Raw genomic sequence first — 144,179 nt, 5'->3', positions numbered from 1 at the left:
AATACCATAATCTCATAAACAGGATAAGTGTGTAAAGAAACGGATAAACTAGAAGTTCTGGAAAATATAAATAAAATCAAAACATTGGATCGTAAACATGTCTCTGTTTGTCGTTGACTGTACTTTACATAGTGGTAGAAATTATGTGCGCTGACTTTGAGTGCACGTCAACGTATATTTAATTTATTTCCTTAGGTACCTTATGTGTGCACAGAAAATCAAAAATATTTTCTAGTATCAAAGCTAATTCTTACTACACAAAGTGTGACCAGCCCAAGATCTTTTGAATTTTTAAACCTGGGCGTAAAGGAAACTATGATAAGTCCATATGAAGATGTATATTGTCGAGGAATAAGCACTGATTACAAATTTAGGCTGTTCAGCAGAAAGGTCGAAACGAATGTGACGGCATCACGCACGCGAACAAAAGCTGTATATTTATTCAAACATTTAAACTTGTTCAGACGTGGCTCACTCCGCGATTTCGTCGCTTTGTTACAGGTAGTTAAAAGTGCATCCGTTCCGCCCCAATTTTGGGGAAAGCCATAAGCCGCGCGTGGCGCTGTCGCCACCTAGCGGCCATATCTGTGCTGATCGTAACAGACGCGTTTTGTTAGAGAGTGAGTCTTCTGTACCTAGTACTATTATTTACTCTGTGACTTGTTCCACGTGCGTTTATGCAGTAACCTATAAAACAAGATGCTTTTAGTTTACGAAGACACTTTCCAACACTGGCCCTTAAACCAAAGCAATCTTGTTTAAACACACAAACACAAAACTTAAGTAGTGACCGACACTTCTAATAAATAAAAATTAAATTAACAAAAACATATGCACTGAACTTTCGCTACACCGTATCAACAAAGTTCAGTTATCCACATTATGAATTGTAATTCAATAAATGTTTATAAAATAAACGAGTCTTTTAATTTCATGTAATCACTATCATGTTTGACTAAACCAACAAATAACCCTGATAGTAATTATATTAAGAACACAATTATTACATATAATACATAGTTATATATATGCATTTACCTATGACAGTAATGTGAGTTGTCTCACAAACTTACTGTGTTTAACTTTACACAACGCTTTTGTCAGTATATCTGCCAACATATCATTAGTATTCAGATACTCAATAGTAATCTTATTACTATTTACAAGTTCTCTAATAAAATGATACCGTATATCGATATGTTTGGTCCTAGCATGATGTAAAGAGCTTCTACACAATTTTAGCGCTGACTAATTGTCATTGAAAATTGTCGGTACAATTTCTTTATTTATAATTTCTTTCAGAAATGTACTAATAAACAAACCCTCTTTACAAGAATTTGACAAAGAGTAGTATTCGGCTTCGGTAGAGCTAAGGCTAACTGTTTTTTGCTTGCGACTTTCCCAAGTAACTACTGACTCACCTATTTTAAAGACGTAGCCCGTGTACGACCGGCGGTCTACGTCGTCACTGCCCCAGTCTGCATCCGCATATCCAGTGATATCCAGCTGCTGCTTGCTTTTCTTAAAAGTCAAAAACGGAGATCCAAGGTACCTTTCAAGTAGCGCAAGAATCTTTTGGCTGCTTTCCAGTGGGTCTCTGTAAGTAAATGATTCATTAAATTGACTCAAGTAGCTAACTGCGTATGCGATGTCTGTCGGGTACAGATAGCAATATACATAAGAGAACCTACAAGACCTCTATAATCATAGGTATCATCTCTTTGATTGCCCCTAGGTAAATTAAGTCCTGTTTCCATGGGAGTGTTCGACATCCTGTAATTTTGTGCTGGCTAAAGCTAGAACCCTAAATTTTCAGTGACATATAGGGCTTAACATGCTTTACATATAATCTCAAAAACATTCAATTTGAACTTGTAGTTTAAGAATTATTGTACGTCAAAGTTCCTTAATTTCGACACTGACACACTCACTCACTCACTCACTCACTCGCTCGCTCACCGATCATCATAATTCTAAGATACTTCTAGCATACCCACAAGCTTCAAAGGGTCTAGCAGGCTAAGCGAACAAGAAGTGCCCCCAACGACGGCTTTGGTCATTCTTTCAGGTGGTGTACTGGCAGGTCCTAAGAACACTCTATGCTTAATATCAGTCCTCGATCTTCTTTTGTTTTCGAGTTATTCAAGATAATGTAAAATAATCAGTGTATCATTGAAAGTGTCATATTTTGTAAACTGTTCAAGTTAGATAAACCAAACAAAATTATATTTGACAACAATAAAATAGACTACAAAATGGATATGTTTAACCTGCATCATGTCCTTATACTTCATTATAAAAAAAAAAAAACATTTTATTTTTCTTCTCGTTTTTAGGGTTCCGTACCCAAAAGGTAAAACGGGACCCTATTACTAAGACTTCGCTGTCCGTCCGTCCGTCCGTCCGTCTGTCTGTCACCAGGCTGTATCTCACGAACCGTGATAGCTAGACAGTTGAAACTTTCACAGATGATGTATTTCTGTTGCCGCTATAACAACAAATACTAAAAACAGAATATAATAATGATTTAAATGGGGCTCCCATACAACAAACGTGATTTTTGACCAAAGTTAAGCAACGTCGGGCGTGGTCAGTACTTGGATGGGTGACTGTTTTTTTTTGCATTTTTTTCCGTTTTTTTTTCATTATGGTACGGAACCCTTCGTGCGCGAATCCGACTCGCACTTGCCCGGTTTTTTTTTTATACTTTTCGCGGAGGTTATTTTTTGACATGACGCACGAAGATTTATGCAAATATTTTTATATGTGTATGTAGTGGGTATTAGTGGCTACTCATGCATATTTTTTTTGTAGGTGTACCTCCGCGAAAAGTATTTAAAAAATGAGAAGAAAAATAAAATGTTTTTTTTATAATGAGTTGTACTCACAAGACATTGCTTCCCTCCAATTGTCAGCGTCTGGACCACTCAGTGCTTCTTGTATAGTCCGTGGAGCATCTGGATCGCACGTGCCCGCTAGGAATCCAAAATGTGGAGAACCCGTTGAACTGTCCGAAGTATCCGTACTCTCCTCCTCTGGAATATAAGTTGCATCGGCCGGATCATCACATTCACCTGAGCTAGACGAATCATGTATTATGACCGTACTCGTTCGATCGCTCGTACTCTGAGAATTTTATGTCAAATTGGCATCATCAGACGTACCACAGCTGTGATCGTGGCCCACAAAAATGGACTCGCCGGAAGACCAGCGCCGACTCTCGGGTCGGCATTATGCTGAGGCGAGCCCATTTCATGGTAAACAATATGTAATTATGTACCTATGTCTAACCTTATCATTGTTACTTTTGTATGTAAAATAAGTTTATCACGAAAAATAAATGATTTATGATTTACCACTCACTACTAGTGTTAGCGGTACAGCCTGAAATTCGGGAATTAGCTGCAAATGGTGTTAAAGGTATGAAAATCGGTACGATTTATCTTTAGACCATTTGAATCAATTTGACCCGTAGCACCAAAAGAAAAAAAAGTAGAAGAGTTATGACGTCATCTTTTTTTGTATGGAAAAAAAAACTTTTTTGTTCAGAAACCAATCGTGTGTGGTATTAAATGAAAGGGCATTCAGAGCCGGTTCTAAAAATATATCACATTATTATATTTCCGTCACTATTATAATAACCCTTTGTATGCTGACAATACAACAAAAATATACTTTTTGCCTTTCGGATCTAATTTTGAACGCATCAAAGTCATCGCATAAGCCACAGAACCAAAGATACGTAAATGACTTAGAGCAGTGGTTCCTAACCTTTTCAGTCCGGTCACCCCTATGACTAACTAGGGAACCTGATTTTACCCCTCCTCCCAATGGTAATATAAAATAAATCGTGTACGTTCGTTGTATTGTTATATTAGGTTAGCTTATTACCCCCGCAAAATACCAGGTTTACCCCCAGGGGGGTAAATACCCCCAGGTTAGGAACCACTGACTTAGAGATACCTTTTTCCCACTCCACTTTTCTTCGGGAGTGCTCCCCAGTACAGCTTTCGTAGGACAGCGGTTTTTGACGCGTGTTAACGGCTCCGCCCAGAATTCGTTGCTTAGGCCCGCATCTTGCAGCCTGCATCACGGTCCTGTTCGCGCGTTCTGAGCAGCGGAGCCAGGAACAGTGGTTTGATGCACGATGCCATTGCTCTTGAGATACGCCTGAATAGCAGAACTTGTGAATTCTCCTCCATTGTCGCTACGTAGCGATTTTATCTTTTTACCTGTCTGGTTCTCCACTATAGCTTTGAACCTATCAAATACTTCACCTTTTTTAGTTAAAAAGTACACAAACTTCTTTCTAGAATAGTCATCTATGAAAAGCAAGAAATACCTCGCACCGCTGAATGAGGGAGATGGTAGCGGCCCACAGACGTCTGCATGTACTTAAACCCAGGACCTCTTTAGCCCTGTTGAGAGATTTCTTAGGAAAGGGGACCCTACTTGCCTTACCCTGTACACACGCTACACACGTTTTAAAATCTCTACTATCATATGATATACCAGAAACCGTGACGGCATCACGCACGCGAACTAAAGCTGTATATTTATTCAAACATTTAAACTTGTTCCACATGCGCTTATGCAGTTACCTATAAAACAAGATTCTTTTAGTTTACGAAGACACAATTAATTAATTAGAAATTATTAATAAGAACATGAATTTCCCGCCAAAACTTTGTGTAATATTTCAGTAGCCAGACTCTACTGAAAACGTAGGATAGGCCTTACGGGCAATAAGAATGTGCCACCAGTACAGCTGTGTCACGGACACAAATTCGACCCAATCGTGCAGTCAACAATCAACCAACTGCGATTGGTTGATGAGTTCGCATCAAGCGCGCGCGATTGGTTGCAACTAGTTGCGTTAGACTGCACTATTGGCTATAATTCGTGAGGCACACCGCTGAACTAGCACTAGCATCATTCATAGTGCCCTAAGGCCCGTCCTTAGATATATGTTAATGGAAAACGTTTCAAGAGATTTAGCTGTCAAATACAAGCTAAAACTTACCCGAGTTACTAGGCCCAGCGATAGCTTCTACTTGAGGTAGTGAAACTTCATTGTCATTCCTTTTATCAACAATGTTTGAATAAGCATTATTGGAAAAATTCAGCTGAGTTTCATCAGTGATTGGAATAGCTTCAAGCTTTTGTAATGGCATGGCTTGAGATGGCAGCTACTGTCCAGGCATGAATGAATCTGTAAATATTAAAAGTGTAAAAATATAATAAAAATCCTTTACTCATCCAAAATAGGTATAAGTTATAACTGTCAAATAAAGGTTTAAAAATTACCCGAGTTACTAGGCCCAGCGATAGCTTCTACTTGAGGTAGTGAAACTTCATTGTCATTCCTTTTATCAACAATGTTGAATAAGCATTATTGGAAAAATTCAGCAGTTTCATCAGCAATTGGAATAGCTTCAAGCTTTTTTAATGGTATGGCTTGAGATGGCAGCTGCTGTCCAGACATGAATGATTCTGTAAAAATTACTGTAAAAATATAATTAAAATCACTCATCTCATCTAAAAGAGGTAGGTATAACTGTCAAATAAAGGTTTAAAACTTACCCGAGTTACTAGGCCCAGCGATGGCTTCTACTTGGGGTAGTGAATAAACTTCATTGTCACCGATCGCCAGAGGGTCGAGATTCCTAGGAATGTTCCTTTTCGAATAAACATGACAAGGAAAATTAAGCAGCATTTCATCAGGAAGTGGATCAGCTTTTAAATTTTTTGAAGGTATGGCAGATGGCAGACGTTTTAAGTTGATTGTTTTTTTTATTAAAAGCTTTTTTTCGAAATGGTCTGCGCATACAAATTTTAATTCATGTAACTTTTCTATGGGAAGATATACCAGGTCTTCGTTCCCAATTAATTTGACCCACTGCTTGCACCTGAAAACATTTAAATGTGTTATATAATTACAGTTTGCAAGCAAAATGTAGCGTGAAAGGAAGATTCTAAATAAGTTTTTGGCAAAAATTTCATTTTTGGTACAAGCTTTTATCGCTGACTGTACTTTTCTTACGACAGACAACTAATACTCATCGAGACAATTCTAAAAACCCCTAACACAATTAGGTTGCGTTGTTTCATCACAGAGTTCCTATGGCCACCTCCTGTCTCCATCATCAGATCAGCTCGAAGATTTGACAGACTACGGGACAGGTGAAGGCAAATAAAAGCTTGTAAAATGGGAAGTTATGTGACTGTTTCTGTTTCTGTAAGGATTTTCGGAGAATTAATTATAGTCATATCGCATGCAAGATAGAGCTAGACCATGAAAAGTCTGCAGCGATTTTGATACCTTGCCCACGCAGTGCATGTGTTTATTTTAAACGTCAAAGGTCTTTGAAATTATGACGTAGAAATAACACTTGCACCGCGTGGGCTATCAAAATCGCTGCAGACTTTTCTTGGTCAAATTCTAACAGGAAATTTCACTCATCTTACTATATTATTTACATTGATAAACAAACAAAGCTGAAGTTATCGATACTTGTAGTACATCCCTAGTTGACAATGAAAAGGATATGAAATATCAAATTTTCGATGTGTTTTGGTGTGTTTACACCAAAATAAAGCTAAAAGTATCTAAAGCAATACTTACCGGTCTTCATCCAACGGGAATTTCGCCATGAATTTCCTTTTTTCGGGAACATCGCGAGTGTAGAGATTGCCACATATTTCGCATTTAAAGGCTCTGATTTTCGGTGGCATTTACACAAAATCTATGAAGTCACTATATGTTTTTATCACATTTGATTGTATTTAAAAATGGTAAAGGATTTTGAAAATTAAACTCCAAGAAATACGCGAGTAATACATGCAAGGCGCCATGACAAGCAAAGCAATATGGCTGACAGTTGACTAAGTTGACTTGACAGCTAAATAGCACTGACGTTTTGTTTTGCTTTATTGGCTATGGTTAGGTCACTATTTTCCATACAAAACTTTTTTTTGTTCCTAGTTGCGTCAGCCTGGTCATGCATGTCGTGTGTTTTTGTAAGCTGGAAGGAATTTTACGCACGCGTGGTAGTAATTTTAAAACCAAATTTTGATGAAAAAACACAAAATCTCACTAATTACATACCCAACACGAGTAGTTAATTATCTGTTGAAGCAAATTGGTTAAATTATGTTTGCGCAAAAACGCATTATGTATACGAATGTATTTGTTTCGGAACGTGCCCTTAGAAAACGTGCTATAACCGCGAAAATTAAACTTCGCAAATTGCGGGCATCTTTCTCTATCACTCTAATTACGCCTTCATTGGAGTAAAAGAGAAAGATACCCGCTATTTGCGAATTTCGGTCTCCGCGGTAGGCCCTCGGACACGACTGTGCTGCCCGTTAAGGCCAAGCGCGCACCACGACTTTTTGTCGCGCGATAATTTAGTCGCAGAAATGTAACGTATGTGTTTATATGCCAGTGCGCGCATATGCGACAAAAAATCGCAGCGATTTTAAAATTGTGATTTGTTACATTTTTCCGCGACTGCTCGCGACGCGATTGTCGCAAAAGTGAATTGCAGCATACGAAGTTGTATGGCCCCGCGCGCATTGCGATAATAAAATCGCACCCCGGACCTCAGTCGGCATTTCGATCTCCAAGCGTCAACATATTGGAACCTGCTTCTCCAATGGAGTCACAAGATGAGACGCTAGATGTTGACCATTTAATTATGGAAATAGAAGGAGATCACCTTTATGGTACATAAATACTCAAAGTTATACAGCGATCGCATATTGAAGACACGTTTCACGACAAGCGACTGGTACAAAAACCATGTTGAGAATGAACAAATCGTCGACTTTTCATCGCAGTACGCGCAGTGAATTTTCTGCGATTTATTACAGCGCGATTCTAAAATCGTGTCGCAAAAATTAAAATCGTGGTGCGCGCTTGGCCTAAGATGTGTTTTATTTACTACGTTTACAATAGTTTACATGTTTTCGATTATAGTATTTTGTGAAACATGTAATGTATCTACTAAGGGTTCTTAAAATTCAAGGGCCGAGCCGAAGTAGCAAAACGATACGTAGTAAACGGTAAGGAATGCAAATCGGTTATTTTTTGTATGGAAATAACCGCGGTTTCGGTTAAAAACCGAATATTTCCATACAAAAAATAACCGATTTGCATTCCCTAGTAAACGGGCGACGGCCAACTCATTGACGTATAAAATCTCAGGAGTCTCAGGACTGGCCTTACGGGCAATAAGAATGGGGCCAGTACAGCGGTGTGACACCGCTACAACGCAATTGGTTGATGAGTTCGCATCACGCACGCGATTGGTTGATGAGTTCGCATCACGCGCGCGATTGGTCGCAACTAGCTGCGTTAGGCTGCGCGATTGGCTCGAATTGGTGAGTCACACCGCTGAACTAGTACCATTTTTAATGCCCGTAAGGCCAGTCCATAGATATAATACCTCAATGGGCCAACTCCATTTTATATCGGGCTGCCATACGTCAGGATTTCCCCGATTTTTGTTCCTTTTTAGGGTTCCGACGTAAGGGATAAAAACGGGGTGAATTTCAACAGGTCCAAAATTTACCTAATTTTGGTGGGATTTTTTATTTTTGTAGTTTATGTCTAAATTATGTATCGATAATACGTAACTAGTCACAATCGATATTGTGTAGTAATGGCCTTTCATTAAACATAGTAGTTTTAGAGATATTATGATTTTAATAATTAGGTTGCCACCAAAATTAGATTTACTGGCCATCATCCCTATTATAGTCTGTATCTTTAGGTATTTCAATAAAAGTAAACTAAATCTACCCTCAAATGGCTCCTTAAGCCAGTTGAGGGTAGGGCGGAGTATATTATTATACCATGGAGGGTAGATGAAAACATTACACGGTCAAATAATGTAGGTTAAAGTCAGTGCAATTACAAAAAGTGAAATTTTGTTTTATTGTAAAGTATTTATTTTTTACTGGTAATCAATGAACTATTACTCATTAATGCTGTGAATACAAAATATAAATATATGACAGCAAATACAAAATTACTTAGTTATGGCTCATAAGTATCAATTTTGGTAGCATTAAGCAATTTTGGTGGTCTTCAAATTACCACCAAAACCACCAAAATTGATGCACCAAAATTAGAACCATTGCATAAAAGTATATTTAAAAGTAAACCTTATCACTCACATCAGTTTCAAGTTTATATTTAAAAAAAGAAACTATAAACATGCTTTAAATACAGTTCACACAAAAACAACTACTTTTGGGTCATTAGTTAGATACACCACCAAAATTGCATTAAAAAGTATTTTAATACACCAAAATTAGATACTTACGCGTTTGCTGGACAGATCTAGCGTCATACTACACGTGCATCATCCCTCAGTGCCGGAGCAGACCTGAAAAACCGGGCAAGTGCGAGTCGGACTCGCGCACGAAGGGTTTCGTACCATAATGCAAAAAAAAAACGAAAAAAAAGCAAAAAAAAACGGTCACCCATCCAAGTACTGACCACTCCCGACGTTGCTTAACTTTGGTTAAAAATCACGTTTGTTGTATGGGAGCCCCATTTAAATCTTTATTTTATTCTGTTTTTAGTATTTGTTGTTATAGCGGCAACAGAAATACATCATCTGTGAAAATTTCAACTGTCTAGCTATCACGGTTCGTGAGATACAGCCTGGTGACAGACGGACGGACGGACGGACGGACGGACGGACAGCGAAGTCTTAGTAATAGGGTCCCGTTTTACCCTTTGGGTACGGAACCCTAATAACAGGTTACTCCACGTTTGTTAGCCCTGTTGCGTTTCGTTCGACCATAAAATTCATTTTCAATTTTTACCACCAAAATTTACTATTTTACCAGGACAAGTATTAATGCTTAGTTTAGAGTATCAATTCATGTACTAATCTTCACTTTTATTTTCTTATAATATACGTACACTAATAACGAGTAAAAGTTTGTGAAGTTTTAGTTAAATCAATGGATGTTATGGTTCTACTATAGAAATAATTCAAGAAAAACGGATTCGGGACACTACACCAAAATTATAATTGCAGCGAAAATATTTTTTTAATAAATAACAATAACTTTTATAACATTTTGCGATTTGGCTTAAGATAATAATTTGTGTAAGGTTTTCAGAAAAAAAATACAATTGTGAAACAATTAGTCCACACTGTCATTATCAGCTCCGCCGCAAAAAAAATTCGTTGAGATAATCGCCCAACGGGACCCTATTTTTAAGACTCCACTGTCCGTCTGTATCTCATGAACCGTGATAGCTAGACAGTTGAAATTTTCACAGATGATGCATTTCTGTTGACGTTATAAATAACAAACAAACGCCTCGCACTTGTTCAAGATTACGGGGAACTTACACGAACCACCGTTCGAAAACATACCTAACAGATTCTTAATATAAACCGTGCTTAGTAAAGTTAACACATTCATTGCCTAAGAGCCGCCACACACGGGCTGCTTTTGCAGCTTGACCGCATGATGATATTTCACCGCGCAGTCAACCGCCCGAAGCAGTTCAACTGCTTGAGCGGTTCGTGTATTGCGAATGACGATTTTGTATTGAAACTGTAGATCACCCAACGGCGACCGCTTGAAGCTGTTGGCACTGACTGCTTAAAGCAGTATGTAGCGCGTAGTCGCTACGAACAGTGTACCCGACAGTCGGGTTCTTGGCCCTGAATGTGTTAAGCTTTGAAAAAAGCTTGAGATACGGAGCTATAATAATTAAAGAGATCAATATGGTAGGGAGTAATGGCCGTAAAGGGGCCCACAGATTACCAGTTCGCCGGACGATATCAGCCTGTCAGTTGTTCGGAGCTGTCAAATTTTGCTTTTGACTGACAGGCCGATATCGTCGGGCGGACTGGTAATGGTCCGTAGTGATTTAATACTCTTTGAATGGTCCTTATGGAATTGTAATCGTAATCGGCTGTAGCGATTAGGATGAAAATAACCTGGGAATTTTGTAGGGTGATTAAAAATACGAAATACTATTCAATTTACAATTTTATTGCAACGTTCTTATATTTCATAATGTCACTCCTATGGAGCCGTGACTCCGTTATAATAATTATAAACTATAATTTTAACGTGAGGATATCATACAGTGAAAACCATTAAACATGGAACATAATTATAAAATAGATACATCGAGGGTCATTCAACCTAAAATTATAATCTATATAGGAATAAATGGTACCAGCATATAGTTGAAGAGCTAATGCGAAGTCTCCGTTCCAGCCTGGGAAAAAATGCTTTCTTTATGTCTGTACGGCTATTCTCCTGTACAGGTCGCATTACTCAACGGATTCTCTTGAAATTTTATAAGTTTGATAAACATAAACATAATGACTTTTTTTAAATTCAGTTCTTGCACAAACTGGCCCTCAATGATTATCCATATATTCCATATTCTATACAAGCCAAGCTCTTACTTAGACCACACTCAGGACAAAACCAAAAAGGAATTATTTACCATAATAATATAGATTTTTGGAAATCTGAATTTCTATTATTACTAAATCACGCATTTTATGCGGTAAAAAGTTGAAGTTAATACAAGGTATTAAAAATGCTACGTGGCTACTAATATGTGCTCAAAAAGGACTTATATGCTGGCACCATTAACCACTCATACAACTACGCTAGGAAAGCGAGCCGTCGCTCTAAAAATCTATTTATTTATATGAATCAGTCCGAATAATGTACAATTCAATTTTGGAAGTGTTACTCTGTAATAAAACGTTAAAATAATGTATATCGCGTGTATAAACTAATTTTACATTGCATCAATGATTTTGTTAAAACTATTTTGAAGTATTCCCACCAGTCCACAAATGGGAATAGTTTTTTCACCTCAGAAGCTCGAACAAGGGTACTTTGCTTCTTAAAAACAGTGAGCAAAATGCGATTTTGCTCACTGAGTCATTTTGTCTCACTCAGTGAGCAAAATCGCATTTTGCTCACTGAGTTGTCTCATTCAGTGAGCAAAATGCGATTTTGCTCACTGAGTGAGACAAAATGACATTCAAGTGACCTTTATAGTCAAATGTCATTTCAACATGCGGGGTCTAATACAAGTTCGATACTTGGGTTCTATTACCTCTGTCCCTCTAGGTATGTTCTCACTGCTTAGGGTGAAAAATTTTGTGTACTACACGAGATCAAAGTTATTTACATCTCGTGCGCTTTTGAATCCCTTACTACGCTCAAGATTCTAAATTATAGAATCTTTCGCTTGCACGGGACTCAAAATAAGCACTCGAAGAAATATCAAACTTTGATCTCTTGTTGTACAAATAACTATTACCCATCAGTTACCGCAGCGACATAATATATTCTCTTTTGTCCCTGTCTTGCTGACATCGAGTATTTTATCCTCCCTCATCATAAGATTGATTTCTGTTGGTTTGAAATGGAATGGACAAAGCAAATGTAACTCTGTCCTCTGTTTAAGTAGGATCGTGACCCTTAGGAGATGAATATGCACAACGTTGATTTGTGAGTATACAACGTATAGTATATTGGGGGGTTGGTTTTACTAACCCCCATTATCTCCGACGGGGACAAATGGATTTAAAGAAAATTATTCCCACCTGTCCCCATGCCATATGGAATGAAAGTATTCCGTACTGTCCCCGAAGAATTCCCACACGTCCCCACCTCTCTTACGTTGGGCGGGGACAGATGGGAAGTAGTTTCGCAGCTATATATATATTTTAAATTGTATTTACAGTAGGAATAGCTTTTTCATAACTACACACGCGATACAATTATTTAAACAAGTGTCTTTTTTTATAATCTCAAAAACAACAGAGCATGCCTATTATAGTTGTGACGTATAATTTAAATATATTTCAATAATTCAAATGTTAAACTTAAACAAACAATGAGCTCTGACCGCGTGTCTGTGATACAAAAAAAATTGTGTCGTTCCACATGTCAAGGGACCATACAGCGGTTGATACATTTATTACCAGAACCGTTTATACGTAAGTGTCAATCGCTCTAGAGCCCCTTTTTACATGGAACATCACATTTGTGTGGTTTTCAATCAAATGGTACCACATCGTCGATAACAATTTCTAATTGCATTATAGGCAATAATGCCTTGTTGAAAACCGAATATAAGATACCTTTTGCTTAAATACGGCACATAATGTTTATGCCCAACCTAATTTTGCCTGATTATCAAAAGCCTACTGTGTATATTAGAACACTTATGGCATTACGCTGACCCAATACTACAGGGTTCTATGTTACACTTTTATCGAACTGAAATTGGAACATTGTCATAGTGACATTAAGTCGAATTTCAACTATCTTGAAAATGTAACATAGAACCCGGTAATATTGGGCCAACGATTTGGTAAAGCACTAGTGGTCAGACAAGTACGTGATATAATCAGTTAAAATATGTTATATTGTATATAAGTAACTATCGCTGTAAACTAAGACAATTTTATACATATATCCGAATAGTAGCAATTCGAATATATGTATAAAATTGAAATGAGAAAAAACGCTGACTACAGGCACAGAATAAATAATAGTACTAGGTACAGAAGACTCACTCTCTAACAAAACGCGTCTGTTACGATCAGCACAGATATGGCCGTTAGGTGGCGACAGCGCCACGCGCGGCTTATGGCAAGCCCCAAAATTGGGACCGAACGGATGTACTTTTAGTTACCTGTAGCAAAGCGACGAAATCGCGGAGTGAGCCACGCCTGCTACAGGTCTGAACACTGGTGCCTTTACCCTATATTAACGTGGCTTATTTCAATAGGTTAAGGTGCACATTCTATACATATTTATTACTGTCCCAACACCAACATCAGACATATTTAGTACAATATTTACAGATTTTCGTATCACATACACACATGAAAATATAAATATACGATAATAACGTAGTCAAGTATATCTAGAGGAAACTACATAATTTAAAAACTATGATCAACTTAATTTTAAAATTAAATCCCGATCAATAATAAAGGAATAAATCAGATTTTGCTGGGGATTGGAAAAATATCGCCATTTGTACCAATTTTGTTTATTAATATTCAATATTAGATTAATATCCAAGGTTCGACCAGTTTCGAGAACTGATTTACAAAATTTGAAGGCAACCTTGTAATTGTTGAAATTTGAAACATATATTCTTCAACGGTTGTCAAGATTTTCATTTGGATTTTTTGAAATTCAACCCCTAAGGTAAAAACTGGGTTGAATTTTTTTTAACGAAATCTACGCAGACGAAAACGCGGACAGAAGCTAGTAATAGTAGTATTGTTGGTGGCAGTGAAGTTTATCGTATTTAATTACACAAACGGGTCTACCGCCATATAATTTAATTGCTTTTACCTTAAATTCCGACGTTTCAGCTGAGTTGCACCAGCTGTGGTCACGGAAAGTTTATCGTACTGTTGTTTCGAAAAAAATAAATCAAAATGGCGACGTTTCTCCAAACCCATTTAATTTCGCCTGGAACATACACACAATTTACAATCTAACCCTGTCTTTTTAAAAATAACACACGTCTACCCTAGAGGTATCTTCTACCGACCGGCGCGACATCGAGGTACCTAATAATGAGGGTTTTCCTCGAGATTTTCACTAGATGGCAGCACCGTGACGAGAGGTCTTTTTGACAGCTGCTGACAAAATCCACCAATAAAAAAAACATGGTTGAACATGATTGGTGGATGATGACAGCTAGACCTCTCGCCACGGTGCTGTCATCTAGTGAAAAAGTCGATCGCGGAAACCCTCATTGTGTCGTAACAAATCTTCCGTAACACTCAAACATATTAAATATATGGTGTATTCCCATTTGTCCCTGTCCAATGTGACCCCCGCTATACATGAGGCCAGACAGATGGGAATGATTATATGAATGCACCTGTTCCCATCTGTGCCCGGCGGGGACAAATGAGAATACACAAATTATATTAAAACGGGTAACTCAAGTTCAAAATTTGAGTCATGTTTTGATCCGTTTTGAGGGTCTTCGACAGGAGCACTGTCTCTAGCGTGCGTGCGACGTGTACAAACAGCAACACTCCTAACTGTACATCGGTGGACCTTATTACAAAAGGCATAAGGCCCACCTTTGGACAGTTAACAGTGTGGGCGATCTAACTGCAGCACACGCTAGGGCTACGTCAATAACCCGTACAAATAATTTTGACATAATTTTGTCGTTCGTAAAGAAAAGGTGCCGTGTTGCAGTTTATTGTTAATAATGGCGTTAGCACCTGAGATCTCTTTTTCTGGACACGACACGTGAATAATCTAACACATTATAGGTGTATTACTTCAATTACTACATTTTATACTAGGCCAATTTTATATTGCTTTTAGAGGCTAGATTTTTTTTCAAGCCTTGAATACTTAAGGTTGCTAAACACTCAATAACTAAGAAATTCAATGTTTTTGTTGACAATATAATTGTAAATTAAAAAAGTGGTTCTAATCGGTTTTTAAATTTTACTTGCGTAAGGTTAGGTACCTAGTCGCCCGGTGTGCTAAAAATGAACTTTTTTTTAATAATTTTCATTCAATGTACACGAATATTTTTAATTGTTTTACAAACTATCGTTATGGACAGCCTTAATTTTATAGGCTATTTGGTGCGATTATTACTAGAAGAAATATGACGTCGGTGACATATGCTTTCACTGCTAAGCTAACCAAAAGGCTGTACAACGTAGCTAGAAATATCTTTCGCTTTAAAGCGAACATTTGGGGACTAAAAAGAATTTAAAGTAAAACGTAAAAAAGCTTGCAACACGTCTGGTATCTAAGCCATATTATTTCTTCTAATAAAAATCTCAGCGCTAAAATATATATTTTAAACTAATATTATATTCACATATCGTTTCGCTAATTATTTTATTTTATTAATAATAAGGACTTTTTATACATTATTTTTTTTATTTTTTTTTCCGTTCCTCCGTCAAAGAAAAATGCAAGAATACCGCGAGCCCGTTCCGTTTTGCATTTCACGTGTGTTTTTATAAAAAATGTGAGTCAAACACACACTTTCAAAACTTGAATACCTTCACCAAATACGTATACAAATTTTATCATTTTCCTAATGCATTTCAATATTGCATACTTTGTTGCAATTTGATTAGCACCTCGCTGCCCCAAAAGTATCACTGTTGGGTACAGGCCTTTCTTCGTCTGTCCAAATGCTTGCTTTCCGTCACACAGGCGCGTTTTCCGGGCGGGGCGTGAGCGTTTTATATGTAAAAGCGGCGCGCCCCGCGCCTGTGTGACGAACCTTTAAAGCTTGGGGACTTCACACACACCTTTTTAACTACATCACTACATGCAAACACATGGTTGACCTAAACACGTGCTAAAACACAACACAACACCCACGCAAAACAGGACGGACTCGGCAGTAACAAGAAATATCACATACTATTAAAATTACCGTACTATTTCACACTATACTTAAAGGCTGTACATTTTTTCAAAGGCCAAAACCACTAACACGAGGCTTGAAAACATAGTTTGATAAATACAGAGATACAAGTCTGAGAATACCGTAAAGTCGGGTTACTTTAGCCCTGGACGGTAACTTTGTCCATTGAGATTTACTCGGTCCAGGTTATATTATTGCACTGTAATTATGGATGACATGAGGTTGGTTTTAGCTAGCTTTTGACGATTTTATGTATTTTATTAGACCCTCTTCAATGAGGTTTTCATGTGGGTCAAAGTTACCCTCCATTGGATCAAAGTAGCCCGAGTTTACGGTACTATTTGTTTTTTTAAATTTTTATGCCTATTTTACTCAGAGCTCTTTCTATCCAAATAGGAGAACAAATGTTTAAAGATTAATATTCCCAGTCTGTTACCATTTTATCATAAACGTTGTATAACGGAATGGAAGAAATAATAAATGTATGGAAATTTTGGGACCCTTTTCTGCTATTAAAATCGAAACAGCTCACGATTCTGAGTAGAAATAACATATAAAAATACCCTAATCTATAAAGTGTAGTGTACCATAGCCTACACTGTTAACAGTACATGGTGGACATATGCCATTTGTAATAAAGTCCACCGATGTACAGTTAGGAGTGTTCCTGTTTGTATATGTTTTAATAAAATGTGCCACCACATTAAAATCTAGTGTTTTAACTTTTGTTGGTTATCAAGCAATATGCAGAACTAAAAACGATCTTACATGTCTCTGTATCTAGATGAACTAATAATCTATACCAAACAAATTTTTCTCATAGATGAATCTATTTTTTTTGTGGATTTAGTCAACAAGCCATTTTTTATACATACGTCAAACATCATTTGTGGCTTTCCATACAGAAGGGTGCAATATGCTTCAAGTGCAAGAAAGGATTATTCTCTGGTGGAAAGCCACATTTTATTACACTTGTGAGTGGCAATAACCCATTTTTTTAACACCAAAATTTCCATATCAACGAAAAAATATTTTTCAATTATCCATATTATATTTCCCAAAAAAAAAATACTAATCATATTAATAAAACTAATAAAATATGTCTTAATAACAACTTAACATATACTCCAAGATATTCATTCCACTCCAAGGCTGTCACAGTATTCTTAAAGGTACCCATTGCAGCACAAATATGTATGCAACATGTATAATTGTGAGTTATGCCACTTAGCCCTCAAAAGTCTTAAAGACTCCTAGTATTAAGTCTCGGCTTAGGCTGCCTTTCCACTGAGGCGGATAAGAGCAGAATTAACCAATAGCATTGGTTGTAATCCAGCGGAGCGGAGAAGAGACTTTCGCACGTCTCTCATCTCCTCAGTGGAAAGGCAGCCTTAGGCCAAAACTCGCAACACTGAGCGTATACCGTGAGATGACCGTACGAATAGATTTTTAAAAACGTGCGTTCGTACGCTGCAGTGGGTCAGTGCTCAAACTATACCAACTTAATTTCACATTAAAATTTATGAAAAGTTTTAAAACGCCTTCACACAAAATTTCAGATGATGATTATTGTAAAAATTGACTTTTAAATATATCCCTAAAATGTACCACGCTATCTGTGATTTTGATTTGCAAGAAAATAAGTCAGAATAATGGTAAGACAGTCAGTTATATCCCCAAGTGAATTAATATAAAACCTCGTGTATAATGTCATTATTGTTATTTATTAAATAATGATTTATTTAACTCTTTATAAGGCATAACATAAGGGTGTCAGAAATTGTGCAAAATTGAATTCTATGACTTTGAAATAAAGTTTAAACTTAGGTGGGAAATATATTCCCTCTGCTATAAAGGCTTACAGTGTTCAATAGAAATTTCTAAAATATTTTTCAATTTCTAGTATACCTGAATTTCATGTAAGTTTGATTGTCAAGTCATGTTACTAGGGTTAGACCAAGAAAAGTTTGCAGAGATTTTGATAGCACACTTAGTGCAGGTGGTATATGTCAAACTTCTATGAAATTATATAAATTGTCGGGTGACAAGCAAAACTCATTAAGTACTATCAAAAAATTAAAGTAACAATGCACTTTATTACACTTGTAACACGGTTTATTGTCCAATAATTTCAATGGTGTTAGTTAGTGACTTTTGCTTGTCACCCGACGAAATAACACTGGCACTGTGGGTGCTGTCAAAATCATTACAGAACTTTTTTGGTCTATAACGAATAACTAGAATTAATTGAAAAAAAATATTGAAATCCAGGTATAAATCACGCTTTTAGCCATTTCTATTGAACTTCTGTTTAGAATTACGTAACATTATACACGAGTTTATTATAAAATGACTTACGATTGTCGTTCCATTCGCTACCCTAACCAAAACAGCACAAGGTTTATTTTTAAACTCGTCCAGACCCGTCCCCAATTTTCTACAACAAAAATCCTAAAGGAATTTACATCGTCGCAGAAGCGATGAATTTTCTACCTTATTATCAACGGCCTAGGGTCCTCTTTAGAGTGTTTTTACACGGTGAGAGCCACCAGTCAGGAGCAGGCGGGGGTGGGGGTGGGGTGTGGTGTTACTTGGCGCTGTTTTTCCTCTGCACGCTGGGTTTCTTGGTGCCGGGTGCGGTGGTGTTGGGCGGTGCGGGTGCGGGTGCGGGTGCGGGTGCGGGGGCGGGGGTGGCGGGTGCGAGCTTGGGCTTGTTGGCGCGCGCGGCGGCGGCGTAGTTGATGGGCTTGCCCGCCCCCGCCCCCGCCGCCTCCTCCGAGGGCAAGGGCGCCGGCGCCGGTGCAACCTGACCAAACATTCAACGTTAATACTACATTCAGAGTTGGGCAAAAATTAACTTGAATAAGAATAAGAATAAAAATAGAAATTTAATTCTTATTCAAATCGATTTGAATTAGAATAATTCTTGCACTAGTTATTTTAGAATAAAATTAAGGTGAATAAATCATGTGACTTTTATTTTAAATGCGGAATAAAAAACAGAATAATTATTCTAGAACTGAGACTATTCTAAATAAGGTTTTATTCAATTAAAATGTTATTTAGAATTAAGTTAATTTTTGTAGTACAATCGGTTATACATATTTTGTAAGTTGATTTTCAGCCTTCTATTTAAAAGTTGGATTAAATTGATATTTGTCACTTTAGTTTAGGTACAGTACACATTGAAGAGTTCCGCTATATACTATCTAGTTCTATCATCCGATCAGGGTGCTTAGCCAATATGCCAAACGTTAACGCTCCGTAGAGTTGCGTATAGTCTCTCTCTATCACTCTTACATATTAGTGCGATAGAGAGACAGATAGAGTTTCGTTGTCGTAGCACAAACGATTGGCATGTTGGCTACGCACCCAAGGTGCCTAGCCAAAATGACAATTTTTCTTTTTAATTTAATAGCCAAATCATTAGGTAAATTTAGCTGTTCTGAGGGCCTAGCCAAGATGCCAATCGCTTGTGCTCCGACAACGAAGCACTTTCTGTCTCTATCACTCTTACATATTAGTGCGAGAGAGAGACAGAGATAGCGTTTCGTTCTCGTAGCGCAAACGATTGGCATATTGGCTACGCACTCAAGGTGCCTAGCCAAGATGCCAATTTTTTTTTAAATTCAATAACCAAATCTTTGGGTACAATTTAGCTGTTCTAGGGGCCTAGCCAATATGATAGCTTGCGCTCTAACAACGAAGGGCTTTCTGTCTCTATCACTCTTACATATTAGTGCGATAGAGAGTCGGAGAGAGCGTTTTATTATCGTAGCGCAAACGATTGGCATGTTGGCTACGCACCCAAGGTGCCTAGCCAAGATGACAATTTTTGTTTTTAATTTAATAACCACATCATTATGTACAATGTAGCTGTTCTGGGGGCCTAGCCAACATGCCAATCGTTTGCGCTACTACAACGAAACGGTATCTGTCTCTCTATCGCACTAATAAGTAAGAGTGATAGAGGCAGAAAGCGCATCGTTGTTGGAGCGCAAGCGATTGGCATGTTGGCTAGGCCCCCAGAACTGCTAAATTGTACACAAAGATTTGGTTATTAAATTAAAAACAAAAATTGTCATCTTGGCTAGGCACCTTGGGTGCGTAGCCAACATGCCAATTGTTTGCGCTACGACAACGAAACGCTATCTCTGCCTCTGTATCGAACTAATATGTAAGAGTGATAGAGACAGAAAGCGCTTCGCTGTTGGAGCGCAAGCGATTGGCATGTTGGCTAGGCCCCCAGAACAGCTAAATTTACCTAATGATTTGGTTATTAAAATAAAAGCAAAAATTGGCATCTTGGCTAGGCACCTTGGGAGCGTAGCCAACATGCCAAACGTTTGCGCTACTACAACGAAACGCTATCTCTGTCTCTCTATCGCACTAATATGTAAGAGTAAGAGACAGAAAGCGCTACGTTGTCGGAGCGCAAGCGATTGGCATGTTGGCTAGGCCCTCAGAACAGCAAAATTTACCTAATGATTTGGTTATTAATTAAAAACAAAAATTGGCATCTTGGCTAGGCACTTTGAGTGCGTAGCCAACATGCCAATGGTTTGCGCTACGACAACAAAACGCTATCTCTGGCTTTCTATCGCACTAATATGTAAGAGTGATAGAGACAGAAAGCGCTTCGTTGTCGGAGCGCAAGCGATTGGCATCTTGGCTAGGCCCCTAGACGAGCTAAATTGAACCTAATGATTTGGTTAGTAAATTAAAAATAATACGGTTACTGAAACTATGCGACAGTCAATTTGTAAGATTTTATTCCATAAAATGGGTATCAATTAGACAAGAGACTAACTACTATTACATCTACCTAACTATAATATTATACGTAATTAGTACCTATACGGTGCCCAGACCACATTTTTATTCGTGGAATATTATTTCGAATAAAAATCATGATTATATTTATTTGATTACGAATATGTTATTCTCATTCAATTTTTTCTCATACGAATTATTCCCGACCAAAATTATTTGAATATTTTTGACGGGAATAAAATCGAGATGATTTTATTCCTACAAATTCTTATTCAAATAATGATTTTATTCTTGAATGCCCAACACTGACTACATTATTGTCGAGGCTCGGAAGTAGCTCCTTGCAGGCTGAGGATTCGTTTTAAACGGACGACCTTGGGAGTCCGTTTAATTGAATCCGAAGCCGGCGAGTAGCCTTCCGGCCGAGTCATATATAGAGCTTTTCTCAAAAATGGTGCAAGAAATATAAATTTACTAGGAATATTTTACAGAAGAAACGTTCTTACGTATATATTTACCACAGAAAAAAGTAGAAACAATTGAAAAAGTTAGCTTTGCCGCCTTTTTATTTTTTAAATTTTAAAATAGAAGTGTTTTTCTGCCGAAAATACGCCAACCTATTTGAGGCATCGCGGTACTGACAGTATAATAATTATTACTAATCATCTGTTTGGCTGTTTAATGGGCCCGTACCTTCATTTAATGTGGCCATTTAAACTTTTAAAAAGTTTGAAACTCGACAAATAACGGAATTTGTATGCAACATTGCAGTCCCAAAATCGAGACTGCAATGTTTTTAACTTTTTAATTTTTGACCGACCATAAACTCAGCACTTCGCGACCTATTTTTTAAACGGCAAAGTCAACTTTGCCGCCCATTTTTGAGAAAAAACATTATTTTTAAACTAAGTTTTGTTCCGAGAGCCCCTTCCGGGCTTGCTATACCCTCCCACGAACTAGATGGCGTGGATACGAATACGCTGGACGCAAATTTAGTCTCTTCTAGGAACCGATTGACCGCCTCGAGGCCCAAATTCGACTGTAGTTTAATATATGTATGCGCTTTCCTATTTATATGTAATTCATTACGATACGAGTCGTAAAGTAAAAATCGGAATATAGGACGATAAATAAAAAAAACCGGCCAAACAGAGGTTATCTCGAAGAAATCGCTCATTCGCGATAAGACTGCATGTTGTTTACTTCTACTCGTAATTATATTTTACATATTGAATTCTGTATTTATCGATATACATATGTATAATCGGAAGTCGATAAACGAGAAGTCCCTATTATGACAACTCAAAAATACTACGAGAATTCCGACCTCTGATAATTACCCATTTGGACGTGTATCGTCCAACGTTTTACAGTATATACGGCCCTTTAACCACACGACAAACCCCCTCACAAAAACAAGTCTTTATTCATTTAAAGTAATTTCATTGAAGTTTCAGCTCACTAGACGGCGCGACGCTATTTTATTTTTGTCAAATTTTTTAATAATATAGTATAGATCAGCGGTCGGCAATCTTTTAGCAGCCAAGAACCACATAGTAGTTAACGAAGTTGAAGCGGACCGCACTTTGTTAATATTTGTGACTTTATCAGACATTGTAGTTTATCAATATTACCTACAAAATAGCCAGGGGGGCTCGCGGGCCGCAAGTGAGAAGTTAACGGGCCGCTTGTTGCCGACTGCTGGTATAGCTCATATAAACATATGTCAGTAAAAACTAACCTTAGGCAGCTCTGCGACAATCACTGGCGCGTCTTCTTTCTCCCTCTCTTCTAACCTCGCCTCACTCTTCACTGCTTTCACTTCCTTCTTTTTGGGCGCCACCTGCTAATTCAAATATAGTTATTGTACAACAAGAGATCAAAGTTCAATATTTCTTCGAGTGCTTATTTTGAGTCCCGTGCAAGCGAAAGATTATATAATAGATTCACGAGCGTAGCGAGTTTTTCGGAACTTATGTACGAAATATCGTTCGATATTTACCGAAGCGCTGGTGGCCTAGCGGTATGAGCGTGCGACTTTCAATCCGGAGGTCGCGGGTTCAAGCCCCGGTTTGTACCGATGAGTTTTTCGGAACTTATGTACGGAATATCATTCGATATTTCCCAGTCGCTTTTCAATGAATGAAAACATCTTGAGGAAACCGGACTAATCCCTATAATGCCTACTGTACCCTCTGGGTTGGAAGGTCAGATGGCAGTCGTCTTCGTTAAAACTAGTGCCTTCGCCACAGTTGCCGCAAATCGTGCTCAATGGCGTGCAATAGGAGCGGCCTATGTGTGGCAGCAGTGGACGAGAGTAGGCTGATGATGATGATGAGTGCCTACAGTGGTCGTGGTCAGTGCGTGCAGTGGTCTCAACTTGATCTTGATATCTATGTCATTTAAGCTACTAGGCCAAGTTTGGTATCGTTTTCGTATAAATCAGGGATGCCGAATTCATTTATGATATCATAATGCCACCATTCCGAAGTAAAAACACATAAAATAAGAAAAAAATACTTTTTTTTTAATTCCTTTTCACGCCTAAACCGCTAAACCAATTTAGTTACAATTTGGCACAGAGATAGTTTCAGTCCCAGGGAATAACATAGCATACTTTTAATCTCAAAAATTATCGCTTAAGGGTGTGAAAATGGAGGTGGAAATTTGTATGGAGATCCAATAACCGCTGAACCGATTTAGATAAAATTTGGTAGAGATATTTTGAGTCCCGGGGAAAAACAGGATACTTTTTATTAAAAAAAAAAAAAACTCTCAAAAGTGAAAAGGACGGTGTAAGATTGTATGGGAAGTCAATAACGGTTGAACCGATTTAGATGAAATCTATGTCTACATCTTTGATTTAGTTGAAAATGATACTAAACTTGACATAGAACCTATACTTAAAAAAATATTAACCTCAGATATCACCGATCCTTAAACCCCCCCCCCCCCCACCTGCATCAAAAATCTGGGTGGCTCCACTTCTTAAATACATTGTAGGAACACAAAGATTCTACCAAAGGAAATCTCTATTCAGTGAACGCCGTATTTGAACTTTTTATGGCTTGAGCACACTCCACTATAGGATTAGTTGCCAAGCGGGAAGCGCGGAGGAAAATGAGACTGCTCTTACCATTGCCGCCATTTTAAAGCATAGATAATAAGAGTACTGTACCTTAGTCTCTGATTTGACGACCGCAGGTTTACTAGTCTTCTTAGGGTCCGCTTTGACCGGTTTCTTAGTCTCTGGTTTCGTTTTGCTGTCCTTCTTGATGTCACGTTTCTTGTCTATGGGTTGGACGTCGGCCGCGCTCACTTCCGGCGGGTCTACGGGGGGGAGGGGCTCTGAAACACGAATGTGTAAGTGTGATATAAATGATGATTTTAAAACACACCACCGCCATATAGAAATATAGTAAGACGAGTGCTCACTCCATACATCAGTTTTGGTACCAAAAATATTAGTATTTTCATAGCCGACATCTAGCATCGAGTAGCGGAATTATCAGTACTTTAAGTAGTAGTAGTACTGTCAAGTGTCGGTGTTACATCTGTGGTCACTTGACAGTACTACTACTACTACCAAAAAGAATAGATAGTATAGAGGGGTCCTGTCATTGTAAATTTTGTAGTCACTGTAAATTTACTGCCATCTATCGACACACGACTAAAACTCAAAATGAAAACGTATAAAGTTATCAAAAAATTTATATATATGGATAAATGATTTTATTATTTTTATATCATTTTGATCCATGTTCATTCACTGATATCTATGTGTTAAAATTGTTAAATATGAAACGGTGTCGTCACGCCATCTAGCCGAGGATAGGCTAAAGGTGTGTGCGCCATCTATTCGAGAATGACTTTTGCTTGAATTCCGAGGCACGTTTTTTCCTTAGACTTTATTCGTCTTATACGAAGTTACATATGTCTTTGCTACTACTTAAAGTAGGTACTGATAATTCCGCTACTCGATGCTAGATGTCGACTATGAAAATACTAATATTTTTGGTACCAAAACTGATGTATGGAGTGAGCACTCGTCTTACTATATTTCTCTATGCCACCGCAAAGAAACTCGCTTTCACGTAAAGCAAAACCGCATCGAAATCGGTCTATCCGTTGGAGAGCTACGATGCCACAGGCAGACATTGGCGTCAAACATCACCCCTCTTTTCGAGTCGGAGGTAAAAACTGTATATTTATCTACGTATTGACACAGAATAAAAATAATAGTACTAGCTACAGAAGGTTCACTCTCTAACAAAACGCGTCTATTACGACAGATATGACCGCCAGGTGGCGCAAGCGCGAGCAGGCGTCCGTTCCGTAGCGGTGCGCGGCAATCACTACTGCTAGACACCAAAACTGGTGTGAGCCGCATGTACTTGTAGCAACGCGACGAAATCTCGGAGTAAGCCACGCCTGGTATTGTGAGTAAGTTAATTATGTCTCACCTTCTGTTTTGAGTTCTTCCGTGACCTGTGGCGCCTCTTCCGTTCCTTCGCTGGGCTCCTTCTGTGTCTCTTCTGTGCTCTTTACTTCTGCCACTTTCTTTTCTTCTGGAATAAAAAAAATTACATGTAATTTTGTAGTCACTGAGGCACTATAAGCGGCATGAGTAAGCGGAGTGAGTAGCAGAATTATCAGTACTGCTACTTGACAATAGACGTTGCAGCGACCGAAAAGTCTAATGCTCAACAATTTTCAGCTAATATTATAACCCAATTAACTGGAACTCTATTTTCAACGACTTCTGGTCTTAATATTAATTGTAAATTGTTGTTCAATACAATTTTCGTGAGTCGCCACACGAGAGACATCTAGTATCGAGTAGCGGCACTGATAATTCCGCTACTCGATGCTAGATGATACGAAAATGATAGTCGTTTTGGTACAAAAACTGATGTATGGAGTGAGCACTCTATTCTTACTATATTTCTCTATGGTATCGTAAGAAAAACGAGCGCATATTTGTGATCGACGTCTCATTTAAGTCACTATGGTGCTTAATTTGCGAAACCTTCGTCATTTTTCACGGTCACTTATTTCATTTGATACGGTTCACACGCTTCCCTCATATATAGAAATAATTTCAATTAAAATATTTCTTATTATTCAATAATAAAGCATTGATTATCCGATCTGATAGCAATGGAATTAGGTAAAATTAATATAATAGTATTTCTTTTAAATAGGGAATATTAGGCAAAGCTCTGCGTAGGTGGCACAACTAGCACATACAGTAAACAAACATCAATGACACCATGCGTCACTACGTCAATCACATGGCCTACCGTGAAACACGACAATCGAAAGTTCGGTTTCTGCCTCTCTATCACTCTTGCATATTCGAGCGATAAAGAGGCTGATAACTAAATTTAGATTATAGAAAATCCGAAAAAAACGGAAATAACGAAAATTTCATAAATTCCCGAAAAAATCATTATATTTTTTCCGACATTTTCAACGCTAATAGAAACTGACTGAAATAGCAAGACACGCTCGTACGTTTCCGTGAAAATCTATGGAAAATAAATATGCAATGAATGAAAATGAAAATCTTTATTTCAGGCAACTAATGGCAATATATCTGTACATCGACTAACCTGTACGTGCGCCCCTAGGCACGAAGGTGGGTACGAACTCGGCAGCGAGAGGGTTGAGCGTCGATCGGGATACCGTCTCTTCCAGCGATAGCAACGGGTTACCGTTACTCGTCCTGAAAGCATACATATTATTAAAAAAAAAATTCATCTGTCATTTATGCAACAGATGCCTTGTTGGCGCTATACTTTAGCTACTGTTACTGATTCCACGCAGACGAAGTCGCGGGCAAAAGCTAGTAATATATATCCCGGAGCGTGACTCTAGAAGGACGTATTGCAGCGTTACAGTTCATTGTTTTAGACGCCTGTATACAATCAATTAGCAATGTTTGGCTACGTATTACCTAAGTTGTAACGAAATTCATAACGTAGAGAGTAACGCCGTCTATTGGCGTATTATTTAACTAAGATGACAGGTAGAAGGCTTTGGAACGTCAAGTGGTTTAACTTGGATGAAGTTCCGTACGAGGTGGCAGTTTTGTCGTTATGTTGGTAGACTGGTCGAGCGGGTTTGCCGACTGAACTTCGAGGCGGGAGCGGTGAGGCTCCGCCGGCAGACTTGATCGAACGTTAGCCGTACCTCGTGCTCGTGCCTAACTCGCCACGTTCCTGAAGGCTTATTCTGAAAGCTTATAGAATCCAACGTTCTTTAACCATTTAGCTAAGTGTTTTATTTCAAGTCTTACTTTTGTTTTCTCATGTTTCATTAGAAGCTTACTTTTGTGAAATAAAGAAAGAATGTGTTCTTTTGAAAAGATGTGTCCCGCTGAGTTTGTTGCCGATCCCATATTGGGCTAAATCTTCTCAGGTCAGAGGTGTAGGGTTGGAGCCGGCCTAGCTTAACTTGAATAAAGATTTGAACGTTTCATGTGATCTTTTTATTTTACAATAATTCAGTTTACAACCGAATAGCAATTAGTTCTTTTTATCATTTAGTACTGAAATATAGTAGGCGCTAGTATGGTTAACGAGTCCGAACTCACGTGGGGTAGTGGGGGTTGTGGGGGTTGTGCCTCTCCAGCTCCCTCTGCTCGTCTTCCAGCATGGCCTCTATGCACTGCTCCATCAGCGCCTCTTCCTCCAGCTGTTGCATCACCTGCGGAACCACAGCCTTTGACACACGGACGGCATTCCATTAAAAACATGCAACAACAAATCTACTTAACTACTAGAACACTATATACATTTTTTTAACCTTTTGAATGCTTCACGTTATAAACAAAAACGTCACTGGCACGCCAAGGTGACGGGCGCAAGCGAGCTAATGTAAACCTCACTTGAAAGTGTAAAGGTTATTTTGACAGCGTCAGCCATAACACTTATATATACCTATACCTGACAGGGATAGCATATTTATTTATACATGTTAATAATATTAATATGATAACTTATCCTTAAGTTACTCGCTCGACATGTTTCGATCGATAAGTGAATATTTTATTTAAAATAATTTGAATATGTTCGAGTTTTGCGGGAGTTTTGGAATTAGAATGAACAGTAGATGGTTTACCTGCTTGTCGAACTCCTCTTCGTTCTCCATCCACATGTAGTCGGCGAAGTCGTCGGGCGGCGCCGGCGCCGCGCCGTACCCCGCGCCTGCGTAGTACGCGCCCGCCATCACGTAGCCTGCCCACACACACACATATACACCAGTTAATAATAATAAACACATTTATTTCCCAACACATAAGTAACATGTAGGGTAATTCACCAGTAACTGGCCGCCCTTAACCACAGAATAAATAATAGTACTAGGTACAGAAGACTCACTCTCTAACAAAACGCGTCTGTTACGATCAGCACAGATATGGCCGCTAGGTGGCGACAGCGCCACGCGCGGCTTATGGCATTCCCCAAAATCGGTGTGGAACAGATGTACTTTTAGCTACCTGTAGCAAAGCGACGAAATCGCGGAGTGAGCCACGCCTGCCTTAACTAAAAATGAATTCAATTCACATATAAACAGAATTCATTTTAGTATAAGGTTTCAATAAATGGCCACCTTATACTAAAATGAATTCTATTTATAGGTGAATAGAATTAGGTAATTAGGTGAATAGAAATTTAGTTATCTGCCTCTTTATCGCTCAAATATGTAAGAGTGATAGAAAGGTTAAAATTTTTTCGCGGTAGACCCCCAGATTGTGATGGATAATGGTAGTGGCGCGCCCTACGCAGAGTTTTGCGTAATATTCCCTATTTACATCATTATGGAAAAGAGCTGGTACTGCTGGATTGTTAAAAAGAAAAGCTCACCGGGTATATGTCCCCTTGGTATGTGTACGGGGTATACAGGCTGTGGGTGCAGACCGTCTCCGCTGCCGACTACTCCACCGGGCACTCCGCTGTCAATTATAATTCCGTTTGGCTGAAATATAAACAAAAAATTTTTTTTACATTAAATACATAATAAATATTATAGGTCATTTTTTAAACAAATTGACTGAGCCCCATGGTAAGCTCAAGAAGGCTTGTGTTGTGGGTACTCAGACAACGACATTATACAAGGTGTCCCAAGAAGTAGTGATATACTGAAGCTGGGAGGTAGAGGACCTAGAGGGCTATCTGAATCACCCCCATGTATGTTCCATGTATTTTTTTTTTCCATTCAAAGATCTAACAATAGTAAATGTTACCATACTGAACTGGCCTATCTATCAGCTTAGCACACAAAAAAAATCCAGCATCTACCGCAATAATTCCCGTCACCATAAATAAAAATATCATCGTACTCGGCGATAGGTGAAAAATTCAAAAACTCATAACTCCGAAAATACGAAAAATTGCGGAACATACATGGGGGTGATTCAGATAGCCCTCTAGGTCCTCTACCTCCCAGCTTCAGTATATCACTACTTCTTGGGACACCTTGGGGGTCATCCATTAATTACGTCACACGTTTAGGGGGAGGGAGGGGGTCAAGAAAATGTGACATATTGTGACATGGGGGAGGGGGGAGACACAAACTTTTTGACGTCACTTTAACTTCATCAGTAACCGAAATTTTTTTTTAAATTATTTTATTCGCTGTACATTTAAATAACAAGTTTTTAAAACGATAATCGTTTTTATTCTTTTAATTTTCTTTCCTAAGCAGTTTTGGGATATAAAATTACTAATATTTATATCGTCAAAAATATTTTGATAAAATATTAATAATACTTAGGTATTTACTTAATTCGATTTGGCGATTTCGTAGAAAAAATGTGATGTCACACTAGGGGGGAGGGGTTTGCCAAATGTGACCAAATGTGACAAGGGGGGGGGGGGGGAGGGGTCAAAAAACCTAGAAATTCGTGTGACGTAATTAATGGATGACCCCTTGTATAATATATAAATACTTAAATACATAGAAAACAACCATGACTCAGGAACAAATATCTGTGCTCATCACACAAATAAATGCCTTAACCAGGATTAGAACCCAATTGGTAGCAAAGTTTAACCCTTGTGCCTTGAAACCCTCCCAACACTCAAGATTTCATTTTTGGCTTCTTTTGTTTGCTCGTGTATCAGCATTAGCATGAGAGGTTAAGGCGCGGTGTGTAGTAAAATGCGCTTTTTTGTCACCATATTTACAGACTTTTACAAGGATTTCATGTGTTAGAATATTGTTATTCTAAACTGACCTGTACGTATAAAACTGACCTGTTTCTCTTGACGTCCAATGTTGATAATATATTACACTATTTAAACACTTAACACAACATTACGTGAATTTTACAGAATTTGCTATTTATGTGGGTAGGCACGATACGAAACCACCGTTGACAAGAGAAACAGTAAGTCTGTTAACTTACTACTTAAATTTGTAAAACTACTTTGAAGTAATTATATTTTGAATTAATATTACTGATTAATAATTATGTATAACGGAGTTTATTGAAAATATATTTTAATAGTTTTATTCTGCATAATTCGATAAATGGACGAGGTACATGAGAAACTACTTCTGTGACGTCACTTATCGAATGACAAGTGGCATGATCAACCAGTTGCCAGGTAGAAATGGGTATAAAAGGGACCGACCGATCCATTATTCCTCATTCTGCATTCTGCAATCATTCTGATTCTGCATTCTGCCTTGCCCTGCAGCACTGAGTTAATCATCGCCAAAGGAATATTGAAAGTTAAGTAAATACTATGTTGGTAATTATTGTAATAATTATGTACCTACTTGATTAATTAGATGGATTAATTAATTAATAATTAATTAAATAATCTCTTTCTGAATTATAAACTAATAGTGGTTGTATATATTAGTTGTTGATGATAAGGTGAATAAATTGTATTATTCAATTTAATAAAACAGTTTTATTTTCAATTACATCTGTTTATTATTTTATTTATCTTGCTTAAAACTTAAATAGTATCCAGTTATTGATTTAGCAGTTTTACATAATTATGAATCAAGGTAAATAAATAACATCCTGACAAGTTTTACTTGGAAGTAATATTTACTATAAACATTTGAGTTTTTAATATTTAATATTTAAAAAAAATATATTCATTTATCTAACATCAGAAGTTGGATTGTATCCAGCTACACTACATATATACTTATATAATTTCAGACGAATATGAAACCTGTGGCTTTCCACAGCAGCACGGATGTGGATCCTTCTGAAAGCTGTCTCCGGTGCTCACGGAAGAGACAAGAACATCGCTTTTTCCGCCTTTGACCCCGCTACAAGCGACAGTGGAGCAGATTCCTGGTGTACCACGAAGCTATCGTCAAGCAGAAAGATATGTAGCAACTGTTATATGTTTAAAACAATGTGCAATTATTCGTCAGATTGGCCGAGCGATTTTTGGAAAGTTTATCAAACAGTAAGCTATGTACATGTTATGTAGGTAAATGTTTTATTTTTGGTATTTTATTTTGGCATTTATGATTCTTTGTTTCTGATAGACTAATTGGGTATCCGCTGGTTGGTCATATACTTGGTGTCAATTGTCTCACTAGCAGCGGGTGAATGTAATTGGCATGTCTAGGTATTTGGCAATACCCTCACAACACTTATTTGGTATCCGCTGGTCGGTCATATACTTGGTGTCAACTGTCTCACTAGCAGCGGGTGAATGTAATTGGCATGTCTAGGTATTTGGCAATACCCACACATTCGCTGGTTTGACTAGTGATAACATGTCTATTCAAGCTGATCATATATTGATTACACAATGTGTGTAAATTAGCATTATTTACTTATTTACATTTTATTTTTCATTTATTTGCTTACATTTATGTACATAGTTGTCTTGTCTTTAAGTAACAATATAATTGTCTCAATACATGATGCCCATATCAGGTGTGGCAATAAATAAATACATTTTTATCCTTATAAATTGATCCTATTTTGTACTTCGGGAACGAAGTACATGTCAGTATGGCCGTGTTAGAATATTGTTATTCTAAACTGACCTGTACGTATAAAACTGACCTGTTTCTCTTGACGTCCAATGTTGATAATATATTACACTATTTAAACACTTAACACAACATTACGTGAATTTTACAGAATTTGCTATTTATGTGGGTAGGCACGATACGAAACCACCGTTGACAAGAGAAACAGTAAGTCTGTTAACTTACTACTTAAATTTGTAAAACTACTTTGAAGTAATTATATTTTGAATTAATATTACTGATTAATAATTATGTATAACGGAGTTTATTGAAAATATATTTTAATAGTTTTATTCTGCATAATTCGATAAATGGACGAGGTACATGAGAAACTACTTCTGTGACGTCACTTATCGAATGACAAGTGGCATGATCAACCAGTTGCCAGGTAGAAATGGGTATAAAAGGGACCGACCGATCCATTATTCCTCATTCTGCATTCTGCAATCATTCTGATTCTGCATTCTGCCTTGCCCTGCAGCACTGAGTTAATCATCGCCAAAGGAATATTGAAAGTTAAGTAAATACTATGTTGGTAATTATTGTAATAATTATGTACCTACTTGATTAATTAGATGGATTAATTAATTAATAATTAATTAAATAATCTCTTTCTGAATTATAAACTAATAGTGGTTGTATATATTAGTTGTTGATGATAAGGTGAATAAATTGTATTATTCAATTTAATAAAACAGTTTTATTTTCAATTACATCTGTTTATTATTTTATTTATCTTGCTTAAAACTTAAATAGTATCCAGTTATTGATTTAGCATTTTTACATAATTATGAATCAAGGTAAATAGATAAGTTCCTGACAAGTTATATCCTTGAAAATAATATTTACTATCAGTTTTGTGTTTATAATTTTTAATACTTTAAAAAATTTTATTCATTTATCTAACACATGCATTATTTTCTAGTATGTATAACTTCAGTCCTTGAAGTACGTTATTGCTTGTCAGAAACACGACGGCTCATTATTTTCTCGATAGAATCTTAAGTTGAAAACATGCCTAACACTGTCTTTATTTCCTTATGTTAGAAGTACTACGACGAAAATGTATATGAAACTTACTTCAGTCGATAGCTTTTAAGTAAATCTTCATTATTGCTTGTCCTTTTATCGATACGTTAATTTTTTCATTCATCATTTGATGAATTCAACATTTTGCCTACTAAATTACATCCTACGCGGCAATACCTTGCGCCCATTCCTCACGCCAGTACGCCCGTGACCACTGTCAGCGTCGGACCTATGCTAGTTTAGCGGACGTTTCATAAAATGGGTAATCACAGTATAAATATGCAAATATGTTATACACACAATGTTTTTCAACATACTTGCGAAGAAAAGCAAAATAATTCTTAAATACGGTGACATTTCAGACATTCGTCCGTCATATTGTCATTTTATAGCAAGTTGGGCAGCAAAGGCACACACCCATCTAACCAATCCGGAATTCAGTCACGATTGATAAATTGTGTAAACATAAAACTTAAAAGGCTATAAAATTAATCAAATTGAATAATTTTTAAACATAGATATACAGGATTCAAATATTTTAGACTGGTCATATTTTTCATAAAATCGATTTTAATTGGCAAATCGTATTACTTTTTGGCAACCGGGTTTTTTAACCTAATTAGACCCCGCCGAATCCGAATTTGCTGGTTGCTTGATCGAATTCTTGACCGGAAGTGAGATATTTGATATTAAAGGACCCTTTTTTTAGTTTTTCGTAAATAACTCTTAAACGGTGGCGCATAGCAAAAAATATTCTATTACATAAGTAATCTGCATAAAATTGCCTACAAGAAAGATTTAGTACAATTTTTTGCTAGGATCAATATTCAAAGAGATATTAACGCGGGAAATTCAATTATAATCAATTCTAAGGTCCCCTTTTTTAGATTTTCGTAAATAACTCGTAAACGGTGGCCAATATCAAAAAATAATATAAAACGTTAATAATCTACACAAAATTTTGTACCAAAAAGATTCAGTACACTTCGCAGGGATCAATATTCAAAAAGATAATAAAGAAGGAAAGTTAATTATAATAAATTCTAAGGTTCATTGTTTGTATGTTTTCGTTAATAATTTGAAAAGTATGACCCATTGCATCTTATACATAAATAATAAACATAAAATTTCCTACTAAACATGTAGAACTTTTCGCTAGGATCAATATTAAAAAAGACAAAGCAGCGGGTAAGTTAATTATAATCAACTTTAAAGTCCCTTTTTAGTTTTTTGTAAATAACTCGTAAACGGTGTCCCATAGCAAAATAGGTTTTAATTAATAAATAATTTACATAAAATTTTCTCCAAAAACATCTTGAACTTTTTTTCTCTAAGATCAAATTTAAAACGATATTAAAGGAAGAAAGTTAATTACAATTAGTTCACAGGTCACTTTTTTTTTAGTTTTTCGTAAATAACTCGTAAACGGTGGCCCGTTGCAAAAAAATATTATACATAAATATTGAACATAAAATTGTCCACAAAAAAGGTACTTTACACTTTTGCGCTACGATCAATATTTAAAGAGGTATTAAAGGGGGTAAGTTAATTAGAATCAATTTCCAGGTCCCTATTTTTAGGTTTTCGTAAATGATTCGTAAAATAAGGCTCATAGCAAAATAAGTTCTTAATGTTCTTGTAAATAAATAATCGGCATACAATTTTCTACGAAAAACATAACACTTTTTCTAGGATCAATATTTGAAACGACGAAACGTTTTCTTAAATCAACTTTTTATCTCTTTGTTAACTTTAACAACCCTAAAGTATTGATCGTAACGTAAAAATAAAAAGATCCAAATTTGTAGGAAATTTTATGTTAAAACTTTTGTTATTGTTTTGTACCTATGCGATTCGTACAGATATTCGAGATATGAGCAAATATATGAAAAAAGGTACCTTCATCCCCCTCCCCCCTACACCCTCAGCACACCCGCTAAGCTCGAGGACATTAAGTATGGTTATCTGGACACCACAAGGTATAACTGTGCCAATTTTCAAAATTATACGAATTATTTCCGCAGATTTTTTTTATTTTCTTGAGCTATTAACTAACTCGAATGTCGAAGTAGAAGTGTTTTTTGTCATTACAATCTTTAAATGCTTGACTTTTACTCGTCAATTCAAAATTAGAAAAATAGTAAGTAATTACAGTTAGAGTTATAAATTGTTATAATTCTTTTTGTGAAGATAGCTAAATTATCTTAGCTTTGCTAGTATTCTTCCTTATTTTCACTACCTACTTGCCCGAAATTGACTGCTAGAGTTAGACCAAGTCTGCAACGATTTTGATAGCATAGGCAGTGCAAGTGTTATACATAGTTTCATAGAAGTTTGACGTTTAAAATAACACTTGCACTGCGTGTGCAATCAAAATCGTTGCAGACTTTTCTTGGTCTAGCTCTATTACATTTTTAATGTCTATTAGTAAGAACTATTATTTGTCTCATAATAATTTGGTATCATTTGATTAGATTCTCAGTTTGTCGCGGTATACACTTATATTATATATATAATTAATAATTATTTACACTCACCGTCTTACCTACCATTTTTAATTTCATTAAGTACTCATCAAAATTCGAATTTGCTAATAAATCTTATTCAATATTAATTGCCGGAAAAAATCCCGGAACTGACAATTCAGAATACCGATGTCGTCAGAATAAGGACGTAGACGTGCTGCGCGGGAATGGTGCGGTACGCCGCGCGGGGCGCCCGCCTGCCCGCTCTACCACGCGTCTGCTTCACCCCCTTGAAAACGTAAAACTCGAGTATAAGAGCGCCTTAAACAACAACTTTGGCCCCTAGTGAAGCAAATAACTAACTAATGTGGCTCAGCGAAAAAAGAGGGTCTTGACCTCCAAAACAAGAGCACGCCACCAGGGCTCGGAAACGGTTTTTTTGAAAAAACCCAAATAGCCCAATATTATTAATTATTTTATGCTTTTTACCTAGGATTGAATCATGTGTTTAGGTAACAACTTCGTATTATTAGATTGTCCCATTAAAAATGAAATAATAAACCAAAAAACGAAAAAGAACGTAATAACACCGGTATTTTTTGTATGAAGAAAAAACCGGTTCTGAGCCTTGCCACTTTTCCCGAATGCCACCGGTTGCCTCTTTTCCCGATCCTGCCACTGCCACAGTAAATCAAATAACTTTATTTTATTATAACAAATAATTATCCTTACCTGCCACTGTCCATTTTCCTCATTCCCATAATAAGCACCAACATTAGCTGAAGTCTCCGGAATTTTCATACTGGCAACACTCAGTTAAAAAAACTAACCATAAACTACTTAATTTTTAATACGGCTTAAATACTGGCACAATGTCACTTAGTTTAAAAAAGATTTAGATTTAGGTTTAAAAATAATTGGTTTGGTTTGTTAGAGGCACTGCTGTCATAAGATTTCTAGTTGAATTTGTATGTGTCCTGACTATCTTCATTTCTGGGGTTCCCGGCAACTGAAAAAAGAAATAGTATTCTTTAATTATAAGTCTCTTTTAAAAGAAATGGTATTCTTTAATTATAAGTCTCTTTTCTAATTTTGTATATATGCATTTCTAGGTCTACCATTTAACCAGTGCAAGGTAAGAAGTTGTATTAGGCTTGGCTGCATGTAGCTGAATTGGCATCATCATAGGCCTTTCAGTCTATTGCAGAATATATAGTGTCAGGCAGGGAGACAATGTTTTTCATGGCTACACAAGCCAATACGGGAGCGGCTACCACAACTGCAAAAAGGTGAAGTGTGCCTGTGGCGAACAGATGTCGGGCTGGAGCTGAATTGTATTTTCTTAAGTAAAAGATGTAACATAACTAGTTTTAGTCCCAGGATCTCCCAAAACTCAGCTTCTTTTTCAACCGCCTTAAATAAAATGGTAGACCTAGAAAGTAGTAGGCGGATTTACACGCAACAAGCCTTGCAGAGCTTTACGAGGAATTTGCCGCGCGAAGCAGCTACATCAGAGTAGACATGCCATGACATGACATAAGTAAGTGTTTTACTTCTGACATAGAAATCGCTTTCTGATGAATGCCATCTAGCAAACTTACGAAGTGGTAATATAGATGGTTCCAGTCAGCAGAAGTAGCTAAGCAATTTAAAATCACACAGACTCTTATTCTCTTAACAATAAAGTTGTGTTCAGTTAATTTTGAATATTTCGCCCACTTAGCATCTTCGGTTGCGAACTGGATTATTGTCAACACAGTAAACTGACCACTTGGACCTTATTCTTATGCCGTAGTATCCACCAATGTCTAAATAAGTTGATGTTTATATGGTACTGAGATCAACGCATGACATACAATGTCTCTACTGTATAAGGAACAGACCTTGCTAATATGAGTAATATGACTCCATTTACAATAATGAAGAAACATACAAAGAAATATATGACTTCATTTACATAAGTTTACATTGAGACCAATCCTTATTATTTAATTATTTTAATATCTTGATAAATGATCATACTAATTCGAAAGCCATATTATCATAAGCCTAAATTACTAATTAACTAATGATTGATAATGAGATAAGGTAGAAGAATGGCATTCCTACTATATTTGTATGTTAATTTACAAACATTTATGCTTATGACTCATTTATCCAATTAGAGTTACTTTTGGACTTTTACTTCACAAATGACCATTAATTTGATAGCATTCACTCATAATATTCATTCATTTCAATGTGATGACCCTGACTCTCATAGTTATGATATTAAAGTCTATTTTTGTTAAACTTAGTGAGATGGAATAACTGTATGTTGGTAAACATGCTTATCATCATAGATAAGAAAGAGTAAACAAGTAATGAGTAGAGACAATAAATCACCTTTGAAACCCACACTGGGTTATAAATTATAAATTTAACAATTAAGTTCTTATTACAAATTTATAAGATTCAAACTGAGACGTGTATTGGGAGAACACTTTTTTTTAAATTTTGATAGCAAAATAGTAGTTAGGCATTTCTTTTTAGGGTTCCCTACCCAAAGGGTAATAATGGGGTCCTATTACTAAGACTCCACTGTCCGTCTGTCTGTCTGTCACCAGGCTGTATCTCATAAACTGTGACAGTTGAAATTTTCACATATGATTTATTTCTGTTGCCAGTATAACAACAAATGCTAAAAAGTATGGAACCCTCTATATTATATTAATAAACTAGTTCAGTTACACAATATCAATGGTCACTCAATCGCAACAATATTTAGCTTCTATATACTGAAATCAAGGATAAAATGTACTTAATAATAGTTGTTATTAAATTAAAACATTGTAGTGTTAGTTTGTGTGTTACTATGGGCCTCAAAATAACAAAGTAAAAGAAATAATTGATCCATCAACATACAATCATGTAAAATATTACAACAATACAACATAACATTGTATTTTATTGCAGAGAGATTAAACTTTCAAGGTTAAAAAGATAAAGAGTACTAGCCTCATAAAAAATACATCTTTAGTAACTTGTAAAAGTTAATATTCGATGCCTATTATACCGAAATATTAGTAATTTCTCACTTTAAAACACTTTATGGTGATAAATTTCAAAGTTAACAAGTTGTAAAAGTAAATATTAAACTATTTAATGCCTCAGTAAAAAAAAGTAATCGCACATTCATTCTCTGACTCTATGCTTTTGTACGAAACAACAAAACGTAATTATTGTCGACGCAAACCGTTGATAATGTTATGAAACTGAATGTCAACAAATGAAAGGTGCCCAGAATGCCGTATTAATATTCCACTTTCTATTTAATGCGTAGAATGTAGGTTTTTATAAAGCGTGACCGCCCAACCCAAACGCAGGGCCTAAATACATATTAAAAACAAACATTTTTGAAACTCGAACTAGGAACTCCGCTGAACGGCCAAGCCTAAAATAGATCACCTAGAAACTAAAATAATAATAAACTGACCGAGTTTCCATACAAACGACATGATGGATTCAATTTAACGCAAATTGAGGCACAAAGTCGATGCGAAATAGCACGCTAGTACCGTGTAAAAGCAATTTAACTGGAGAAAAATTGAAACTATTATTTAGCACGTGTTTCTTTCCTACATGCTACGTAACATTCGCAAAAAACATAATACTCACTCATTCGAAACACTTTTCGTGCTTACGAGACATTAGACACTCAATTTACTTGCTTCAAAATGTTTTTGATAATTTTAATGCACTATTAACTAGTAAATTAGCACTATAACCTCCAATTCCACAATTTTACACACAAGACGATCTACCAGCGTTCGTGGCGCAAATGGCGACCGCAGTGAAGTTCGCCGCCTAGAGGGAACCGATTTTAAGCAAATGGGAATTATGATCTAACTTCGTGGCAATGAAATAGCCGGCTTTTTTTCAAATTGTGGCTGATTTTTACAGTAAATGGAAAGGAAATAAGTAAATAAATTTACCTTTCTAGTCGACAGTCATACTCTTGTAAATTTAGATTAGCCAAAATAGGTGTCAAACTGAAAAAATAAATAATGATCGACGGGTGACGGGCGCTGCTGTACAAAAAAGTTTATAATATACGTGGTTTTTGTATATAATCTTGTATGTAGTTATAGGTTTTTTCTTCATATGTATAATTTAAACAGTTTTATTATAATTATGGATGTACAAATATGTACTTAAATTTTTTACAATACGTATTGATTTATAACTCTTTACAATTTCGACAAGATAATAAGAATGATTTATGACAAAATTCTCACTATTTTTGAACGAGCTTTTTGCTCCGGCTTACGCAAACTACGTTTAGTCTATATAGAGATTTAAATAGCATTTAGCTAAGAATAAATCCCTTTTTGTAGAACCATCATATAAAAATTAATTTAATATGCATATTCTGTGTTTTTTTATATTTGACTATATCTTGAAATAGCTTTAGTACGAACAGCGTCCCTGTATTTTTCAGCGTAACGGAAAATTACCTGACAGTAATGACCTTTGACAGGTCACTGACTGACAGCTCAAGAATCTCAAGATCACAGAAACAAAACAACATGAAAACAAACTTTAGAAATAAATTTCTTCGCTTTTCTTAATCAAATCAATGTAAAATGTCTACTCCCTATCTAAAATTAAAGCAGCCGTTGAACGAGTATGCGTTACTATGCCGCGGTTGCTTGGCCGAATCAGGCGAGATGAAGAATATGCAGGAATGGGGCTTGGCGGATGACTTTTACAGAATTGCCGAGGTACTTTTGTTTTCAAGATACAAATACAATTTCGGCGATATAATGCCTTAAAAATGGTCCACATGAGATTGCTTGCCAGACAACACAGTTTTTGCAAAGAATAGGTCGTTAAAAAGCGTTAAATATGTGACGTATCATCGGTCTAGTAATTCACCTGGCCTCGAAAAGACCACTGAAGCTATGACGATTTACACTGACGATATCCTTTTAATTGAAAAACGCTTTTTAAAAATCAGTAACTATTGCTTATGTTATGAAAGCAAAAGAATAATCAATGAATCATATATGATTCATAATTGTTATATATTTGCCGTGACTTATTTTTTCAACAGTGTTTTTCAATAAAAAGACACATAAAGATTATTTACCTTTTTCTAATGCTAAAAAAGACGAATTATACAAGGTAAAATGGAAAGGAATAAAGGTAAAATGGATGGTCCAACTTTTTTATTTGGCAAAATTATTGTTTTGATATTTTACTTAGGAAAAGTAGTTGGGCTCCTTGATGAAATTAGGGTTACCCACGGTAGATAGTTTTGCCAGCCCTAATTTTTAATGAATAGCAACATTTTATATTATATAAATTTCTAAATGTCTTTGTTCTAAAAAAATAGCAACATTGATAATAGGGTTTGCTCTGGTCTTATATAAACCCTGTTTCACTGTACTTTACTTTCTTCAATATCCTTATTAAGAACATATATTCATCTTGTCAGGTGCCAAAAAGAGACAATGTGACTGAACTTCTATGTACAAATTGCGAAGAGAGCTTGTTGCGGTGCCGGGGCTTCAAACAGCGGTGTCAGGACTCAGACGCCTTCCTCAAGGATACTGCTAAGGTAACACCAGTGGGGAGACACTCCTGACTTCGGGCAAACTTGGCTATGTTCGGCTCAGCATTGCTCCGAGCAATTATTAGGGTTGACACAACTTGACGCCCCTTGGCATGCACGACCACAGATAAGATAATTGCTTGAATTTTGACAACCCTAAATAGTCGAAAGGGATACGGTATACTGCCATAAGTTATAAAGAGATATCATGTATAGACCCTGAATCTCTGTCAAACTTTGGTTTTGTAGGGAGTGTCCTTTCTGTACTGTAGTACTATTACTTATTCTGTGGTAACACTAACTATCTCTGTCTAACAATTTATTGTGATATAGGGTTTCTGCTCGAATTGACAAAAATGATACATACTGACAGTTACTGATGTTATGAATTCATATTATAATGCAGTTACCAATTCAGTGTATCGATTTTAGGGAACACCTCATAGAAATAGAAAACTATAAACTTGATTATTTCTGTATACTTCTGAGAGATTTGTGCACCCATAAAAATATAATCAGGAGTCTTAAATCTACATCATACTAAAATTTCGTGAGATTTGACTGAAACTACTTTTTCTGAGATATTGGTATTTTAGTCAAAATGTCCTCACCCTTATTACCTGGGCAATGGAGTCCAAGTAAGTAAATTAATGCTGCAGGGTAGATGTTCGCACTCCGCACACCACTGGGCGGGTGCGGCGTATGGGATTGTCGCGCTAGCCCGGCGGTGAACTCAGGTAATAAGGGTGACGACGTTTTGACTAAAATACCAATATCTCAGTTCTGCAATGGAATTCGGCTTGGTACCCATGGAACGAAGTGAAGTTCATAGAAATACCTATCTAACGACCTAATTCTCAACTCTGTTGGTTTTAGACCATTTTGACGCATAGTCCTTTGCTTAACCTTTTGAACGCCAAACGGCGCATCCATTTGCCGTGCCACTGACGCCACGGGGGTAAAATTTAGTTTAGTGAATAAATAATGCCAACCTAAAAGTGGGGTATTTTTCAGTAGATTTTCATCAAAAAACGATCGACGTCAAATGCCGTCTTTGGCGTCGTTGTCACGATTTTGCGTTGAAGTCAATTGCCGTCTGTGGCGTTCAAAAGGTTAAAAAACATCTTTTTTCCAGAAAAAAACTCCAGCCACATCAGAGAATACCATAACCTGTGTCCTAAACGCCAACAAACTAAACATTATAATCACAGCCCAAGACATGGAATCTAAGATCCTCCTCCCCTGCCCATACGCCGTCGGCAATAAATGCACCGAGAAATACTTGAAGAAGAGATATTTGTATAACCATTTGGTAAAACATCACGGCTTGTCGGAGAAGCTGGTTATAGAATGCGAGTATTATTGCACCTATGAGGAGTGCTCGTACTTCGTCAATGCAGGTGAGAATAACTTTTTTTAATAGCCTGTTATAGTGTCCCTTCTTCTTTGTCGTCACACTCTTGTCAGAGTGGTCGTGGTCGTCATATCAGGGCCGGTGGCAAGCTGCACAATCCGTCGCCATTCCTCCCGTACTGTAGCCCTTCTTGTACATTCATGGAGTGCTTCATTGAATGCACTTTTGACTATGTCTGACCAACGCATTGGTGACCCGCGCCTTGTGCCTTCGACTTTTCCCTGCACTACAAGTCGTTCCACAGATGTATCGTCTCGACGTGTAATATGTCCAAAGAAAGTGAGAATGCGGCACTGGACGATAGAAGAAAGGCGCTGTTTAATACCAAGTTCCTGCAGTATAGTGTCGTACTGCTGGGCAAAGGCCTCCCCTTGATTTCCACGACTCCCGTTGTTGAGCTTTTTCCGGCCAGTTATTATTGAAGGTGTCTGTCGTCCCGCCATCTCCGTCCGCGCATATTTTGCGGCATCCACTTGGTGGCTATACTAGCCCACCTATCCGGATGCATGCGGCAGGCGTGACCTACTATTACAATACAAGATTTTATACCCCACATATAAATTTTGTAATAAAGATAACATGACAGTCCCTGCCTGACTCGTACCAACGTATCCTCGGACCTACAATACAAAAGTAAATTGAGATGCATTTGTTTGAAAATGCAATGAAACAAAGTAAATGCTGCTTTATTTGGTTCGTGAAAGGTTCTAGTTAGATTGCATCGAATATGTACATTGTAATGTACATTGAGCCTTATTTATATGTGTAGGCTGATTTTTTCGTGGTTTTTATTGAGTTGCGCTATTCAATTTCCTCGCGCACAAAACGGCCAGTGTAGACGTGCCTTGGCCGAGGCGGCGCGCGCGAAGCACGTCCACACTGGCCGTTTTGCGCGCGAGGAAATTGCCTCGCGCGTATGCTCGCTCTGTGTGGACCCGGCTATTCACTTTGCTTAATATGTCAAACGAAAGAAAAGTGACGCACCAACGCAGCGCATAAACAAACCACGAAATGACTTGTCGAGTTCTAATCTCATCCCATCTATTTCAGGTAAGAACAAATTTTTCACCGAACGAAAATACCTAAATCAACATTACAACAAAGTCCACAGATCAAAAATAATCTGTGAACAATGCAGCATGAGCTTAACCGGCGCAGAATACGAACGACACTTAAAAGTATGCAACGTCACATATCTGTGTCAAATATGTAATACAGAGTATAAGAATAACGAACGATTACTTGTACATCTAATGAGGAAACACCCCCAAGTACATGAGGAATATAAAAGAGGGCGTAAAAAGAAAATATCAGAGACTACCACAGAGTGTAAAAGGATCAAAATCGAAGAGAAACTTGAATATATCTGTGACAGTCCTAAAAGGACTTTGGCTACTCAAACGCGTCCAGAAGAAAATATAAAAAACGACGTTGCTTTACCTTCATGGAAAAGTGATGGCGAAGCGAAAACCGATGAGATTTCAACGCAAACAGTCTTCGAAGATTTACTCTCACTTAAATCTCAAACTAGCGAAGATGACTCAATATTCTTTTCTGAAACAGTCTCGTTATCTGACATTCAAACTCAAACATTCCCTATAGAATTCGGTTTAAGTAGATGTAACAAGCAGACGGCTACTGAAACGCAGTCTCCTGATTTAAGTATAAAAGAAACGCAGACGTGTCTATGCCTGTATGATTCGAAATTCAAATTGTTTGACAGCGTGTCTTCGAGTCCGTTGACTCTGACGTCAACGGAGACTCAGACGGGAGACAAATTTGATATGAAGGATGATATGTTGTTTCATTCTACTGAAACGCAGACTTGCTTTGAGGAGGAGTTGTGACAGTGGTCTTATTTTTCACTGTAAGTTGCACATTGTAATATCTGATATTAAATATCACTAGTGTACGCTGTAGGTACGACCATAAGAGAAAAAAATACATAGATTGCTCACTCCATACATCAGTTTTGTTACCAAAAAGACTATTATTTTCATAGTCGACATCTAGCATTAGGGTTATAGTTCGTTTTTTTAGCATTAGAAAAAAGGTAAACAATCTTGACGTGTTTTTTAATTGAAAAATACGTTTTAAAAATAAGTCACGGAAAATATGTAACAATTATGAATCTAATACGATCATTTATAATCTTCTGCTTTCATAAACAATAGTTACTGATTTTTAAAAAACGTTTTTCAATTAAAAGACATGTCAAGATCGCTTACCTTCTTTCTAATGCTAAAAACAAACGAACTATAACCCTTACCAATCTTTAACTTGTCAGAACAAATATACAGTAAAAACTAGTCATATTAAACGTATTATTATTCGTGCTGTTTATTTGAATGGAATAAGCCAAAAAACTTAAATATTTTTCGTAGATTTATTCGAATGAAATAACGAATAAATCATTCGTCATTTGAAAAGTGGTCGAATGATCTACCCGCGGATAAATTATTCGCGAATAAATCATTCGCGAATAAAAATATTGTGAATTATTGTTTATTCGAATGATTATTCCGATAAAAGTTTATTCGAATGATGCCCATCTCTGGTCCGTACACTCCTAAATATATTATATTTTATTTTTAATAAATCTGAATACCTATAAAATTTTAGTAATTGCAAATGCATCAAATACCTATGATATCTGTAACTGTAAGTACAGTCGCCATCAGATATATCGGAGCGGCCAAGGTGTTCACAATATCTGAACACGCGCTCTAACGCCCTGACAATAGAGGCGTGTTCCGATATTTGTGAGCACCTTGGCCGCTCCGATATATCTGATGGCGACTGTACCTAGTGTAAGTGATAGGTACGGAACGGAAATGTTCTTAGGAGCCACGTAATAAATAAGTAATCATAATCATAAATATCATATTTCTCGACGCGGTCCCAGTACATGTCATCTTGAAACTTAAGTCATTGTCAATAGAGGTGACAGCAAGGTGTCATCTATTGGGCATTAGCATGTCGAGCACTAGTACGTTTACCCTCGGGAAGAGTTAAGTTTCATAATAAGTATTGCACTGTATTAGGTACAGCCTGGCAAAAAAGAGTAGAAATTAAAAAGTGGCAACACTGTAGTGTCGTCCCTTTCAAATCAATATATATAAGAGAACGGGACGACACTACAGTGTTGCCACTTTTTAATTTCTACTCTTTTTTGCCAGGCTGTACTGTGTAGATATTAGTGCAATAAATTGTATTAGATTAATTAAATCGTAGGTAATTAACTAATTAGTAAGAAAAGTTTCCAGACAACACCCTAATATGGTCTAAGATTGTAAAATTTTAATGATGTATGTTTTTATCATCCATTCATTAAAGTCCAGCGGTCGGCAACCTTTTAGCAGCCAAGGGCCACATAGTGGTTTACAAAGTAGACGCGGGCCGCACTTTGTTAATATTTATGACTTTATCAGACATTGTCGTTTGTCAATATTACATACAAAATAAAATAGCCAGGGAGGCTCGCGGGCCGCTAGTGAGAGGTTCGCGGGCCGCCTGTTGCCGACCGCTGCATTAAACAATGGTATATAATCATATAACATGTAAAAATGAAAAATATTAGAAAACATCATGCCCCCGAGTTTGACAGCTGAAATAGATGGCGCTATGCGGTGCTGCTATTTACCGTCACTGGATTGTAAAGCGTCCACGGCCACAGTTAACACATTCAGGGCCAAGAACCCGACTGTCGGGTACACTGTTCGTAGCGACTACGCGGTCCATACGGCGAAGCCTTGGCTACGCACTACGAGTGTAACCCATAGCACTTAGTGGCAATGTGTTAATGTACGGTGTCGTACAGCGCCATCTTTATTAGCAACTTTACACATCGTATACATGCTCGGAGTAATTAACAATGGAGCCGCCATTAACAGGCGTTCCCCTCTGTCGAAAATAGGCGGCCAATGGTCAACCACATGTCAACCATATGTATGGACTGACGTTTATCTGACATGACGTACCTATACATTTGATGTGCCCCTCCCCCGCAAAAAACGGCAGACTATTTTGTACCGCAAATTTTAGACATGGCGTCTCCGTTGGTTATATCCTCTAAGTATACATGTATACTCATGGCATAAAGGTAATATGTATTTTGATAGGACGACTTTTCTTTCATTCTTAAGGTAAATATATGCACACGTCGCGCGCTCGATCAGTAGAGGCGGTGCAGTCGTTGCTCCAGCCGAAGATCCTCTAAACGGATCGAAACATGTCGAGCGTTTATTCGACTCAATAATACGTGAGTAATCCTTTTAATATAATTATAATAAATATGTTATTAGCTCTGCGTCTGATCCGCGTGTTAGTAACATACGGGTGAATTAAGCATCTATATGTATTCCGTAGTAAATGTGATATCGTAATATATGTAATATGTTTAAGTATATATGTGCAATTTTCAACAAAAAACCGGGCAAGTGTGAGTCGGACTCGCGCACGAAGGGTTCCGTACCATAATGCAAAAAACGGCAAAAAAAAACGGTCACCCATCCAACTGTACTGACCCCGCCCGACGTTGCTTAACTTCGGTCAAAAATCACGTTTGTTGTATGGGAGCCCCACTTAGATCTTTATTTTATTCTGTTTTTAGTATTAGTTGTTATAGCGGCAACAGACATACATCATCTGTGAAAATTTCAAATGTCTAGCTATCACGGTTCGTGAGACACAGCCTGGTGACAAACGGACGGACGGACAGCGGAGTCTTAGTAATAGGGTCCCGTTTTACCCTTTGGGTACGGATCCCTAAAAAGGGTACTTATTCTCTCTTCTTCCTCGCGTTATCCCGGCATTTTGTCACGGCTCATGAGAGCCTGGGGTCCGCTTGACAACTAATCCCAAGAATTGACGTAGGCGCTAGTTTTTACGAAAGCGACTGCCATCTAACCTTCCAGCCCAGAGGGGAAACTAGGCCTTATTGGGATTAGTCCGGTTTCCTCGCGATGTTAAAAGGGTACTTATTGTAGCTGGCAATAAGGCGCTTTTTCCATATAGCTTCAATTTTTAATCAGCCTTATCGACAACCGACAATGTGGTACCTTTTGGTTGAAAACGTCACATATAATTAGTTTTATCGTTGTATACTCATGGACAAATTTAAAGTAACGCAAAAAAGTTTTAATTCATAGAGGTATAGTTGAATCATCGAGAGCGTGGAATTGCATATGTAGTAGTATTGTTTGTTTACAGGCATTCTATATTTGAATTTTCTATTTTCTTGTACTATCAGCATACAACCACTACAAATGCAATTCCATCTTCTCGATAATTCAACTATACAATAATATAGAGATGAAAGGAGGGAGGGGCCAAACGACCGAACGAGATGCACTTATGGAACTTTCAGTAGGAGTAGCAGAGAAAGCGGTATTACCTATTGCTTGTCATTGTCACAGTCTCACTTTTTGTTTGTTCCCCACCTCTTTATTAGTATGGATTATGGTGGGCAACAAATGAATTCGACCAATCACAGTGTCGCATTTGCGTATGTTTTGTCCCTCACGGAGGCACGCTTATACCACTTCTATACGATCCTACCTTCTAAGTTTTAATCACTGGATGGAACTTTATAATGCGTTCCTCTAAATTTGCCCATGAGTATACGGTAGTTTATTAGTTTTTGTAAAGTTCGCTAGATATCCGAAAACTTAGGTAATGTTTATTAACTCATTAACTGCTAAGCTACACGCGTAGCGCTACGGATTTTCTCGGCACAAATGCAGTAAAATTTGAGCTAAATACTTCGAGCAACACCGGCTTCCGACACGTCGGAAGGGAGGAGCCCAAGCGATATCTTACCGTCAGTCGCCCACACTGTTAACTGTACATCGGTGGACCTTATGCCGTTTGTAATAAGGTCCACTGTTGTACAGACAGGAGTGTTGCTGTGTGTACAAATCGTTCTGCCATTGCGGCGGGAAACGTGCACACAGTCGCACTTCTCATTACATACAAAATCCAATCTGTAATGACGACACAAAGGCCCCTCGCCCACGGCGACTTTTTGTAGCGATGCCAACGCGCTACAGCATCGCTACTATCGCGCGTTAGTCGCATTTGCAACGCGCTACAGAAGCGATGCCAACGCGCTACAGCATCGCGACTGTATCGATGCAAACGCGCGACCGTGTCGGATGACATACAGAGCTTTACTGAATCGCGTTTGCATCGAGACAGAAGCGCGACGGTATCACGTTTGTATCGCGACAGAAGCGCGACGGTATTGCGTTTGCATCGCACTGGATCGTGTTATGTGGGCGAGGGCACACAGCTAGCGACCGCATCGCGACTGTATCTATGCGAACGCGCGACAGCATCGCTACAAAAAGTCGCCGTGGGCGAGGGGCCAAATACATAGAAAATGACACACGTCAAAGACAAATCTTGCACACCTCGATCTCTTTACTGTGTACGGATGAGTCACAACACGCATCGCGCTAGGTGTGTGCATGTACAGTTGATCTTGTACCTCGGCAGAGGGGAAATAGTGCGAATGCCGACTCCCTTCCGTAGACATAGACATATAGACATAGAAAAACTTTATTTAACATCACAAACATCACATTAATGGTACATTTGAACATAGATCTAATGTATTTAGTCTAAGCATTTAAACATAAAACCTTAAAAACTTTTAAAACAAATTAAATTTATGTTTACATATAAACAAAACAGCGTGATGTTAAAAAGGGGCTCGACTCAGCATGATGTTACAGTAAAATTAACTGCAACGCTGGTTTTCAGTCGGACCCTAATAAAATAATAAAGAACCTAAAGTAGGTAAAAGAGGAAAATAAAATATGTGACGGAACGGAGAGCGGAGTGCAAGTTATAAAAAATATATATGTGTACCTACTGTGTATTTTATGTGTTGCTCGAAGGCTAAATATGTTAAAAGTGAAGATATTTTGCACTTATTGTGATTGTATATGATAATTATTACAACTATTTACTTCTAACAATAAGATGAATGTAATAAATGTATGGAAACTGATACTATGCTATGCTTTGTGAGTCCCCGTGTCCCTCATATAGTATTTGAATTTATTGTTTAGAAGAGGCACCTTAGGCTACATCTATATGCTCAACAGTAGTACATTGTTAACCAAGGGATGAAGTCCACCCATTTTTGTCGAGGTAGTGACGGAAGTGTGCGACGGTGTCTAACTGCGTTCGAGCGCCAATAGTCCGAGATTGAAATGGTGCCTTTCAGCCGACTTAAACACTCTACTTTAAATTTCGAACACGAGGAAAGTAAAAATGGAATGGGGAGTTAATTATCACAAAGGAAATTCAACAACAAATTCATTTGAACCCAAAATTTTAACTGCTTATCGTAAAAAAAAGAAAAAACCTACTTAGAAAGTACAGCGGTCTAGAGCAGAAACGTATCATTTTCTGCACACCTTTTTAGAACAACAACGAACGACTTCCAGAGCATGATATATGAAAAATAATCTACTTAACTTAAATATTTCGTCTTGCAGAAAGTACTCTAGATACATATTAGGTCATTACCTATGAAATTGGCGTTTTGTCCGGAGAATTTCAACGAAACACGAATTTCCATACAATTAATTTTGCGGATATTTTTTTGATGGCTAATTCAAACCAAACAAAATTTTTCCAGTAATTTTTGACACCTTTAAGGTATGTTTTCAATATCTCCATTTCTTGAAAATTGGTACCATTAGAAAAATATAAGTAATTTTAATACTCGAACCGACAGCACATGAAAAGACCTATTTTCAAGGCTTAATTCTGAACACTTAACAATAAAAAATAACAATTAATTGTATGTAAAATCGTTGTTTATTGAGTGCACTGTAGTTTTATTGTAATTGTGTATGTACTTTTGTAAAAAAAAAAAAAACTAGGATCAGACTTATATCTATGAACAAAAACGCCAATTTTATAGGTAAGGACCTAATATTAGCTATATTCTTTTGGGTCAAGGCCGTTGTCAAGGTCAAACATGGCAAATGCTTGATACTTGTGATCTTTCGTCTCTGTACAAAACGCGGGAATAAGGTATCTTAAAGATATTTACATGTAAATGAAATTCAGGAAATACTCTTACCATTGAAATAAAATATTCTTTCAAATAGAAGATAATATCGGAATACTAAAGCTATTAAAGATTCCAATTTCATGCCAATTCTAATAAATTATGCTAAATTGGATTGAATCCAATGTCTTTTATTGGTAAATTGAATGCAGAAATGGGATAAAGAAACACCTATTATAACTACATATCTACGTACTATTAGGTATGTAATTACGTACAAAGCTAAGTATTTTGTATTTAATTAGTTATATTATTTTAAATAAAGCTTAGATAAATAATTAATAATTCTATGTACCTAATAAAAGTTTAAGTACAACGACATGATTAAAAAAAATTAAAAAACCCGAAAAGTTCGAGTCTCGCCCACCGAGGGTTCCGTACTTTTTAGTATTTGTTTCACGGTTCATGAGATACAGCCTGGTGACAGACAGACGGACAGACATACAGACAGATGGACAGTGGAGTCTTAGTAATAAAGTCCCGTATTTACCCCTTGGGTACGGAACCCTAAAAACTAAACTAAAAACTAAATTAATTTTAATACTCGAACCGACAGCACATGAAAAGACCTATTTTCAAGGCTTAATTCTGAACACTTAACAATAAAAAATAACAATTAATTGTATGTAAACTCGTTGTTTATTGAGTGCACTGTAGTTTTATTGTAATTGTGTATGTACTTTTGTAAAAAAAAAAAACTAGGATCAGACTTATATCTATGAACAAAAACGCCAATTTCATAGGTAAGGACCTAATATTAGCTATATTATTTTGGGTCAAGGCCGTTGTCAAGGTCAAACATGGCAAATGCTTGATACTTGTGATCTTTCGTCTCTGTACAAAACGCGGGAATAAGGTATCTTAAAGATATTTACATGTAAATGAAATTCAGGAAATACTCTTACCATTGAAATAAAATATTCTTTCAAATAGAAGATAATATCGGAATACTAAAGCTATTAAAGATTCCAATTTCATGCCAATTCTAATAAATTATGCTAAATTGGATTGAATCCAATGTCTTTTATTGGTAAATTGAATGCAGAAATGGGATAAAGAAACACCTATTATAACTACATATCTACGTACTATTAGGTATGTAATTACGTACAAAGCTAAGTATTTTGTATTTAATTAGTTATATTTTTTTAAATAAAGCTTAGATAAATAATTAATAATTCTATGTACCTAATAAAAGTTTAAGTACAACGACATGATTAAAACAATTAAAAAACCGGAAAAGTTCGAGTCGGACTCGCCCACCGAGGGTTCCGTACTTTTTAGTATTTGTTTCACGGTTCATGAGATACAGCCTGGTGACAGACAGACGGACAGACAGACAGACAGACAGATGGACAGTGGAGTCTTAGTAATAAAGTCCCGTTTTTACTCTAACCCTAAAAACTAAATTAAAAACGGGAATTAATTTTTAAATGTCACAAAAATATGACGTCTTCCGACCAATATACAACTCTACATTTGCGCGCATCGAAGGCGCTACCATCAAACATCTACCGAAAAGCCAATACTTACACCCAGTTCCCTATTTTACTAACCGCATTACTAACTTTGTACAAATATCGATTGAGATGCGCGCGCATATTCTACGTTCTTTACTCATAAGTTGTTCGCGCGCCTGACCGATCGCTTGTGTAGCGAAAACTGCCAAAAACGGCTTTGATTCAAAAAAAAGTAATCACCGATTTCGAACGCACCCCTCCTATCGCTGGGCCGTTGCCCAGTGCTAATTTAAAAAGTTAAAAAAAGAAAAATGCACGCGCTCCCGTAATTTTTCTTACGCTCGGATTTCTCGCGCGATTTAGAAGTAATAAAAGGGCGGGTCAACAATTTTTTGTACTAAAAAGTCGAATAAAACTATTACAACGGCTACCTTAAGGATTTTTATTGAGCATCAAATGCATCCGGCGTTCGCTGTGAATGCTAAACAACATAAGTTAGGATCGACAGAGTCGGAGGACCAGTTTAAGTGTGACGTGCCTATTTCGTTACCCGCGCCGCCGGACATCGCGCCATGTCTTTGCCGAGAGAGTTCATCTTTAACCAGGTGAGGATGTGATGTCTATGGTTATTTTTAGGTCACTCACAGTCTTATAGCATTTAATAACCGGAGTCGCCTTTAAAACCTTACCCCTCTGCCGAAAACCTTGCTCAATTGTGCAAACTTTTGTATGGACACTATGGACTGACGTTTATCTGACATGGCTATTTGTACGTTACGTACAAATCATATACAAATATCCCCCGCAAAAATCGACAGACTGTTTTTTACAGATAATGACAGCCAAGGCGTCTCCAGTTACTAAATGCTCTAAGCTCACAGTGGTACAAACATTCGTATAGGTATTGTGCGAAGGCTTGCACGTATGTGCTGTCACATACATTCGCGAGTTTCGCAAATGTGTTTTGACAGTTGTGCTTGACGGTTTACGCTATGTTTTAACACATTCAGGGCCAAGAACCCGACTGTCGGGTACACTGTTCGTAGCGACTACGCGCTACATACGGCGAAACCGTGGCTACGCGCTACGAGCGTATTAAAGCCGTAATATATATGCTGCGCTACAATGAGCTACGGCGTAGCACTGACCCAGCGCGAGCTACGCACTACGCGCGTAGCATAGAACCCGCCCAGCGGGTCGCTGGCAGTGAATGTGTTAACACTTTCGGTGCCTGGCGACCCGTTTCCAGTACAAAATGAACACACATACGTGTTCTTCGCAGTGAATGTGTTAAGAAAGCATTCTTTATTCAAATTGACGTCAATTTCATTCATTTTGACGTCATCTGTCCGTGTATATTGGTTCTAGCTCGCTAAGCTACGGCGGTAGATGATAGGTATGTAATATGGGTAGTTGGGTACCTAAACCAAAAAGTCCGAAGACTCTAAGGCCCCGTTCGCACGGCAGCTTTTTCAACGCGCGTTAAAAAAGCGTTTGAATGACACAAATGGATAACCATGTATGTATTCACACGATAGCGGTGGCGCTTTTTATCAAACGTTGTTGGATTTTCGACTTTAAGCCTTGGTCGTTAAATCGAATTTAGAGTGCAGACAGATTCAAGCGCTTTTTTAACGCGCGTTGAAAAAGCTCCCGTGCGAATGGGGGCTAAACGACAACCGGCCCGATTCGAACTTTAAGATACGTCAGTTAATAGATCTAGCAACAATATGTCAAATGTGACGATTCTTCAAACAAAAACGTCACATTTGATCCATTTTTTTTAATACCAAAACGGTGGCAAACAATCATACGGCCCGCCTGATGGTAAGCAGTCACTGTAGCCTATGGACGCCTGCAACTCCAGAGGTGTTACATGCGCGTTGCCGACCATTTAAAAACCATATCGTTTCTAGATCTATTAATTGACGTATCTTAAAGTTAGAATCGGGCAGAACGTGTCCTGATTAGCCTGAATAGGCTAGCTTAGTTGGCCTATTCAAGCTAGTCAGGGCGCCTAGCCAACAAGCCAATCGTTAACGCTCCGTAGCGTATCGTAGTCATCTTTCTCTTCCACACTAGTGCGACTGAGTTTCGTTCGCTACGAAGCGTTAGCGATTGCACGTTGGCTACGCACCCAGGACACGTCTCTGGCTTAGAGCATTTAATAATTTTGACGACCGGTCTGGCCTAGTGGGTAGTGACCCTGCCTACGAAGCCGATGGTCCCGGGTTCGAATCCTGGTAAGGGCATTTATTTGTATGATGATATAGATATTTGTTCCTGCGTCATTGTTGTTTTCTATGTATTTAAGTATTTATATGTATATCGTTGTCTGAGTACCCACAACACAAGCCTTCTTGAGCTTACCGTGGGGCTTAGTCAATTTGTGTATAAATGTCCTATAATATTTATTTATTATTTATTTATAATATTTATAACTGGAGTCGCCTTTAATAGCTTACCCCTCTGCCGAAAACCTTGCACAACTGTGCAAACTTTTGTATGGACTGACGTTTATCTGACATGGCTATTTGTACGTTACGTACAAATCATGCACATATATCTTCACATTTGACGTGCCCCTACCCCGCAAAAATCGGCATACTGTTTTGTATAGAAAATGACAGCCATGGCGTCTCCAGTTTCTAAATGCTCTAAGGTCTTAGGCCATGACTGTGAAGGTAGTCTAGAGTATTGTTCGCGGTAAAGGCAGAACAAGTCTTAAGCTTATTATGGGACTAGGCTGATTTGTATAAAATATTAGTCTGATATTTACCATTTACCACTAGCTTTTCGGGGATTTGTATAAAATATTAGTTTGATATTTACCACTACTTCGGTGAAGGAAAACATCGTGAGGAAACCTGCATACATCTGCGAAGAAAGTCAAAGGTGTATGTGAATTCCCCAATCCGCATTGGGCTAGCGTGGGGACTATAGCCCAAACTCTCCTCTCGTGCATGAGAGGAGGCCTGTGCCCAGCAGTGGGACGTATATAGGCTGAATTTATTATTATATATTAGTCATGTTTAATTTATTGCACCGAGCGCATCAGAAACTGCGTCGTTCGCGGCCTCCACTGACCCAGATATTTGGCGCAGTTGCGTTCCAACACTTCCAGCTAAACCACAGAATAAGTAATAGTACTACCGTACAGAAAGGAAACTTCCTACAAAACCGAAGTGTGACAGCGGTTCAGGGTCGAATCATGCTGTTCCTTTCTAATATATGGCACTTCCCTTTCGGCTATTTAGGGTTGTCAAAATTCAAGCCATTATCTTATCTGTGGTCGTGCACGAAAAGGGACGTCACGTTGTCCCAACCCTAATAATTGCTCGGAGCAATGCTGAGCCGCACGGAGCCGAGTTTGCCCGAAGTCAGGAGTTTCGTACCCCTGGCTAAACTGAGGACGCAATCTGTAAACATTTAACTTTAACGCCTTCTGACCCTTGTGACACATGTTAAACTTTAATTTGACATTTGTACATAAAATCTGTGGAAGGTAGAGGTGAGGAAAACAATCTCCATGTATCAAGAAGCGTCCGTCAAAATAAACTTACCTCGTAAGACCCAAGGAAATTTTTGCGCTTTTGAATTTGGAACTTTCTTTTATTTCTTTAAGAGTTCATAGCTCGGTTTTAATGTGTACTTGTACAAGCACGCGGGGACTCACGAGGACACATTCATTGCCACCCAGCTAAACAAGACATCCGCGCCAGGCCACAACAATTTCGTCATATAAAGCAGTAGTACCACGATCCTGACTATCGGGTCGTCCGGCCTGAGAACGAAATCATAAAATACCCGATAGTCGGGTTTTCGGCACTGAATCTGTTAAATAGGTGGCGTCACAATACCTAGAATATTTGATAAAACATTTCAAATTGAGCGCACTTCACTATCAGTCAATATCAGCTACGTTCTTAGCTATTCTAGCGCTACTCTGGAGAGATTAGATTAGATCAGCTACGTTCTTAGCTATTCTAGCGCTACTCTGGAGAGATAAGATTGGATCAGCTACGTTCTTAGCTATTCTAGCGCTACTCTGGAGAGATAAGATTAGATCACCTACGTTCTTAGCTATTCTAGCGCTACTCAGGAGAGATTTTGAACTATGATTTACAGCTGACAGCTGGACACTGTTTGCAAATGTTGCGAAATTGCGAGTGAGTCAGTGTGTCCACGTTGGCAAATGTTTTGGTTCCGCACCCGGCTGGACCAACGGACGGGCCGAGGTCGTCGCTCGCAGAATCAATACTCGCAGACTGAGACTAGAATGGGGTCAGACGCGGATGTAGCTGCATGCGTCTCACTAAACAGATATGTCTTAAAAACCGGACATCTTGTTTACGGGTAAGTAAGCGGTATCCAGACGGGACTGATCAAATCGGTCGATTAGATCAGAAATGAAATTGGCGTCAATCTCCAATTTTAGACTTATGGTGATATTAGAACCCTCTAAATTGAAAAAATGCCCCAGAACGAAAATACTGGCCTCACAAATTGCTATTCTTGCGTCCGCACCTCATTTTATCGGTAATATCGGTCATTATCGGCGGTTGAATTAGGCGAGCCAAATTGGCGTTTGCGTCCGCATTTCCTGATTCGATCGGGCAAAAAATTTACTAATCTGGATACGCCTTAACTTACCGGTTACCCGTGAACAAGATGCATGTAACTGCGTCGAAATATCGGGAGCTCGAAAACAATACAAAAGGTAATCACGGTTCATATCTCAGTCGATATAAGTTTAGTGAAAATCCACAAGTCTGCATAAATGATCACGTTCCAAAATGTTCCGAGTATTGCAACTACCAACTGTCAATAGTCTGTCGTTGTAAGTACAGTCACCTGCAATAATATGTTACTCTTCGAAGGCCGCAAAAATATCTGACACGCTCTTATGACGAAACAGGAGCTGAGTTTTAAATATTTTAGGTAAATATACCCGTCTCGCTAACGGAAGCGGCACCTAAAAGTAGACAAGGCGAAAAATCCTGCGTAAAAATCTCATAAATCGAGGTTTCGTACTCCTCTGTTTCCTCCTCCAAAACTTAAGGCTGTGCATCGCAAAATAACAGGATCTTAGAAAGGTAGGCAGTGGCTAGCCCCGGAAATAAACAGATGTGATTTTCGGATATATGTTTTTTGACTATATGATAAGAGATTTCATGCTAGTCGAAACACGAATGCTTAAAATTTTCTCGATAGAAAATAAATCCAAAGTTACCTCTTCATTTTCCTTAAGTACCTCAGTGCAACTAGAAAACACATCCATATCCAGCATAATCCACTTTAAAGTAAAGGTTTTCATCTCGTCTTAATTGTCATAGCAAAGAATATTTACTTATTATCATTATACCGACGGATTTATCATCGTTTTTGATTTTATGAATTCAACTGAAAACGCCCATTTTACGCAATTCGGCTTCTCATTCTGTCATGCGTCAAAGTCATAAGTGCATCCTTTATGCCAGTAATGTTAGATGGCCGTCGGGCCTCAAAGAGGTAAGACCTATGTCAAATCGCGCAGCGCTCCGGATTACGTAAAATTTACATATCCAATAAACGATGAGTCGTAGCTCCATTGAGTAGTAACGGAATCGGAGGTCTACTACAGGTGGTGACATCTTTACAGGCCTATACGTTACGCATGTGTGCGTGTTTGCTTAGCTAAGTCAAAATATATACTCTTTGAACAATTACAACGGGTTAGGAAATTTCGACAGTTGTTGTAATGTATTGGTGGCTGTGTGATATTAGGCATCAGTGAAAATTGCGTCGCCTATGAGTGACCGATCTTCGGTTCTAACCTGAACCATCCTCAACTTTTTGTTTTTTTTTTTCGAAAATATCTATAAAAATATTATTTTTGCTTATCTTATTGTAATATAAAAATAAATCGTAAAATAAAATTTTAAAATAAATCTTGTCTGTTTCATACGCAAATAAATTAAAATTATTGAAATATGTGTATTAATAAAATAATTACTTATGATATTTTAATATTACGAAAAGTTTTATTCGTAAGTATTTATTCATACCTATTTGTTGTATCTTCTAGGACTCTAGGTCACATTATAATTATTTAAGTACCACTAAAAAAAGATCCCTACTTACAAAAACTCACACGGTTCGGGGTTCGAACCCGCGACCATAGGTTTGAAAGCCGCACGCCAGTACAATTTCACATACCTAATTTATAATTTATAATGAATAATTATCAAACTGCACAACGGGACTTAATCGCGTATTTAAGTTTTAAGATTTACCTCCGACGTTTCGAGGACGGCGTTGTCCCCGTGGTCTCGTGGTCGTGGTGGTGGTGGTGGTAACGTCGGAGGTAAATCTTAAAACTTAAATACGCGATTAAGTCCCGTTGTGCAGTTTGATAATGTTTAATAATCGTGAAAGTTTAAATCAGTGTTTTATAATGAATAATGACAGGATACTGTGGAAAAAGTGAAATATGTAATACACTGTACTCTGTTACTATCATTATACAGTTTGTTTTAGCTTGACTAGGAGGAATGAGAAAAACGTGCCGAGCGAGAGGCTTAAATCTATCTGTCCCTTTCTTAAAGTTGCCAATTAAAGAAATGATGATTGGTTTATGACATTTGTTTTGAAATTCATTGTTTCAACATAATTTGTCGGTATTTTTGGCATACATTTAATTACTTTGACAAATTTTGCTTTTTAGTATGTTGCGATGACTCAAAACGTGTCGCCTGGGTTACCAGCGATTTTTATAATAAAACTTTATTGAGTCGAAAGAAATGGTTGTCTACTATACTGGGTGGAAAAAAATATTAGGCTCTGGAGGGAAAGTGCCTTAAAACTAGGGCTCCCGGTATCCGTGTTACACGCCGAAACGAATACCCGTGTTCTTAAGACCGGCGGTGCTAAGAACACGGTTTACACGGAACCGCCGAGATCCGGATACGTATCCAAGAACCGTTCCCAAGAAACGTTTCTCAGATACGTATCTCCGTTTACACGGGTACTTAAGACCGGCCCCAACGGATCCGAAACAGTTTGAGCTAATCAATGCTCTAGCTCTGGGTATGCAAGGTCTAGTATTGAATGTTGACTTCAGATGAACTCGTTTAGCGTACGAATTTTTTTTTAAATTATTTATAACAGTTTTAACACATGTGTTAATATAACATATTTAACCAACTTTACAATACAGGGTCATTTTTGGACCGTATGCCATATTGTGCGAGGTGATTAGGTAGGCCATACTGAACAACTTTTTGTATGGGACCAACTCCGAAATCACAAAATTTTTTTTGGCCGTTTCATACATTTTGGTCGAGTGGATGTCGACGTTATCTATGGGAAGGCCAAATTTATTTTGGGATTTCGAGGTTGGTCCCATAGAAAAAGTTGTTCAGTATGACCTACCTAATCACCTCGCACAATATGGCTAACGGTCCAAAAATGACTCTGTATATGAATGGAAGTAGGTGTCCCTATTCTATATAGTCTACTATTTTTAATTTTGAACTTACTCGTCCCTAGTTTAGAACCTTATTAGGGTTCCGTACCCAAAGGGTAAAACGGGACCCTATTACTAAGACTCCGCTGTCCGTCCGTCCGTCCGTCCGTCCGTCTGTCACTAGGCTGTATCTCGTGATCTGTGAAAGCTAGACAACTGAAATTTTCACAGATGATGTATTTCCGTTGCCGCTATAACAACAAATACTAAAAACAGAATAAAATAAAGACTTAAGTGGGGCTCTGGGACTTAAGTACTTGGATGGGTGACCGTTTTTATAGATAATGGTACGGAACCCTTCGTGTGCGAGTCGGACTCGCACTTGGCCAATTTTTTTTTACTATTATTGCTTTTAAGTTAATTTCATTACATATTACATTTCAATCAAAGAAATACATTTTATATATAATGGTGTAAGTTATATAGTTTCGCGAAGAATAGGTATGCAGACAAATACTACCTACTCCTACTTTGTGGTTATTTGTTATTTTTATCAATTACCGAACTGTTAACTAATCTACCAACGAAGCAAAAAAAGTACAGCGGCATTTGAAACGCAGGATTTCACGCGAGAACCTTAAAAACCTATGCTACCTTGGTTACCTTGCAATTATATTGCTAAATACATTAAGATAGATGTCAAAATTGGTAATCATTTATGTTGACTGGGGTCACTTTCACACTAGTGCTCAGGTAATAAATGCCGGCCGGTGGTGTTCCATTCATTAGAAGTATTAGAACGTGTTGTTTTCCAATACCCTTTTGTCTGATATCGCCGAAAGTAGCGTCCCAAACCATTATCAGAACTGCCATAGCTAATTATAAGCTTTATGTAGGTGTAATAAGGAGAATCTGTCTACACATATATGAAATTGTAACAAATGCAGCGGCTAAAATTAAAGAAGCAAATGTATCGAAGCAAATGAACACGAAATAAATATGACTTTTAAGATATTGTGTTTAGGAAAGTAGGTATGACTCCAGTTCGCCACTTAGTCGGCCAATTCGTAAAATACAGTCTAACCAAGTTACTTTAATTTAAAATCGTTTTGTTGTTTTGTTGCTAAAATTGTAAATAATATTTATTAGTACAGCCTTAAAGTTCATTTTATATGATAATAAGATAATGAATTTAAGAAAAGTCTTACTTTTCATAAATTCATACTAAATTATATTAAAAGTTGTTAATACATTACTTATTGGCAGATACACATGATTACAGTGTAAACTCTTTATAACGTCACTCGATTTAACGACAAACTCCTTAAAATGTCGAAATTGCTTGACTTTGGTTGGTTTACCTTGTTTTCTATACAGTAATATACTCTATATAGCGTCACGCTCACTCTATTTAACGACACCAATACGGCATAATACATCATTAAGAAATACTTTCTAAGTTGCCAAAATTGATATAAACTGCAGCTGTGTACGTTTTTTTGTTTGCTGTTTTGTTGTTTTATTATCTAGCACGTGTTTACTTCGACTGACGTACCGCAGATTCTAAGAAAATTTGTCTTTTGTTTTTGTATGATCAACTTGCACATGTTTACCTCGGGCACTAGACTTTTGACAAGATGTTACACGTTATAAATTAATAGGCGTTGTTATTTGTATGAAATGAATGTTCTTCTTGTGCAAAATGTGTCCTAAGTATATTATAAACAGATACATTTGAATATTTAGAATAGTAAGATGACCTTTTTATTTCACTCCATTTAACAACCACTCTCTATACTTAACGTCGAAAAATCCGCAGTCCCTTCAGTGTCGTTATATAGAGTTTACACTGTATTTATTAATTTTTACGTGGTTTACTATAATAATACTAAGATGTCTGGCTTACGTAACTTAAAAAATAATTAGATTAAAAATATACATTTCTTATTGACAGAATATATTCGTAAAAACTCACACATACAATATACAGAATACAAATTATTAAAAATATAAGAACTGTTTAAAAATATGCAATTGGTAAGAATATTGTATACTTACCTACCACCACCTACCAGATCATGCATGGCCAGATTTTAACGTGAAGTTTTTATACTCTTTATTGCTTTTATTTTTTTTAAGCACTTTAAATTTATTGCTATCAAGTTATATTAATAAACCATAAAGTATTAGTATTTGAAGTCTTATATAAAATACTATTTTGATAACTAGCATAGGTATACCTATTGTATTTCTAATTTTCTACTCGTATTTGCAACATTGCAAGCAAAAACTACCTGGTCAAAAAGGGTTCTGTAAACCGTTTATTGAATTTCGACTCTATGAACCACGGAATAAGGTTAAATATGACGGAAACTCGTCATGAATCTTTTGTCTACTAATCTGACTCTTAAGTACGCCGCGCCGGTTCGTTCCTTCGCTACTCGTCAAGGACGTGTCCGGAGCCACGGGTAAATAAGATCCGTTTCTTCGAATACCCGTTTATCCGTGGAGACGGATCTTAATTACACGTTTCTTAATTACACGTGCGGAACGGGCCAGAAAACCGTGTACGTGTTATTCGGAAACGGGTATTCGAAACGTGTAAACGAAACACGGACTCGACCGCGAGCCCTACTTAAAACCTTAAGTTGGCTCATTTTACTTAAATTAAAAACTTATACCTAAACACACTCGATCAATTAATAAATTAACTCTCAAATTAAACATTCTTTTATTTTTTTTAAGAAACATCTATAGTTGGTCAAGCAGATCTTGTCAGTAGAAAAAGGCGGCAAAGGATGATGTTTCGCTCCCATACAAGTTTGGCCCAACACTCGCTAAACATGGGAGGTACATTATCAGGCTCTAAACATGAAATGGAAGTCCCGACAGTAATTAGAAATTCACGGACACTTCACAGAACATTATAAAAGCGGGATTTCTCTACGATTTTGAGGTTAGAAATTCTGCCGTAATGGGTATCAATAAGGTATCATCGTACGGATATGTTAAATATTATTATGCCTTATTACAAGGAAATAAGGTGCCGTAAATAGTGTAAACATATCCATGATATTAGGCATTTAAAGGCTGTCAAGGAACAAAAATCGAATGAGTTGATATTACGTTAATAGATTTTTTTAAATACCTATGATAATACATACATTCAATACGCGTTCCATAAATTAATAAGCCATAACATGCGAACCGGAATAGAGTATAACAGTTAGAGCTATTTTATAGTAAAAATTGTTATAGCATCAAATGTAAAACCAATCACTTAAGTAATAGTTATTTGTTTTACAAGGGGGCAAAGTTGTTGTTTAACCGCTCGTGCTAATATTGATACCCGAGCAAACGAAAGATCCCAAAGTTGAACCACGAGCGTAGCGAGTGGTTCGAAAATGGAATCTTGAGCGTTGCGAGGGTTTCAAAGCACGAGAGTTAAACAAAATTTGCCTCCGAGTGAAACACAACATTTTTCACCACACCAACCCGAAGAAAATATTTAATGTAAAATATCAAACAAAATCAAACCAAATAAATCCAAATAAATGTTTTTAAATATTTATCATCCAAAATCATCATTTAAAAGTCAATCCTAACATAAGAAAACAACTCAAAATTTGCATTTGATTACTTTGCCTCACATGTGAATAAAATGCAACATTGCTATCAGTTTTTGAAGTGCAAAGTAAGCCTTTCCGAGCTGGTGTGGTGAAAACATATTTACTTCAGTTCCAGAGAGAGAAGGGAATATAGTAACCATCACAGGATTGTTATAATAAATTCAATAACTTTTCCAAAAAAGAAAGTTTGTTTATGTTTGCCTAAAAGGCAGTTAATAATAAACTTAAATTATTTCAAATAAATTAGGATTCTTAAGTTGTAGGTTTTTATCATATACGCAATTTATAAATAAGTTAGATATACATTTTCCCTTTACTTTTAGTTTAAGTATTTTAATGTATTTTTAAGTCTATATAGTATAAATATTCGTGTTTTAGTTTAGTTACTTTAAACCTATTTTTGTGTTATTCATACCCTGATATCAAATAACGTTTTTAAAAAAAAACAATAATCAATTTTAAAGAAGAAATAAACGACTCCAATGGGGAAAGCCGGTGAAAGTTAATTGTAAATTGGTGCTCATCTAGATTTCATACCATCAAATAAATATGTAATAATTAATATGAAAACACAATCCATAGCGACTCTATTCGTTCTATATTCGTTCGCTATTCACACACTATTCACTTTTGACGTAAGTCATTTGGGCATGTTACAATTAAAGTCATTGGAAAAAAAAGTTTTTACTGTATCGCAGTTCTGTTTGCAATTTTGATACTTAGTGCTTAAAACAGTATGTCGTTAGTGGTATGAATGTTTTTCTTTGAAGAACATTATAAGTAAGCGTTATTAGCATCAACCATCAGGAACATCGTAGAAATGTATTCTGCTGCCATACATTTTTGTTTAGCTCTAGACGTCCATTTATAAACTGTCATTGATTCTATGTAATGGCGCAGGATGTGTTGATTTGGTTTAATTACTCTTTTACTTATTTTTGTTACTAAGAAGTGTCCGTTGGAATCTAATATATGTATGAGATTGTAAGAAATATGATTAAATTTATCATATATATGTCGGCGGCCGATCGTAAGATCAGGCATATCGTGAAATTCCTAGGCATATCGTGAAACGTGAAAATCTTTGACTCGTTCCCTGAGTCGACGGAGCCCCGCGGGCTCCTATTTCTGGGCAGTTTGCCCTTCGGGCATCTGAAGCAACCTAACGAACCTATCCTACCTATGTATTGGTTTAATGTGACTATCGTCAAAACATTACACAGGAACATTACGATCTGCCTGATCTTACGATCGGCCTACGACATATGTATGCTTATCGAATGGTAGGCTAAATTCGGCGTGATCCTTTGAAAAATGTAGGCGCGAATAGAAGGATATCGTCTCATAGACCAAAGTATTTAACTATCTATCGGTGTATATACCTATGTACTTAGAAGTCTAAAATATCGTTTATAATAATAATAATAATGAGTTGGTGGCAAATAAGCATACGGACCTCCTGATGGTAAGCTTTCGCCGTAGCCTATGGACGCCCGCAACCCCAGGGTTGTAGCAATCGCGTTACCGACATACCTTTCTTGAAGAACCCCACACCCACACTGATGGAGCTCCAGGAGAAAACCTCGGCAGGGAGCGTCCGCGGGAGGGGCCTCACACTGCGCGATAATGTGAGGATGAACACCCTACCGACGGCGAGCGGTACGGTGATAGAAAGCGGCCGTTGGCATCATGTCAAACAATTTTTCAAAGCACAGCCCATCATTGTACAAGCGGTAGAACACACATATGGAGATACGATATATTTATACTACGTACATGAATAAAATGTAATTCCATATCAATAAGGTTGTAATTTGCATTTAGTGACCGTAAATCCCAAGTAAATCTATTTTCATCATATTTTAATATTTTACCAAAAATAATCTTCTCTCTTTTCTTGTGTTATTTTCTTATTATCAATACTCTTATAATACTTACAATTAACTATGCTGTTAGCATCTTCCAAAAATCAACAATAAAAACTGGCTACGTAGTCTTAAGTTTATTACAACAATATATGTAATTATTTTATTATTTGCCATTAGTAACAACGCCATCTATTTCTTTTCTGTCCGAATTTAAGTTCCTGGCGGACCGCGTTACGCGTTATGGTAGTTAACTGTTTTGAAGTTAGATGAAGTTCAAGTGCACCGCGAAGCGCTTCCATGTGTGCGTGCTAGCGGGGGGGGACGAAGCTAGCGGGTGTGGCTTACGAAACGCTATTCGCGGCTTTGGTAGGGCCTTAACCAATCGTAACCAAATTTGGAAATCTAAATGATTATGAAATTATCTGTGTCGGACCGTTTTGCTTTTTTGGCTAATTGATATCAGTTTTGAATGCCACGCCTCTCATTGCGGCATAGTCAATTAGGCCATTTTGGCCATTTTTGAAGGGCGCCTAGCGCCTTAAAAAACAAAAATATCAAAAAAAGCAAAACGGTCCGACACAGATATTGATAATATTAATCTGTGTTGAAAAAATCATTGCTCTAGCTTCAAAAACCACGGAGGAAAACGAGGAGTACGTTTGTATGGAGAAATGACCACTCCCGTTGGCTCTTATGGCTCTACAAATAAGATCGTGTTAGCCGCGACCACGACCAGTGAAACCTGCGTCGAAACGTCGGTAAATATCGTCGGTATTGTTCTTTTGGTGGTGGTTTGTTATATTTATTTGCGTATTTATTTTTCGGTGGGAGGGTGGGAACAATAATTGCAAGGAAAAAAACACGCAAGTAAGTATAACGGGTTAGCACTGATTGACTATTTATTTTGGTTTTGATTGGTATATAAAGGTAATAAAATAAATTCGCGATTCGTCTATAGGTAATTGTGAGTTAATACGTGTCAGATATTTTTGCGGCATTCGTTGTGTACCATATTATTGCAGGTGACTGTACAATGAGTTGCGGCTTAGTTACGTCTTCCAACTTCGAAGTAGCAGGCGTGGCTCACTCCGCGATTTCGTCACTTTGCTACAGGTAGCTAAAAGTACATCCGTTCAACACCAATTTTGGTGGCTAGCCATAAGCCGCGCATGGCGCTGTCGCCACCTAGGGGCCATATCTGTCCTGATCGTAACAGACGCGTTTTGTTAGAGAGTGAGTCTTCTGTACCTAGCTATTATTTATTCTGTGGAAGTAGACAGGATACGCAGCCCCGGTAACCGAGACACCGGTATCGATTTATCACGGCTGAGAGCGTCGACCTATCTTTATTACCCGTAATGACGGTACCGGTACCGAAAGAAGCTAGAAGTAATGGTGAGTTGGTGCCCTAGCGAATATTTCAAATGAAGGTCGTGGGTTCGATCCACAGACTACACAGACACCGCATTATGAAGCGTTTACAAAGAGCGCGAGGTCACCACACATATGTATAATTTTACTTGTAAAATGCTACGAATCCAGCAGCACAATAGTGTTGTACTTATTGTACGTGTTGTTTATACTATATTAACCCAAGAACACCCCTAAAGCCCCCTCCAGACTATGCGCGTGAATCGCGGGCGAAGCCGCGAACGCGAGTGTGGAGTCTAGTTCGCTGATATGCGAAACCGACTCCAGACTCGCGTTCGCGGCTTCGCGCCGCGATTCGCGCACGAGTGTGGAGCGGGCTTAAAGCTTAATAATCATAAATATTTTTAAAATACTCGAGTAGTGGTCCTCATTGTGGTCGCAGCTGAAATAAGCGGCCGCTCGGCCATACTAAATTTGTACGGGAGAGCATATGTGTGGTGACCTCGATTGACTTATGTGCTCCGTCTAGTAATTGAGGTGGTCTGTGGTTCGATCTGAGTGAAATACCTTTTGCTGGTAAAAACTAGCTAGATCTTGAGGTTTAAGTTCATCCCATTTCAAAATTAAGTTTTTATAAGTGTTTGAGAGTTTAGCGAATCAGGAGGTATTTTCAGGAGCAGCAGACGGGCTCTCTTCAATTACTTTGGTTTTAATACAGACACACGATACGAAACAAAATCGGCTGTCGAAAGATGGCAGTAAATGTAGTGTAGCTACATAATTTACCATGACAGTAACTCTCTATTTCAAATTCTCTTTGCTATGTATACACGGTGTGGCCTGCAACACGAGCAAAGAATTAAAACATAGATTGTACTCCTCAAACGGTGACACTTTTGTTCAACAACTTTTAAAAATTATGAAGTATTTAGACTCTCTATTTTTCATACAAAATAAATATTATCTTCAATGGACGCCATCGCCACGCCATATTATTGTGATTGACGTTGCTTGTCACGCCTTAAACATAACAAAATTCGCAATACATTGCGTCTTAGAATAAACTTTAAAGTGTAATAAAAATCAAACCACAAGTTATTTTGAAAAGTCGCTGAACAAATGTTGGTCAGTATGAGGAGTACAGCCTACAGTTTAATTTTTTGCTCATGTTACAGGCCACACCCGGTATATAAGCACTGAGTCAGCCTACCTGGGATCGATAGTCGGAATATTGCCAACTTAACTAGTAACTTTTTAAGCTGTAGAGGTAGACCTCAGTCATTTTGAAAAAAAACCGGACAAGTGCGAGTCGGTCTCGCCCACCGAGGGTTCCGTACTTTTTAGTATTTGTTGTTATAGCGGCAACAGAAATACATCATCTGTGAAAATTTCAACTGTCTAGCTGTCACGGTTCATGAGATACAGCCTGATGACAGACGGACGGACGGACAGCGGAGTCTTAAGTAATAGAGTCCCGTTTTTACCCTTTGGGTACGGAACCCTAAAAACTTACTGAACGGATTTTCATGCGGTTTTCACCTGTTGATGGAGTGATTCTTGAGAAAGGTTTAAGTGGTTCATGAGATACAGCCTGGTGACATACAGACGGACAGCGGAGTCTTAGTAATAGGGTCCCATTTTTACTCTTTGCGATCTGTAGAGAACAATCGGACATTCGAAAACATTGATGCCGAAGCTGAAACGGAGAGGCTTATTCGCTCGTACTTCGCGCTCGCTCGGTCAATAAACAGTCCGCCAACCTCAGGGCCGTCTTAAACTATGTTGGGGCCCTTGGGCACATAAGAATTTGGGGCCCTTTTGTAAAGTAAAAGCGAAACTAACATTTTTCTACTATGATCTTTTATTTATTATGGGATTTATGGGTAATCAAATATACTGTTACTGTCTGTCCGGGGTGCATGGAAGGAGCCTCCCCGCACGACGCACTACGAGCAATTGATATTCCCTACGAGATATCCCAGCGTCTGGCGCACCCCGGGCAACGGTCAGCACTTGTGCTGACCGGCGAATCCTTCCACCACGATGGTTTCACTGAGTTCCAATGCGAATACAAATACATGCGATCACAAAAGGCACTTTTCAGCGCCAGCCCTGACTGTCATCTCTATAAACATAGAGGGCTTCTCGGAAGACAAAGCACAACTTCTCTCTGAAATGTGCCGCGAGACGCATTGCGACGTTCTATGCATACAGGAAACCCACCGTGACACAGGCCACCATCGGCCGCATATACCTGGATTGACACTTGCCGCTGAAATTCCCCACGCAAAACATGGCAGTGCAATTTTCACAAGACCTGAGACCCGGACCACTTCCTCTTCTTGTGTCGTAAGGGAAACGATGGAGCTGATAACTTTGGACATCGGTCAGTGTACGATCACGTCTGTATACAAGCCGCCTCCTCAGACTTTCCAACCTTGGGACGTATCCCCACCCGGCGACCACCGGCCGAAAATTGTTTTGGGCGATTTTAATAGCCACAGCGTTTCTTGGGGGTACCGAGATTCTAATCCAGATGGAGAAAGAGTAGAAGCATGGGCAGAAGCAAACGGGCTAGTACTCCTTCACAACCCTAAATTACCGTCCTCCTTCAACAGCGGGCGTTGGAAGCGTGGCTACAATCCTGACTTAATATTTGTTAGCGAAGGAATAAGTCCTCAGTGTGTCAAAACAGTCTGCAAACCGATACCGAGAACCCAACATAGACCACTGATGTGCCGGATCCAAGCTGTTGTACAACCCGTCAAAGTCCCTTTTCGTCGTCGCTTTAATTTTCAAAAAGCTGACTGGAGCGAGTTTACGAACCAAGTAGATAAAAACCTGGACGGACTGCTACCAAGGGCATCGGAATACGACAACTTCATAAAACTAATCCGAACCGTGTCGTGTCAATGCATACCAAGGGGATGCCGTGTACATCATATTCCTGGACTTAATCCTACCTCTGAGGATCTTCTGAAGGCCTATGAAGCACTATACTGTCAGGATCCTTTCTCTGAAGAGACTATCTCGACGGGCGAAGATTTGATGCGTGAAATATCGGCTAACAGAAGGGAAAAATGGTGCGAAGCTGTGAGCAATATCGATATGACCCATAATAGCAAGAAAGCATGGTCAAGCTTGCGCAAACTCACCGGTGAATCGCCTCCACCAACGAACCCAGGCCAAGTCTCGGCTAACCAGGTAGCTACACAACTTCTGCTTAACGGCAAACCCACTGGCCGCGTGCCCAAATCGACACCGGTACCCGTTAACCATCAGACTTGCACCAATCTCAACAAGCCCTTTACCCACCACGAACTCGAGACTGCCATGAAGTCACAAAAAAATGGTAAAGCTGCTGGTATTGACGACCTGACCGTGGAGCAGATCAAGCATCTTGGGCCGAAAGCCAGGAACTGGCTCCTGGAACTGTTTAATAGCTGTATCTCGTCACTCAAAATCCCAAAAGCATGGCGCAAATCGAAAGTGATCGCACTCCTCAAGCCAGGAAAGGACCCCTCGGATGCGAAAAGTTACCGTCCCATATCTCTGCTATGCCACACTTATAAGCTGCTAGAGCGATTACTCCTAAACCGCCTCGTCCCGATTATTGAACCACAACTAATCCCAGAGCAAGCGGGATTCCGCCCGGGAAAGTCATGCTCGAGTCAAACGCTAAAGCTAGCACAACACATAGAGGACGGGTTCGAGCTTGGCTTGGTTACAGGAGTGGTCTTTGTGGATCTAACAGCCGCATACGACACTGTGAATATACAAAGGCTGCTCTTAAAGGTTAAGGATATGACGGGTGATGCTGGATTCACGAACGTTCTTCGCGAACTGCTCCACAACCGCCGATTTCAAGTACACCTTCAATCTGAAAAAAGCCGCTGGCGCTCGCAAAAAAATGGTCTCCCGCAGGGTAGTGTGCTAGCCCCGATGCTGTTTAACATATACACCAATGATCAGCCAAACCAGCAGAAAACGCAGCGATTCGCATACGCAGACGACCTAGCACTAGCGGCTCAAAGCGACAGCTTCGAGGGTACAGAAAAATCACTGTCCGCGGCCTTAAAGGGTCTAACGACGTACTATGAGATGAACTGCTTGAAAGCAAACCCCCTAAAAACTCAGTCATGCGTATTCCACCTTCGAAACCGGGAAGCAAATAGGCAGCTCAATGTTGCCTGGAATGGAGTCGCTATTGAACACTGCCCCTGCCCAAAGTACCTCGGAATAACCCTAGACAGAACGTTGTCCTTTAAGACCCACTGCGTAAAAACACGTCAAAAGGTTAGTTCGCGAAACTGTCTGCTGCGAAAACTCACTTTAACCCACTGGGGCGCGTCTGCGCACACCCTTCGCACTACTGGTCTGGCACTGTGCTATTCAGCTGGCGAATACGCGTGCCCGGTGTGGCACCGCTCTACTCACGCAGGACAAGTTACCTCGGCACTTAATGACACCTGCCGCATAATCACCGGATGCCTTAAACCAACTCCGCTTAATAAACTATACCCTCTGGCAGGAATTGCGCCCCCGGAAACCCGCAGAGAAGTAGCGTGCAGCGTCGAGAAATTGAAACAGGAACAAGACCAAAGGCATCCCCTCCACGGCCACAAGCTACCACCACCCCGTCTGAAGAGCCGCAGGAGCTTTATGCGGTGTACTGCAGCCATCCGGATTCCGCCGCCCCAAAACCGATTAGTCCAATGGGAAAGTACCCGCGCCCCTCCTGACGACTACGTTCGCCCCGCTGAAACGCTTCCCGCCGGGCATAAACAACCGTGGCCGATCTGGAAAGCCTTGAACAGATTGCGCTCCCGGGTCGGCCGCAGCAAGGAGAACATGCTGAGGTGGGGTGCTCTAAGCGGCTCAGACACCCAATGCCCATGTGGGACGGCTCCACAAACGATGGAGCACCTGATATCCTGTCCAGCGTGCCCGCATGCCTGCTCGGAGCAGGATCTCCGTGATGCGACAGACAGGGCGATAAATGTCGCTACCTTCTGGTCCCGTACAGTCTGAAACCATCGACACGAGAAGAAGAGAAGACTGTCTGTCCTTCGGAGCCCCCTGAGGATGGGGGCCCTGGGCACGGGCCCCGTGTGCCCTTATGGTAAAGACGGTACTTCGTACTTCATGCTCGCTCGGTCAATAAGTCCGCAAACCTGGGATCGATAGTCGGACTATCGCCAACTACTATACCTAAACAAACGCGACTGTGTTCTAGACGCGACGACCTTCGAGCCCATCCCTTTCCTCACTTACTAAGAAAAGTGAATGTTTCACGTAGAGTTACACCAAGAAAACTCTGCAGCGATTTTGATAGCCCACGCAGTGCAAGTGTTATTTACACGTCATAATTTCATAGAAGTTTGACGTTTAAAATGACACTTGAACTGCGTGGGCTATCAAAATCGCTGCAGACTTTTCTTAGTCTGACTCTAATAACAAAACACTTTGTTGATTGACATTGATTTAAACTTTCACGATTTTTTTCACGTTATTAAATTGCAAAACGGGACTTAATCGCGTATTTAAGTTTTAAGACTTACCTCCGACGTTTCGAGGACGGCGTTGTCCCCGTGTCTGGGATCGATAGTCGGACTATCGCCAACTACCTAAACAAACCAACTCGACTGCGTTCTAGACGCGACGATCTTCGATCCCATCCCTTTTCTCACTATTAAGTGAGAAAAGGGAGGGTGAGGGAGGGAGGGATACGGGAAGAAGTGGTTCACGTTGAGGGACTTTTAACTAAATAACAAAATACTTTGTTGATTGCTCCAGGGTCCCATCAGGAGCATTCCATGAAATTGTCTACCGTTTGTGCCGTACGAACGCGAATTTTCTATAGATATATAGGTTTTTTTATCAGTTTTTAGTTTAATTTTAATAATTAGTTTATTTTTTTCATTGAAAACGCCGAAGAAAAAGTTGTAATATATGAGGTAAAATTGTATGCCCTATATTGTATCCCGGCATTTTGCCACGGTTCACATTGGAGCCTGGGGTCCGCTTGACAACTAATCCCATGATTTGACGTAGGCACTAGTTTTTACGAAAGCGACTGCCATCTGACCTTCCAACCCAGAGGGGAAACTAGGCTTAATTGGGATTAGTCCGGTTTCCTCACGATGTTTTCCTGCACCGAAAAGCGACTAGTAAATATCAAATGATATTTCGTACATAAGTTACGAAAAACTCATTGGTACGAGCCGGGGTTTGAACCCGCGACCTCCGGATTGCAAGTCGCACGCTCTTACCGCTAGGCCACCAGCGCTTTAAAACGGAAGAATAAATCATATAAATCATCTTTATTGCAAATGCACAACCTCAAAATAAATATACAAAGGAACACAGGCGGCCTTATCGCATTACCCTTACCCACAATACCCACTATTACCCACAATACCCACTATTACCCACAATACCCACTATTACCCACAATACCCACTATTACCCACCTTACCCATCAAATACATTAACCCTGCAAGTACAGTTTCATTTGTAATTAACACATTCAGGGCCAAGAACCCAACTATCGGGTACACTGTTCGTAGCGACTACGCGCTACATACGGCGAAACCTAGGCTACGCGCTACGAGTGTAACCCGTAGCACTAACACCTTGCCACTAAGTGCTACGGGTTACGCTCGTAGCGCGTAGCCACGGTTTCGCCGTATGTAGCGCGTATTCGCTACGAACAGTGTACCCGACAGTCGGGTTCTTGGCCCTGAATGTGTTAACGCTGCAAGTACAGTTTCGGTTTGTAATTAAATAGTAGTGTGTTTACTTGGAATAACACAAATTAAATTATTTTCATAGAAAGTAATTTAATTTGTTCTATAAGTACAGTTTTCTTTTAATCATTCGTCATTTCAAACGTCATTACGAACTACAAAAAAAATAAAATGTAATAATAAATCATGCATACGTGCCCTTGTGCTACGCCGTAGCACGACGTAGCATGTAGCAAGTTAAAATCTCGTAGCGACAAATATGACGTAGCAGCGTATTCGAACTTCAAGATATTCACAAGAGACGACACGTACTAGATACGTTATAGTTTAGATATCAACTAGTTCTCTTTTGCAGCGCAATTCGGGCAACCAATGTCACTTTTACGTTAGATAGAGTAAGATATCTATTAGATGTGATTTGGATCTCTAAGTCATATCCTGTGGAAATCGTTCAAGAGTATCTCCAGAAACGCGCAAATGTCAAATTTGACAGGTTAGATCTTAAACATATCGTTATCGTATCTTGGTGATGCCAAAAAGATATCTAATAGATGTCTATTTCAAAATCCGAATCGGGCCTATAGGCCACTAAGTGCTACGGGTTGCGCTCGTAGCGCGTAGCCACGGTTTCGCCGTATGTAGCGCGTAGTCGCTACGAACAGTGTACCCGACAGTCGGGTTCTTGGCCCTGAATGTGTTAAGCATAGAAAAGAGACTTGTATCAGTGGGCCTATTCGACTAAACGGGATGACAGGTCGAGACATTTAGAATGTCATTACAGGTAGCCTTCGCCCTTCGTTTTCATCGGGAAATGTCCCAATGCTGGACACTGACCCATTAGTTGACCCACTTGCCATTGCTACCTTTAATTTTAACTATAGTTCGTTTTTTTAGCATTAGAAAGAAGGTAAACAATCTAGACGTGTCTTTTTATTAAAAAAATATTGAAAAATGCTTTTAAAAACCGGGCAAGTGCGAGTCGGACTCGCGCACGAAGGGTTCCGTACCATAAAAAAAAAACAAAAAAAAAGCAAAAAAAACGGTCACCCATCCAAGTACTGACCACTCCCGACGTTGCTTAACTTTGGTCAAAAATCACGTTTGTTGTATGGGAGCCCCATTTAAATCTTTATTTTATTCTGTTTTTAGTATTTGTTGTTATAGCGGCAACAGAAATACATCATCTGTGAAAATTTCAACTGTCTAGCTATCACGGTTCGTGAGATACAGCCTGGTGACAGACGGACGGACGGACGGACGGACGGACGGACAGCGAAGTCTTAGTAATAGGGTCCCGTTTTACCCTTTGGGTACGGAACCCTAAAAAATAGTTTATATTAACTTATGAAAGGAAAAGAATGTAAAAGATCGTATATGATTTATAATTCTAATATATTTGCTGCGACTTATTTTTCAATGGTGATTTTTTATAAAAAGACATGTCAAGATCGCTTACCTTCTTTTTAATGCTAAAAAAACGAACTACAAGCAATAGAGATGGCATACGGGTTGTCGACTATTGGGAAGAAAATGTTAAACACTATACTCTGCATCTTTAGGTAGCATGGTCTAATAAAACATGGTCTTCCATTCCCAGAGTGACACGGGCCTACGTCACAATAACATTGCCACTTTATTTCAACATAACATGTTACATGGGTACATTATACCTATGGTTAATAACTTAAAATATTTCTTTATAATTTTATAATTTTCATTTATATGTATTTTAGCTTAAATTTTACAATAACACGTCATTTTTAATTACTCGTTAGCAATATCTTCCGATTCACGAAAGAAATTTCAACTTTCGGGTAATTCTGTTTATACTACTGGCAACACAGGATAGCGCTGTCACATTTGACAATTCGGATCTAGATAACTTCATGCCCTGACCGTCATCCTTGTCGAACGCGTGTTAATTGTTATTTCCTTCTCGCTCAGTGTCAGCAGTCGCAGTGTTTTCCAAACTTTTCACGTCGTAATAAGCTTGGTAATTAATGTGTAACTGTGAATTAGTTTTTTAAACGTTTGTCTTGTATAGATAAATAAAGTTTAATTTAATACATTAGATTTGTTTTATTTTACTATGTTTCTACATGAATAACTTAAAATTAATGCCGTTAAAATAATTTTCACCGTTGGTTAAAATTCTCCCACATTTCAAAGTTTGAGAACCTGTAAACAGCATGATGACGTAGGCGCGTGTCAGTTAGGTCATACGCGAATCTCGGAATGGAGTACCAGGCGGAGTATATTATTATACCATGTTTAGGTAGGTATTTAAATAAAAGTAAACAAATAATTTGTACGTTTTCGGGTAGTTATAACATTTATTGGTTAACCAACCAAATACAAAACCGCCTGGATCTGTCACTGAACGACCTGACTTTAACCTACATTATTTCATCATGTAATTTTTTCATCTACCCTCAACTGACTTAAAGAGCCATTTGAAGGTAGATTTTGTTTATTTTTTTTATTTGAATACCTAAACATACAGACTATAGGACGTCTTCATTATATTTCTCAAATATTTTAACTGGCAAAATTGGTTCGCTAGACTACAGACAAGATATTTAATTGCACAAACGGGTCTACCGTGATATCATTTCATTGTTTTTACCTTTAATTCCGACGTGTCAGCTGAGTTGCACCAGCTGTGGTCACGGAAAGACTGACGTCCCAACAAATGTCAACGGAGATATTAAATAAAACACCACTAAACTACCCGAAATTAGTCTATAAAAATGTTTGGGGTAGACAAAGAAATTGCAGCTACCCGTTAAAGTTTAATGTTTATTGTCCACGGCACGACACGCAACACTCACAGTATCCGGACACTGGTCCGAAGATATATCCGCTGGTTTCAACATTTGAATCACTGGTCCCCAAGTAGACGATAATTTGTACCCGTCCTCTCGGTTGAAATTTTTAGGGTGTTTTTTAATTTCAATCGCCTCTCTCACGATCCGCGGATAATTGTCGCTCGTTGGAGAGGACTTTGGGTTTATGTAGCTCAATCCAGTGATTCGTGCCTGTGTGTTTGTGCAATTAAATATGTGTACAAAACGCGAGAGTTTAAAGTGTTATATTACAGACAAGATGTTTATCTATAAACTACCTCGAGATGTCTGTCTGTACAATACTCAAGCACATCGTATGTTATCGTTATGTTATGTCGTCTAGACTTCGTATATTCACACGCTGAACCTTAGCGTGTTCTCAAGAAGGAATGTAATTTCAATCGCTGAACCAACTCACGGTACTCAGAACCTGTGTAATATTGATTTACTATGTACTGTTCCGATTGTCTGTGCTTACGAATAAATCTATTCTATTCTATTCTATTTATCTGTTTCAATACTTATTAGACAATAAATAAAATGAAGACTTCAGAAATAAAAGGTAGATACTGATTGCCGCGCGCTTAAATCCATAAACTGCAAAAATATCCGTATTCGGGTAAAAATCATAATTGACATGATTTGAACAAAAATACCGACCGATTTCATCAAAAATTTACCTTACACAAGTATTTAAAACAGTAAATCACGATATTTCACAATTCGTAAACAAATCGGTAAAGTAACTACGCAATAAGCGACTTACGTCATTGATTTAAGTACTTACCGAAAAATAGCCGACCGATTTCATGGAATAAAAATTTAAAATATATAAAACAGTAAATCACGAGATTTCACCATTCGTAAACAAATTGGAAAAGTACCTACCTAACAACGCAATAAGTGACTTGCGGCCCGATTCGAACTTTAAGATACGTCAATTAATAGATCTAGAAACGATATGGATTAGATATGTCAGTGTCAAATGTTACGTTTCTTCAAACAAAAAACGTCAATTTTGACACTGACACATGTAATCCATATCGTTTCTAGATCTATTAATTGACGTATCTTAAAGTTCGAATCGGGCTGTTACTTTTTACAAGCGAGTATTTAGGTAAGTAGGCACGTACCGAAGAAAGAAATACCGACCGGTACAAGTCTGTACCAGGACGGAGAAACAATGCTAGTTCAATATTGATTAAATACAGTAAAATACGAGGTGAACTGCGGAAAACTATTAATGTTGAACGACTAGACTTTTTACTTTTAAACGGTATCCAGACGAGATTGATCAAATCGGTCGATTTAATCAGAAATGTAATTGGCGACAATCCTGTTACTCAACACTCACAAATTGGTATTCTTGCGTCCGCACCTCATATTATCGGTAATATCGGTCATTATCGGCGGTTGAATTCGGCGAGCCAAATTGGCGTTTGCGTCCGCACGTCCTGATTCGATCGGGCAATTTAATCAGATTGGCGAAAAATTGACTAGTCTGACTCTATGTTTCTAAACTTTTTGATCTAAGGGCCACACACAAAGTTTTTGAGTGTTCAAAATTTAGTCTTATTTTTACCCTTGTTTTATATGTACCCTACCAGGTCGCGTAGCCAACATGCCAATCGCTTACGCTCCTTTGCGATCGAAACGCAACTATCACTGTCGCACTAATATGGAAGAGTGATAGAGAGACACCGAGACTCAAAGCGTTTCGTTGTCGTAGCGATAGCGATTGTCATCTTGGCTAGGGCGGCTGACCCTATAGTCTTTTAAGATTAAAAAATTAACTTGTATATTTATAAAATACGCTCCGTCATTCAGCTATCCTGCTCCCTTCTTGCGGACCGCTAAGTCCGATCTCCAGTGCTTAAGCTTTCAACATGCGAAATAGAGAAAATTAAAAAGTACTTCAGCTGTAAAAAGATAACAGGCATAGATAGACACACAGCGTTACTTTTACATAAATATACATATTAGCATGGATTCTTCGAATCGTTTTATGGTAGGTATTGATTCCTAGGCAATGTCTAACTTCTAGGTATCTAGTCGCGTGTATGTAAATAATTGAGTCCAATGGCCGACTGATGACGTCTATTGATTAGGTACCATTTCCGCTAACTCCAGTTGCAATGAAAATACATGACATGACACTTTGTCTCTTGAGAGGTGTGGTGTTTTATATATATGTTTAATTTAAGACTGGTTCGTTTATAATAAAAATAACGTGCTTTTTCAGTAGGTAATACAATCTAAATACCTAAGAAGTGCCTCAATTTCTACATGTCATAACCAAATTGAAAAAAAAAGCTGCTGTACGTTTTATTGCCAAACAAGTTTCTATTATAGGATCCTTGAAATAGACGCCAATTAGTATACTCTGTATTTTGTTGTACTTAAATAAAAGTGAACAAATAATTTGTACATTTTCGGGTAGTTATAACATTTATTGGTTAACCAACCAAATACAAAACCGCCTAGTTCCGTCACTGAAAGGACTGACTTTAAACTACATTATTTGATCATGTAATGTTTTCATCTAGATTTTGTTTACTCTTTTTTAAATACCTAAAGATACAGACTATAGTGGCGTAGGTAAATTAAATGTTAAATGAAACAGTTGCAAATTAATTGAACGGGAATTTTCTAAGTGGTAACTTGGATGAGAATTGTAGACTTTGGCGTCAATTGCTTTTTGGATTTTGAATGCAGGATGCTTGATAGATGACTGGATGATTCAATAACGTATGCAGATGAACTTTTAAATTATTTTTAATGCAAAATTCTTCAATACATGCAGTTTTTAGTATCTAGGCTTATTAACTACACCATTTTGACACTGATTTTGAGTTCTAAAAAAGGGCGTAAGTATATGTGCGCTCGTCAACAGCGAACGGCGAAGAGTCATATGCAAATTAGATGCGGCTGCCCTCCCCGCGCGGTGCAGTCCCCTCGGATGGCCGTGAGATTAGGGTTCCTTAACATGCCCCCCGGCGTTGAAAGTCCTGCTTTCAACAGGATCATCGTCCAGAGGAAGAGGACAGATTCGATTGAAGGCTCTTCTGATGATGCCTCGATGTGTTTGGATATCGGCGACTCTGTTTACTCCGTCGATGCCTGGATGGACACGCACGATACGTCCAAGGCTCCATTTTAAAGGCGGCACAGCGTCTTCCTTGACGATGACCATCGTTCCTGTGTCGAGGTGTCCTTTGCATGACCTCCATTTTGTCTTTTGCTGCAACTCAGAGACATATTCCTTCTGCCATCTTGTCCAGAAGTGCTGGTGGATTTGTTCAATGCGATCCCATCGCTGTAATCTGGTCGGATTTATGTTCTCTAGTGGAGGAACTGGCAGAGTGGTAAGAGGACGTCCGACCAAAAAGTGACCTGGCGTTAATGGATTTAGATCTGATGGATCTGAAGATATTGGGGATAGAGGTCGTGAGTTAAGCGTAGCTTCAATTTTGACTAAAATCGTGTAAAGTTCCTCAAATGTGAGGTGGGAGTCACCTATAACTCTGGTTAAATGATATTTAAACGACTTAACCCCAGCCTCCCATAGCCCCCCAAAATGAGGTGCGTAGGCTGGAATGAATTTAAAATCAACAAATTCATTCGCCATAAACTCGGAAATGGAGGAAGAGCTTTGTTTTAAGAAAGCATTAAGCTCATTTTTGGCCCCAACGAACTGAGTGCCATTGTCTGAAAAGATAGTTGCAGGTTTTCCGCGACGCGCAATAAACCTGTGTAAGGCAGCAATGTATGCCTCCTTTGTTAAACTTGTGACCAGCTCGAGGTGCAGACACTTAGTGGTGAAACACACAAACACTACAACATAGACCTTGATTAGTTTACATCCACGTCCCTTACGGTCAGCGGCGAGAAGAGGTCCCGCGTAATCTACACCCGTGGTTTGAAAAACATAACCTGGATTGAGACGCTGCTCAGGCAAATGACCCATTATAGGGCTGACTGTTTGAGCCCGGAGCTTGAAACACCTCAGGCATTTGTGTGCGACAGATCTGGCTAAATTGCGACCACCAATAGGCCAAAACTCTTCTTTTATTGAGGCTAATAATAATTGGGGTCCAGCATGCATTAAACGAATGTGCTCTTCGACAAATATGAGTTGTGTTAATCTATGTTTAGATGAAAGCAATACTGGATGTTTTTTATCGAATGGAAACTGTGAATTGTTTAATCTGCCGCCTACTCTGATTAGTTCTAAGTCATCGATAAATGGAGATAACGAAAGAAGTTTATTTTTATTAGGCAATGATTGCCTTTTCACTAACTGATCATATTCTTGAAATGATTGCTTTTGAGACCATTTCAAGAGTAAAGTGAACGAATGTTGTAGTTCATCCGTGGTGAGTGGTCCAGATTTTTTTATATTTTTGTTTCTGCAATTATGAATAAAACGCATTGCATATGCTAGTGCTCTTTTCAATTTAAGTAATTTAGAAAATCTTTTTAAATCGATTAAACCGTGATTTATGTCTAAAGAGACTGCTGTAGCAGTAACCATTTCTGGCATTTCAATATTGTTTTTTACGAAGTTACTTGTGGGCCAATTACATTCATCTTCCTTTAGAAAATCTGGGCCATTCCACCACATGGACAAATCTTGTAATTCTGACATGTTTACTCCGCGAGATAACATGTCTGCTGGATTAATAGCTGTTGGCACATGGCGCCATTCGTGATTAGCAGTGAGTTCTTGAACTTCAGCAACACGATTTTTAACAAATTGTTTTAACTTGTTAGGCTGAGTTTGGAGCCAACCTAAAACGATAGATGAATCAGTCCAAAGAATACATCTTTTTATTGGTATGCGAATGGATTTGAGTACTTTCTCAGTCAGACGTGCAGCGACAAGGGCACCGCACAATTCTAGACGCGGAATCGTCGTAGGTTTCAAAGGTGTGACTTTACTTTTTGCACATAACAAGTTGATCTCCACTTGTCCGTTACATTCCGATCTAACGTACAAGCATGAGCCGTATGCGTCCTGAGACGAATCACAAAAAGTGTGAATTTCAATCACACTATTTGGATCATCATTGATGACACAGCGCGGAATTTTTAAATCAAGTACATGTCGTAATTCAGATTGGAACTTGTGCCATAAATTTACAATATTTGAGGGTAAAGGATCGTCCCAATTACATTTTAATAACCAAAGTTTCTGTAACATGATTTTAGCTTGAATGACGCATACGCTTAATAAGCCAAGCGGATCATATATCTGTCCTATGGCGGACAGAATTGACCCTTTGGTTGGATTTTGCTCAACAGTTTGCTTTATTGAATAATATAAATTATCATCAGGTGGTGACCAACCTAGGCCCAAGGTGTTTGACGAACCTTGGTCGCCGAGGTTCAATGTCTGACATGAATCTGACTGAGAGAGTTCTATATTGGATCTGATTTTACGGAGATTGAAACAACCTGCGGATAAAACTTTGCTAACGCCTTCTTTTATTTTTATTAATTTCTCTTTTGTTTGAGCACCTGTGACCAAGTCGTCGACATAAAAGTCGTCACTAATGATTTGGGCTAATTGTGGATCTGGACATTCCAAAGCAAGTTGTTTCAAACACCTGAGGGCTAAAAATGGCGCGGATGCTGTCCCATATGTGACTGTATTCAATTTATATATTTTTAATTCTTTAGTAGGATCATCCCGCCAGATAATTTGCTGTAAATGTCTTTGATTTTCATGAACTAAAACTTGCCGGTACATTTTCTCAACGTCTCCGGTCAAAACGTATGGATAATGCCTGAATCGTAAAAGAATCGATAATAAATCACTCTGTATAGTGGGCCCGACCATTTGGAGGTCATTGTATGAAACCCCTGAACTCGTGGCAGCACTGCCATTGAATACAGCACGAAGCTTTGTAGTGGAGCTTTGTTCGCGCAAAACTCCATGATGTGGCAGAAAATATGGCTTCTTGTTGGTTTGGGTGTCTGATCTGGTCTCAGACATGTGTCCTAGTTCAATATATTCAGACATGAAGTCGGTATACATTTGTTTTAACAGTGGTTGCTTGTCTAGCCTACGCTCAAGTGATAGAAAGCACTGTTTAGCTCGATTGAATGAATCACCTAAGCATGATTCTGGTTTTTTGAGAGGAACTGCGACGGAAAATCGCCCATCTGGCATTCGAGTAAAGTTTTCCACGAAATTTTGTTCACATAAACGTTCTTCTACAGAATAGACCTGCTTAGAATTATCCGGAACCTCCTCAAGACACCAGAATTTAGCTAGCTGTTCCTGTACTGTATTGTCCACGATCAGATTACATTGTATTGGTTTAACTGAATTTGTTTGTTTATGATTAAGCCCTATGGTAGGCCCGCCAACTACGTAACCGAGCTTTGTTTTGTGTAATATTGGATAACCTGTACCCAAACTAATTTGGTCGTGTTCAAGTAGCTCCCAGAATATTTCTGAACCCAGTAGAATGTCTATGTTCGTCGGGTTGAAGTATTCTGGGTCTGCCATTATTACATGTTTAGGTATATTTAGTTTAGGTACATTCGATTCTAGAGCTACAACCTCCGGTACAACGTAGAATGTCATGTTGGCTTTAAATTGGCTAGTTCTCGATTCGATTGTTGCATTGCACTTTCTTGAGACATGTGTCAAGACCTGTTTATTTAATCCAGTAACGGATGTTTGAAATTCTGTGTATTTGAGTTGTAATTTACGTAACAAGGAATCCGTCATGAAGCAAGACATGCTACCATTATCAATAAAGGCTCTTACTTCATGGCGGTGGTTGTCCTTGTCGTACATGTGGATCACGGCAGTTGAGAGTACGCCTCGCCCTGATGGCACGAATACATGTGACGTCGCACCCACAACTGATGGCTCAGATGATCCTGACGCTGTATCTGGATGAAGCACTGAATTATGTTTTTGTGAACATTTCATGCATGGGCCCAATCTGCAAACGCGAGCCTGATGACCGGGGCGGAGGCAGTTCTCGCATAACTTGAGCCTCCTCACCGATTCTGCTCTCTCGTTGACAGATTGTCCTAGAAACTGTTCACACCTATAAATGCGATGATTTTGCTTGCACAAGGGGCAGCTGTAATTGTATGACGCATATTTTGGCTGTGGTGCACTAGTGACTGCTGCGAGACTCTTGACGTACTCGGCAGATTTGTATCGATCAGCTTTGGCGCTGACATTTGTGTTATTATTACTCATGTGTAATGTTTCAAGTAAATCGGCTCTGTTTTTCAAGAACGAAGTGAAATCGTCTAATTTAATACCTTTTAAATCGGATTTATGCTCTTCCCATTCCCGCAATGTCCTAGCATCCAGTTTTGTACTCATAATATAAATGATGAGAGTGTCCCATGAAGTGGTGGGTTCTCCGAGAGTCTCTAAGGCTCTTAAGTTTTTAGTAAAAGTGTCTATTATTTTACGAATTGATTGATATGATTCTTTTTTATTTTGTTCTAAAGCGAAAAGCGCTTGGATATGATTCTGAATAAGTATACGTTTATTGTCAAACCTGTCGCACAACAAATCCCAAGCGATTTTATAATTGCGAGCTGAAAACTCTAAAGATTTGATTACCTGCGCAGCGGCCCCCTCCAGGGATGCCCTTAAGTAATGAAACTTCTGAATATCCGAGATCGCCTTGTGTTCATGTATCAAAGATACGAATAAATCGTGAAACTCCAACCACTCCTCGTACTGACCGCTGAATTTCGGAATCTGGATTGTCGGTAATTTAATACCTCGAGTGCTTGTGTGTACCACCTTATGATTCGTGTGTGCATGCTCCTCACCTGAAACGTACGAGGCACTGGAAGAATTATCATCATTTTTAACAGGTTTATTGGCGTTTAAGATCTCCTGCGCAAGGGCAATGTTCGCATAAAACAAATCCTCAAACTCTGTGCGGGCGGCGGAGTGTACGGCCAACTCATTTTCATCAACTAAAATGTCAATTTCAGATTGAATTTCCTCAAATTGTGTATAAAGTGCGTCCATTTTGCTTAAACGCGCTTGAAGTTCAATGACTTGTAATGGCGATAAAGAATCTAATTTTTCTACATAGTTAATGAAATTGGTTAACCTTCCCTTAATCGCGCCACGCTTACGTATTAAATCCTTTAAGTCCGACATTGTGTTGGGCTATGGGAATGGGTATTCAAATGTTACTTGTATAAAAACTTACCTAAATGATTTTAAAATTGTATATGAATTGTAATTAAATTGTATATTAATTGCCTTGTATAAATTAATCGATTTAACTAATGTTTTAAAATGTATATGATTTGATTAGTTAAAATACTTTGTATAAGTCTTAAACATGTAAACAAATGCAATGCAATTGCATTTCACATTTAAATCCTATTAGTTAAAATTGATTGCATAACTTGTTTACGTAAAAATGCAACGCGCATTAAGGTGGATGTGTAGGGCTGTCCTGCCGACTAGCCACCAAAAGATGGCGTGATTGTGCACAAATTGCGGATTATCACTATTTCTTTCAAAACCCAAACAATTTTCTAAGATGTGTTAATATTGGCGCAAACAATAAAAAATATTACGTCTAAATCGAAATATATTCCACTCAACAGTGTCTCATTTCATCAAAATCTGACAAAACTGCAAAATATTGCAATTTCATGCATTCACGCACACTACCATATCCCCCAGTGTCAGTCTTGTGACCATTAAGCCAAAACAGACTAGAGGTCGCTAGTACAGAAGATGGCTTTTCTGATTACTCTCATTAGCTAACTAGGGACAAAAGTGTAAACTAGATGGCGCGGTGTAAGAGATGAATTTTTTTGCAAGATTAATTTAAGGTAAAGGCGCATCCAGACGAACTGAATTTAGCACCAGAATGGGCGGATTGTCTATGGTCACGGACGGTATATTCTGTAAGGCCTCGACAGACCTTGCTACAAATACCGGAATGGAACGGAAATCACATGCAATTATCGGTGAGGTATATAGAGGTCCATACAATAAATTCGTGACCGTATGCAGACCTTTATTATTCTTTTTTGCTCGACGCTGCCTTCGACTGCCATACATTTGTTATACTACCTACATAAGCAATACCCACATTATATGCACGTAGCGTACGTTTCGTGGCTCCTGGCCGAGGCGTTAGCTTGGTCCGATTTTAAGCTACCTACATTCCAAATTGTAAATTTCAAAGGTCACGATTACATACTTTCTACAATGTTTGTTTTCACACCGCAATGAATGATGAGTGTTTCCAAATGGTCCAAAAGAGCTTTTTCCAAAAAAAAAATAGACCTGAGTCTCACAGACCCTATATATTATAATAATTTGTTTATCTAGTTCTTCCAGCTCAAAATCACTGGCATATTCAATCCTGATAGTAAAAAAATCCTCTAAATATTTGTGGCTTTCCATTACAAATGGGTCCTTATACTTCAAGTGCAATAAGGTCCTTTCCAACTGAAATTCTTATAAAAAGGTTCTTATTGCACATGAAACATAAGGACCATTGCATTGTCTGAATGGAAAGCCACATTTGTATGGAAATTGTACATTCCACTAAGTAGGTACGTCAAACCATGAAGTTATATTGTTTAAACTGGAGCGAGTTGTCAGTTTTTTTGCCATACTAATTTGAACCTTATCACCGAGACAGAATGTTGTTCGTACCAGACTAGAGAAAACGGTCCACATGAGATAGAAAAACCTGAGCCCTGTGTCTCACTCGCACATGTTGCCAATGTTAAAAAGATACCATTGTGATAGAAATTATATCAATATACTACTGAAATTCATTACCTTCTTATACTATTTTAGTGCTATATTCTAATTACAGTTCTGATATCTTTTAAGTAATTTGTTAATTATTATGATGTTAATATTATTAACTGATTAAGCCAAGCATGTGCGCAACAAAAAAAACAGTAAATTGAATATGGTAGAAATTGTAGTAACTTTGAATATTAATTGGTATCCCCAACTTGATGACGATTAGGGTCACCATGATGTCGGTACGATTTGGATCGGTCTTACAAAATTGTTATTTCCTACTTAATGTAAAAATAACTTTACCTAAATAGTATACTAATAAATAAATAAAGATATACTTATTTTGGCATGTTTAATTATTCGGTTCACGTAATGAGAGCTACATAATTGCCAAAAATTAAATCCGAAGTCCTTACATTACAGATTCGACATTACAGACTCATATTTTTATACATAGTATTTAATTACTGGAACGTTAATTCTAACTATTTATATATATGTAATCGATTCTATATAGGTTGGGCCGACATTTCCGTCAGTATACAAAAGCGGCAAATTTGAAAATGTTGTTTCAATTACAGATCTACGATGACGCTAACGCTTAAAGAATAGCTAAAGTATGCAAAAGGGAAGTCATCACGTATATGAACACACCATGAGTATGATATTGATAGTGATAGGTATTTTGTTAAATTATGAATTATGAAGAGCATAAATAGTGTAGAATGCCGGTTTACACAGTTAAATGTAAGTTTTTATTTCGTCGTGTGCTAATATTTTATCATTTTAGTCAATAATCAAGATAATTTCGTGTAAAAACATAAATTGTTACGCTACGCTAGGGCTTCACAAAATGACTAGTATCGATAACCAGTGGGTATAGTAATAATATAAATTTATTTGCATTGCAAGTGTTGAAAGTAGGAATTAAATTCGCAACGAGTGGTGATAAATTAAAACACGACCGAAGGCAGCGTTTTTAATCGATACGATTTGCGAATTACCAAGTACAACTACAACGTTTTACCCGACCCTGGATATTTGTCTCGCTCTCTCTTATAGCTGTCTTTGATAGAAATAGAAAATATTTATTTGGCGTACAAAAACATACCTACATTACGGTAAGTACACCATAAAGTTAACAATACAGTAAACATACACCAAATAGGATGCCGCTCAGCATAAGCAGTGTCTGTAAGACACTACGCTGGTTTTCACCCAATACGTACGATGGACGTACGGCGGACCACCTTCCTCACAATAAACCACGATCGCATTGATCGCGATCCAATACGCCCATCCCATCTGTAACAGCTTTTATAACGACTAAAAGCTTTATAACGACTAAATTAAGTAAGGTTGTGTGAAGCGTTTTACAGAAGAGAAAAAAACTATATCCATCTCTTTTCTGGGGCAACTATACTAGCATAGGGTAAATACAGTATGATTCTCTCTGATTATGCACGAATGAGAAAAGATCCTGGCCAAACTATACATTCCATCTTATGCTAATATCCCACATTCATATGACTTATGGTCACCCTAATTAGAAAGAGATGGAGGGCTCAGGTTTGACCTCTCATGTGGACACACTTTTTGGCCAGTGTATACTATCCAGTTTACTCTCTACGTCCGTGCGTCAAACACGTACAAGTGAAGTACTAAAACGTGACGTAATGGAACGGACATCTCGGGACATTTTTTTAAGTGGTAGTACGGAATGCTGACGGTGTAGAATGAGCCCAAAAATGTGCATGGACACAAAGTTAAATTTCAATGCAGAACTGAAATATTCATGTTTTAGTTTAGGGGAAAGTACCTACCTAACCTAATGCAAGCTTTAAAGCTACTATTCCATCCGCTTACCGAGCGCGTCGAATGGGATGACCGCTTGGGCTAACCAGTATGGTCGTATTTTCCGATTATTCACAGTTCTTAGATCTCTAGAGGGTTCAGCCAAGATGCCAATCATTTGCGACAGAGAGACGTCAGAGTTTCGTTCGCTATGGCGCAAACGATTGATATCTTGGCTAGGCACTCAGTTCACACTACGTTGGACAGCGGTGAGAGAAACTCAATTCCCTAGTACTCGCCCGATATTTGTTTTACTCTGCCTGCTTATTAATTAACGATTGATCCGACTTTCCTTCTTCAAAGAATAAGTATTTCAAGTTAATTACTAAAGTGATACAAAAAGCTTAATATCACTAATAGATATTAGAAGTACTTATACATGCAGAGTGTAGTCTAGTCGACAAGTTCAAAATGGTGAAAAATAGAGATACTACTAAAAATACGTGTGATACCTGGATTCGGATGATGTATAGAAAAATGTATTCGAAGCGTTTATTAGAACACAAAAAAAATCAAAAGTTATAGACATAAAAGGCGGAAAAGAGAAGATACCGTCAACCGGGATGAATAGGGATGATAGGGGTGATAGGGAAGGTCTTCTAATAAGACCGCGTTTTCGCGTAGCAGCACGGGATATGGTAGCTGCTCTCACTGACCCAAGAAGAAAATCCACCCTGTATGTATACCTTTTCGTTGCCTGACCTAATATTAAGTAAGTTTCAATAATTGGTCAATGCACAAATTTATAATTCTTACGTGCTATTTAGTAGCTACTTCATAATACCGCATGAGTTTGTGCCGCACCATAACGATAGTACCTTGTAGTCGACCGGGGTACCACATTACGATATTATATAATAATAGTAGACAGTATTAACAGATTCTGCCCCATGTTCCGGCCCTGCCCAACCTTACGTGTAGCAGAGGAAGAAAGTTGGAAAGGGGCAGAATCTGTGAATACTGTCTACTATAATATAATAATGTGATACTCCGCTCGACCGCAATGGTATAATGGTTATATATTTTTTGATTCATATATATTTTATTGACCGAAGCGAAGCGAAGGTCTACGTTTTGACTCGGGCATTTTGCTTTCGTATGTCCGGATGTTCTCCTCTACAGGTCGCAATTCTTAACCGATTCTCGTGAAATTTTGTGACCGAATTTTATGACTAAATAAATTTTTTTTGTCAATCCGGTTTTTGGAAATTTTTAAAAATGGCGGAGTCGTGATACCTGGCGCCTAAACAAATAGTCGTATCGATATCATAAGAGTTTTTTTCTTTTTGAGAAATGTTTACAGAGTTAATAGCAAAAAATGCAGAAAAAAATTATCGCTGGTTTAGGCGGTATTTAGATATTTAGTTTTGTATTTCCGGATGTTCTCCTCTACAGGTCGCAATTCTTAACCGATTCTCATGAAATTTTGTGACCAGATTCTATGACTAAATATTATTTTTTTGTCAATCCGGTTTTTGGAAATTTTTAAAAATGGCGGAGTTGTGATACCTGTCGCCTAAACAAATAGTCGTATCGATATCATAAGAGTTTTTTCTTTTTGATATATGTTTATAGATTAAATGGCCAAAAATTCAGAAAATTTGTATCACTGGTTTCGGCGGTATTTAGATATTTAGTTTTTACTTGAGAATGAGTAGCTAAATTTCGTCAGCTTTAGTAAGAACTATCATGGCGCATTTTGCAAACGTTCGCTTTTTTGTTTGCATAGGGAGGTCCCTGGTTCCATCCCCAGTAATTGTATGCTGCTACATAACTTTTTGTATTTTTTTATACTTAAATTTCGTATCAATTGTTGTTTTTTATTTTATTTTTTTATTTTGAAAAATTGAAACAATCCTATTTTTTATTTATCAAGCGCGGGCTAAGCGCATTCGTTTATTTTTTGCAACAGATGATGGCTTTTTGCGCTTTAAAGAAAATTTTATTCTTGAATATACGGCGCCATACCTTTGGCCTATGCTCGTCTAGATGGCGACACCATTTTATATTTATCAATTTTTACTCATATCAGTAAAAGAACATGGGTCAAAATCATATGGCGTTCTAAAAATAAAAAAAATCATTTATCCATACATATATACATTTATTGATATTTTTTTTCATTTTCATTTTAATCCTGTATCGAAAGATGGCAGTAAATTTACTGTGACTACAAAATTTAGTATGACAATAACCCTCTACTACATATAGGGACCGTGCGCGTTGGAGGGTCTGCCATCTTGTGGCCTGAATCGGAAACATGTACATTGCCAAAACAAGTTCTACCATCTACCGTTCTTGTAGGTACGTTTCCTTATGCATAGTAGGTTCTGTCATCTTGTGGGCTACATCGGAAGCATAAACGTCACATTTACGCCTCACGCCAAAAATCTGACGGCTCCTATGCTACCCCCTATAGTTCACGCACGCCCACTATAGGGACCTTGCGCGTTGGAGGGCCTGCCATCTTGTGGCCTGAATCGGAAACATATGTGCACATGTACATTGCCAAAGCAAGTGCTACCATCTACCGTTCTCGTAAGTACGTTTCCTTGTACATAGTAGGTTCTGCCATCTCATGGGCTACATCGGAATCATAAACTACACATCTACGCTTAGCGCCAAAGATCTGACGGCTCCTGTGCTGCCCCCTATAGTTCATGCACGTCCCCTATACACTTTATTCTCTCTAGATTAGATATTTAAATTCTTACTCGAGAATAAGTAACCAAATTTCGTCAGCTCATCTAAATGCTATCATAGCGCAGTTGGAAAGACGCTTACAAGCAAAGGATATGGGAATAGGTACCCGGTTCGATCCCCAATAAATGCAATTTTTTTTATTTATTTTTTGCACTTAAACATCGTATTGCTGATTGATCAAGCGAGCGCGAAGCGCGAGGTAAGCGTATTCGTTTGAGTTTTTGTTTGAACATTTTTTTGCGGTTTTAGTTCAAGGGCATGGCTGTTCCAGGAGTCAATTTCCACTTACGTTTATAGCATGGGCGGTCACCATCCATAAATCGCAGGGGTTAACATTGCCTAGGGCTAGAACTAGCTGTAGGTTGCTCGTACGTTGCGCTTTCCCGGGCTCAAAGTCTAACTAACAATAATGTTAGTTAGACAATAATGTTAGTTAGACTTTGAGCCTTTTAATTTGGATCGCCTCGCTAAAATGGCCCATAATTTCCGCAAATCATTTTTTCTTCGAGGCAATTACTCCGTTCTCATTTTTTCCCAGTGGAATTTCTTCGCTTTATTTAATTTTTCGTGTACATTTTTTCATAAACTAAATTTTCCTTTTCTCAATTTATTCCCTTTTCTTTTTAATCCCAGTAGTAGTTAAAATAACCAGTAGGTTTTTTTTTCACTAACTAAATATTCTCTATCTCCATATTTTCTCTTTTTTTTAATGCTAGTGGTAAAAATAACCAGTTTTTTTTCAAATAGGTAGGTTAGGGTTATTTTTTTTGATGACCCTATAAACGAAACTGCTCCCAGAGATAGGTAGGTTAGGGTTATTTTTTTTTGATAACCCTAAAAACGAAACTGCTCCCAGAGATAGGTATGGTTAGAGTTATTGGCTGACAGCATTTGGTTTTTTACTTGTAGTTTTTTAGATTATTTTGTTTTTTAATTTTAGTGTTTTTGATATTTGTTGTATGTGAAATACCTACAAGTAACAATAGTTATTTGTACAACAAGAGATCAAAGTTTGATATTTCTTCGAGTGCTTATTTTGAGTCCCGTGCAAGCGAAAGATTCTATAATAGATTCACGAGCGTAGCGAGTGAATCTAATTTAGAATCTTGAGCGTAGTAAGGAATTCAAAAGCGCACGAGATGTATATAACTTTGATCTCGTGTAGTACACAAAATTTTTCACCCTAAGCCAGTGAGAACATACCTAGAGGGACAGAGATAATAGAACCCAAGTATCGAACTTGTATTAGACCCCGCATGTTGAAATGACATTTGACTATAAAGGTCACTTGAATGTCATTTTGTCTCACTCAGTGAGCAAAATCGCATTTTGCTCACTGAATGAGACAAATCAGTGAGCAAAATGCGATTTTGCTCACTGAGTGAGACAAAATGACTCAGTGAGCAAAATCGCATTTTGCTCACTGTTTTTAAGAAGCAAAGTACCCTTGTTCGAGCTGCTGAGGTGAAAATATAATTACTACACTATTAACATACAGTAACAAGAAAATATTATCCTAGATATTTAAAAGAACGAAAACTATAAGGAAAAGATTAATTTAAAAATATTAAAAATAGGCGATTGCGGAAGAAAACCATTGGGAAAATATGGGAACGGAGTAATTGCTACCGAGAATGAATGATTTCGGGAAATTATGGGCAACGCAAAATATGAGAACGGAGTAATTGCCTCGAAGAAAAAATGATTTCGGAAATTATGGGCCACGCTCGCGCACGAAGCTTCTTAGTTGCAGTTTACAGGTTAATTCAAAGGTAATGTTGGTTTCCTAACATAGGTAGAGTTAGACCAAGAAAAGTCTGCAGAGATTTTGACACTGGCACAAATAACATTGGCACTGCGTGTGCTGTCAAAATCTCTGCAGACTTTTCTTGGTCTAACTCTATGGCTATGGCGACGTGTATACTTAAGGGGCATCGACCGTACACTGACATCGGGATGATATTTTTATCATGTTATTTAGTAGTCATCGTGCGTCTCGCTTGCGCCAATACATGTACGGACAAGAACGAGTGAAATGCACGATAACTAAATGACATCAGTTAGATGTCTTTCTGACATCAGTGTAAGTTTGAATTGGCCTGTTAGCCAAAAATTGTTTCGTATGTCCATATGTTCTACTCTACAGGTCGCATATCTAAACCAATTCCCGAATTTTGTAAGCAATTGATAGTTAAGTGTTTATGGTCAAATTAGATTCTCTAAATTCTTCAAAACAACGGAACCATACATTTATTCAGTTTTAAACTCTGCTCGCGAGGTCTACAGCTCACAGAGCCACTAGTATAATTGTCACAAGATTTAAAAGAATTTTGGGTAATTCTTAACAGGAAATGAGTTCTGTGTCGAAACTTCGTAACAATTGTCATGTTTCTTGTGACAATTGTCATTAGCTTCGCCAAATAAGTACCTACCTACTTATTTATTGTATAATAGTATGCTGACTAGGTATTTTTTTACACTTAAATTTCATAGTTTTTTTTAATATTTACTTATCTTGAAAAAATTAAAAACTTCGTAATGTTGATTGATCAAGTGCGGGCTAAGCGTATTCAGTGCACTCCGCGAGCTCTTGAGATTTGCCTCAAAAATGGCGTGAATGGCCGCTAAGACCGAAATACTTGTTTTTAAATAATTATGTCATGCGTCGCCTGTTTGGGTTTGGATATGTATATGTAGGGCACATACTGACTGATACCATGGACAATATTGTATGTATGGCCATGGGACAAAACGGAAACGTACACATGCATTAGGGTATTTAGAGCCAGTAGACACAGTATCATAACAACCGGTGTAGTGGTAGTGGTTACGAAGAAATTAACTAATTACGATTTTTTACTTTGGAGCAGCCTGTATGTGTTAGTAGCTCCTGAGGTAACCTTCTTCGACCTTTCTGATTATCTTTCTTATTTATGACACTAATAAGATTCTGACTTTTAATAAACGTCATTATTGCCGCACATTTTCGAACAAATTGTTAAAAGCACTGCCAAGGATTAATACAATACAGGGTATATTGTTTCAAATAAATAAATCATTCATTATACATACCACATGCTACAAAGTATATTTCAGAGTTTTTCAGGGCGAAACATTATTCCATACTTTATTCATTTTAGGCCCTGGGTAATGTTTAAGTAATCATAACTATTACAACACAGTAAACTAAAGAAAATAAAAGTATTTTCTTATTGTACTATTAAATTAAAAAAAAAAACAACATATGATTTTACCAAATTTGAGTATATTTACAAATAGGTACTTATTTTTTTCATTTTCACTGGTTCTGTTGTGGCCAGGTGATATTTAGGAGTTCACTCCCGTAGGCAGGATATCGGTAGCGGATGTTTGTGTTTGATGATCAGCTAAAAAGGATCAAAATAGATAATATTAACTAATAAGGAATGAGGATAATAAATTTTAAGAAAATCTAGTTGAGACTGGAATAGTTTTAAAGTTACTTAAAATGAAATTACTATACTTAAGTTTTTATATTATTTACAATTAATAAGCTTATTTATTTATTTAATAACATTTATACAACTTTATAACAAAACACTAAAACTTATATAAAAAAAAAACAATTAATTAAATTTGCCCTGTTACTATGTATGTTAGTTAGTGTATCTAGGTCAAATCTTGAAAGCTAAATTTAGGCTTACGGCTCGATTCGGAAAATGAATTAGATTTCTACTAGACTTCAACAAGTTACAATACGGATAATTTAAAGATATTTGTAAGGTAGATATGTCAAAGGTCATTGGGCGTTTTGTTCGGACATATGACCCACAGCGTACACAAACGAAATAGGGCTAGGTATGTAGGTAAATGTATCTGCTACCCACTGGTATGAGTCGCATTCTTGCAAGACATGGGAGAATTGAGAAAAAAATAAAAATCATTTCTCATCATTATAGCATTTTTGCAATGAATTAAGTCAGAACTATTGGAATTATTTCAAATATACTTTGAATAGCTGCTGTTAGATTACGTTGCTGTTGTTATATTGTTTAATATCAATAGGAACAAAAATAAAATCCAGTTCTAAAAAAACAATATTTTTATTCTGCTTGATCAAAATCAATTGTTAATTCGTCTAAAAAGGCAGCAGCAGGCGCGTCAATCACTTCTTGATGCCTGGCCCATGATAAAAAATAGACTACGCTTGCAGCATGTGCACAGCTTCCGACGGTTTAGGCGGAGTATGTCACTTTCTTAAGAGGGCACTTTCGAGTTAGGTCACGTTCTAAGGACGTCACTTTCTGAGGACGTCACATTCTGAGTTCGTCACTTTCTGAGGTCGTCACATTCTGAGCACGTCACTTTCTGAGAACGCCACTTTTCGTGGGCGTTACTTTCTGAGTACGTCACTTTTTTATACTAAGATTTAAGCGTATACTTACACGAACAATGGATACCAGCAATCAGCTGTACGGCATACGGCCGCTTTTATGTATGACATATACAGGTTGTTTTTTCAGTCGCCATTGAAGGAAAATATGAATCTATAGAGGATAACGGGCGTCTGAATCCAAACGGCAACGACAGTTTCCTGTTATCGTCTATAGATTCGTATTTCCCTTCAATGGTCACTGAAAAAACATTCTGTATGTCATACATAAAAGTGGCCTTATACCGTACCGCTAATATAATTTCTGGTATCCATTGTTCGTGCAGGCGCACGGTGCACGTGCATGCTAAAAAAGTGACGTACTCAGAAAGTGACGAACTCCGAATGTGACGTCTTCAGAAAGTGGCGTTCTCAGAAAGTGACGTACTCAGAATGTGACGACCACAGAAAGTGACAAACCCAGAATGTGACGTCCTCAGACAGTGACGTCCTCAGAAAGTGACCTAGCTCGAAAGTGACCTCGTAAGAAAGTGACATACTCCGCCTAAACCCTTCCGACGGTAGTGCGATGGCCTTGTATACACGAGCAGTAATAGTTTTGAATACTATTTCTTCCAATAACAACACACAACACTAAGGGCCAGTTGCACCAACCACATTTGACAGACTGATCAACGTCAGCCGGCGCGCCCCGGCGCCTTACTATGAAACTTTCCATACATCAAAAATTAGCGAACTCTTTAACGGTACGAACAGTTTGGTGCAACTGACCCTAACACTATCTCGTACACATACTGTTGAATAACTTTTTTCTGCCGGTTGATACATAAAAAATTTTTACATATTATTATATATTTTAATGTTTGTTATTACCTATTTTAATTTGTTTGACATGCCTAGAATTAATTTGTTATTTTAGAATAAGAATTGCTGTGCCCTTACAGGGTCCATGTCACTGTACTCGAAATTGTATTGTAACACCTTTATGTAGCAACATGGACATGCAATACACAATAAACAATGATGATCGGCCTAGCCTAGTCAAAAAGAATCTGAAGTAGATATGCATGATGCAGTTTGCAGGACAGGACCAGGTGCAAAAAAATATAAAGAATTAAATACGAATGTCACACATCGTGACAAACCATAAACGTTTATCGATTATATTATATATTCCTATACATATTTATACTTGCGCACGAAGGGTTCCGTACCATTAGGCCGCCGCCCCACTGCTGCGCACGCTATGTACACGACCCACGTTCCTATTAGTAGGAGATCCCACATATATGGTCGACCTTCACCAACCTGTCTGACGGATGAAACTATGAAAATATGAAAGAAAATATGTTCCAGAACATAAATAAGGGGTCATCCATTAATTACATCACACGTTTAGGAAGAGGGAGTGGGTCAAGAAAATGTGACATGTTGTGACAAGGGGGAGGAGTCACAAACTTTGTGACGTCACTTTAACTTCATCAGTAACCGAAAATTTATTTAAATTATTTTATACGCCAATATACATTTAAATAACAAGTCTTAGAAACGATAATCGTTTTTATTCGTTTAATTTTATTTCTTAATCAGTTTTGGGTTATAAAATTACTAATATTTCTTTTGTCAAAAATATTTTGATAAAATATTAAATAAATATTTGCCGATTTCGTTGATGTGACGTCACACCAGGGGGGAGGGGTTTGCCAAATGTGACCAAGTGTGACAAGGAGGGGGGGAGGGGTAAAAAAACCTAGAAATTCGTGTGACGTAATTAATGGATGACCCGTAAATAGGGTTGCCTAAAGAAATATGGTCAAGGCTATTTTTAATAAACTTTTGAAAAAAAATTTTTTTTCGTTAAATTTCACCGATTTGTCTGACGAACGAAATAAGTTTCAATGGAAAGTATACAACTTGTACAACATAAATAAACTAGGTTGCCTATCTTTTTCCGGTCACTATTATGTGGTTGCCGTGTTTAAAGAGGTGATTTTATATCGATAATTGCACTCATCTATCTGACGCTTGAATTATACATCAAAATGATGGCAATTTTATTGCAAATACAATGGTATAGGGTTGCCTGCGAAAATCCGGTCACAAATAAGGGTTGCCAGGATTTTAAATAAAATAAGAAGGGAAGACTTTATCGATAACTCATAAACGGCTTAACTGATCAAGTTTGTTTTAATTTTATTTGAATGAGTTTTTTAGGCACTATTTTCATGATTTTTTTCATATTTTTTGTTTATATATATTATATTGTTTGCATATTTATCCAACGACATGTCACACTATGGGATTGAAGCGAAAAAAATGGATACATACATTTTTTTATTTTTCTTCGGTTGATACCTATGTTGTGATATGTCATTTGATATGAATTTTAAAATGAATAAGGTTCTTCAAAAATTTTTTTTTGCTAAAGTGAATATTTTTGGAAATAATCGCTTCGAAAGAAACAAAATGTATGTGAGGATTTTTTTTTTCGTTTCAACCCTATGGTGTGGGGTGTCGTTGGATAGGTCTTCCAAAATTAATAGGGGTTTTGGAAGAACATTTTTTGATTAAGTGAATATTTTCGGAAATAATCGCTTTGAAAGAAACAAAATGTGTGTGACAATTTTTATATCGTTTCAAACTTATAGTGTGGGGTGTCGTTGGATAGACCATTCAAAATAAATAGGGGTATATAAACAACATTTTTTGATAAAGTGAATCATTTCGGAAACAATCGTTTAGAAAGAAAAAAAATGGCTTTTCCTTCTAACTTTTGAACCATTGGTCTAAAAAATATGAAAAAAATCATGAAAATAGTGCCTAAAGAACTCATTCAAATAAAATTAAAACAAACTTGCTTAGTTAAGCCGTTTATGAGTTATCGCTAAAAGTCCTTCCTTCTTATTTTATTTAAAAGCCTGGCAACCCTTATTTTTGACCGGATTTTTGCAGGCAACCCTATACCATTCTATTTGCAATAAAATTACCATCATTTTGATGTATAATTCAAGCTTCAGACAGATGAGTGCAATTATCGATATAAAATCACCTCTTTAAACACGGCAACCACATAATAGTGATCGGAAAAAGATAGGCAACCTAGTTGATTTATGTTGTACAAGTTGTATACTTTCCATTGAAACTTATCTCGATCGTCAGACAAATCGGTGAAATTTGACGAAAAAATGTTTTTTCAAAAATTTATTAAAAATAGCCATGACCATATTTCTTTAGGCAACCCTATTTATTTATGTTCTGGAACATATTTTCTTTCATAAAATATAAGTTTCATCCATCAGACGTATTGGTGAAGGTCGACCATATATGTGGGATCTTAGACCATATACAAAATTTCGTGGGCTTGCCCACGGTTTGTATTAAAACGTGGGCCGTGGATGTAGCGTGCGCAGAAGTGGGGCGCCGGCCTTAAGCAAAAAACGGAAAAAGAATCACGTTTGTTGTATGGGACCCACTTAAGTATTTATTATATTCTGTTTTTAGTATTTGTTGTTATAACGGCAACAGAAATACCCGGAATGGTGGTGTGGTCTGGCCTAGTGGGTAGTGACCCTGCCTATGAAGCCGATGGTCCCGGGTTCGAATCCTGGTAAGGGCATTTATTTGTATGATGATACAGATATTTGTTCCTGAGTCATGGTTGTTTTCTACGTATTTAAGTATTTATATATTATATATATCGTTGTCTGAGTAGGTACCCACAACACAAGCCTTCTTGAGCTTACCGTGGGGCTTAGTCAATTTGTGTAAAAATGTCCTATAAATGTCCTATAATATTAAATACATAATTTGTATGAAAATTTCAACTGTCGGACGACAACGGAAGACGGACGGACGATCAAACGGACAGCGGAGTCTTAGTCTTCGCCGTATTCCTTGAAAGGGGTTATTCTATGGGTCATTTGCAATGATTTAAGTCCAGTCAACCAGGGGTCAAAACTCATTGGTTTTCAAGTTATATGAGTTTTTAGTTTTTTGTTTACAAAACCCGCCTTTCGACTAAAAAGTGGTAATTGTGAAAAAACTACTCAAATTTGGACGTAAAAAAACATTCACCTAATAGCCAATAAACTACTGATTACGTGAAATAAAAAAAGATTGCCAAAACTTTCCAAAATTTAAAAAAAAAAAGGATTTGAAGTCACAATGTTTTTGTAATTTTCCCCAAACTTTGTAACATTTTAAGGCATTACTTTAAAAAAAAGTATGACACTTTGCGTACAAAATACAGAAATGAGTTCCTCAGCTTTCCAAAAAAGTACGAATGTCGACATGTTCTCTTAAACTTTTTAAAATAATAATAATAATAGCAGAGCAGGTAGGTACCGAAGACAAAAAATGCTTACGTAGAAACTAATTACCGTAATGACTTGACATGTATTAGGTACTTACCGAAAATGTAAAATAAGTTTATGGCAAAAATTTCATTTTTGGTACAAGCTTTTATCGCTGACTATACTTTTCTTACGACAGACAACTAATACTCATTATAAATTCTAAAAACCCCTAACACAATTAGGTTGCGTTGTTTCATCACAGAGTTCCTATGGCCACCTCCTGTCTCCATCATCAGATCAGTTCGACAGTACCATATTATTGTATTGTCATCAGAACTACATACAGCTGCCAATTTTCATGACGCTACAATCCTTGGAAGATGGTTAAATTAGTTACCTTAGATTCCATTAAGTACATAGTTAGTTACAAATAGAGCGGTAGGTAGGTAGTTTAAAAAAACGTATGCAGAAAAACGCACAGCTTATCTATGGAATAAGTACCCTTCACACTCTCGCGGACTTAATAATAATTTATTATAAATGTTATGATCTTATAAATTTGTAAAATCAATGAAAATTCATTTATAATTTATGAATATATAATTTTTATTTAAAATCATTGAAAAATTATCACCTTACTACCAATCCCAGTTTTGAACTGATAATTGATTAACGAAAATTCCTAGAAACCCTTAGAAAGCAAATCTGGCCTGACCTCCGATTAGGTAGTTACATGTACTAATGTAGGGATCAAATTTTAACGGAAATGGTTTGTAAGCTAAACTATTACAACATATTTTGTGAATTATATACCCTTACGTTATTACCATCTATTGAGTAAATTAGACACTACTTAGTTAGGTCACCTGTGTTAAAGTGACATCTATGTTGGTTATTATTAAACTGAATCTCGCCATCTTGTTTTACATGGATAGTGTAAAGATCACTCACACAAACAAGCGCTTAACTAAAATCTTCGCATTTTTCAAATGGTTTTTAATTAAAAATATTGAATAATTGGTCATTATTTTTAACTTGGCGACGACAGACGATTATGCACTACCTAAACATCAAGGTTGTAAGTGCTGTAAATCTACGTATTAAGAGAAAATTGACCAATAAAATTGTATGAAATTCGCATAAGGAGAACCACCTCTCGGCCGCGGCCACCGGCCGGTTAGCAACAGCGCGCCTGGAGACAAAGTACTTACCTACGCTATGCACAAACAACTAATGATTTCTATTTTACGAATTACTTGCACTTGCTATTCTATGAATTATGATCTAAATGTTTGATTTGCAATGAAAAATGCATATAATGGTATGCAGTAATGAAATAAATGTTTACTATGAACTATTTACCGTTAAGTTTTAACTTTAATTGCAACGAAATATTTGTAATGCATATAATTAAATGTTTTACGTACCTAGTTAACGCTATAATGGTAACAGTTTGGAAAGAACTCACTCTTAATCACTCGTTTCGGCCTTAAACCTTAAATTCCACTTTAATATCGACCAATCCTTTGTACTTAACGGCTTTTGTTTCACGTAGGTAAATGTATAATGGCTTCCTTTTCTGATTGCAATTTGTAGATAAATGTCTTGACTCTTCGGTTCAGCTGGTTAAAACGTTCTGGATTCCTTTTAGGGCTTGATTCTTGTATATTTGGCTCGATGAAGGACCATGTAGACTTTGGCGTCAATTGCTTTTTGGATTTTGAATGCAGGATGCTTGATAGATGACTGGATGATTCAATAACGTATGCAGATGAACTTTTAAATTATTTTTAATGCAAAATTCTTCAATACATGCAGTTTTTAGTATCTAGGCTTATTAACTACACCATTTTGACACTGATTTTGAGTTCTAAAAAAGGGCGTAAGTATATGTGCGCTCGTCAACAGCGAACGGCGAAGAGTCATATGCAAATTAGATGCGGCTGCCCTCCCCGCGCGGTGCAGTCCCCTCGGATGGCCGTGAGATTAGGGTTCCTTAACAAGAATTTTCTCATGAAAGTTTTCAGAAATTTTGAGAATATTCTCCTACCTGCCCATGCCCATTACTATATCTATTGTACTTACTATCTATTCTGAATTACCGTACAACGGGGTGAGTAGGTTTCGCGGGGAGAGGTGGGTTTTGAATGGGGAGAGAAGGTATGAGAGGGGGGTGAGAAGGGATTTTAAGGCTACTGCTACAAAAATAATGTATTCCAATTTAAAATGGAGCTTTTAGTAATACGCATAATAAAAAAGAATCGATCCAACAATCTTCCAAAATCACCTTTGTATGAAAACCCCTCTCACCCCAAATACGAGGCACTACGGGGTGAGGTGGGTTTTCCTCTTTATCGTCAAAGTTATGAAATAGAACTACCCAAAATAAATTAAAAACTAAAATACAAACGTCCGGAACACTTATTATATACACCATTCAGTTTTCATATGTAAAAATAAAATGTTATCGAGGTTTGAATTTCAGTTTTGACCCTACTCACCCCATTTTACGGTATCTATAAACCAACTATCAATACATGGCCGCGTGCCGTAAATAAGTTACAGTCAGACAATGGCCTGCGATGATATTGATTGCCACTGAAGGTCTCTACGCTCGATAATCCCCTGAAAAGGTTGACATATATGGATGAGTGCAAGGTTAAAGCCCTTTGAGGGCCCTTTAAGTGACAGCACAGAATAAATAATAGTAGTAGGTACAGAAGACTCACTCTCTAACAAAACGCGTCTGTTACGATCTGGACAGATATGGCCGCTAGGTGGCGACAGCGCCACTCGCGGCCTATGGCTAGCCACCAAAATTGGTGTGGAACGGATGTACTTGTAGCTACCTGTAGCAAAGCGACGAAATCGCGGAGTGAGCCACGCCTGGTGACAGGTAACATATATATCACACAATCTATTATTGAAGCGCTGGTGGCCTAGCAGTAAGATCGTGCGACTTTAAATCCGGAGGTTGCGGGTTCGAACCCCGGCTCGTACCAATGAGTTTTTCGGAACTTATGTACGACCCAACTAGCAAATCTATGTGCTATAAAAGTTGAGAGCACGTTTTTATTTTCGCTTTTTGGTACTATAAACGGTGTAAAAACAGTCGAGTAGAAGTCCTGTAAGCGTTTACTCAACGCGAAAAGGCGCACTTATACAGACTAAAAGTGTTATAAAAATCGAGTAAGCGCTGTATAAGAAGCAAATCGATGCTGTAAGAGTTGAGTAAAAGTGGATAAAAGCACTTCTAGTGTTTTAATAGCAACGATACTAACGATAGTGCTTTTACTCGACTATTTGTTCTATAAACATTAGCAATTTACTATTACTCAGTAAAAGTGTTCTATAAAAGCAGCCGCACTGGTTTTTTTCAGCAAAAATGTTTCGTAAAGGTAGCCGGATTGCTTTTACTCGGCATTTTAAATGTGTAAGAGTGCAGTAAATGCTTTTATTCAACTAATAAGTGCTAAAAACGATCTCAGGTAAGCGATTATATTTCAATTATTTGATTAAGTTTGAGGCCTAATCGTCTTCACGTGTCTAATAAAACAAAAAGGTACTTAAGTATTTTTTACTGCTGTCATCCATGACATTTATTTTTACCGTGATTGTGTACATAAGTTTTTACTGTCTGTAAGTACACGTAATACAGTAAAACCCAGCGCGAAAAATACTTTATTGATAAAACCAAAGGCACTGGTTCATATATATTCATGGGCCGCCTATTTTCTTAAATTTCAATAAAAAAATATTAATAAAAATAAGTAAAAATTTGCTTACACGATCTAGTTTCTGTTATATCTCATTAATTCGACTATAAGTCGAGTAACTGCGTTTACTGCTACACTTATAGCACATGATGTCGCCATGTTTATGGATTTATAGTCCGATGGCCGACTGCATGAAACCCTACCTGATAAAAAAATTGAAAAATCCTACTCTGTAGGGGTAGCTGACTTTTAGCAGCTTCAACTGCTCTTGGTCGGCCGTGGCTTAACTTGGCAAATTTTGCGCAAATGGCAAAAAAGTGGTACAAATATTCATCAAAAAAACAAAAGTGGTCAGCTACATCCTGTGTTGGCAGGTTCCTGTGTCCGACCGAATTTGTGGTACCAAGTGAGCTACAATTTACCTCATCGAAAAATAGAATGTCACTTGTATGGTAGGATAGCTGCCATTGACTTTTTTAGGGTTCCGTACCCAAAGGGTAAAACGGGACCCTATTACTAAGACTTCGCTGTCCGTCCGTCCGTCCGTCCGTCCGTCTGTCACCAGGCTGTATCTCACGAACCGTGATAGCTAGACAGTTGAAATTTTCACAGATGATGTATTTCTGTTGCCGCTATAACAACAAATACTAAAAACAGAATAAAATAAAGATTTAAATGGGGCTCCCATACAACAAACGTGATTTTTGACCAAAGTTAAGCAACGTCGGGAGTGATCAGTACTTGGATGGGTGACCGTTTTTTTTCGCTTTTTTTTTTTTGTTTTTTTTTTTGCATTATGGTACGGAACCCTTCGTGCGCGAGTCCGATTCGCACTTGCCCGGTTTTTTTTAATGCGGACGGACTGAAAACGCTGTCAGGCTAAGGTGAGGCCGACCAAGACATATGTCAACAAATTTAATGTAGGTATTACAATCAGTTGTTTTGATTCTATTTTTCGATGAGGTAAATTGTAGCTGTCAAGTGGTACCACAAATTCGGTCGGACACAAGAACCTGCCAACACAGGATGTAGCTGACCAGTTTTGTTTTGTTGTCCTCAAAGGCAGCTATCCTACCATGCAAGTTTCATTCTATTATACGATGGGGTTTTTTTTTATGAATTTTTGTGCCACTTTTTTGCCATTAGCGCAAAATTTTCCAAATTAAGCCGCGGCCGACCAAGAACAGTTGATGCTACTAAAAGTCAGCTACCCCTACAGAGTAGGATTATTCTATTTTTTTGTCAGGTAGGGTTTCATGCAGTTGGCCACCGGACTATATTGAAACGTCAACATGGCTGACTTGTGCTGTTAATGTAGTTCAAAACTCTTTAAAAGTACTCTAAGCTGAATACATTTTGAATAAAACCTGTAAATACACTTCAGCTCCTATAACAGCGGTTTGAACTCCATTACCTGAATTATGATATAAGCGCGCTGTTACAGCAGCATTGTTGCCAAATGGTTATTTGATTGCTTTTAATAGGCTTTTATAGCAACAGAGAAGAGAGTTGAGTAACAGTTGTATTAAAGCGCCTTATTCAGACAATTAGCTAATCTATAGCTGTTATATGATTTTAATAGAACAATTATGCTGAATAAAAGTGATTTAGTAGCGCTAACTCAGCATTTATTAAAAGGTGGAATAAAAGTGCTAAAAGATAGTGCTATAAACGTTTATACGACATGATTATAGCACTAATTAGCGAAAATTGCTAAATAGTCGAGTTAACCGCTATTATACGATATATTGGTGCTTCAACAACCGTAACTCGGCTGTTATACGATTACAGGCTGAGTAAATCAATTCTTATACGACTATTTTGCTAGTTGGGGAAATATCATTTGATATTTACTAGTCGCTTTTCGGTGAAGGAAAAACATCGTGAGAAAACCGGACTAATCCCAATAAGGCATAGTTTACCCTCTGGATTGGAAGGTCAGATGGCAGTCACTTTCGTAAAAACTAGTGCCTACGCCTATTCTTGGGATTAGTTGCGAAGCGGACCCCAGGCTCCCATGTGCCGTGGCAAAAATGCCGGAATAACGCGAGGAAGATGATGATGAATCTACTATAGGTATCTGTGTCACACCAGGGGTGCGAAACTCCTGACTTCGGCCAAACTCGGCTCCGCTCGGCTCAGCATTGCTCCGAGCAATTATTAAGGTTGGCACCACTTGACTTCCTTTTGCGTGCACGACCACAGATAAGATAATCACTTGAATTTTGACAACCCTAAATAGCCGAAAGGGATAGTGGCATATATTAGAAAGGGATAGTATGATTCGACCCTGAACCGCTGTCAAACTTCGGTTTTGTAGGAAGTTTCCTTTCTGTACGGTAGTACTATTATTTATTCTGTGGTCACACATTGAGAGCATGGGTAATAGGTAGGTACTTAGGTACTCAGGGTAAAGTTAGAGTTTCTGCCCGACTTTATGGCAACGACATAAGATCTACCAAAGGCCAGTTAAGTTTTCTTCAGATAAATATACTTTAGCGGCCAAAAAGCGTTCACATATCTGAACGTCTCTATTTTCAAGGAGTTACAGTGCTTGTTTAGATATTTTGGAGCACCTTGGCCGCTCCCATACATTTGATATTTTGATGGATTTGATGGCGACTATACGGAACCAGTGGGGAGACACTCCTCACCAGTGGGGAGACACTCCTCACCAGTTGGGAGACACTCCTCACCAGTGGGGAGACACTCCTCACCAATGGGGAGACACCTTGGCACCACTTGACGTCCTTTTGCGTGCACGACCACAGATAAGATAAAGACTTGAATTTTGACAACCCTAAATAGCCGAAAGGGATAGTATGATTCGTTCCTGAATCGCTGTCAAACTTCGGTTTTGTAGTAAGTGTCCTTTCTGTACGGCAGCACTATTATTTATTCTGTGACGGAACTAGGTTCAGACATGTTGTAAAAAATTCATATACCTACTGACAGTGACCGTTTAATGATGCTTGTATTGATTTCCGTCGAAGGGCTCTGCTCGACAGGCTGAAAGATATTATGGATGAGTAAAAGGTCAGTCTTTCAGAGCCCTTCACATCAGAGGCTGGTACATACCTAATTGTCAATTTCGGAGTAAGCACCTACTTACTTATTGATTTATTTAGAAATTTAATTCAGGCAACAAGGCCCATATTACAAATACCTTAAAAACTAACATACATATGTATTTTATAAACTTAAAACTAAACACTATTTAGTCGACAAAACGGCGTGGCTCCGTTGCATCGGCTGCTCTTGTGTCGGATTCGGCAGTTTGCCCCGGAACCTCCGAAACACGACACCTTTCGGCCAGAAGTACGAGGGGCGTTCAATAAAAAGTGAGAATGAGTATGTTATATACAACTTTTATTAAATGTTATTTTAATTTTCGACATAGTCACCTTTTAGCATAATACACTTAGTATATCTTTTTTCTAAACTTAGAATTCCATTTCTAAAAAAGCTTTCATCCAGAGTAAAAAATCTTGTACTGCAGAGACTACCGCGTCGTCGTCTTCAAATTTCTTGCCTCTTAGGTATTCCTTCAATCTCGGAAATAGGTAGAAATCACTAGGGGCGAGGTCTGGTGAATACGGAGGATGCTTAAGGATATCGAACCCAGCATCACGTATTGCAGCCATTGCAACGGCGGACTTGTGTGCCGGTGCATTGTCCTGATGGAACAACACAATTTTCGAGAGTTTACCTCGCCGTTTTTCACGGATCTCATTGCGCAATGTTGCTATTTGTTTGGCATATAAAGTGCCCGTAATAGTGGCTCCATGCTCGAGATACTCGATCATTACGACCCCTTTACCATCCCAAAAAACAGAGCCCATGACCTTACCGGCAGATGGGCCCACCTTGAATTTCTTCGGAGTTATAGATGATGGCTTTTTCCATATCATAGACTGCAGTTTCGTTTCAGGGTTGTAATGATGGAGCCATGTTTCGTCCATTGTTATAAATCGCGCCAAAAAAAGTTCCCGGTCTTGCTGTATCAGGTCCAAAGCTTCTTGACAAATCTCGACTCTAGTTTGTTTTTGCGTGTCAGTAAGCATTCTGGGTACCCGACGCGCTGATACCTTTTTCATACCCAAGCGTTCATGTAAAATATTATGCATGCTCCCCATTGAAATCTTTACATTTTCAGCAATAAAACGAACCGTGACACGACGATCCGCCAAAACTAAGTTTTCGACTTTTTTCACAATTTCTTCAGTTACTGCTGTAGTAGGGCGTCCGGAGCGGGGGTCATCCATGGTCGATGTTCTTCCACGTCTAAATTCGGCGCACCAACGTGCGACTGTCGAATACGGAGGAGCATTAGACCTTAAAAAAGTGTCCCGTAAATCTAAATTGACTTGGTCCGTAGAAAAAATTTTCAAATACAAGTATTTGATAACGGCGCGCAGTTCAATTTTCTCCATTTTCGCTAACGTACTCATAGCTAGTTTGTTAGTGCACGACACCTTGCACTTTGTGACTATGCGCTGAAACTTGGCACAGTTGATTCTTAGCTGGTCATGAGCAGATACAGACCGGGAGACCTCGAGAGCCACGTCTCATTTAGTGGGGGGGAGGGGGGGAAGTTCGACGCCGCCGCGCTTCACTTGGAGCAACATTTCTCTAAAACTAAACCTATTAGGGAATGTAATATATCATTTTCGGATAAATTAAGGATGAGGAATCTAGTTTTGGAACAAAAACAATGCACTTTCTAACAAAAAAAAAGCATAAAGTAGAAAAGACTAAAAAAGTATTTTTGATTTTTTCATAATTACCAATTTTTTTTTAAAGTATAGCAGGAATCTGAAAACAAAAAATACAGTCGTAAAGCTACACTTATTACGTTTAAGAAAATATATAGTTTAATATACAAAACTGTTGATAAATGGGAGATAAAAAATAATATTAAGCGTGGGCCAGAGTGATCTCAATACATAATATTATGAATGTGGGAAAGTTACTTATAATTTGTTCTACAATCGTTTATTTTTTAATAATTTCGTAAATAACTCGTAAACGGTAGCCCACATCAAAAAAATATCTTTTACGTAAATAATCTGTTTAAGATTTCTTATAAAATAAGTGCTCCTTTTTTTCGCTAAGGTCAATATTAAAAAAAATATTGAAGGGAGAAAATAAATACTAAGGTCCTCTTTTTTAGTCATTCGTAAATAACTCGTAAAGGATGTCCAATAGCAAAAAGTATTTTAACACAAGAATAATTAGCATAAAATTTCCTACAAAAAAGGTTATTCAAACTTTTTCGCTAGGATCAATATTTAAAAAGGGGACCTTAGAATTTATTTTCTCTCTTTAATATCGTTTTTAATATTGATCCTAGCGAAAAAGTTCGAATGACCTTTTTTGTAGGAAATTTTATGTAAATTATTCATGTACTAAAAATTGTTTTGCTATTGGCCTTCGTTTACGAGTTATTTACGAATGACTAAAAAAGGGGACCTAAGTATTTATTTTCTCCCTTCAATATTTTTTTTAATATTGATGGTACCGAAAAACAGTAGTACTTATTTTATAAGAAATCTGAAACAGATTATTTACGTAAAAGATATTTTTTTGCTGTGGGCTACCGTTTACGAGTTATTTACGAAAAACAAGAAAAATAAACGATTGTAGAACAAATTATAAGTAACTTTCCCACATTCATCATATTTTGTATTGAGATCACTCTGACCCACGCTTAATATTATTTTTTATCTCCCATTTATCAACAGTTTTGTATATTAAACTATATATTTTCTTAAACGTAATAAGTGTAGCTTTACGACTGTATTTTTTGTTTTCAGATTCCTGCTATACTTTAAAAAAAAATTGGTAATTATGAAAAAATCAAAAATACGTTTTTTAGTCTTTTCTACTTTATGCTTTTTTTTTGTTAGAAAGTGCATTGTTTTTGTTCCAAAACTAGATTCCTCATCCTTAATTTATCCGAAAATGATATATTACATTCCCTAATAGGTATAGTTTTAGAGAAATGTTGCTCCAAGTGAAGCGCGGCGGCGTCGAACTTCCCCCCCTCCCCCCCCACTAAATGAGACGTGGCTCTCGAGGTCTCCCGGTCTGTATCTGCTCAAGACCAGCTAAGAATCAACTGTGCCAAGTTTCAGCGCATAGTCTCAAAGTGCAAGGTCCCCATACAACGGTGTGCAGTAACAAAGCAGCTATCAATAGCATCGCAAAGAAATCGCCGTATTTTTTTTTAAACAAAAACAGTTAGGTAGTTTCTTTTTTCATGGCAATCAGCTAGATTATCTTTACCGGCCAGTATTTACTTTCCTAATATTTAAAGAGTTTGCATCTCATTCTCATTATGTATTGAACGCCCCTCGTACTTAGGTACCACTTACCCCGGCTACACACGTAACTATAAATCGTAGCGATTAAACTGTGCAGTCCGAACTGCGCAGTTTTATCTACCGTGTGTATGACAAATCGTTACGATAATCGACAACGATTTGTCATACACACGGTAGATAAAACTGCGCAGTTCGGACTGCACAGTTTAATCGCTACGATTTATCGTTACGTATGTAGCCGGCATAATTACCTATATACCTATTATCCCTAGCTTTTATCTCATAAACATTGTTTCGGACGTATTCATACTAACTCATTTTTCTGTCGCATTCTGTATAATATGCTTTCGTCGGAATTTGAGATTATGCGTTCAAAAGGTTCTTACGCTACTCTCAAACGAGTTGAAGGTCTGTCATTATATCCACTTGAAGTAAAAGTAGCTGTATAACGAATACAGGTTGAATTTGTAGGCGTGATCAGAAATTAAATCCGCTAGCTGGCGCGGGTGCACGGTACGGGTGAGCGGGTTTATGAGTATAGTATGTAGCGAATAGTATGAGCAACGCTTCGGACGCGTTCGTCGGATTTTACCTACAATGGCGCCCGCAAAGTACACCCGTGAAAAAAAAAACAACGGGTTGCACTCCGGGAGTGCCGGCAGAAGTGAAAACTCAATGACATTGTAACAGTTTTTCGATCAGAACACGTGTCCGTCGTACGTCTTACGAATCTTACGGTCACGTGACCTGTCGCGAGTTTAACATTTTTTCCCCATCACAAAAAGTGCACAGCGCCGCTAAAGAAGTTTTCACTTCAAAAATGTTAACATTGTATTTAACACAATCCTTCCGCATCTTATTTTGTGGACTAATAAGAGCCACATCAGAACTTTTGTCGTATTATTTCTGAAATGAGCGAAAAATCTATCATTTGTGTGCTAAGGTTAAGGTATTGGGTTCAGGACCACCATAAAAGGGCTAGATGTAGATGTACCTACAACATACTATGGAAGTATATCCGCAATAGGCCCAACCAAAATATGTGATTGAATCACGCCGTTATAAATCTTAAAGCTTTCGTAGTTTAAGCAATATATCGTGCAACATAAAAAAAAGCATAAAAAAGAGCGTACCTCGCCGTCTAACTTCACAGTTTGGCGAGTTTTTATGTAATTTATAAAATGTAAACTTTATCAATTTTATCAAGAAAAAAAAAGTTTTGTATTCTTTAAAGACACAGCCACCCTGTATATCAAGAATGTCTCTGAGTCATCCTCGCGCGTCATGGGCAGCGAAATTTACTGGAAAATCTTGTCCACGCCACCCCCAGGGGGTGGGGGATGGAAGGGTAGAAACATTGCGTGGGTGACGTAACTGTGAGTCAGCTGATTAGCAGCTGTTTGTGATATATATGTCACGGCCAATTGTTTCAATTATCTAGCTAATTAAACGCCTATGACGTTCTTTAAACGCCGACGTCTAATGAAATGGCTGAAATCAATCAGACAAGTCATTGAGTGCAACGTTTAAACCATGAATGTTGTGTTGTAATTAGATTCTTTTTGTTTATGATTTTGAATCACTTGGCTGAGTGAATAAGTCATTTACAAAGGGCTGAATTTCAAAAGGTACGCCATGTTGTTAAACGTTTAGTGATTACTAGCTGTGCCCGCGGCTCCGTCCGCGTGTAATTCGGTCTGTGTCAGTAAGCGGCTAATTTCTAATCCTAATTTCTCTCCCTCGCCCCTGGAGGCGGAACTTGAAGTAAAGTTGACATATGGATATGCTAGAGGACTGAAGTCCAGATAAAATATGTTACAATTAGGTACCACTAAATAAAACTACACTCCAAAATCAATAGTTTTATTCGCCCTTATTAAAATTTTACACGTGATTTAAACTTAGAGAATATAACCAAACGGAGTGGTCATTAACAGGCGTTCCCCTCTGTCGAAAATAGGCGGCCAATGGTCAACCGACGTTTATCTGACATGACTATGTTTACGTTACGTAGGTACACATTTGATGTGCCCCTCCCCCGCAAAAAACTCCAGACTATTTTGTACCGAAAATTATAGACATGGCGTCTCCGTTGGTTATATTCTCTAAGGATTTAAACGACAGAGTAGTAGGTGTATATCGGACGATACAGTAAGGTATACGCGCGCGAGCGAAAACGAAGCGGCCTGCCTGGCTAGAGCGCCACTTACCGTGGTCTTCTTCAGACTCCTGAGGAAGACCACGTGCCCCTTGTAACCTCAATGCGTTGCGAAACTTACGCGAATGATTCGATTTTTTTCGGGAAGGCATGGTAAATGCGTATAAAATGCGAGTCCCAAATCGTTTGACTCCGCAAACGACCAGTGCCGGATTAAGATATTTTGATGCCCTAAGTATTTCTAGACCATGGTGGCCCCTCTCCCTAGGGTCATCAAGATTACATTGATTTTTTTTGGTAAATTGAGTGACGTTCATTGCTGCATTTCAGCTGAGAATGGAAATCAGTCACATCATTTTATCACGAAAATTGACAGTGCCGCAGCAGTAACGTTGCAACAGAGTATCTAATGCTGCTGCAGTCGCCACCCGAATGTCACCTTTATCATAAACATCTTAGAATGTTAGTGAAAACGCGAGCGAAGCGAGCGCGAAATTTTTTCGATATATAAACGCAATTTGATAGACAGTTGTACATTTTTACTTTTAGTATGGGAATCAGTCACATCATTTTATCACGAAAATTGACAGTGCTGCAGCAGTAAAGTTGCAACAGAGTAATGCTGCTGCAGTACCCACCCGAATGTCACCTTTATCATATCTTAGAAAGTGATTGAAAACGCGAGCGAAGCGAGCGCGAAAATTTTTCGATATAAAAAAACGCGATTTGATAGACAGTTGTAGGTACATTTTTACTTTTAGTACGGAAATCAGTCACATAATTTTATCACGAAAATTGACAGTGCCGCAGCAGTAACGTTGCAGCAGAGTACCTAATGCTGCTGCAGTCGCCACCCCAATGTCACCTTTATCATATCTCAGAAAATTATTGAAAACGCGAGCGAAGCGAGCGCGAAAATTTTTCGATATAAAAACGCAATTTGATAGACAGTTGTTCATTTTTACTTTGAGTATGGAAATCAGTCACATCATTTTATCACGAAAATTGACAGTGCTGCAGCAGTAACGTTGCAACAGAGTAGTGCTGCTGCAGATCCGCACCCGAATGTCACCTTTATCATATCTTAGAAAGTTATTCAAAAACGCGAGCGAAGCGAGCGCGACAATTTTTCGATATAAAAAAACGCAATTCGATAGACAGTTGTACATTTTTACTTTTAGTATGGAAATCAGTCACATAATTTTATCACGAAAATTGACAGTGCCGCAGCAGTAACGTTGCAACAGAGTACATAATGCTGCTGCAGTCGCCACCCGAATGTCACCTTTATCATAAACATCTTAGAAGGTTATTGAAAACGCGAGCGAAGCGAGCGCGAAAATTTTCCGATATAAAAAAATGCAATTTGATAGACAGTTGTACATTTTTACTTTTAGTACGGAAATCAGTCACATCGTTTTATCACGAAAATTGACAGTGCCGCAGCAGTAACGTTGTAACAGAGTAGCTAATGCTGCTGCAGTCGCCACCCGAATGTCACCTTTATCATATCTTAGAAAGTTATTGAAAACGCGAGCGAAGCGAGCGCGACAATTTTTCGATATAAAAAACGCAATTCGATAGACAGTTGTACATTTGTTACTTTTAGTATGGAAATCAGTCACATCATTTTATCACGAAATTTGAATGTCACCTTTATCATATGTTAGAATTTTATTGAAAACGCGAGCGAAGCGAGCGCGAAAATTTTTCGATATAAAAAACGCATTTTGATAGACAGTTGTACATTTTTACTTTTAGTATGGAAATCAGTCACATCATTTTATCACGAAAATTGACAGTGCCGCAGCAGTAACGTTGCAACAGAGTACCTAATGCTGCTGCAGGCACCACCTGAATGTCACCTTTATCATAAGCATCTTAGAATGTTATTGATAACGCGAGCGAAGCGAGCGCGAAAATTTTTCGATAATTTTATTCTGCTTAAAAGGGTTAATCCGGCACTGCAAATGACGGAGGTCAATGTTTTTTCAAAGTACCCACCTTCGTGGCCATTATTAAGTGCTTAAGGAGGCGATGCGTATGAATATGCATTTGATATGGATGCGATATAATTACGATTTGGTATAATTCATGACGGAGAAAATAAATAATTTTATGCAATTATACGCGTGTTGATATGTGTGTTTATTTTACCACTCGTAACTATGTAAACCCATTTTTAGTTTTCTTGGTTACTTAATGTTTACTCAGCTCCCCAAAAGATGGCACTGTGCAATGAGGGGCAATTAATTTAATGTCGTTTAATTTTGTTGTATTATTAAACCAACACAATTATTCAATTAAATTTGTTGATATCCGTACGATTGATTGAAATTTTAGAAGAGGGGTTTTCTAAACTTAGAGTTAATTTGGCAAAATCCTTCCTCGGTGGCTTATTTATGTCACATCGTATTAAATTCAGCGCCATCTGTTAGTTTACCAGGGTACTCTAAAGTGTTAGCACATATTTGAAAAAAGTTCGCCCCTCCTTCCTAAGTAGCGCCATACGATTCAGGGGCAAACTTAAGTCAATCGAGTGTTGTGGCTACCCCCTCGGTTAGGGGTTGAATTTTTATAGCCTATAACCTGGCCGGGGATGTTCTCGACAGATTAGTAAAGTTTTCATCAAAATCCGTTCAGCCGTTTTCACGTGATGCGCGTTCAAATAAACAGACAAACAGATAAACAGATAAACAGACAAACAGACAAAAATTCTAAAAACTGTTGGAACGTGTTCTGTTATCAATTCTAAGTATCCCCAGCCAACTTTTTTTCAAATATCTTCCATGTACAGACTTTCGACCCTCTTCAGCTTTATTATATGTATATATCATATCATATCATATCATTTATTCAGTATAGATACCTAGTTCAATTAACTGTCGGCCTAGGCATCCAACTGGATGCCGGCGTTTAATGAACGACCTAGGCGTCTAATTAGATGTTCGGCTATAGTCTTAAGCAGGCTAACACAACTACGAAGAAAAGAAAAACAAGCAATCATTTTGAAAAGCATAACAAGACTAAGGTGCTTTTCTAAAAAAACGTTCTCTGTACAAAGTACTGCAAAGTCAGTTAAAAATGTAGTCTTAAGGGGTTATTACATTATCAAGGACAGAGACTGGGTATATGTTATTTAAATTTCCCTATCAGCAATTTATCTTGCGGTAGCAAAAAGTGTTCGACGAAAAGGTACTTAGCCGAACACTTTCTGCTGACAGGGACCAAGTGGGACATAAGGCCAGTCTAGGCGGCATAATTTCTCACCAATCTGTTTAAATTGTCTGATCAAATCAGGTGCAAAAATGATACTGTCTCGCCGGTCCAACTTGATTCGATTGTTAGATTATTACCGATCAAAAACATGTGAAGACCAAGAATTTTCGATGTTAGGAAGTAAGTAAGAATGCGCAGCTGTGAGCATTTTTTTAAATTGTGAGCACTCGCATGTCGTTCGATTTGATCATCCCACCTGAGGGGCTACCGCGAAAACCGAAATTCGCAAATTGCGGGGATCTTTCTCTTTTACTCCAATGAAGGCGTAATTAGAGTGACAGAGAAAAATGCCCGCAATTTGCGAACTTCGATTTTCGCGGTTATAGCCCTTGACGGGCCTATAGAATTAAGGGTATAGGTATATTATTGCCCTGCCCACACCCTGCCCTATTTAGCAGCACGATACTCGTAGCAGAAGTGTCCAGCGAAAGGATCTAACGTGACGTATCTTATAATGACGTGATGACGTCTATGCTCCGTTTAATGTAATCAAACCACTTGCCACTTCCCTTCATAGCAGGGCTCGGAACCCGTATTGAAATACCTGTTAATATCGTTCCAAAACCGTTATATTATTTCGTTCATTAAAAAACCGGTTAATTGATGGAATGCGAACTAACAACTTACGTTCTCTCTCATAACCGGTAAGAAGAGGGAACGGAACATTATGGTTCGCAGGGAACGATATAATACCGGTTACTCTTGGCTTTCGGAGACTCTCGGTTAAACTCGTTGTCATACGTGAAAGAGATAGCAATAGTTACTCGTTCTATCTCGCTTCGATATTTTCAATTTAACCGGTTAAATTCGTTCCTCGAGAACGAAATGAGAACGTATATGGCATAAACCGTTACCTCAAAAGAACAGTTCTTTAACCGGTAACCGCAAACGGAAACGAAATCCTTTTCGTTCCCGGGCGAATCAACTAAACCGGTTTGACAAATGAGAACGGTTTCCGAGCCCTGCTTCATAGGGCTTCACCTTGCGTAACGAATCTAATTATAGACTGTATTGAATTAAATCTTTACTGTAAACAACATACTGATTTTAGAATTGAGAAATCAATTAACATGTTAAGCGAAGCAAAGGTATTTGAATGCTGTGCGATAAGAATATCCACTATAAACTTGCTACTCGTTTGTATATACAGATCACCTTCTTCTGATATTAATACATTCTTCAAGAAATTAGAGTCTTTACTGTATACCGTTTCAATGAAATACTGTAAGGACAAAATTGTTCTGGCCGGTGACTTTAATATAAATTTAAATAAACCGAATAAATGCACTGCTTATCTTCAAAATTTAGTATCTAACTTCAATCTAAAATGCTATATTACTGAACCAACAAGGGGAAAAAACTGTATCGATCACATCTATAGCAATATAAAAAATGCTACTGGTGCAGTTCTGCCTCTTGGCCTCTCTGATCATGACACAGCACAAACGTTATCCTTTAAAGTAATTAATAAACCAATTCGTCCTAGTTATAAGCCTATAGTCATTGCTAAAAGAGACTATTCGAATGAAAACATATTAAAATTTAAGCATTGCCTAAACAAATTGTCATTTTCTGATACGTACGAAACTCCTGACATAAATGATAGCTTTGACAAATTCCATAACAACCTATGTCTCTTTTACAATCTCTGTTTTCCTGTCATAAACGTAAAGGTGTATACAAATCCCAAGCCGAAATGGATTAGCAGGGGGTTAAAAATAAGCACAAAAAATAAAAGAAGGCTTATGCTCAATTATTATAAAACTAGGACGGAACAAAGTAAAATAGAATATACCAAGTACTCGAAACTATTGAAGAAATGTATTAGATTAGCTCAAAAAAACACAAATAGTAAATATATACAAAATAGCAAAAATGTATGTAGAGCATCTTGGAAAATTGTAAAAAACGAAGTAATGACTTCTCAGGATAATGGGTGTATAAACAAACTTATGATAAATGGAAAAAGTGTTACCCAGGCTTCTCACCTTGCGGAGGAACTAAACAACCACTTTATAAATTCTACAAATATGTTAAGAGACAAATTTTCAAAGACGTTAGAAATTGATGCTAATATAATTGCAAACAGTCTATTCCTGATGCCTTTTAGTGAACAAGAAATCTTAAATATTATGACAGCATTGAACAATACTAATGCTGAGGGCTATGATAATATCGCAACAAATATAATCAAACAATGTAAATACGAACTAGTACACATTTTGACATACTTAATAAACTTGTCTCTAGAAACTGGGAAATTTCCAGATAAATTAAAATTTTCAATTGTGAAGCCAGTTTATAAAAAAGGAGACAAAACTAACATTGAAAATTATCGACCTATTGCTTTAGTACCAATACTCTCAAAAATCTTTAAGAAAGCAATGCACTTACGACTGAATGATTATTTCCTTAAATTCAACATAATCGCAAACGAACAAAATGGATTCCAGCGAAATAAATCAACCACGTTAGCAACGTTTAATCTCATACACGAGATTGGGTCAAAGTGTGATGATAGGAATTTTACAACTGCTGTTTTCTTTGACATGTCAAAGGCCTTTGACTTCGTAGTGCATGATAAACTGCTAAGTAAGCTTGAATCCTATGGTGTCAGAGGACTAGCGTTACAGTGGATTGATTCATATCTGAAGAATAGATCACAGTGTGTGGAAGTAAAAAGTATTAGTAGCAAGAATGAAAGCATATGTCATAGATCTATGTTTAGAAACAATAAATTTGGGGTACCACAAGGAAGTATCCTTGGACCACTTCTTTTCTTAGTATACATCAATGATCTTGTAGATAAAATTAATTACAAATGCGTCTTATTCGCTGATGACATATCCATTGTAGTTACAAATGATTTTTCGATGGGCATCAACCACCACGAGTCACAGGTGAATGAGACGGTAAATATTGTAGTTGAGTGGCTTGAACGTAACAACTTAAAGACTAACTTAGATAAAACCAATTTCATTAATTTTAATAATACTAATCAGCATTTAGACATACTTTATAATGGACATAAATTAAAAGAAAATGACATTACAACATTTTTAGGATTAATTGTTGACAGTAATTTAAATTGGAATGACCAGATAAATAATGTGTGTAATAAAATAAATAGATTTGTATATGTCCTTCGTAGATTAAGAAAAACTACAGATCACAAAACAGTTATGGCCGCCTACTATGGATATGTTGAATCTGTATTAAGATATGGCTTGATTCTTTGGGGCAATAGTGGTGACATCCAGAGAGCTTTTGTTGCCCAAAAAAGATGTATTCGTGCTATGTGTGGAGTTAGCCCGTTGGAAACTTGTAAACCTTTATTCTTTAAATTGGGTATACTACCTCTTGCATGTTTATATATTGAAGAAGTGTCTAAATTTGTAAGAAAGCACAGAACACTTTTTAAAACTGCTAGTGATTTATATCCACGGAACACAAGAAACGGTAGCCGACTTGTGGTGGACAAACAACAAAAAACAAGCCGATTTAGGAAGAATTGTACGGTGATGTGTGTAAACATTTACAATAAAATACCACAACAGCTCAAAGAAGTGCCCGATGGCCAATTTAATAAAAAAATGCGTGAGTGGCTTTTAGAACGCAGATTTTATAAATTAAATGATTTCTTGTAAAATTAATGTAAACTATAATTATTTGAATGTAATGTTAGAAAAATATTATTTGGGTAAATAATGTTATTTAATATTTAGTAAAGTTTCAATTGAAATTGTACATATGTAAATAATTGTGAATATTTTGCATGCTATAGATTATGGCTAATTAAGGAATGTGCATAAAAATATTGTAATAACACCTGTAAACCAACCCTTATTATAGCAAAATAAATTGATTGATTGATTGATTGATTGATAAAAAAAAAAAAATAAAAAAAAAAAACATAGAAACCTACCCAGGTATTAAGGATGACTCACGTTAGACCGGGCCGTGTCCGGGCCGGAGCTACCAGCGCATCGTTTTCTATGGAAAGTATCACGTGATCGCCTGTCATGTCATAGAAAAGTAAGTCCCGGAAGCTCCGGCCCGGACACGGCCCGGTCTGACGTGAGTCATGCTTTATGCAATTTATGCCGTGAATGATTCATTCACATATTTCGATTAATTAATTAAAGTAAAGTATGTTCAGAGGTGTCGTGGTAAGTTATGTTCGCGATCCCATGACGCCCCCAAATGGTACATTGCGGAGAAACGCCGGTGTGGGTTAGGAAAAGTTTAGAAAGCAATGTCTAGTGCTCTGTCCGTTTCTGATGATGAACATTGTTCACAGGAGCTGTCCAAGCTGGACCCCCAAATCCTGGGCACCTCGGCGCCCCCGACGACCGTCGCTCCTCTCTCCTGCTCCATCGACCTGCCCACTGATGCTATCGAGGTAAGCTTCTATCCCTTTCAAGATGGACCCCCAAATCCTGGGCACCTCGGCGCCCCCGACGACCGTCGCTCCTCTCTCCTACTCCATCGACCTGCCCACTGATGCTATCGAGGTAAGTTTCTATCCCTTTCAAGATGGACCCCCAAATCCTGGGCACCTCGGCGCCCCCGACGACCATCGCTCCTCTCTCCTGCTCCATCGACCTACCCACTGATGCTATCGAGGTAAGTTTCTATCCCTTTCAAGATGGACCCCCAAATCCTGGGCACCTCGGCGCCCCCGACGACCATCGCTCCTCTCTCCTGCTCCATCGACCTACCCACTGATGCTATCGAGGTAAGCTTCTATCCCTTTCAAGGTGGACCCCCAAATCCTGGGCACCTCAGCGCCCCCGACGACCGTCGCTCCTCTCTCCTGCTCCATCGACCTGCCCACTGATGCTATCGAGGTAAGCTTCTACCCAAAGGCGACGCCAACGGATGAGCTTCAATTGATATGGCCGATGGCCAAGGGGATGGGGAGGGCATACATTTAAGCTTGGAATAAATTTAAAAGAGTTAAAAATTACTGCCTTTGATGAGACTTGAACTCACGGTCTCTTGGTCGATACTCTGTCACTACTGACTACTGGATGACTGACTGGTCTGTCATCGTAACTGGTGAATTTCCAATATGACTAGGAACTCTGACCGTTTAAGAAGTGTAACGTTCTTACGGTAGATGTCGCTAGGGTCCCCTAGACCCATAATTATGGTGGTAAGATTCGCTGGCTATGGATGAGGTCTTGGTGGCTCAGATGGCAGAGCAGAGCGCTAAAGTATCGATCCAGAGGCCGTGAGTTCAAGTCTCAGCCAAGGTAGTAATTTTTCCACTTTTAAATTCATTCTAAGCTTAATAGCATCGTTCGCAATCGGGTCTGCTTGTTAAAAATTAATTTGGCATACATTTGTCATTTAATTACACATTTTCTTCTATGACCTGGCGACACCCTTGCTTCTATCCTTGCCCTACTGCTGAACAAGGTTTTGAGTTAAATTCGCGCAGGAAATCTCACAATTTTGGAACCTACGAAGCGGGAGGGCGAGTGAGTTTACCAAAGTAAGGTCAGATCATATAAAACAATAATCTGGGCGACCGAGCTTTGCTCGGAAAACATGTAAAAACTCAAAAATGCGCGTTTTCCCAGAGATAAGACCTAGCTAGATCGATTTTTCGCCCCCGAAAACCCCTATATAGCAAATTTCATCGAAATCGTTATAGCCGTTTCCGAGGTCCCCGAAATATACATTATAAATAAATAAATAAATAAACAAGAATTGCTCGTTTAAAGGTGTATGATAAGATAGGATTGTATTGCGATGTTCATAATTATTTTGGTGTCTGTACAGGCAACCCTGTCCCCGGACAAGTCAGGATCGCTGCTGTCGGTACAGTCGGCGCCGCCTGAGCAGAGGGAGCGGCCCCACAGCCTCATGCTCGAGCTGCCGTTAGCCACTGTAAGTTTGTTTGTTGACTGTACTTACAGGCACCTGTCTACAAGGGATCACTGAAAGTACAGTTGACGATTGTAAACCATCTCTACCTACTCCAGTAGGGTCCACTGTCACCATGCCTGTCACGTTCTAACAAGTATGATGCCTGTCACGTTCTAACAATTATGAAAGTGCAAAAGTGACGCATGACATGACAGGTGATAAAAATACGACCATGATATCCGTGCAGGGGACTTTAAACCACTGTAAGTGTATAGTCGACGAAGGTAACCATTATCCTAGAGCAGGGGTTGAGGTACATTTGCAACTCTTTTAGTCCCTAAAAAGGATATTTCAGAGTAAAAGAACACTCTTTATATTTCCCGAAAACTATAATTTCTAATGGCTCTCCTTCTTAAAAGATTGTCGACCCTTGTTCTAACATGTGCTGTCTGAAGATCAATCCTGAACATAGTTTTCCTTTTCTAGAATCAACAGAAATATATAATAACCACTTATTTGACAATTAACACATTCAATACCACTAAGTGCTACGGGTTACGCTCGTAGCGCGTAGCCACGGTTTCGTCGTATGTAGCGCGTAGTCGCTACGAACAGTGTACCCGACAGTCGGGTTCTTGGTGTTGAATGTGTTAAAATGCGTTTATAACTGATAGTATCACTTCAGCGCACACGAGAAAACCGACTTAAGATTTACAGGCATTTTGAAAGTAGCCTTATAACAGTCCCCAATCTTTTTTACAAAAGACCCATGCTAACAAGACAATTGATAATTTCAGCAAGTGGGCGCATACCTATCCGCCATGTCCCCCACCGAGCAGGAGGAGGACTCCCTGCTGACGCTCTCGTCGGTCACGGCGCGGCCGCTGCTCGCCGCGTCCAAGAAGCTGCGCTCCGATACCACTAGCGAGTCGTAAGTTACATACTGTCCCCCACCGACCCCCTACTGTCCCCTACAGGACTCCCTGCTGACGCTGTCGTCGGTCACGGCGCGGCCGCTGCTCGCCGCGTCCATGAAGCTGCGCTCCGATACCACTAGCGAGTCGTAAGTTACATACTGTCCCCCACCGACCCCCTACTGTCCCCTATAGGACTCCCTGCTGACGCTGTCGTCGGTCACGGCGCGGCCGCTGCTACCCTGTGTCTCTCTCCCTACCTAGTCTCTCTGTACGCAAGTCGCAAGATGAATTTGCTTTAAGATGACTTTCGGGTTATGTTTATACCAGGGTCACATGGTGGGCTAATTAAGGGCCGCAGGTTGATTACCACTGCTTTAGAGGTAGGTTATTTATTTATTCGTATGGCATTTACGGAGTCGCTAATTAACAATTACAATATTTACAATACGATATCTAAATTCTTCACGTATTGGGCAGCGTGTGCATTAGGCGAGTGAAGGGCGTGTCCATTAGGGTAGAGGTAGGTACCTACACGATTGGAACTCTTGTTGTGACGCTGTTTTTTTTTAATTGAATATCTGTATTCCAGCACGTCTCCCCCGGACGGTGGCTACGGCTGGGTGGTGGTGTTCGGCGCCTTCATGGTGCAGTTCTGGGTGGCCGGACTCTTCAAGTCCTACGGCGTGCTGTACGTGGAGATCATGGAGACCTTCCCGGACAGCTCCGAGTCCGTGGCCTCCTGGATACCGGCGGCCCTGTCCACCTTGTGTCTCGCTCTAGGTAAGATATTCCAGCACGTGTCCCCCGGACGGTGGCTACGGCTGAGTGATGGGGTTCGGAGCCTTCATGGTGCAGTTCTGGGTGGCGGGGCTCTTCAAGTCCTACGGCGTGCTGTACGTGGAGATCATGGAGACCTTCCCGGACAGCTCCGAGTCCGTGGCCTCCTGGATACCGGCGGCCCTGTCCACCTTGTGTCTCGCTCTAGGTAAGATATTCCAGCACGTGTCCCCCGGACGGTGGCTACGGCTGGGTGATGGGGTTCGGAGCCTTCATGGTGCAGTTCTGGGTGGCGGGGCTCTTCAAGTCCTACGGCGTGCTGTACGTGGAGATCATGGAGACCTTCCCGGACAGCTCCGAGTCCGTGGCCTCCTGGATACCGGCGGCCCTGTCCACCTTGTGTCTCGCTCTAGGTAAGATATTCCAGCACGTGTCCCCCGGACGGTGGCTACGGCTGGGTGATGGGGTTCGGAGCCTTCATGGTGCAGTTCTGGGTGGCCGGGCTCTTCAAGTCCTACGGCGTGCTGTTCGTGGAGATCATGGAAACCTTCCCGGACAGCTCCGAGTCCGTGGCCTCCTGGATACCGGCGGCCCTGTCCACCTTGTCTCGCTCTAGGTAAGATAACTAGAGATGCACCGGATATTCGGTTTCTATCCGGTATCGGGCCTATCCGGCCATATTTTTATTATCCGGCCGGATACCGGATAGTAACCACCTATCCGGCCTGATACCAGATAGTAATTTAGCTTGATTTAGGAGTCAACAAATTGGATTTAAGTAACCGTCACTCTAATAATCGTACTCGCGCGTTTATTATTTTAAAACAATTTAATCATTCCACTCCCTTGCACGCGCACTCGTTTCGAACCTAGAAACGAGCCCGTGCGAACCTTCATTACGAAACAGGTCAAAGCCGACACAATATGCACCTGGTCTGAAAAACCGAAATGTGCCGATGGTCAGGCCGAACATCCGGTATCCGACCAAACAACTATCCGTTGCATCTCTAAAGATAACCTTAAGTTCCCAAGAGCTTTTTAGACCTAAATTAAAGAAGGATCGTGGCTAAACCCTCTGGATTGGAAGACCAGATGACAGTCGCTTTCGTAAAAACTAGTGCCTATGCCAATTTCCGGTATTAGTTGCCAAGTGGCAGAATGCCGGGATAAAGCGAGGATTTACTAATCATTTTCATTGTTCCAGCTCCGTTGTCATCAGCTCTTTGCGAGAAGTACTCCTGCCGTCTGGTGGTCTTCATCGGGGGTCTGTTCTGTGGGACCGGTCTAGCGCTTTCCTACTTCAGCACCGGCCTGCTGCATCTGCTGTTCAGCTTCGGGGTCCTGACTGGTAAGGGTCTCATCATCATAAGAACATCATCATATCAGCCCAAAGACACCAGTGCTGGTCGACAATGACTAGACTTGCACTGCTCTCTGTATCTATATCCCAAATAAAAGTGTGGAGGTGCCACTTTATGTTTTGTCATCACACTCTGTCGCTTGCAGAGTCGGTACAGAGTTAGTTTGGACCATAAAAATATTAATTGCTTGACCTGACTCTAAAAACGTTAATCTTTTTTTAGGAATCGGCGGCGGTCTCTCCACTACGCCGGGGATCGTCATCGTTTCACAATATTTTGACAAGCACAGGTAACCAATATCAAGGAATATATCGCGACTGTCAAAAGGCAGTCTACCGTAGTCCAACATTGACAACAAAACCATACCCAGTTGAGTTGAGGTGGTCTGGGACTTGGATTAGCAACATGCTTAGCAACCAAAGAGGCGAACCGAGAATTTACCTAATTATTGAGCCCGCTCCACACTCGTGCGCAATCGCGGCGCGAAACCGCGATTCGCGCACGAGTGTGGAGCGGGCTTTACTTTGTATTCAGTATTCAGTATTCAAATCTCTATTTGCTAATATAGACAAAAGCCATGCAAATACAATAATAAAATATCACATAAAAACAAAAAAAATGCACATTGATCGAACTGAGCTAATAAAATGGAAGGAACTTCACAGTAGTAAAGGCTCCCAACTCCTAGATACTATCAAAGCGTACCTAAACAAGGATGACATTAGTGACAAACCAGTGGACAAAATGTGGCTCGAATTCGAAAACTTTTGTCAAATCCAGGCAAGGGCAGTTTTGGGAGTCTCTAGAGGCGGAGTATCGACACCAAAAGACACCACCTGGTGGAACGATGATGTCAAACAAATAATATCAGCAAAACGCCAAGCATTTAAGACCTGGCAGAAATCTGGCCTTGAGGAAGACCGCGATAAATACAAATCAATGAAGGCAATAGTTAAGTCAGTTGTAGCGCAAGCAAGAGCACATTCCAGAAACAAATTTTATGAACAGTTAGAAAACGCACCATCCGAAAACGCAATATTTAAAATAGCCAAACAGAGGCACAAGGCAACACTCGACATAAAATCCAGTAAATATATCAGAGATGAGCAGGGTCGATTATTAACATCGGATAATGATATAAAAAGGAGGTGGAAATCGTATTTTGATAACCTGCTTAACGAAGAATTCCCTAGCGAGGATCTTCCAGAAATATCGGCTACGGAGGGGCCTATCCAACCGGTAAATCCGCAAGAAATAAAAAATGCGCTCCGTAAAATGGAGTTTCACAAAGCTATTGGCCCTGATAACATACCCGCTGATATCTGGAAGCTCCTGCAGGATGACGCATTGCCTTGGCTTACAGAACTATTTAATAAAATCCTTCTCGAAACCAAAATACCTAACTCATGGCGAAGAAGCTTCCTATGCCCGCTGTTCAAAAACAAGGGGGACGTAGCAGACTGCAACAACTACAGAGGAATCAAGCTAACGTCACACACTCTCAAACTCTGGGAGCGAATTATGGGAGCTCGTCTCAGTTTTTTAGCCAGTATCACTGAAAACCAGTTTGGTTTCACAGCTGGGAGGTCTACGACGGAAGCCATACAAACCATTAGAATCCTGATGGAGAAATGCCGGACTAACAGAGAGAACCTATACCTCACTTTCATAGACCTGGAAAAGGCATTTGACAGAGTCCCTCGGAAACTGGTGTGGCAAGCTATGCGAGCTCAAAACATACCTGAAACCTATGTCTCGCTAGTACGAGACATGTACCACAGCGTAACCACACAGATTAAGAGTCCAGCTGGTATAACCGACCCATTCCAGGTTAAAGTTGGCGTCCATCAGGGTTCGGCATTGAGTCCTCTGCTATTCAATTTGAGCATGGATTACATCACCAGAAGCCTTCAAGCACAAATACCTTGGTGTATGCTGTATGCGGACGATATCGTGCTTATAGCGAAAACGGCGGCTGAACTACAGAAAACCTTGGATATTTGGCTCAGGGAACTGGAGAGGCACGGGTTGCGAATCAGCCGTACAAAAACCGAATATATGGAGTGTGACCTGGGTGGAACAGAACAGCTTTGCTGCAACATAAACATTGAAAATACCGCAATACCCAGAGTCACTCGCTTCAAGTATCTCGGGTCGGTCCTGACAACGGATGCACGAGTCGATGAAGATGTAAGCCATAGGATCAACACAGCCTGGATGAAATGGCGATCATTATCTGGAGTACTTTGCGATACCAGAATGCCCATTAAAACAAAAGGCAAAATCTATAAGACTGCCGTAAGACCGGTCATGTTGTATGGTTCGGAGTGCTGGACTGCACTTAAGAAGCACGAACAACAAGTGCATACGGCAGAGATGAAGATGCTGAGATGGGCAAGTGGGGTACCACGCTTGGATAAAATCCGAAATGAATACGTCAGAGGATCCTTTAAGGTAGCCCCAATAATCGACAAGCTGAAAGAAGGGAGACTCCGCTGGTGTGGCCACGTAATGAGAAGGGAGGAGAGCTACTCTGTAAAGACTGTGCTCAACATCAAAACACAGCCCAGGGGAAGAGGCAGGCCACCAGCCACGTGGTGGTCAACTGTCGAGAGGGATCTAAAGGCCCAAGACATTTCGCCAATGACAACCCGGGACAGAAGGTCCTGGCGCCGCTGCACAAGGAGGCCCGACCCCAGATGAACTGGGAATATGGGCAAGGACAAGACATAAAAACAAAAAAAAACAGTAACAAAACAAACAAAAAAGAGATCAAAAAATAATACTTTACCAACAGTTAACAGATAAATTCGATTGCTTAAATTAGTTGTATAAATAAGAGAGATGTCACAATAGTTAAAATTTGGTCCAGAATTTCATACAATGTTAGTGTCAATAAGAAGGATTTAAAATATGTCAAAATATGAAATTAATTAAAATTGGGTAAACTTGTATCGTACTTGGAACCAGCTTGAACGCACTTACGCTTAGGGAATGTGCGCGTTGGAAGGTCTGGTGGCATGAATCGGAAACATAAACTGTACATTGATTTTTCACGTCCGGAGTAGCTACCCGGAAATCAATATACAGTTCACGAGTTTTCTTATGCATTGTAAGGTCTGCCTTGTGGGCTACATTGAAAGCTTAATTTTGTCTCTTTTCAGAGCGCTAGCAAACGGTATATGCGTGAGCGGGACGGCCGCCGGCAGTTTCGTGTTTCCTATGCTTATAGAGAAGCTAGTTGGCATGTATGGACTGCATGGGACTGTGTTGCTGTTAGGTGAGTCGGAAATAAGTATGTATGTTACGATCCCACTGGACGTTCATTCTAGGCCATTCCATTGGGTTAATCCCACCTGTTACCACCAACCTGCGCCCTGGATGTAAAGAGCGCGCGAATATCGGGCTTTGCCCGACCTTTTAGTGTGGAAGGCGCGCTGTAAGTCGGCCTTCGCCCGACCTCTTAGTGTGAGGGGTGCCGCGGGCGGCCCGTATGTAATGATAAATGTCGAGCTTCGCCCTACCTCTTAGTGTGAGGGGTGCCGCGGGCGGCCCGTATGTAATGATAAATGTCGAGCTTCGCCCTACCTCTTAGTGTGAGGGGTGCCGCGGGCGGCCCGTATGTAATGATAAATGTCGAGCTTCGCCCTACCTCTTAGTGTGAGGGGTGCCGCGGGCGGCCCGTATGTAATGATAAATGTCGAGCTTCGCCCTACCTCTTAGTGTGAGGGGTGCCGCGGGCGGCCCGTATGTAATGATAAATGTCGAGCTTCGCCCTACCTCTTAGTGTGAGGGGTGCCGCGGGCGGCCCGTATGTAATGATAAATGTCGAGCTTCGCCCTACCTCTTAGTGTGAGGGGTGCCGCGGGCGGCCCGTATGTAATGATAAATGTCGAGCTTCGCCCTACCTCTTAGTGTGAGGGAAGGTAAGAAGTATGAGGGGCACCCCAGGCGCCCAGTATGTTGGAGCGGTGAGGGGCGCCGCAGGCATCGAATGTCAATGCAATATTATGACGACATGGAGCTGATCTGATGATGGGGACAAGAGTGGCCATGGGAACTCTATGTGATAATACAACGCAAACTAATTGTGTTAAGGGTTGTTAGAATTGACTCGATTAGTTAATTGCCCGTGGAAAGAAAACTAAAGTCAGCAATGAAAGCTTGAAGCTTCATTCAAATTTAATTTTTGCTTGCTTGGTTCAAACTAATTAATTTTAATTTTTTTAGTAGCTTTACATACGCTAAGCAACACTAGTTTTTTATCAGACATCTCAAAGCATAGCACTGACATTGTGTTTGTGTGTTACAGGTGGTGGAATGTTGCACGTCTGTGTGTCGGCGACGCTATACCGCGACCCCCCCTGCGTGAGAGAACGAGCCACCCCCACCACTACCACTACGGAAAACACTACGCTACTCACCGATATACAGGAAGGTTAGTGTCACATACACGCGGTGGAATGCTGCACGTCTGTGTGTCGGCGACTCTGTACCGCGACCTCCCCTGCGTGAGAGAACGAGCCACCCCCACCACTACCACTACAGAAAACACTACGTTACTCACCGATATACAGGAAGGTTAGTGTCACATACACGCGGTGGAATGCTGCACGTCTGTGTGTCGGCGACTCTGTACCGCGACCTCCCCTGCGTGAGAGAACGAGCCACCCCCACCACTACCACTACAGAAAACACTACGTTACTCACCGATATACAGGAAGGTTAGTGTCACATACACGCGGTGGAATGCTGCACGTCTGTGTGTCGGCGACTCTGTACCGCGACCCCCCCTGTGTGAGGGAACGAGCCACCCCCACCACTACCACTACGGAAAACACTACGCTACTCACCGATATACAGGAAGGTTAGTGTCACATACACGCGGTGGAATGCTACACGTCTGTGTGTCGGCGACTCTGTACCGCGACCCCCCCTGTGTGAGGGAACGAGCCACCCCCACCACTACCACTACGGAAAACACTACGCTACTCACCGATATACAGGAAGGTTAGTGTCACATACACGCGGTGGAATGCTGCACGTCTGTGTGTCGGCGACTCTGTACCGCGACCTCCCCTGCGTGAGAGAACGAGCCACCCCCACCACTACCACTACGGAAAACACTACGCTACTCACCGATATACAGGAAGGTTAGTGTCACATACACGCGGTGGAATGCTGCACGTCTGTGTGTCGGCTACTCTGTACCGCGACCCCCCCCTGCGTGAGAGAACGAGCCACCCCCACCACTACCACTACAGAAAACACTACGTTACTCACCGATATACAGGAAGGTTAGTGTCACATACACGCGGTGGAATGCTGCACGTCTGTGTGTCGGCGACTCTGTACCGCGACCCCCCCCCCCCTGCGTGAGAGAACGCGCCACCTCCACCACTACCACTACAGAAAACACTACGCTACTCACCGATATACAGGAAGGTTAGTGTCACATACACGCGGTGGAATGCTGCACGTCTGTGTGCCGGCGACTCTGTACCGCGACCCCCCCCCTGCGTGAGTGAACGGGCCACCCCCACCACTACCACTCTTTATTCTATGCTACCACTACAGAAAACACTACGCTACACACCGATATACAGGAAGGTTAATGTCACATACACGCGGTGGAATGCTACACATCTGTGTGTCGGCGACTCTGTACCGCGACCTCCCCTGCGTGAGAGAACGAGCCACCCCCACCACTACCACTACGGAAAACACTACGCTACTCACCGATATACAGGAAGGTTAGTGTCACATACACGCGGTGGAATGCTGCACGTCTGTGTGTCGGCGACTCTGTACCGCGACCTCCCCTGCGTGAGAGAACGAGCCACCCCGACCACTACCACTACAGAAAACACTACGCTACTCACCGATATACAGGAAGGTTAGTGTCACATACACGCGGTGGAATGCTGCACGTCTGTGTGCCGGCGACTCTGTACCGCGACCCCCCCCTGCGTGAGTGAACGGGCCACCCCCACCACTACCACTCTTTATTCTATGCTACCACTACAGAAAACACTACGCTACTCACCGATATACAGGAAGGTTAATGTCACATACACGCGGTGGAATGCTACACATCTGTGTGTCGGCGACTCTGTACCGCGACCTCCCCTGCGTGAGAGAACGAGCCACCCCCACCACTACCACTACGGAAAACACTACGCTACTCACCGATATACAGGAAGGTTAGTGTCACATACACGCGGTGGAATGCTGCACGTCTGTGTGTCGGCTACTCTGTACCGCGACCCCCCCTGCGTGAGAGAACGAGCCACCCCCACCACTACCACTACAGAAAACACTACGTTACTCACCGATATACAGGAAGGTTAGTGTCACATACACGCGGTGGAATGCTGCACATCTGTGTGTCGGCGACTCTGTACCGCGACCTCCCCTGCGTGAGAGAACGAGGCACCTCTACCACTACCACTACAGAAAGCACTACGCTACTCACCGATATACAGGAAGGTTAGTGTCACATACACGCGGTGGAATGCTGCACGTCTGTGTGCCGCCGGCGACTATGTACCGTGACCCCCCCCCCCCCCCCCCCACCCCTGCGTGAGAGAACGAGCCACCCCTACCACTACCACTACAGAAAACACTACGTTACTGACCGATATACAGGAAGGTTAGTGTCACATACACGCGGTGGAATGCTGCACGTCTGTGTGTCGGCGACTCTGTACCGCGACCTCCCCTGCGTGAGAGAACGAGCCACCCCCACCACTACCACTACAGAAAACACTACGTTACTCACCGATATACAGGAAGGTTAGTGTCACATACACGCGGTGGAATGCTGCACGTCTGTGTGTCGGCGACTCTGTACCGCGACCCTCCCTGCGTGATAGAACGGGCCACCCCTTTTTTATAGTTTAAGCTTTTCCATTTTCGGTAAGAGTTGTTGTAATAGAACACTTTAAACTCTCGCGTTTTGTACACATATTTAATTACACGAACGGGTCTACCGCCATATATTTTCATTGTTTTATCTTAAATTCCGATGTTTCAGCTGAGTTGCACCAGCTGTGGTCACGGAAAGACTTCCACACCACTTACTGACTAACTGAATTTCCGTGACTACAGCTGGTGCGATCAGCTGAAACGTCGGAATTGAAGGTAAAAACAATGAAATTATATCGCGGGAAACCCGTTCGTGTACTTAGTTAAATAAGGGTTTTTGTAAATAACATAAATAATATACTTGCAGGTAAAACGGAACCCAAGGACAATCGCCTCCAAGCCCTTTTTCAGCCCGACGCGGAGAACCACAAAAACGCGCTGCTCACTGAGGAGGCGAAACGGAACGATCTTCTGGCGGAGATCATGCATCCCAGGCTCATTGAGGTGAGGATCCGTTTTGCGCAGACCTCCCCTAAGAAGCTTAAGCTTATATAGGTAACTAATGGAGGTATTATGTGTACGTTTTTATACTAAGTATTTTTATACTTAAGCGGTGGTGGCCGAGTGGATATGACGTCCGACTTTCAATCCGCAGGTCGCGGGGTCAAATCCTGGCTCGTACCAATGAGTTTTTCGGAACTTATGTACGAAATATCATTTGATATTTACCACTAGCTTTTCGGTGAAGGAAAACATTGTGAGGAAACCTGCATACATCTGCGAAGAAATTCAAAGGTGTATGTGAAGTCCCCAACCCGCATTGGGCTAGTGTGGGGTCTATAGCCCAATCCCTCTAAGTTCATGAGAGGTGGCCTGTGCCCAGCAGTGGGACGTATATAGGCTGAATTTGCACCGAGCGATACCTTGGAGAAAGAACTGTCAGAAAAGTACTAGTTTTTAGATTCTTGGATACAGCCGACAATATTAATTACTATTTCACTTCGATCGTTACAGGTGACCCGTCAGAACAACCTGCAAATGTCTGATTCTGAAGATTCCGAAGGAATGGATGTGTTGGGCGTTGTCGGTAAGTCACATTACATATATTTAATTACACAAACGGGTCTACCGCGATATAATTTCATTGTTTTCACCTTAAATTCCGACATTTCAGCTGAGTTGCACCAGCTGTGGCCACGGAAAGACTGACGTCCCAGCAAATGTCAACGGAGATATAAATAAAACACCACTAAACTACCCGAAATTAGTTTATAAAACCACAATTACATATGTAGTGCATAATTGTATTCCACCGTATTTTCTCGAAAACGTTCGTATTTGTCATGCTACTTCGTCAACCTCAGTAATTTTTGTAACGAGACTGACTGAAATAGCAAGACACGTTCGTACGTTTCCGTGAAAAAAACGATGGAAAAAAATTATGCCCCCATTGCGCAGTTCGTACATGTTAAGATCGTTGCTTTATGAAAGTAACACCCCGTTTCCATGACTCAGGTGTACCGCGGGAAGTGGCGCGTCTCCGCCTGCGCCCCACCCGCTCGTCCTCCATCCTGCACTCCGTGGAGGACCTCTCCACCGACAGCACCTGCGTCTACAAGCGACGCAAGCTCAGCAGGTACCTGACTACCTGATCCTCATCATCTTCCTCGCGTTATCCCGCCATTTTGCCCGCCGCGGCTCATGGGAGCCTGGGGTCCGCTTGACACTAATCCCTTTTTACGAAAGCGACTGCCATCTGACCTTCCAACCCAGAGTAATCTAGGCGTTATTGGGATTAGTCCGGTTTCCTCACGATGTTTCCCTTCACCGAAAAGCGACTGGTAAATATCAAATGATATTTCGTATATAAACTCATTGGTACAAGCCGGGGTTTGAACCCGCGACCTCCGGATTGAAAGTCGCACGCTCTTACCGCTAGGCCACCAGCGCTTGCAAACGTTACGTTCAGGAACTATATTATTTGCAATTTCAGATCCCTATACATCAAGCCCCCGCTGCCCCGCCTGATCCCTAAGCTGCCGGAACCCATAATCATCAAGTCAGACCCTGAGGACCAGAAGGTGGTCGTCAAGAAGAAAACTTGCGTTGAGAAGATCTCCAGGTACCTACATGTTGAAATATCCATCTAAATAAATATTACTCATGGGACAATCTTTCGAATCGAATTATAAATCGACTTACGATGGCCGTTGTACTATACTCTGTATCTTTAGGTACTAAACTAAAAGTAAACAAACAATTTGTAAATCGGGTAGTTATAACATTTATTGATTTAACCAACCAAATACAAAACCGCCTGGATCTCTCACTGAACGACCTGATTTGAGCCTACATTATTTTTTAATGTAATGTTTTCATCTACCCTCAACTGGCTTAAGGAGCCATTTGGATTATGTTTACTTTAATTTAAATACCTTAAGATACAGAGTATAGATGATATACGGCATTTCGTGATTCAAAGATTTCCTTAGACAGGATTGGTCCTTAGTACCCAAGGACGGATTTAAGAAGTGGAGTCACCATGGTTTCTGTACCCAAAGGGTAAAAACGGGACTCTATTACTAAGACTCCACTGTCTGCCTGTCTGTCTGTCTGTCACCAGGCTATATCTCATGAACCGTGATAGCTAGCAGTTGAAATTTTCACAGATTATGTATTTCTGTTGCCACTATAAAACAAATACCAAAAAGTACGGAACCCTCGGTGGGCGAGCCCGACTCGCATTTGTCCGGTTTTTAATGTATTTTTAGGGAGGGCTCTCAACTTAGGCCAAGTTTGCTATCGTTTTCCTGTAAATCAGGGATGCCGAATTCATTTCTGGTATCATTATGCACAATATTACCACAGATTAAGCCCCTTATTCATAAAAGCGCTATACCTCGATTAGCTAATACTCGTTTGTCTTTATCTGTCATGTTGATTTATGTATTTGTATGAAAGGGACAAAACATAAGTTAACTAAATCACGCCCCTAAAGTTTTATGAATAAGGTGGTAAGTACCTAAAAATACTAATTTCAATCAACCTTATCCCTGCAGTATACGTTCGTATCTTTTGATTTCATGAATTTTGCACTTTAGTTATAGCAAATGTACTAAGGACTGTTAAAATCTTCCAGATACCTGGACGTGTCTCTGCTGAAGTCCTGGCGCTTCGGTCTCCTGTGCGCGTCGGTAGCCCTCATGTCGTGTGGGTCGCCCTACGCGCTGTACTACTTGCCCGCCTACACCGTGTCCGCTGGACACAGCAAGTCCGCTGCCGGTAAGAATTTGTTTCATAGTCTCCGCCTGCGACTTGGACGTGTCTCTGCTGAAGTCCTGGCGCTTCGGTCTCCTGTGCGCTTCGGTAGCCCTCATGTCGTGTGGGTCACCCTATGCGCTGTACTACTTGCCCGCCTACACCGTGTCCGCTGGACACAGCAAGTCCGCTGCCGGTAAGATTTTGTTTCCTAGTCTCCGCCTGCGACTTGGACGTGTCTCTGCTGAAGTCCTGGCGCTTCGGTCTCCTGTGCGCGTCGGTAGCCCTCATGTCGTGTGGGTCGCCCTACGCGCTTTACTACTTGCCCGCCTACACCGTGTCTGCTGGACACAGCAAGTCCGCTGCCGGTAAGAATTTGTTTCATAGTCTCCGCCTGCGACTTGGACATGTCTCTGCTGAAGTCCTGGCGCTTCGGTCTCCTTTGCACTTCGGTAGCCCTCATGTCGTGTGGGTCGCCCAACGCGCTGTACTGCTTGCCCGCCTACAGCGTGTCCGCTGGACACAGCAAGTCCGCTGCCGGTAAGATTTTGTTTCCTAAGTCTCCGCGCCTGCGACTTGAATGTATCGCTGCTGAAGTTCTGGCGCTTCGGTCGCCTCTGCGCTTCGGTAGCTCTCATGTCATGTGGGTCGCCCTACGCGCTGTACTACTTGCTCGCCTACACCGTGTCCGCTGGACACAGCAAGTCCGCTGCCGGTGAGATTTTGTTTCCTAGTCTCCGGACTTGAATGCGCGAAGAAGTCTTCATCATCTTCCTCGCGTTGTACCGGCTTTTCGCCACGGCATAGGAGCCTGTGGTCCGCTTGGCAACTAATCCCGAGAATTGACGTAGGCACTAGTTTTTACGAAAGCGACTGCCATCTGACCTTCCAAGCCCTCTAGGTTACTAGGACTAGGCCTTATTGGGATTAGTCCGGTTTCCTCCCGATGTTTTCCTTCACCGAAAAGCGACTGGTAAATATCAAATGATATTTCGTACATAATTTCCGAAAAACTCATTGGTACGAGCCGGGGTTTGAGCCCGCGAACTCCTTCCAACCATATATAGCTATCAATCGTAAGGGGTTTGATTTTTTTTCGATTTTTTAATTATTCTAAGAGTTAGTAGCATTTAAAAATTTATATGAAATCAGTTTTTCGCACCTAATTTTTACAATAACCCTTCAAGTGGCGCCACCGAAAACGCGAATAGTAGTCAAGTGGCGGGGCCCCGGTGGGTGGTCAGTGCAGATTATGAAAATTTTACAAAATCGTCGATTTAAGCTTTTCTATGTTTGAAAGTATATTAAATCATATATTGTTAGAATTAGCGTTATATAGGCTATTTAAATATAGCAATTAAATTATTCTAATTTTTATACATTTGGCCAGACGTAATCAAACTCCGGAAGAATGACAGTTTTCCAGCTTCCTGGTTAAAAATGACTACCACCATAAAACTAATTGATTATTGGAGGTAATTGCTATTTAATTATCAAAGGAAGACTTTTATCTTTAAGATTAAATCAATAAAAAAGAAAACCTAAGATACAATTTATTTTACAAAACAACCTCTTAAAAAAAACCGGGCAAGTGCGAGTCGGACTCGCGCACGAAGGGTTCCGTACCATAATGCAAAAAAAAAAAACAAAAAAAAAGCAAAAAAAAAACGGCCACCCATCCAAATACTGACCAGTCCCGACGTTGCTTAACTTTGGTCAAAAATCACGTTTGTTGTATGGGAGCCCCATTTAAATCTTTATTTTATTCTGTTTTTAGTATTTGTTGTTATAGCGGCAACAGAAATACATCATCTGTGAAAATTTCAACTGTCTAGCTATCACGGTTCGTGTGATACAGCCTGGTGACAGACGGACGGACGGACGGACGGACGGACGGACGGACGGACGGACGGACGGACGGACGGACAGCGAAGTCTTAGTAATAGGGTCCCGTTTTATCCTTTGGGTACGGAACCCTAAAAACGAGACTGACCTCGCACTAGGCGGTCGCTCCCGAATCAATGGTCCTCACCAACAAATTTTATACCAAGTGTTTTTGTGTTTCTTATGGTACATATGCTATCCTTCTCTAACTCGCTACCTAATTTTGGGCGCTAGAAGAGTGTAACTATACTTAAATGCGTTCAATTTCACCTCTAAATACGTCAACACCTCATTAACCACTCACTGGTGGATGACAGTTTACTGGTTTTCGCATCGACCATTCACGGGTTGACCGCCACTTGAAGGGATAATCAATAAATCTAAAAAAAGGCCCAAACAGGAGGGGCAAATAAGGCAGCGGTGGCATAACTTCATCGCCAAAGATTTTAAACGCCTGTGGGTTAGCGGAAACCGATGCCAAATCAATATTTTCTACCTATTTCTTTTCTAATTGATGGCTATACTGATATTGCAGGTCGACTGGTGGCGATCAGTGCGGTTCTGGACCTCTGCGGGCGGTTGGGACTGGGCTGGCTCTGTGACTTGCAGCTTTTCTGCCGAAGAAAGGCCTACATACTCAGGTAGGAGGCTTCTAGAACCTTCGTTTGCTAAAGTACATAGGCCCTCCCTTGCGAATAGTCTCTGTTTAATTGCCTAGATGACGCAATTGACGTGTGATTTGCGTTTTTTTTTTCAATATGTGTGGATTAGCATAGTTTTACTCGGCGAGGGTGGCAATCGCATAACAATGTATGTAAATTATGTCTTCTAGTCATGTTATGCTTGTCACATTATAATTTGTTACAAATATTTTACAGGGTCCATGTGCCTGTATGTTACTATGTAGTTTACTCCTATGTAATATAAATATGTCCATTGGATGCAAAATAAATCTATCTCTAATATTTTTGGGTTCCATTTAGACATTTCTGTACCCAAAAGTTAAGAACATTATCTACTTGAAAGCTACATCGGTATTACTCATAGGTACGACCCATTTTAGGTAAAATTAAACCATTCTTTGTATATTCATAACCAAAATTAGAGTCTCGGAAACAGAAGAGACAATATTTTAAACCGCACCCAACTCACAAACTAAGTCATATCATAAAGTAATCATATAATTCGTATGGCTTCACTCTTACGACTGTAAGTCTAAAAACAGTCGTGTGAAAGATCTATCGTTATCAAAAAGCCGTATAAAAGCAACTAGACTGTTGAATGAATCGACCAATAACAATAAAATATACTCCTAATTTCAGCATCCTGATCGCTGGAATCTCAGTTCTAACGCTGCCGAGTCTGACTTCGTGGTGGGCTCTGGCTGTGGCATCAGGTACGCTGCGGATAATCAGAGGGCCTACCGCGAACTACGTTCGACGTGTTGCCTCTGTGTGGCACTTGTAAATTAGTACGTAAGTGTGACAGGGAGGCAACATGTCGAAAGTGGTTCGCGGTAGGCCCTCTAGCTGGCTGTCAAATACTTATCGTTATCACAGAATAAGGGCCAATTGCACCAACCACAGTTAACAGACGATCACGCAGCAGAGATCTATGAAACTTCCCATACAATATAATTTAGCGAACGCTCAAAGCTGTGACAAAAACGGTTTGGTGCAACCGGAAATCAAGAACAGTCATTATCGGATAGATGGCGCTACACCTTTGGGCGCTGACGACACTGTTTCATATTTAATAATTGACCGAAGCGAAGCGAAGGTCTACGTTTTGACTCGGGCATTTTGCTTTCGTATGTCCGGATGTTCTCCTCTACAGGTCGCAATTCTTAACCGATTCTCGTGAAATTTTGTGACCGAATTTTATGACTAAATAAATTTTTTTTGTCAATCCGGTTTTTGGAAATTTTTAAAAATGGCGGAGTCGTGATACCTGTCGCCTAAACAAATAGTCGTATCGATATCATAAGAGTTTTTTCTTTTTGATATATGTTTATAGATTAAATGGCCAAAAATTCAGAAAATTTGTATCTCTGGTTTCGGCGGTATTTAGATATTTAGTTTATACTTGAGAATGAGTAGCTAAATTTCGTCAGCTTTAGTAAGAACTATCATGGCGCATTTTGCAAACGTTCGCTTTTTTGTTTGCATAGGGAGGTCCCTGGTTCCATCCCCAGTAATTGTAAGCTGCTACATAACTTTTTGTATTTTTTTATACTTAAATTTCGTATCAATTGTTGTTTTTTATTTTATTTTTTTATTTTGAAAAAATGAAAAAAATCGTATTTTTTATTTATCAAGCACGGGCTAAGCGCATTCGTTTATTTTTTGCAAGAGATGATGGCTTTTTGCGCTTTAAAGAAAATTTGATTCTTGAATATACGGCGCCATACCTTTGGCCTATGCTCGTCTAGATGGCGACACCATTTTATATTTAACAATTTTTACTCATATCAGTAAAAGAACATGGGTCAAAATCATATGGCGTTCTAAAAATAAAAAAAATCATTTATCCATACATATATACATTTATTGATTTTTTTTTCATTTTCATTTTAATCCTGTATCGAAAGATGGCAGTAAATTTACTGTGACTACAAAATTTAGTATGACAATAACCCTCTACTACATATAGGGACCGTGCGCGTTGGAGGGTCTGCCATCTTGTGGCCTGAATCGGAAACATGTACATTGCCAAAACAAGTTCTACCATCTACCGTTCTTGTAGGTACGTTTCCTTATGCATAGTAGGTTCTGTCATCTTGTGGACTACATCGGAAGCATAAACGTCACATTTACGCCTCGCGCCAAAAATCTGACGGCTCCTATGCTACCCCCTATAGTTCACGCGCGCCCACTATAGGGACCGTGCGCGTTGGAGGGTCTGCCATCTTGTGGCCTGAATCGGAAACATGTACATTGCCAAAACAAGTTCTACCATCTACCGTTCTTGTAGGTACGTTTCCTTGTGCATAGTAGGTTCTGCCATCTCGTGGGCTACATCGGAATCATAAACTACATATCTACGCTTCGCGCCAAAGATCTGACGGCTCCTGTGCTGCCCCCTATACACTTTATTCTCTTTAGATTAGATATTTAAATTCTTACTCGAGAATAAGTAACCAAATTTCGTCAGCTCATCTAAATGCTATCATAGCGCAGTTGGAAAGACGCTTACAAGCAAGGATATGGGATAGGTACCCGGTTCGATCCCCAGTAAATGCAAATTTTCTTATTTATTTTTTGCACTTAAACATCGTATTGCTGATTGATCAAGCGAGCGCGAAGCGCGAGGTAAGCGTATTCGTTTGAGTTTTTGTTTGAAAATTTTTTTAGCGATTTTAGTTCAAGGGCATGGCTGTTCCAGGAGTCAATTTCCACTTACGTTTATAGCATGGGCGGTCACCATCCATAAATCGCAGGGGTTAACATTGCCTAGGGTAGTGGTCGACCTTGGGCTCAGGGAACTAGCTGTAGGTTGCTCGTACGTTGCGCTTTCCCGGGCTCAAAGTCTAACTAACAATAATGTTAGTTAGACTTTGAGCCTTTTAATTTGGATCGCCTCGCTAAAATGGCCCATAATTTCCGCAAATCATTTTTTCTTCGAGGCAATTACTCCGTTTTCATTTTTTCCCAGTGGAATTTCTTCGCTTTATTTAATTTTTCGTGTACATTTTTTCATAAACTAAATTTTCCTTTTCTCAATTTATTCCCTTTTCTTTTTAATCCCAGTAGTTAAAATAACCAGTAGGTTTTTTTTTCACTAACTAAATATTCTCTATCTCCATATTTTCTCTTTTTTTTAATGCTAGTGGTAAAAATAACCAGGTTTTTTTCAAATAGGTAGGTTAGGGTTATTTTTTTTGATGACCCTAAAAACGAAACTGCTCCCAGAGATAGGTAGGTTAGGGTTATTTTTTTTTGATGACCCTAAAAACGAAACTGCTCCCAGAGATAGGTAGGTTAGGGTTATTTTTTTTTGATGACCCTAAAAACGAAACTGCTCCCAGAGATAGGTAGGTTAGGGCAGGCCTCCGTCACACGCTCAAGGCCACGCGCTATATGCCTACCGCTCGGCGTATCGTCGACGATACAACCGACAGAGGGCCGCCGAACGCCCGCCTCAGCGCTCGCACCGCACGTTTCCCGCGCTTATGCTTCGAAATGCCGAAACCACGTAATTATTGTGCAGTAGATGGGTGAAAAAGTAAAAAAAAACAAAGGAAAAAGCCTATAATAAAAATTCATCTTTTTATGGCGGGCTAAAGGTCCCACCTGAAAGTTTAATAATTATATTGAAGGGTTAGAAAAAGTATTTTTAAATAACTTTGACGACGTAATAATTAATCGGCCTGGTAGCACCGTATTACAACTTTTAAAAACCGTTGATTGTCCGTTGCTTTGCTCCTGAATATTTATTAAAATTATTTACGCGATCTAGGATATTTTCAACTACTTATAAAATTTTAATAACAGAGAATTCCGAGAAGTGAAAAAATTATAAATCATTATATTAAAACTAAAACATATTTGATTCGCAACGTTCGTTTTATTACAATAATCATCATAGGTAGGGTAGCTACAACCCTAGCGCATTCTTACGATGACGCGTTGGCACGTGACTCGAACGGCGGGCAACACAGTCTCGACTCTTTGTGCGCGTAATTATGGTACATTTCTTCTTGTCCTGAGCAGCAGGTATTATTATTAAGGTTCTGTAGGCTATTATAGCGTAGGTATTTTTGCTTTTGTTTGGGAATGAAGTATCTGTTACGTAGTAACTATTTATTAATCTGTGGTTAGGGTTATTTGTTTTTGATGACCCTAAAAACGAATCTGCTCCCAGAGATAGGTAGGTTAGAGTTATTGGCTGACAGCGTTTGGTTTTTTACTTGTAGTTTTGTAGATTATGTTTTAATTTTAGTGTTTTTGATATTTGTTGTATGTGAAATACCTACAAGTAACAAATATAATTACTACACTATTAACATACAGTAACAAGAAAATATTATCCTAGATATTTAAAAGAACGAAATCTATAAGGAAAAGATTAATTTAAAAATATTAAAAATAGGCGATTGCGAAAGAAAACCATTGGGAAAATATGGGAACGGAGTAATTGCTACCGAGAATGAATGATTTCGGGAAATTATGGGCAACGCAAAATATGAGAACGGAGTAATTGCCTCGAAGAAAAAATGATTTTCGGAAATTATGGGCCACACTCGCGCACGAAGCTTCTTAGTTGCAGTTTACAGGTTAATTCAAAGGTAATGTTGGTTTCCTAACATAAGTAGAGTTAGACCAAGAAAAGTCTGCAGAGATTTTGACACTGGCACAAATAACATTGGAACTGCGTGTGCTGTCAAAATCTCTGCAGACTTTTCTTGGTTTAACTCTATCCACTTTTCTATACAATTAGTATGGCGACGTGTATACTTAAGGGGCATCGACCGTACACTGACATCGGGATGATATTTTTATCATGTTATTTAGTAGTCATCGTGCGTCTCGCTTGCGCCAATACATGTACGGACAAGAACGAGTGAAATGCACGATAACTAAATGACATCAGTTAGATAGATGTCTTTCTGATATCAGTGTAAGTTTGAATTGGCCTGTTAGCCAAAAATTGTTTCGTATGTCCATATGTTCTACTCTACAGGTCGCATATCTAAACCAATTCCCGAATTTTGTAAGCAATTGATAGTTAAGTTTTTATGGTCAAATTAGATTCTCTAAATTCTTCAAAACAACGGAACCATACATTTATTCAGTTTTAAACTCTGCTCGCGAGGTCTACAGCTCACAGAGCCACTAGTTTTAACACATCAGAGTGAAAGAAGTCATATAAAAATAATAAATCATTTATCTATACATATATACAAGGTGACCTTAGCCATTGGACAAACCCTGAAATCCCACGTAGGGTTACTTCTCAGAAATGCTCTAACGGTAATTTTTTTTTAATTAGAACAAAAGATAAAAAAATAAATTTTCAAACAAAAGTTATTTCCAATAATCGACAACAAAAAGAAACATACTGTATTAATCATTGGCAGTGCTTTTGACAATTTGTTTGAAAATGTGCGGCAATGATGACATTTGTAAAAGTCAGAATCTCATTAATGTCATAAATAAAAAAGATAATCAAAACGGTCGAAGGTTTCATACTGTTTATTACCTCAGGAGCTACTAACACATACAGGTTGCTCCAAAGTAAAAAAATCGTAATTTGTTAATTTCTTCATAACCGCTAAGTACACCGATTGTTATGATACTTTGTATACTGGTTCTAAATACCCTAATGCATATGTACATTTCGGCTTTGTCCAATGGCTAGGGACACCCGGTATATATTAATTTTTTGATATTTTTATACATTTTCATTTATAGTTTTAATCGTGTGTCAATAGATGGCAGTAAATTTACTGTGACTACAAAATTTACTATGACAGTAAACCTTTATACTATCTATTCTCTTTGATTTAGGGATGTAATTATAAAAGTGATTAACCTATTTTTCTGTAATTCGCAGGCGCATACGGCCTATGCCTCGGCTGCTGGTTCCTGCTGGTGCCAGTGTTGCTCGCCGACACATTCGGCACGGCACGCATCGCCTCCTCCTACGGGCTCGTTAGAATGTTCCAGAGTCTAGCTGCGATCTCTGTACCACCTACGGCAGGTAATAACAACTTACCCGGCGATAAATATTGCACATCGGTCTTTGGAAAGAGACTCATTAGTCGAGTCGGTTGGCCGGTCGAAGTATTTCTGTCAATCCGTAGAATTGAGTCAAATCCTGTTTTTTTTTATATTATGGCCTGGATGCCAGCTCTTTATGCCAAATCTCATAGAACAAAACTTAGAGACAAGGGCAAGCTATGATGGCGCCATCTATGCAAACCTTTGACAGTTGCCAAGCCCATTTGACGACCACCGTGATTGCTGTAGGGGCGTAAGCAATTTCAGTGCCAGCCCTTTGCCCTTTCAAGGCTTTTGAGTTTGTAAATTGAATGGGACTGCTCAATGGTATAGATGACGCTAGGAGTGCCTCAAGGTTCTGTATTGGGTTCGGTACTGATTCTATACTATGTTAAAGCTGTTTCTCACTGACGTCCAGTTTTTTGCGGGTATACGGTTTTTTACAGGATCCCGTTTTACTAGTATAGGTGCTAATATAGTATCTTTCACACGAGGATTCTGTTTGCAGGATCCTGCATGCATAGGTACTACAGAAAACTGGATCCTGCAAAAAACTGGACGTCAGTGGGAAAAAGCTCTTAATAGGAGTGTCTAAGTGTTTCGTTTTGGGACTAATTGTATACAGTGATCGTAGGAGTACCTCAGGGTTCTATTTTGGGTCTGATTGTATACAGCAGCACAGGTAGCAGTGTCTCAGAGTTGTTATACAGGTTGTAATCGTTAAGTGTGGCCAGGCCATAATTCCGTAAATATAACAGATATCAGAAAACTTCCAACTGATATCGAAAGTGCGTTACCCAATGAGTAAAATTACATTAATAACTTTTTTAAATAAAAGCAGAAATATCCCAAACATTAACTTCAAACCCTCCCATACATTTAGTACTGTTTGGGGTACTATGTTTGGGATATTTCTACGTTTATTTAAAAAAAGTTATTAATGTAATTTTACTCATTGGGTAACGCCTTAACGCACTTTCGATATCAATTTGAAGTTTTCTGATATCTGCTATATAGGTATTTACGGAATTATCGCCTGGCCACACTTAACGATTACACCCTGTATACTGTGGCAGGTAGGAGGGATACCTCAAGGTTCTATATTAGGGCCAATTTTATACATGATCATACTTTCCAGGTCTAGTTCGCGACGTAACCGGCGGCTACTCGTGGTGCTTCTACGGCATGGGCTCGTGCATGGTCCTGGGTTCGATCCCCGTCGTGGCCTTCCATCTGTGCACCAGGAACGAGGACGCGGAGTCGGGAGTAGATTGAACATGGTAAGAACACTTACAGCCTGGCAAAAAAGAGTAGAAATTAAAAAGTGGCAACACTGTAGTGTCGTCCCGTTCTCTTATATATATTGATTTGAAAGGGACGACACTACAGTGTTGCCACTAATACAATTACTTTTGGTTCAAGCTAACTTGTCTGTTTCTCCTGAATTGGCAAGGATATGGAAGTTCTAGGTACAGATGTAGTGCATAAATATTTGCCATCGTATTTTCACGGAAACTTACGAACGTGTCTTGCTATTTCAGTCAGTCTCGGTACAAAAAGTACTGACATTGACTGAACTAGCATGACAAATACGAACGTTTCCGAGAAAATACGATGGAAAACAAACATCTGTACACTCTTAACATTGCCCTTTCCATTCTAGTAAATGTAACGAAAACCATACACCCGCGAAGAATGTAAACTATGTAATGTACGCCAAAATTTCTAAGTCTCCCTAACACCAGTAATAAATAAATAAATAAATATTATAGGACATTTTATTATGTGACGACCGGTCTGGCCTAGTGGGTAGTG

General features: G+C 39.1%; 3 protein-coding genes across 5 annotated transcripts; 2 read left to right on the top strand and 1 right to left on the bottom strand.

Moving 5' to 3' along the window:
* Positions 1-16,048: 16,048 nt before the first annotated feature.
* LOC134802404 (proteoglycan 4) lies at positions 16,049-39,822 on the bottom strand. Of its 3 annotated transcripts, none has more exons than XM_063775059.1 (10): positions 39,723-39,822; positions 36,481-36,757; positions 29,104-29,215; positions 28,358-28,473; positions 27,831-27,958; positions 26,848-26,960; positions 25,696-25,800; positions 24,411-24,580; positions 22,974-23,075; positions 16,049-19,265 (listed from the first exon to the last, which is right to left on the bottom strand). In XM_063775059.1, the coding sequence occupies exons 2-10, from the start codon at positions 36,547-36,549 to the stop codon at positions 19,047-19,049; spliced, it is 1,134 nt and encodes a 377-aa protein (XP_063631129.1). In that variant the 5' UTR covers positions 36,550-36,757; positions 39,723-39,822; the 3' UTR covers positions 16,049-19,046. The 3 variants fall into 3 exon arrangements, with proteins under 3 accessions (XP_063631129.1, XP_063631128.1, XP_063631130.1); XM_063775058.1 differs by lacking the exon at positions 39,723-39,822 and adding an exon at positions 39,406-39,592; XM_063775060.1 differs by lacking the exon at positions 39,723-39,822 and adding an exon at positions 39,406-39,592 and having other exon boundaries at positions 27,831-27,943.
* Positions 39,823-40,315: 493 nt separating this feature from the next.
* LOC134802388 (uncharacterized) lies at positions 40,316-44,648 on the top strand. Its single transcript, XM_063775027.1, has 4 exons — positions 40,316-40,511; positions 41,228-41,350; positions 42,480-42,744; positions 43,809-44,648. The coding sequence occupies exons 1-4, from the start codon at positions 40,374-40,376 to the stop codon at positions 44,603-44,605; spliced, it is 1,323 nt and encodes a 440-aa protein (XP_063631097.1). The 5' UTR covers positions 40,316-40,373; the 3' UTR covers positions 44,606-44,648.
* Positions 44,649-52,251: 7,603 nt separating this feature from the next.
* On the top strand, positions 52,252-143,639 carry LOC134802484 (monocarboxylate transporter 12). Its single transcript, XM_063775162.1, is given in 18 exon segments — positions 52,252-52,912; positions 119,002-119,103; positions 120,492-120,599; positions 121,376-121,509; positions 122,085-122,275; positions 123,477-123,620; positions 123,856-123,922; positions 126,798-126,913; positions 127,946-128,075; positions 130,833-131,004; positions 131,515-131,587; positions 132,016-132,136; positions 132,494-132,622; positions 133,640-133,782; positions 136,178-136,283; positions 136,965-137,038; positions 142,198-142,344; positions 143,503-143,639. Coding segments are annotated over 18 exon segments (2,127 nt in total). The 5' UTR covers positions 52,252-52,879.
* Positions 143,640-144,179: the final 540 nt, after the last annotated feature.

The sequence above is a fragment of the Cydia splendana genome, chromosome 24 (genome assembly GCF_910591565.1).
Source record: "Cydia splendana chromosome 24, ilCydSple1.2, whole genome shotgun sequence".
NCBI lineage: Eukaryota > Metazoa > Arthropoda > Insecta > Lepidoptera > Tortricidae > Cydia > Cydia splendana.
This window is presented reverse-complemented; position numbering and strand designations above follow the sequence as displayed.

Excerpts from the sequence above, each read along its gene's own strand:
- LOC134802404 (XM_063775059.1), bottom strand. The coding sequence starts at position 36,549 with ATGAAAATTCCGGAGACTTCAGCTAATGTTGGTGCTTATTATGGGAAT. Across the intron at positions 27,959-28,357 it reads AAGAGGAGTTCGACAAGCAG|GCTGTGGTTCCGCAGGTGAT; the intron begins GTAAACCATCTA and ends CGTGTGTCAAAG. Across the intron at positions 24,581-25,695 it reads GGAAGAACTCAAAACAGAAG|AGCCCCTCCCCCCCGTAGAC; the intron begins GTGAGACATAAT and ends TTCGTGTTTCAG.
- LOC134802388 (XM_063775027.1), top strand. The coding sequence starts at position 40,374 with ATGTCTACTCCCTATCTAAAATTAAAGCAGCCGTTGAACGAGTATGCG. Across the intron at positions 41,351-42,479 it reads TCCTCAAGGATACTGCTAAG|AAAAAAACTCCAGCCACATC; the intron begins GTAACACCAGTG and ends TCTTTTTTCCAG. Across the intron at positions 42,745-43,808 it reads CTCGTACTTCGTCAATGCAG|GTAAGAACAAATTTTTCACC; the intron begins GTGAGAATAACT and ends CATCTATTTCAG.